Source organism: Lacerta agilis, chromosome 9 (assembly GCF_009819535.1).
Source record: "Lacerta agilis isolate rLacAgi1 chromosome 9, rLacAgi1.pri, whole genome shotgun sequence".
Classification (NCBI taxonomy): domain Eukaryota; kingdom Metazoa; phylum Chordata; class Lepidosauria; order Squamata; family Lacertidae; genus Lacerta; species Lacerta agilis.
Genome location: NC_046320.1, coordinates 34,201,516 through 34,345,694, shown reverse-complemented (window position 1 = coordinate 34,345,694; position 144,179 = coordinate 34,201,516). Strand labels below are relative to the sequence as shown.

Here is a 144,179-nt window from a genome sequence, read left to right as displayed (position 1 = left end):
CTACCCACCTGTAAAAGTTATTTTCAACACTCTTGGTATAGTAGGTATAAGCAAGTCAAAATCACATCCCATGATCCCAAGACACATTGTTCTTTCACTTCCAGGAATGAGATTTTTGCACTTTAAAGAGATTGACCATCAGTGTTTTCTCTTCTATCCTAAATATATTCGTCACAGCTCTATATAATGAGCTGTTTACAACAGATGGTTCAAAAACCTCTGAAGCAAATGTGATATTGAATGAGTTGTCATGAAAAGGTTCTGCATCTCTTTGTTGTTTCATCACAGTGTTTAACTCTTTCTGAACGCATCTCAAATCCAGAGGATTTTCTGTTAAGGCTGTTGGTGCTTAGAAAATCCATCTGGCAAAGGAATCTAGTTTGCTTTTAATATCTCCAAAACCCAGCATCTAAAATGTAAATGTTTGGAAGTTTCAGACTGCAGTACACACATATAAGCTCAGCTTTGCAATTGGTTATCATGTCCCCCCTTCTGTTTCCGTAAGCTGTTCCTCCACCCATTCAGTCATCCCCTTGCTTGGTGCTAGGTGGCACAGATAATCCTGGATATCAGTCAATGGGCATTGGGCTTTCTCTAGCTATCCCTAGATTGTGTGTTTGTTAAGTTCAATAACTTTTATTCTCATGTAACAGCATAATATAAAAATCTGAAAATAATTTTTAGGGAGACACATGGCAACCTGACATTTATGAGTCTATAACCAGAGGTAGAGCCTACCTTGAGACATTTCCTATTTCACTTTTCTTTGATAGCCAGTAGTCATTGCATTCAATTGCATTACACACTCAATCCAATCCCCAACACAATCAAGCAGAAGTATTTGGATGTGGGCCAGTTTAATACTGCTAAAGCCAATCGATCTGAATTAATTTAAAGCTAAGAGCTTCAGCTTAACTGGGTTGTGGATCAGCCAGTTGGCCTCTTAATTGCTCTTTTTCTTTCTTACCCAGAAAGTGTGGTAATGTTAATGTATATTAGAGTGATTCTTTACACAAAACATCTGTAATGTTTTCTAGAAATTATAAATGCTCTGGGATTGGGGATTCCAGCTGTTGCCTGACTGAAGGAATCCCCATGACATCAGCAGTCAGGAATTGGGTTTCATTTACCCCTTTTGCCATGGTAAAAAAAGAGAGAGAGAAAGTCAACATGTTCCAGATGGTCGTTCTGGGTATTAAAATGTGCCTGCTTTGTGATTGTGGTCTGGGACACAACCCCTGTCTTTATAGTGCTGAAATAATTGATTTCACCCTGCTTTCCAGAGAGGTAAAGTACCCAAGAAAGCAAAAAATCATCCATTACTATTCAGGGTGGGGACCCATCTAAATGACTTTATTGTTCTTCAGATTTCACTGTTTAATATTATGACATCATGTAGTTTCCTGAGATACCAAGATAGCTAGGACTAAAACCAGAATTCCCTATCTTTAAGCAATAATATGTTACAGTGTCAAGCTATGTGTGATAAGTGAAATCACAACAAACTTCTAATTACCATTGTTTTCAAAATCATTTTTATTTTTTTAAAGGAATAATGACCACCAAATGGCACAGTAAGACCCGTCAGTGGGTTAAGGGACCCTTGGGAGCATTGTTCAGGGCATTTAGTGGCTCCCACCATATTATGCCTGCAACTGGGAACTGTAGAAATGGGGCGGTGTTGTGTAAATAAAAGGCATGTGAAGTAGTTACAGCTTAATCCAGGAATGGAAAATACTCTCGCAAAAGGAAGGTAAGAGCAGAAGGGTTGTAACAGCTAACTAACAGCTGTCAGACCCTCGGGTGCTTTTCAGCCTTCAGCAGAGATCTCACTTCTTAAAGTTATGCCACTCCCAAATTCAAACTCCTTTCTTCCCTCCCTCTGGAACCAATGTGCATTTGGGAAAACATTTTTGCAGGTGAATTTACCAAGTCCAAATTTGCTTAGGAAAAGAAAAATATCAGGTAAGCTAAATTAATGGTTTGAAATGGTTTTCATCATTACACACTGTGTTGAAGTTAGCAATTGGGTGGGGGGGGCATACCACAGAATATTGAATGTGGCATGCAAATAACATGCCTGCCTCACGATTGTATCATGAAGACTGAAAGTTAAGGTTTCTTTTTAAGGTGTGCTTGAAATAGGAAAAAAAGTTTCCATTTTGGTACCAGCAAAAGGGTTCTGTCTGCTATGTGGACCCCAGGAAAGTGTTCTGCTTCTCTTGGGGTTCTGTCTGCCCATTGTGGCATTCTGTGAATTCCACTTCCATCCAGGGTTAACAAGCCTATCAAGTGTCATAGGCAGAAGTGTGGGTCCAACTCCAAAATATAGTCCTTTCTGTTCGTATTCAAATATCTGGGGAAATGTAAAGGAGTATTCAGTAGTAATGTACGGAAGTGAGAGCTGGACCATAAAGAAGGCTGATCGCCGAAGAATTGGTGCTTTTGAATTATGGTGCTGGAGGAGACTCTTGAGAGTCCCATGGACTGCAAGAAGATCAAACCTATCCATTCTTAAAGAAATCAGCCCTGAGTGCTCACTAGAAGGACAGATCCTGAAGTTGAGGCTCCAGTACTTTGGCCACCTCATGAGAAGAGAAGACTCCCTAGAAAAGACCCTGATGTTGGGAAAGATGGAGGGCACAAGGAGAAGGGGACAACAGAGGATGAGATGGTTGGACAGTGTTCTCGAAGCTACTAGCATGAGTTTGGCCAAACCGTGAGAGGCAGTGAAGGATAGGCGTGCCTGGCGTGCTCTTGTCCATGGGGTCACAAAGAGTCAGACACGACTGAACGACTGAACAACAACAAAGGAGTATTCTGAACAAGGGCCCTGATATGGGAGTGAACTTGATCCTGGAGTCTAATGACTTCACATTATTGGTGGCGAATGGTTTTTGCCCCTTCCCAGCAGTCTTGCCTATCATAGACTATGGACCTTATTCTTTGTGGGAGGACTGAAATTATTCATCAAATGGTAAAGCAGACCTTAGCACCTTTGCCAACACCAAAATAATCAAGGCAGGGTCAAGATTCAACCCCATAAACAGAACATTATTATGTAAAACTTAAATATCCTCTTCAGTCTTAAAGCAGGAAGCTATGTAAATATTTTGCTCTTAGCATATATGCAGGGATACAATCTGAATTAATGCAATTAATTTGCAGTGCAAGGTGTGAGCCTCGGTCTAAGTTTATTTGTAGAACAGAAGTCTGTACTGGTAGATGTAATGCCACGTTTGAGGAATAACTGTACAAATTGTCAATTGACAGGAGTTTAATAAATGCATTTGACTCAATCAGGCACACTATGTAGGGGGTGAGCCCAATATGCTCCTGCAATAGAAAACAGACTTCTGTGTGGCTGAAATGTAGCCTACTATACAACGATAAGAACCACTGACCTACTCATTTTTGTCTCTGCTACCCTTCCTCATCCACTAAGATTTTGTGCCTCTCTATCCCTCTGCAGCCTGTGGAAGATTGTCCATGAGAAAATGCAGTCCTTAGGATGAAAAACTCCATTGTCTTCTGGGTTCCATTGACAATGGAGAGCTGAAGAAGAGTCCTTATGTTACCAAAGACTCACTTTGATTCTCCTTAAGAGCAGTATCATTGCCTTTGGGATAACTTTTTTTAAAACAACAACAACAACAACAACAACAATGCAGCTCAAATCTACTTTGCCAATATCCTCATTTGACTCAAATGAGTCCTTGTAGTATTGAATATATTGAACACAATCCCACAGGAAAATCCATTTGGAGATTGTTGTCATCTAGGTAAGAGTGCCATAGGGGTAACATCTGTTTGCAATCATCTTCCCTGTGAATTAGGAACAGAATGTGCCAGCTGTTGGGGATCCAGCACAGCAACTAGCCTGGGGCACTACAGATCTCGATGGTGTGGTCCCTTCTCAGCACACCTGCAGCATGTAATAACGGCATCAAATATTATGCATGAAATATGGATTCCTTTGAAGTTGTGGTTAAAGCTCTTATCAGCTCCAGCGGAGCCAGGGTTTCACCCCAAGAGTGTTGTGGGAGTGTCAAGCTGAGTTTCAGGATACGCTGATATAATGAGCCTTTTGTTTACAAAGCATGGGGCGAGTTGCCCTGAGCTAGGAACCAGCTTGACAGAAGCTGTGAAATTGTCTACCCACATCAGAGGAAAGGAATTGGCATTAAGCAGGAAGTGCTGCAAGGCTCAAAGCATGGGCATGAAAAATTATACGGCAAACCAGAGATACACTGCCAACTGCATAAGCCCCTGGAAGAGCTCCCACAGAAACCTCCCTCAGGTTATCAGGAAGCCGAAAACCACAAAGCTCTCGGGAATCTAATCTGTCACCAGCCAGATTGCCAAACTGCTGATGCCCTGAAATTTATCTAGGTGAGCAACATTTCCATGGTACTGACTAACCATGAAGAGAAGAAGCAAAAGGAAAGAGGACACAACTGATGGCTGAGGGACGCAAAGGCAAATGTCTAAAAAAAATTGGACAAAACCCCATATTTTTTCTCCATCAAAGCCTTTCTGTGCACTTCTTAGGAGCTTGATATTTTAGTACCACAGTGTATCCATTGCATATGGCTGCTCTGGTACACTTTTCTGTGTTAGCTTGATCACCTAACTCTGAAGGTCAACACATCTCATAAAAGCCAGTGCCTGTTCTGCATTCAGATTAGCTCTTTCAGTAAATCACTGTGGTGGGCTAAAGGAGACTCGTTAAATAGTCCCCATCTTCAGCTCATGTGTCAAAGCTCTCCCTCAGCAATTGCCACATCGCCTCTAGCCCATCTAAATTCCTGATATCCATCACAATACAATAACCCTGCCTATTAAGTTCCAGAACATGAAGGGTACAGTATTTCTCCCCTCACTGGTCTAAAGTGCAGTGGCTTTCTTCTGAAAGGTTTTGTGATGTGGTTGCTGGCACAAAGTAGTTACTTAGAGGGGGGTTTGCTAGGAGCTTCAAGGCAGGGCTGGCTCCAGATGCATGGGTGCTCTTGGAAAAGTGATTTCTGGTGTGTGCTCCCTTGAACATTCCTGGGCATGCCCTGGCTTAGATAGTGCTGCCTGTAAACTGGCTTTTACCATTTCAATGCCACTAAATTAGGATGCCTCTAGGACCATAGACTTCAGCCCTTTCAGACCTAGGACCCACTGTTATCCAAACCTGCATTTGGGGGCCCATTTCTTTTTTACCATATGTTTGCATGGTGGAAATGATGCTGTTGCCACCCACCTTGGATCATGCCTTAACCCAGTAATGGCTCTCGAACAACCTGTTGAAGATTAGTGCTCCAGGCCATTGTGGGGGAAGTGACAGCCCCTGGACCCAGCCACCTTCAGCAGTCGGACTTGCCAGGACATTAAGGCCTCAACAGTTGCCTGGCAAGAAGTCTCTGTTTTAAACTTTGCAATAGCTATAAGCTCACTTGGTGGTCTTGGGCAAACCTCTTTCCTTTGGTGCCATTGATCTCTCCCCAATCTGCACAATGGAACAAAAGTTCTCGCCAACCTTACAGGAATTCTGGAAGCATTATTAGCAGCATGATCCTATGCATGCTTACTCAGAAGTCAGCCCCAATGAATTTAATGGCACTTTCTCTCAAGCAAATGTACATGAGACTGTACTTTGAAGCACTACAGAAATAGTAAATATTATCATTATTACTGGTAGCAGTTGAACCAGACTGACAAACGCCCTTCCCATAATCTTTTCCTCATGTTTTCCTGCTTTACAGTATAGTTTAATTTGCTTTCTTTAATTCCCAGATAGCAACCTCATGTGGCACCTAATTTAAAGATATCAAAAGGGATTTGCAATCTTAAACTATTAAAATGCTGCAACTGCATTAATTTTTGTTTAAACAATGGCTTTCCATAGATATTGCACATACTAGGGAAGATGTTTATTCAGCAAAAGCTATCTCTGCATTAACACAGGAACAAAACCATGGGCTGCTTATCCCCATAGAAATAAATCACACATTCTTTGCTTTAGAGGGGTTACTCCGTATTCATCTTTCAGATTTTGAGTCATTGGCACAGTTTTGTAAATAAAAGGAAAAGGTTGCTTCTGGTATTATGCAATCCAAAACTCTTTAACTCAGAAATATGACTTATGTGCCAAATACATTTTATTTTTTACTTCAGGTAGCTGCGTCTTATTAGAAAACATTTTCTTGCACACTGAGGTTTTTTTTTTTAAACAAAAACAAAAAACAATGTTACCAATATTTGATTGAAGGTAACTAGTTGGGCATCTAGAAGGCATGAAATCTAAAATCCATTCCAATACCCATTTCACACTGGTCTCAATGATATTCTCCTTCAAAAATAGTAAGGCAGGGATGAAGAAACCTGTGGCTGTCCAGACATTGTAAACCATTAATTCCCATCTTCCCTGATGACAGGCCATGCTGGATGGGACTGCAGCAGCTAAGGGCTATGGGTTCTCCGCCCCTGTTAACACATCTATAAGCAGATTCAGTCAGCTTCTTAACATGTAGCTGATGTATGGGCATTCTATTTACATCTTGGGACAGTAACTTGAAATATATTTAATCACTAGTCTGCATATTTTACCAGTTTTCAGCAATATAAGCAAAACTTATCCTTTGGACCTCAACAGAAAAGCATATACAGTTAGATAGGTAGCAGCTTGGTCTTCAGTTGTCAATCAAGAGGACTCAGGCCAGCCTGTGGCTTTTTATAGGGTCAGATATAAACCAATTGGCCTCTTGTGTCACCTGAGGGGGAGCAGTGATGCCTACATTTGCCTCACTCATCTTTCCACAACCTGGTAGCCTCCAGAAGTTGTTCATCTACAACTCCCATCATCCCTGACCATTATCCATGCTGGCTGGGACAAAATTTGTCCTTCCCCATCTAGCTGGCAGGAGCCAAATTTGACAGATGTATGGGGCAACCCAGCTGTCAATCACTTGATGTCACAATGATGTCAGGTAACCCTTTTTTGCTTGCATAGTTTGAAATCAAACTGAGTGGGGAAATGCACAACCCACAAGGCACCTTTAAAATCTTTCTCTAAGATATGACCATCCACTGGTGGCAAAGAGTTCTAAAAAAAACTAGCCATGAGATGATATTCAAACAAATACCCAGCATTTGTAGAGACAAAGTCAGAAAAGCTAAAGCACAGAATGAACTCAGGCTTGCTAGAGAGGTTAAAAGCAATAAAAAGGGCTTTTATGGGTATGTCTGTAGCAAAAGGAAGAACAAGGAAACAGTGGGGTCACTTAGAGGAGAAGATGGTGAAATGCGAACAGGGGACAGAGAAAGGGCAGAACTCCTCAATGCCTTCTTTGCCTCAGTCTTCTCCAAAAAAGAAAACAATGCCTGACCTGAAAAATATGGAGCAGATGATTCAGCAGGGAAAACACAGCACAGAATAAGTAAGGAGGTAGTACAAGAATACTTGGCTAGTTTAGATGTATTCAAGTCTCCAAGGCCAGATGAACTACATCCAAGAGTATTAAAAGAACCGGCAGAGGTGATTTCAGAACCACTGGTAGTAATCTTTGAGAATTCCTGGAGAACAGGCGAAGTCCCAGCAGACTGGAGGAAGGCAAATGTTGTCCCTGTTTTCAAAAAGGGGGAAAGAGAGGACCCAAACAATTACCGCCCAGTCAGCCTGACATCAATACCAGGAAAGATTGTAGAGCAGATCATTAAGCAAACGGTCTGTGAGCACCTAGAAAGGAACGCTGTGATCACTAAAAGTCAGCATGGGTTTCTGAAAAATAAGTCATGTCAGACCAATCTGATCTCATTTTTTGACAGAATTACAAGCCTGGTAGATGAAGGGAACGCTGTGGATGTAGCCTAACTTGATTTCAGCAACGCCTTTGACAAGGTGCCCCATGATATTCTTGTAAAGAAGCTGGTAAAATGTGGGCTAGACAATGCTACCATTCAGTGGATTTGTAAACGGTTGACTGACCGAACCCAAAGGATGCTCATTAATGGCTCCTCTTCATCCTGGAGAGAAGTAACTAGTGGGGTGCCATAGGGTTCTGTCTTGGGCCCAGTCTTATTCAACATCTTTATCAATGACCTGGATGATGGGCTTGAGGGCATCCTGATCAAGTTTGCAGATGATACCAAATTGGGAGGGGTGGCTAATACCCCAGAGGACAGGATCACACTTCAAAATGACCTTAACAGATTAGACAACCGGGCCAAGCAAACAAGATGAATTTTAACAAGGAGAAATGTAAAGTACTACATTTGGGCAAAAAAAAAAAAATGAAAGGCACAAATACAGGATGGGCGACACCTGGCTTGAAAGCACTACATGTGAAAAAGATCTAGGTGTCTTGGTAGACCATAAACTTGACATGAGTCAACAGTGTGATTCAGCAGCTAAAAAAGCCAATGCAATTCTGGGCTACAACAATAGTATAGCATCTAGATCAAGGGAAGTAATAGTACCACTGTATTCTGCTCTGGTCAGACCTCACCTGGAATACTGTGTCCAGTTCTGGGCACCACAGTTCAAGAAGGATACTGATGAGCTGGAATGTGTCCAGAGGAGGGCAACCAAAATGGTCAAAGGCCTGGAAACGATGCCTTATGAGGAATGGCTTAGGGAGCTGGGTATGTTTAGCCTGGAGAAGTGAAGGTTAAGGGGTGATATGATAGCCATGTTCAAATATATAAAAGGATGTCATATTGAGGAGGGTGAAAGGTTGTTTTCTGCTGCTCCAGAGAAGCGGACACGGGGCAATGGATTCAAACTGCAAAAAAGAAGATTCCACCTAAACATTAGGAAGAACTTCCTGACAGTAAGAGCTGTTCGACAGTGGAATTTGCTGCCAAGGAGTGTGGTGGAGTCTCCTTCTTTGGAGGTCTTTAAGCAGAGGCTTAACAGTCATCTGTCAGGAATGCTTTGATGGTGTTTCCTGCTTGGCAGGGGGTTGGACTGGATGGCCCTTGTGGTCTCTTCCAACTCTATGATTCTATGACCTGCAGTTCATAGTCAAAAATCCCAAAGGGCATGCAAATCTTACATAGCTCTTTAGAACCTAGCCACCTGGTGAATAAATTCAGATGCCACACTGTGCTATCATTTACATGAACCCGAGCATTGGATTTGTATAATCTCTTCACCATTCATCCTACAGTGTGCCCACAAGGAGGATCCTGACAGCATGCTTTAACACCAGCAATGCTGTAATGTTTTGTGCATAGATACTGGGGTGGTAAACTACGGTTTATTAACAAGCTAGGATCATAAACCATAGTTTAGACCAGTGTTTTTCAACCACTGTTCCGCAGCACACTAGTGTGCCGCGAGATGTTGCCTGGTGTGCCGTGGGAAAAATTAATTTATACATAGTCAATATAGGCACAGAGTTTATTTTTTTAACATTTTCTAATGGTGGTGTGCCTCGTGATTTTTTTCATGAAACAAGTGTGCCTTTGCCCAAAAAAGGTTGAAAAACACTGGTTTAGACTAACCAAAATATGTCATTTTCAGACCTAATGATATTACATGATTGTTTCTTTCATCCACAGCTAATTTTTTGGGAACATCCCAGAATGACAAAATATCTTGGGAATTCTGAGAAAACAAAATGGTGTCTCCTATAAGATGGCTGTTGAAATCCATAGCTATGAGAAAAGGCAAGCTCCCCCCTTCATTCATACTTTTATGCATGGCTTTTACCATAGTAAAATTGAACTTAATGGGACTCATGTAGTTCAATTTTCCATTTGTTATTACATTAATACCCTGAATAAAAAAAATTATGTGGGAATGGCAGTAAAGGCAATGAGTGACTTAATATGGAAGAAATTGAAATTTATCTCAAAAAACCGTGAGTTTTACATCTAGTTCTTTCTTTCTTTCGCAAACTGAGTGCTTGGAACCTTCACCACTATGGCTGGTGAGAGCAAAGGATATTGTCTGAACTCTTTGCAGCATCTTTCATTGATTGCTTGTTTGGAGAGCACAATGGATTCCACAGGAGAACTATTATCCGTACAGTGAAAGGCTGGCACCTCTGCTAGAATACGGAAGGAAAAATAATGCTGTGCATTGACCATTTTTATCTATGTAGGTAGCAACATACAACTCCAGGGAACCCCATTAAAATCTGCTGACATTATTTTGTTTGTGGGACTGCAGCCAAAGGAAAAATACAACAGGGTGAGAATATTTGAAAGCAAGAAAAGAAAGAACTATAAGAAACTGCAGACAGACAGCTGTGTTGTGGTCTCCAGCTGCCTGTTATTGGTCCTTTCCCAGAAACAAACACCTGGTGAGAACTGATAGAAAAATCAATCTACTGTAATATTATGTGTAGCTTAGTAGCAGGAAAACTGCAAGGTGTTTCAAATTGCTAAACCCCTCACAAAAACAGTTTTCCATTGGTGCTTACCTCCACCATATCACTTTCTATGGTCTCCAGATTTTCCTATGAAAGAAAGCCAAATGATTTTTCATTTCATTTATTAGCTGGAAAGAATCTGACAGAAAACGAAATACTGGCATAAAATAGATTTCCAGTCAGTTTTCTGGCTGCCTTCTATAAAAGTGGGAAGCAAAACCATATATGATCTATATGATATATACTGTATATTATAGATAGATAAATAACCTTATGCTACAAGCCTCAAATTGGTTGATCAGGTTTTGCATACTATATTGTTTCACCCCAATTAGCAACAAGGAAGGTTCATTTATCGCAGGTTTGTGAAACCATGGAAGACTCAGATTTTGTGATGTTGCCTTATCTCATGGTTGGCGGGGAGTGGTGGCTCACGAATACCCCTTCAAAGGGAAAGTCACAGCTTTCGGGGTCATATTTTATGCAACCCCAATGGGAACAGTGAGCACAGACTACTAATTTCTCCAGCAGAAACCTGAAGGAAATGAAGAAGAGCTGTTCAAGAACATGAAGAAGGAAACTGTCCCCAGATGGCAAGAGTTGATCGGTGCAATAATCAGAAGTAGGCTATGCTGGATTGAATTCAGTGGGCCCTATCCACAAGAAAGCAAGTCTAGGACTGCTGCCTAAATCTTCCTGGTTTCAATGGAGCCTGGGAAGTGTTCGGCCGCTGTGCTTCGGATTGTGCAAAGTCACCATACAGTCTTTTCAAATACCCACTCCAAGGTTGCTGCCAAACATTGTGCCATGTTCAGTCCAATTCACTAGTCAACCAAAAATATTTTAACCATGTGAACAGGGGCTTATATAACAAACAATGTTCAGGAGTTCAAAACCAAGTTAAGTGAATAATGTGCACAGGGAAAATGTCTATGTCTTAGTCACTAGTGGGGAATCTCAGTTCCAGGCATGGACTGTGACCATCCAGGGCTCTCTTTCTAGCTGTACCCCCAAGCCACACACCTCTCAAGCCCTGCTTTGAACACTGGGTGTTTTTGCCTGGCTGGAATATGTCCTTGAGCTTTGATAGTGCCTCTTGCTCCTCCATTGTGTTTATACCATGGGTAGACAAACTAAGGCCCGGGGGCCGAATCCAGCCCAATCGCCTTCTAAATCCAGCCCACGGAGAGTCCAGGAATCAGTGTGTTTTTACATGAGTAGAATGTGCCCTTTTTATTTAAAATGCATCTCTGGGTTATTTGTGGGGCCTGCCTGGTGTTTTTACATGCGTGGAATGTGTGCTTTTATTTAAAATTCATTACTGGATTATTTTGGGGGCATAGGAATTATGTCATCCCCCCCAAAAAAAAGTCCCCCACAAGGTCTGAGGGATGGTGGATGAGCCTCTTGCTGAAATAGTTTGCTGACCCCTGGTTTATGCACACTATCCTACTATGCACAGCTAACATTTGCATTCATTGGTGTGCTCACTTTAGCCTCTGGCCCTGCCTGCCATTGGGAAGTGGCTGCCCAGAAGGGAATGTGGTTCAGGCTGCAAATGGTTCTCCACCTGGTCTAAGCTTGATTACCTGTTAGTACTGAAGGCGATGTAAGGGACTGGTCCAAGTGCTTGCTTCTTTCTGCCACCTTAAAGGCAACCAGCACTGTAAGAGCGGGGACACCAAGCCTGCATTCTTGGATGCAGGATGCAGGGGCTTCCAAATGTAATATGGAAATATGCTTGAGGATGTGGTTTTACAGCACTGGGAGGATCAAGAGAAGGCAGCCAGCATTTTTCAACTTTCACCTATACAAGTCAGACTTCTCTGTTACTCTATTTCCATATCTGCGTGAGTCATTTTTAACCTCAAAAGCTGCTGTGAATTCATAAATAGGCCCAGGGAACGTTAGAGGCAGTCTATTACCAGTGTTTTATTCTTGTTATAGCAATGCAGAAATGGCAAATACTGTATATGGTTCTCTCTCTCTCTCTTCCATGTGAGGATCACAGTGTTCGCCTGTTTCTCTTTTGGCTCTCTCTGCTCTGTTGTGTCTTGATATCTGAGGCAAAGGCATAGTCTATATTTCCAATTACTTAGGGCTCGAAACAACTAGCCACTGTTTTGACTCATCAGGGCTGCAGCAAGACATTTTAAGTAGGCCTCAAAGCTGCTAAACATTTATGTGTGGTTTTCAAAGGAAATGGCCCAACAGCTGCATGGTGGATGATGTACACAGCAGAAACCCAAACCTCAGGAGTCTTTTAGGGGTGTGGCTGGTAAGACATCCAAGTGCAATTTTTACGCTTACAGATGAGAGACGCATAAAGCCAAAATCTTTATCTAGGCTTCTAAAGTATGGGTTGCGCAGATGAAAGGAGACACCACCTGCAACAACTGTTCCTGGTCCCAAAAGGGAATTGACCAGACAGAGCCACGTCCTGGCTCGTTTTTCTAAAGAGGGCAGAAGAGAATTTTCTCATGGGTTTGAATACAATTGCTTCAGCAGCAATCCCAGAAGGACAAACACTTTGGCTGTAGAGTAAGGAGCACGAGAATGAAAGGAGTGAAAGGGTTGGTTTGTACCGAAGCAGCAACAATGACCGACTGTTGTAAAATCATACCACATGACTTCCAAGCACCATTTTTATAAGCTGTATCAAAATCCAATTGTTTAAGCAAAACGACCTGTTGTGTAATCCATCCAGGTGCTAAAAGACTTACACGTGAGTTTGCTTAAAGCAATCTGTGTTATGCATTTTGAGGTGATGCAAACCCCATTCAGATATTCTCATCCACATATAGGACTAATAACAAACGGGCAAAGTGGGGTCATAGCTCCTGGTTCTGGCCCCGCACCTTTTGTGCCTCTCTGGGCCCACACCCAATGTCCATGAGTGGACAGTGGACATCTGAAGGGGGTGCCTACAAGAATTTATTTGAACTCGCACAGGTGCTTGCTTGGCATACAGGAAGCCTGGTTGTGAGCATGTGGAGCTGAATACAAGCTGTGCCCCTCTATGGACATTCTCAATTCAGGACATGGATACCAGGGGAGAAGCTTTCAGGGCCTGGAATAGCAGCTGTGGTGCCAGAAGGTCAGGTGAACCAATTTTAGCCCTCACACACCTGGTTGGATATCTCAAAGAGAAACAAGTGGGTAGGGGTTGACAAAGATGGTTTCTCTCAGTTTCTGATTTTTCCAGTCTTAAATTTGGTTCTGTACGTATGCAGTTTGTGACTTTTTTTGGGGGGGGAGGGGAATTTCCTCACGAAAATTCATCAGCATTCTAGCATAAATCTCTTCTAATATATGCATTTTATACACATTTTCCTAACAGACATCTTTTTGCCAAGCAATTTCACTAAACAGAATGCATTTTTGTATGCTTTTTCACTACTGTATGCCTTCAGACACACACTTTACCCTAGTATATGCATTTTTGTACATATTGCTTGGCTGAAGAATTGCATTTCCAAATTTGGAGAGGTGTAGATTTTGAAGAATAGTTTCATTTTGATCCTTGTATAGTTTCAGAAAGTGCAGATTTGGTAACTTCATCGTTAAATGCAAACTTTATTGAATTTCTCCCCTTGCCCTACATGCCCCTGAGGCATTTCCCATGTTCAGGTATATCCTTGAACATACATAGGATGGGGTGGGGGTGCACACACACAAGCCACCCCCCTCAACATCCCTGAGTGCACCAGCTGCTATTGGGATGTTTGTGAAATTAGCACAAAGGTCTGAAGGTGGTTTTTAAGTACGTTTGAGTAAGCATGGTGGGAAGAAATTCAGTTGAATGCACTTAAGAAGACAATCACCTCCCTCAGATTTCACAATGGGCAAGTGCATCTGGATGTTAACCAGAGGGTTGGTAGTTCGATCCCACCCAGGGATGAAGGTCGGCGGTTCAAATCCCCGCGACGGGATGAGCTCCCGTTGTTCAGTCCCAGCTCCTGACAACCTAGCAGTTCAAAAGCATGTCAAAGTACAAGTAGATAAATAGGTACCGCTCCTGCGGGAAGGTAAACTGTGTTTACGTGCGCTGCTCTGGTTTGCCAGAAGTGGCTTAGTCATGCTGGCCACATGACCTGGAAAAACTGTCTGTGAACAAACGTCGGCTCCCTTGGCCAGTAAAGCGAGATGACCGCCGCAACCCCAGAGTTGTTTGTGACTGGACTTAACTGTGAGGGGTCCTTTACCTTTAGCCAATGTACATGGGCATGTTGGAGGTGGAGTTTATGTTTGTTTCATTGCTCAAATACCTGACCACAGCCATTGCTTTAATTGGATCCTGATTAGGACGTCTTCCATAAACTCCTGATAACCAGAAGCTATTCACTCAGAGGAAACTGTTGCTACCATAGTCTTAGTTCCAGCTGGTTGTGAATGTTTGGGGAAGAGGAAGAGAGGGAACCTGCTGTTCTTCCCATTCTACACAAAACCACCAACAGCTTTCACTCATTCTAGAATTGCACATTCCCTGTACCCTGTTCCTTCGATGGAACTTGGGCTCATTTACGTAATTTGGAATCTTTAACGTTAACAAATTCAGTGTCATCCTAGGGCATTAGTGTTTGACATTTCTTAAATGGAGATGAAAAATATTTTAACTCTATGCCTTGGTTTCTGGTTTGCTGTAGTCATGCCTTTCTCTCGAATGACCATTTATTTTGGTTGGACTCGTTGCATGCCTTTGCATTTAAGCAGTCAAGGAATTCCAAACATTTATCATTCAGAGTGGTGCCTGGCTCTCATCTCAGTTGTGTGGCAGAGCTTTTACCCCTATGGTAACTAACTGGACGAGACTAGAATTGAGTTCAAATTTTAGCTCCTTAAGTGATTCTGAGAGTTGGATATTCCCCATTTAACCTCCATTGAGGAATAATTCTCACAGAGGCATCACTCATGCCTGGCACAACTCAACATAAATACCTCCCTTGTTTTCTGAGGGAGTTCCAGCTGAAAAAAAGCCCCAAATCTCCCCATGTCAACATCCTTACCACCCACCCAAGGAAGTCAGAGAGAAGACAGTCACGCAACAAGAAATCTTCAGGATTAAACTGCCTGAAATGTCATGAAATTTTGAATTTGCCACAGAGCCACCTGAGCTTTAGAAAATTCTTTCCAGTAGCACCTTAGAGACCAACTGAGTTTGTTCTTGGTATGAGCTTTCGTGTGCATGCACACTTCTTCAGATACGAAGAAGTGTGCATGCACACGAAAGCTCATACCAAGAACAAACTCAGTTGGTCTCTAAGGTGCTACTGGAAAGAATTTTCTATTTTGTTTCGACTATGGCAGACCAGCACGGCTACCCACCTGTAACTGAGCTTTAGAGTGAGAGGTGGGAACAGGAACAATAAAAGGATGTGTTTTCATCTAATCAAGTCAGTTGGGGCAGACTGGAAGTGCAACTCACACTCACTTGACCCCTTGGCCATAGGCCACCCCACTAGGTCTATCAGCCACCACTGCAAAAGATTGATGTCTCCGTGTAACAAATGTTTTGCAGAGGCATCAATCCCAGTTCAGATTTCAACTTGCCAAATGGCTTTCATCAAGCTACTCTCTTTCAGCTCTGTCCCCACCACCATCACAACTGACTTACCTTACAGAGTTGTTTTAAGGATTGCAGCTAGATAATGCATGTGCAGCCTTCTGAACACTTGGGAACACTAATGACTATAACACACTAGTGATAATACATGTAGAGCATGCTCTTACAATTAAGCATGGCTTGTTGGATACCAGTCACCAGTTTCCACCACTTTCCATCCATCCCTTTTGCAAATCAAAAGTGCAAGCCTAAAGGAAGACTTGAAGACTGTGTATAATTCACACATGCATTAACTGCAATCTAATATTGTGTGGAAAGGACCTGCACTATTCTACCAACATACCCACAAATGCTCAGCTCAAGGTTAATTGCAATTTCATAGTACAATGGATGGTGAATTAATCAGCAATCCTTCACTGGCGCCAGCCGAATTGTTCTAATCTGCATCAACCAAATCTGTTCTTAAAGATCTCATAGCTAATACTCTTTTTGTTTTAAAGCTTGGAGAATTTAAAACCTTCAAGTGGAAGACAACTTGGAACCGCTTCAAAAAGAGGGGGGGGAGGCGGGGGGGGAGAGAGAAGCAAATTACAAATAATGGCTAATTTTAATAGGCTGCATAAAGCATTTGATATCTCTGCCATCAAACACTAAAAACATTCATTTTATATGAAAGCACTCTGTGGGGGCGGTTACATCCCTGTAAAAGTGTGGATTCTGAATATCCATTTACTTGTAGTACACAGAAGGTGCAAAATGAAACTGCTGCTTATGTGAAGTGGCTAATTTGAAATCTAATCCAGCATTTCTTAAATGGTTTGATCTTGCGGCCCTTGCTTAGGAACACCTGCAGTTTATGTCATGCAACCCCCCACCCCCATTCAGAACAATCTGTAAAATTGTTATAGTGTAGTCCAGTACCATGTCACATTGTGGCAGTACCTTTGATCTCTGCCCTTGGGAAAGATTTCTTCATGTGGGCAGCAGCAGCAGCAGCAGCTGTAAATACAACAGTTAATACTATTGAGGTATTAAATTTCCCATCTATTTTGCAGGCTGAAGTCAGAAGGCTGAACTGCATTTCCCATACCGCTTGCTTTCAAGTTTCTGAAGTTTGAAGATAATCTAGTAAATGGATGGTTTTAAGATTTTTTTTTTTCTTTTCCCCCAATGGTGCTACAAAGCAGGGAAAGCCCTCCTGGTACTTTTTTTTTAGACCTAGGGAAATAAAGTCAGGCAATAAATCATTATCTTCCTATAGATTTTGACATTTTGATCCTTGTCTTGGTCGACTGAGAATTCACAGCTTTTCATCTTCAGCTTATCTGGAAGCAACCTGTGGTCTAAAGTTTTAAGACCAGTCAGTGTTCTGCGAGAGGCTTACCTAGTCTTATCCCTTCTGTCCAGGATGCTTTGGGCATACTTGTATACAAGAAACCAGAATGAAATACAGTAGTACGCTACATGGTTCTGAATTGGCTATTTCATTTTTAATAGCCCTTCCTCACCATATTGAATCTGCCCCATATTGGATCATTACTACCTACATGCTTCCCATTCTCATAGCACCCATCAGCAAGTGGTTTCATATTGAAAATACAGTCACTATGCTGCAATGTTTGTGCTGGCCTACTGGGGTCCCTGTTATGCAAGCACACAAAGGGTATTGCTCTAGGCTGACCTCTTTTGGGGGCCAATTAGGATCCTTGACTAAGAAAGCCTGCTACAAGTAGGTTGTTTGGAGGATTCCTGTGAGAGCTTCCTGCCCATTCAGTAAACCTGAAGGAAGGTGGGATCATGTGGGCTGGCCGTGTGTCTCTGCCTTTCCCCCTTGCTAATATGCCCACTGATTATTTCACCCATTCTGTATTTATTGTAAAGGGGATCCTGAAAACATACAACTGCTTTATGTAGGGTTTATCCGTGCCACCAGGACTCTGTTTCCAATTGTGTACATGAACCATATATACAAATGGGGACCATTTCACACCCAAGTTGTCTGTGCAAACTGGTGACACAGGTGGTGTAAAAATCAATGTAGGTGGGCATAGCCTTCAGGTGCCATTTTGCTTCTCCCTCACAGCTTTTACTTGTTCGCTGATCACATGGAGAGGGGCCTCCAATACAGATCTCTATAGTTAATATAACCAAGTAAAAATCAATTACATGGTATTAAAATGACTCCAGATGATGTTCAGAACTTTGTCCTTACGCTACTTTGCAAGACTTTACATTTCTTGGAGGGGTGTGTGTGTGTGTGGGAAACTCCTGGTACTAGAAATAAGATCTATTCCACGCCTGATCAATTTCAAGGGAGGAAAACCCTTCAGAAGCACTATCGATATATCATAAATAGAAGGTAGGATAGAGGTCACATCCACACGATACATTTGAAGCACTTAGACCACTTTAAGAATAATGGAATTGTAGAGTTGGAAGGGACCAGCAGTAACATGCATGCTACTCAATTGCATGTTAAGCATTTCATAGAGAGAGATTAGTACTCATGCTAAAAAAAAAAAAAAGCTTGCATTTCACAATAGAATTCATCACGTCACACACTGCTATAAACACATAGCGGTCAACTTTTCCCTTTTCTTGCAAGGAATCCTATTCGGAATAAGGGAATTTCCCTTTAAAAAAGGGAAAAGTTGACAGCTATGTAAACACACTTCTTCTGCACAGAGATCCGTCTGTTCAGAAAATAACCAGCAGATCTTAGCTGCCAGTTAGTTGCTTGAAACATGATGTAGGAAATGGTCATGTTAGAAGCAATTCTAGCACAGCAACACAATAAAGGAAGAAAAAGGAATACTGTTCTCTTTTGTTAGCAACAGAAAATAGTTTGGGTTTTGAATGATGTGCAACAATGGTGTGTTAATTATTATACGTGCCTGTATTGCTTCAGTAGATGCATAGTCAAAAGAAAAGAAAGTTTGACGACAGTGATATTTTTAGAATAGTTTGTGAGCAACTGCCAACTTCTGAGGCATTGTGGCCTCTAATAACCTGCCTGAATGAATACATGCATAGTTTTGAAGTCTAGACTTTGCATTTAAAAAAAAACAACCAGCAAATTTCAGGCACCCATTTATTATCAGCTTTCTAGTTATAGCTTTTTGTTCTACACGGGCATATTATATGGCATGGCTCCTTTGATATAAAACTGTTTGTTTACAAAGTGCTTCTGCCATCTTTGGCTAAGCAACAAAGAGTGCATTTCTGAGATGAAATCTGCCTTCATCATCTGAAACATGCCCCTTCAGTTCTTACTGACGCTTTCATCTAAGAACCTTTCTTTTTCCTTTTTTTCAATTCTGAAATAAATACGAGCTAATCAAAATTTGCATTACTACCCTGTTTTAACCCCTGAGCGTCTATGGAGTAGAATATTTGTGAGAGTCGTGCACATGCTTAATTGATCACCAAACTAAAAAAACAAAACAAAAAACACCCAGTTCTTGTAAAACTGGAGCTGAACCTAATATCTCATTTCTAAGACCCAGGTCAGCACCAGTGTTGGAAGTAATCCTCTCACTTACTCCTTCCATATGTTCTCAGGTTTCATCCATTACCAGAACAGTGTGGAAAATTAGGTGTCCCAGCTTTAAATTTTAAATTTTAATGGAGCATCACACTTTAATCAATTTGTTTTTTTATTGTTTTATTCTGTATGTTTAATGTTCATTTGGTTTTGGGAGCTACCAGGGAAGTCTAGTTGTGGGGCTGCTATATAAAGGCAGTTAAAAATAAATGAATTCTGTAGAAGAGATGCTCTTGTGCCATTGACATAATATAAGAACTGGTCCGCAGCCATAAACTATTCAGGAGAACCCTGGATATCATTGTAATTATGCAACTACTGTAGAGGTTTGAAATCAGGTTTGCTGTTTTCAGTGGCATGTCCTGTATCAATTGCCTTCCCCGCCCCTTATAATCTTGACATTGCGTAGTTGAATATTATCTACGGCCCGCATTGCCGTATTTCTTATTGCTCCACTTCTCCCTGTTTCCATCAGGATTTTATCTATCATAAAATATGGCAGGGTGCCACACTTCCAACATGTTTCCCATGAAACTGAGTTATTGGCCATTGATTTGTTTGGCAGGGATGAGTAAATTTCTTGTTCTGCTCATTCCTTGTTCCTAGGGATATGTATGTAGATTAGGCCCCCTAAAGACACAAACATACAAGCACAGCCACTCACAACTCTACTGACCCAGCAAAACCTACCTCACAGGAAGGAAAATGTACACAGCACTAAGCTCAAACCCTCCAAGTGTCCCTATTTTCTGGGGATGTCCCTGATTTAGAGAAGCCATCCTAGTTTCTGATTTGATTCTGGTATTTCCCACTTTTCCTTAGGATGCCCCTCTTTTCATTGGAGTAATGTTGGAGGGTATGGAGTTATCTGAGCCCTGAGCTGTTTGAAGGCAATCATGTATAGCCAGCATAGGCAAACTCCAGCCCTCCAGATGTTTTGGCCTACAACTCCCATCATTTCTAGCTAACAGGACCAGTGGTCAGGGATGATGGGAATTGTAGGCTGGAGTTTTCCTATGCCTGGTGTATAGGGAAGTTTTAAAAAAAAATGTTTATATATCTGCCCAGAGTGGCTGGGGCAACCCGGTAAGATGTGTGGGGTATAAATAGTAAAATTATCATTATGGAATGGGATGTCCCTATTTTCATTGGAGAAATGTTAGAGAGTATGTGGGCTCCTAGTTGGAAACATAAGAATCAAATATATGCAACACAGTACATAGTTAAAACAAATATTTCATTTCGACAAGAGGCAGTTATGGCCACAAACTTGGATTGGCTTTAAAAGAGGTTTAAACAAAAGAGGTTTAAACTTTTTATTAGAACTGCCTTCAAAACATTATATTGTCCCTCCAAAAACCCTAGCATACAGACGTTCAACTGAAAAACAGAACTGATTTTAATATTGTACTTTTATATTAGAGGGATGCGGGTGGTGCCATGGTCCAAATAACAGAGCCTAGGGCTTGCTAATCAGAAGGTCAGCGGTTCAAATCCCCATGACGGGGTGAGCTCCCGTTGTTTGGTCCCTGCTCCTGCCCACCACGTCAAAGTGCAAGTAGATAAATAGGTACTGCTCCGACAGGAAGGTAAATGGCGTTTCCGTGCACTGCTCTTGTTCACCAGAAGTGGCTTAGTCATGCTGGCCACATGACCCGGAAGCTGTATGCTGGCTACCTTGGTCAATAAAGCGAGATGAGCGCCACAACCCGAGTCGTCCGTGACTGGACCTAACGGTCAGGGGTACCTTTACCTTTTACTTTTATATTGTTGCAACCTACTCTGGGACCTTATGGTGTGGGTAAGACATTAAACAGCAAACAGGGGAATTCTACCCAAGGTGGATGCACCTTGGTGGACCCTGTGAAAAAAGAAAATGAATCCTAGATGCATGTAAAGTTGCAGAAAATTCCGGGGCACAACCTCCATTTGTGGCAAAAGCTGGAAAAAAATGCACTGAAGTGACCAGCAAGAACCAACATATACAAAACATTTCTAGGAAAGTCATTCAACCAGCAGTCTAACATTCCATGTAGCACATTTCTAGTAAGTAATACACAAGGAGAAGATGCAGGGGAAGATTTGTAATGCCAGTAGTTTCAGATTCTCTTTTGCTTATAGTGATTCAACAGTCTATAAAAAGTTTCTGTTCATTATACGATTCCAGTGTGTAATCCGACTTGCACACATTGAGTACATGACATTTATCCAATTCTGTTTCTTCAAATCATCATGATTGTGATCATCATCACATCTTCATGCTTTGTTGAAACACCACACAAAAAGAACCCTCTTATTGCTGATAGTACAATCATATCAAAAACTGCTGCTTTTTTGCCATTTTATCAAGGTAATTGCCCAATCCTAGAATGAAAATTTGAACCATGGAGAATTCCAAATGGATTGATTTTGCTTCAGAAATACAGTCATAGAATCAGAGATGGAAGGGTGCTCAAATACCATCTAGTCCTATTTTTAAAAAATCTGACTGCTATTATATTGCCAACAAGCAGCCATCCAGCATTTTTCTAAAAACCTGCGATGAAAGTGTATTTGCCACCTCTTGTTCCAAAGTTGAATAGCTATTAGGACAGTCTCCCTAAGGCTTAGTTGAAACCACCTCATAATCTGAACCCATGTGGTTCAGATCTTATTCTCTGAAACTACATGAAGTAAACCTAATCCTATATCTAATCCCTTCCATCACATATAGTGTTTAAAGATGGCTATTTGAATTAATTTAAGGTGGCTATTATTTTGTTCAAGAAGAACCCCACAAAACTCCTTCAACATTTCCTCCTATGACCTGGCTAGCAGACCCATTATCATTGCTGACACTACCCTCTGCCCATGTTGCAGTTAGTTCAGAACTGGGGGGAAATATTCCAGATCCCCTCCTCATCTGGGGGGAAATATTCCAGATGAGATTTGAAGAGGTAAATAAAGCCAGAATTTTATCAATCAATCAATCAATCAATCAATCAATCTTTATTTCAGTCAAAGGCCAGGCAGCAAAGTTAACAACAACATGTGCCATATCCACATGAAGAAGCAGATTCAAGTACAGTCGTACCTTAGTTTTCAAACAGCTTAGTTCTTGAATGTTTTGGCTCCCAAATGCTGCAAACCCGGAAGTGACTGTTCTGGTTTGCGAACTAGTTTTGGAAGCCAAACGTCCAACAGGGCTTCTGCGGCTTCCGATTGGCTGCAGGAGCTTCCTATAGCCAATCAGAAGCCATGCTTTGGTTTCCGAACATTTTGGACTTCTGGAATGGATTCCGCTAAGACTTCCAAGGTACGACTGTACTCTAAAATTTGGAGAGAAATGCAAACATGCTCTCCCTCTGCTTACGTAACTTAACACAGTATACACTGCTAGGGATAAGTGCAATTCTAAAAAAGTCCAAATATCTTTAGCATATATTTTAACACACATCGGCCTTTCAGAACTGTTTTTGAAGCATGAATGCTATTTGAATGGAATAAGGACCAAACACATTAGAAAAGATGGCTGGCCACAGCTGTTGACCATCCATCATGGCTTTACAGTAATTTCTTCCCCTCCCTTTTGTTTCACAAGCTATTCTACTTTTCACAATATATATTTTGTTATAAAGAGAAGCAACATAGGTGGGGTTTGACAGATCAAAGCCATGCCCAAACCTTGAGTTAATGCTTGTTGGATTTATGGATTTGCTTTGGTAATCTTTACTTTCTAGGCCAAAAAAGCGACCAGGTGTTGTAAGAACTATATCGTTTATAGCAATTAGATTACAGGTGGTTTTTCATTGTTCATTCTTCACTAATAATCACCACGAGATATAATACATTGAAAGACAGAATGACTTTCTTTGACTGTGATCTTAAGCACACGTACTTAAAAGTCAATTCCATGGAAACAAATGGGATTTACTGCCAATTAAGAATCAAGGTAACAGCTGTAATCTTCAAACCATTTACCCAAGGTAGCCCCATTAAATTAACCCAGAGTAAATGGTTTCAGGGCAACAACTCTGAGCAAGTCCCAAATTAATGGCCTCTTAGCTGAGATTACAGTCTTGGAAATATTTTTGAGACAACCATGTTACTCCTAGTGTTTTGTAACAAAATATAATATTACTTTAGTTCATGTTATATGTCAGATATAGCCATGTGAAAAGATAAAGGGACCCCTGACCATTAGGTCCAGTCATGTCCGACTCTGGGGTTGCGGCACTCATCTCACGTTACTGGCCTAGGGAGCTGGTGTACAGCTTCAGGGTCATGTGGCCAGCATGACTAAGCCGCTTCTGGTGAAGCGCACAGAAACGCCGTTTACCTTCCCTCTGGAGTGGTACCTATTTATCTACTTGCACTTTGACATGCTTTTGAACTGCTAGGTTGGCAGGAGCAGGGACTGAGCAACAGGAGCTCACCCCGTTGCGGGGATGCGAACCGCCGACCTTCTGATCAGCAAGCCCTAGGCTCTGTGGTTTAACCCACAGTGCCACCCACGTCATGTACTCTGGCTTAATTTAATGGGGCTATCTTGAAGTTTACAGCTGTTATCTTGCAGCATCCCTGTTTTTCCAGTATTCTTGTAGAGTATGCATATTGTTGTAGCTAATAATACAGCACACTCTACAACCTTCTCACACTTGTCACCACATTTGCAGGTGATGGACCTGAGGAGTCTATTTATATCTCTTCAGGGAATGGAACTGAAATTGCTTCAGGCACTATGAATGCTGTGGAGGCAGCAAAGCAAATCTTGGTGGCCCTCCAGATGTTGTTGAACTCCCATCATCCCCAATCATTGGCCATGCAGCCTGGGGCTGGTGGGAGTTGACAACTTCTAGTGTGTCACAGATTTCCCGTCCTGACAGCTGAAAGTTGCCCACCGTACCTTTTTCACACTGTGCACCTTTGCAGTGATCAACTTTCATCCTAACAGTATGCCCAAGCCTGGTGTTTCAGTGTCCTCCTTTCCCTCCAAGGTAAATTCCTCTCCTACATGATGCAAATTAACACCTTCATGGGATCTTTTCTAGCCTGGTTTGTATTAATCCTAGTCAGCTCTTCTGCCCTTCCAGCCTTCTCTTCCCCTGGTGTTCCATGCCTCCCTTCTCTCTCTGTTATTTTTATTTTTTATTAGGTTTCAGTTAAGGTGTTAAGGGAATGTACAGCCTCGTAGCCACCCCAAAGCCTCTACTTAGGAAAGTATTTTATGGCATAAGGCTCCAGTGGTGTGCAGCATTCCACAGGTTCCCGTGTTACTATCACAAACAACTAAGCCAATCTATCAGCATATTCCCTTGAAGAATCATTTCCCCCTCTTTTCTTTAGGAGAAGTAATATCTGCAGTTTGATTTTATCTTTTCCCACTCTGTTTTTGTCTCTCTAATTTCCTGAGTAAGGTAGCCATATGTGATGAAGGAGTGGGTGAAATGAGCTCCTGGGTTCCCTTAGTGTTCAAAGAATCAATTTAATAAGCGGCTTTCTAAATAGAAAATGCACCAAATATTAAACTGATAAAAAAACAGTTCAATTAAGAAAAGTGTTTCATGTTACAAGTTTACAAAATGCCCATGCAGCAGTAGCTACAATTACATGCAGAGCAACAATTGCAGACTTTGATCATTAAAGATCGGAGTCTTAGTTCCATGTACAGATACACCATAAACTACAAGCATGAATTTGTAAGCCCAAGTCCAGACTCGGAGAAGAAGAAAACCAGCGGGACCCAAAGCTCAAGAATTCTAACATACTGTAAAATATGAATGTAGACAAATAATATTCAACCAGAATGCTTGGCATGCTCATTTTAGGTTAAAAAGAAAATGCTCCCTAATTCTATTACAATGTCAACAGTAGTAATATTAAGAAAACAGAAAGGCTTTTTATTCCACACAACTCTGGCCTAGTTTATAGTGGGCGCTTTGGGACTGGACCCTTGACGTGAACTTTTACATCACTCCAAAAGTCAGGCAGCCCAAGCTAATCCATGTAGGCTTCAGTTAAGCTCTGTTACAAAACCGATATCCCAGAAAACTCATATGCTATCTTATCTCCAATGCTGATTAATATCTACATGAAGCCACTGGGAGCAGTCATTAAGAGTTTGGAGGCAAGCTGCCATCAGGATTCTGATGACACTCGGTTCTATTTCTCCATAACATCTGAATCAGGAGAGGCTGTGCAGTCCCTGGGCCATAGCTTGGATGCAGCAGTGAGATGGATGAGGAAAAACAAGCTGAGCTTGAATCCTGGAAAGACAGCGACGCTGTGGGTAATTCCCCTGTCCAAGAAATTGGTCAACTGCCTACCCTGAATGGGGCTGCACTCCCCCTAAGGGACAAGGTTTGCAGTGTGCTGGTGTTTCTGTATCTGGCTTTGACAATGGAGCCTTAGATAACCTCAGTGGCTAGACGTGCTTTTGACCAACAATTGGTTTGACAGGTATGGCAATTACTGAACCAGGAAAGCCTGGCTGCAGTAGTAAATGCATTGGTTTCCTCAAGACTGGATTAGTGCAATGTGCTCTATGTGGAGCTTCCTTTGCATTTGATCTGGAAGCTGCAGTTAGTACTGAAGGCTGCAGCATGATTGCTGACAGGATTGAGGCCTGTGCTCAAGAGATATGCACTGGCTGCCGATCTTCTACCATGCCAAGTTCAAGGCATTACTATTAATATATAAAGCCCTTAACAACGGGGCCAGTTTACCTACGAGATTGCCCACATATATGCCCACTTGATTGCTTTGATTGGCAAAGCGCATACAGGTGGCACAAAATACCTGTTCTGCATTTGTAAGAACTCAATCTTTTAGCATGGCAACACCTTCACTTTGGAACTCCCCAACTATTGAAATTATACAAACACCTTTGCTGCGCTCTTTGCAATGCAGGCATTTAGACATACCTATCCAGATGTCATTGGCTTGTTGTTTTTATTTTGGTTATATATATTGTGGTTTTTATGTTGATCTTACTTATCAAACCTTTATTAGGCATTTACATGTAAAATCGCGAGAGAAAGAACCACATACAGGAACTTTAAAATATATATACACAAAGAAACAACAATTAAACTCATAGGCTGATCGTATGTGTGTATTAGTAAAATCTAGAATTTCATCCTGTTAAAGTACTCCTTGAAGCACTGCTGCCAAAAACTCGGCTACCCCCGCAGTCACCCCTTGGTCAATGTCAGAGAGACAGAATCCAACACTTCCACCCTGCTGCGGTTTCAAACCGTCCAAAAGGGGGAACAACACGCGTTCACGCAGCGTACTGTGTAGTGGACAATAAAAGAGAATATGCTCTACAATGTCCGGGACATTCAGGGAACATCTGCAGTATCTCTTGTTTCTGGGAATATTCTGATATCTACCCCTGGCAAATGCTGAGGGAATGTTGATCTTTTCTGTGAACCACCTTGAGACTTCCGGGTATAGGGTGATATATAAATTCAATGATGATGATGATGTTTAAAAAAATAATGCAAAATTTTAATGTGCTTAGTCTATTGTTATTTTAACTTTTTCAATATCTCATTTTGGTTAATACTTCTTATTTCTAATTTGATTGCTGTATCGTTTTTGTAAAACGCTTGAGGATTTTTACGATCAAGTGATGTACTTCATGAAATAAATGAATACATTATTGATAAGTACTGTTTTTTAATGACACACTCAAGATACATTAAATCAATGGGATTGTGTCATTGATCTTCATGAAACATAGATTATGCTCATGACGAACTGAACTATCGTACTGTACATCAAATCATTCTTCCAGTGATCATTTCTGTGAGTAGCATGTTGATAATTACAAAAATTCAGCTAACTGATTAGCATTTCCCAAACCATCATAAGCTCCAACTCCTGACTTCTGGATGAAAACCAAAAGACTTAGTGTGCAATCCTTACCCTTTGAAGTAAATAATAAAAATCCAATTAACACTGTTTTGAATTGCACCCTATATTTCCTTTGTTTTCTGTGTTCTTATTTTCCATTTCGGAGCAGAATTGCATGGAATTCATTGGCAACAGTTCAAATACTATCTTTCCTTCTAGAAACCTGAGCCAGGTTGAAAAATAAAGGTGTGATTTCACAAAGGATTATTTTTCTAGGCACAGGTCTTTTACTATCATGTGGCTGCCCTGTAATCTCACATTCTTATCTTAAAGTTTTAACTCTAGAGTAATGATTAACAAAGCAGATACACACAACAGAAGGATATTGCAAGCAAAACTGAAGAAAAACCCTTCAGCAGCTATCAGATCACAAACATTACCAGGTAACTGAATACTCAAATTCTGTGTCCCCCCCCCCCGCTTAAGGAACAAAAAGAAAGAAAAAGAATTTCCAATACTAATTCATAACCTCTTTAAAGTTTATTTATTTCATGGCATAAAGCTGCAAATTCATTTTTGGCAACTAAATAATATTCAAGAGTGTGCAGATCATTTGCAACATTGTCGACCAATTCAAAAACTTGTTCTTACCTTTTAACTGTTATAAGAGCTTTCTCTTGCAATTCTGCATTCACTGGTTGTTAAGCTTATGTATTGCTAATGTAGATAATTTATTTACAGTTGAGCAATCCCCCCACCCCCAAATATTTCAAATAAAGCTAAGTACTATGATGCTAAATATGCTGTGGCATGAACTGACAGCACAACAGAGAGGAGGAAGAGGTTCCCGGTGAGGGGCGTAGCTAGGACTGGGAAACACCAGAGCAAGCAGAGGATGGCAAAGGAAGTACTCACAGGGTGATGGATGTTGGCGAGGGGATGGAGGTCAGTGCACAGGAACCAGAGAAGCAGGACCCATCAGCAGAACCAGTGGCGTCCCTGTCCCCACGGCGGGCTCTGAGGTGCAGGGAGCAGCGAGAGTCGCACTCTAGGAGGCTAAGGCAGGCAAAGGTCCAAAGCCCAGCTCTCTAGCTGGCCAGGTGGACCTCGCTAGCTCTAGGAGGACAGGTGTGATTCCTCAGCTGGAGGAGGCTTGGAACAGGTGTGGGTCACATATCTCATCAAGCCCAGATGCTGGAATCCCCAATGCAAACTACAAAAGGGAAGCAGAGCTGAGGTGCTGTGTTAATGCACCTTGGCTTTGATGCTCCTGGACCTCTAAGGGATTATGTTTGGCTCTGGACTGTATTTAGTCTGTTGAACTTCTGACTTGGCTACTTGGATTGACCCTGGACTGTGTTTCCTGACCTCTGGACTTTGCTTGTGTGGCTTGACCCCCAGACTTGGACTTTGGTCTTGACATATTGACTTGCTGCCAGGTAGGCCAGGGGCTTAGGACATGCTGCTTTACACTGTACTATGTTTTGCACACATGCTGATACTCGATCCTGAATATGTAATTGGCATGTTTTTTGAAATCTGCTTCCCAAAAAAGTGGAATAAGCAGCATTTAATTACTGGACTGCTTTAGGGAATATTTTGATACAGTTAAGTTTTACTGCCTTTCATAAACAACAGATACAGTGCAAGAATAATTGTTTCTTATTTTTGTAGATTTCTCAAACCATGGGAAAAGCTGTATGCTGTGGCCTTCATGATTATGGAAGGAAAGGGAGGGTACAAGTACAAGGACAATAAGAGATGAGACCTCAAAGATAAGCTGAAAATGTAGATGTTCTCCAGGGAAAAATGTTTAATCCATTCAAAGAATATAAAGCTGTCTTCTATGCTATCTTGGAGATCACATAAAAATCGCATTTTTAGAAGAAATAATCTCATTTTAGAACACCACTCTTCTTTTCACAATGACATTCCCAAAGAAGTCTATCAACTTTACTAAATAGATAGGGTGCTTGAATAAATTATTAATTACCAAACATGAAATTGTGATGATGCTGCAGAGATGTTTCACTGTATCGCAGACAGTAGAATTGGTACCTTTGCATGCATCACTTCTTAGCAGCGTTTAATACCTAAACATCATTTTGAAAAGAATTTTTAATAGTTAACTGCCATTCACATTTTAAAATATATATTGAAAACAAATGGGTACAAGTCTAGCTCCAGTGAAGTCAATAAAACTGAACTGCTCCCTTCATTTTAATGCCTTTAAGCAAGGTGTGGATTTCAGTTCTCTAATGATTGAATCCTATACAAGCCTACTCAGAAGTAAGACTCATTAAATTACATGGAATTTACCCTTAGATAAACATGTGCTCAGGATTTTAACCAAGTAATCATCAATATAAATATCACTGTAGCTTAATGTTCTGGGAATGAAAGCAGTAAACCTTCCTGAACACATTGGTACTTGCTTTCATGTAAACAAGCAATTGATTGTACTGTAATTGTGCCTTCATTTAATCTGTCTATGATGGTTTGCACAATCATATTTTGATAATTGGCATAGGTTTTGAAGATAGGAATGCTGAAAGACCACTGTGATGGCCATGCATTCATCTTGGTGCAGAAAACAGAGCAACAAAAATCTCCTACACATATTTCAAAACATTTCAGTATCATATATCTCCATATCAGCTGGATTGTTACTCATCAATTCTGGAAAATAAATGGGAATAGTTTCCCAAGATATTTTAAAGCTAAATCATATATATTACTTGCATATTGACACCGGGATGATTTAAATTATCAATCAATTCATCACAGGCCCCTGGAACAATGAAAGCACAACTCGTCAATCCTAAACAACACATCATTAATGGGAACAGCATCTGGACCACATCTTTCTTTTTTCTTTAAAATAACCCTCCAAACTCCACTGGCATTGCTAACATGTGCTCCAGATTTCTGATTTTGGGTGAATTCTACGTTTTGACAAAGGCACCTTATAACTGCATGGAGATATAAATATATTGAACCAAGAGCCCACTGTTGATCTGCATTCATGCTTTTTTTCTTTTGGACAAATGTTCAACCCTCCTAAAATAATGAGTACAGAATGAAAAAGAGTGAAAATACTGAGGTCTGCAGAACATATCAAGAAAAGAATGAGTACCAGATTCTAGCTAATTCTAATACAAAACATCACTCAGAGAGGAAGACTAGATTTGTGATTACCACAAGGACCAAATAACCTGCACTCCACACAGCTGGCAACTGAACACAGGAATTCTTTTCACTCCTTGGGTGAGAGAACTCTTCACTCCTTGGGCTGCATTTCAATATGGGCAACTTTCTTGGGGTAACAAGGCAGGAGTGTGGGTGAGTACTTTGTATAAGTATAGGGAATGGGTAAAATTTACTGCATGAACACCCTTTTATTCCATCAACTTTGGGGAAAACCTTTTTTTTTTTTTTAAGCTGAAGCCTATGGAGCAAAGGGCCAAAGTCCATGCATGTTCCCAAGCCAGATATATTTTGTCACCAGCAAAAAGGTGAGCAGGAAAGTAGAACTCATTACGCAACAATATCCTGCATGGAGACTGGTGGTTTTGTATGCACCCTAAAAAGTCAAACATTTAAGGGCCTGAAACTGTAAAATACTAAAGATTTCTACTTGATGTTTCGTCTTCTTGAAAAGTTATAATTTCACTGAGGCTAAAATTAAGATGCAACAATAAACTGTAAAAGCAGCAGCAGCAGCAACCTTCTGTATGTTTCCATTAAGGAATTTGTACCATTGGTAAATATCTAAATGAGTACATTGTACGTATAAGTGCAGGGAATGGGTGAAATTTGTTGTATAAAATCCTTTGCATTCAATCAACTTTGGAAACAACATTATTTTAAGCCGAAGGATCACCTAGCACATGGAGCAAAAGCAAATGTTTGTGCAATTATGAACATTCTAAGAATACCATGCTATGTCTTAATTTTATAATGCTAATCTGATAACCATTTATTAGCACAGCATTAGCCAATGTGATGCCCTCCATATGTTGTTGGACTACAACACCCATCAGACTGCTAGAGTGGCCAATGATCAGGAAAAATGGAGGGTAGCACACTGGGGCTGCCCCTGTATTGGGCCACAGTTCCATGAGAATTATACAATGCTGTTCTGTTCCTACAATGTTACCGGTACTCTGATATCCATTTTTATTCTTTAACAAGCATACGGAAGTTCAGAAGATTGGACTGTTAGATAATTATTAAATGCCATATAGGGATATAGGAAGTATTTCTTCTGTCTCCCAATGAGAACCATTACTTTGTAGAATCATTAAATACATAAAACAATAAACAGAAACACAGAACACAACACTGGACAATATTAAAGCATTTTAAAAGCAAAATATTTTACTGCTTTTTCCTAGTTGGGCAAAGGATGGGATAAATGTGCTGGTTTACATAAAGACTGTACATCAGCAAAACCACATTTTATCAAAACTGTACTTTACATCATTAAGATATTGGAAGCCCACTGCCCTTTACAAGGAAATAACTGGCATTCGTAACATAAAAAACCCTTACACCTGCAGCAATAAATATGTGCGACTTGTTCATGACCCCATTTTATTATGGATGCAAGAACACACTGAAATGTCAGCAGTGGTGGTGCTCTTGCCAAGATCTTTCACCTTCTAATTTAACAGTGAAGTGTTTACTAAGAAGTAAGTGAAGTCCCATTGAACTGGACATCACTCTGAATACATCTGTTTAGGGCCTCTCAGTTTTGGATTTATGACTGTTTTGAAGAAACCTACATCGTGATCCATCACTAGTACATGTAAAAAGGATATTTATGCATAAATTATTGCATCAGAACGTGGTTGGGAATGCGCATTCAAATGCACACAAATATCCAATACATTGAAAATAATGCAGTATGGACAGGGAACATCTGCCTTATGATGTTTATCAGAATTATGCCACTTCTCCCTGATGCAACATGTGGTATGTATGTATGTATGTGCAACCTTGTTTCTGTGCACATACCTCCTTATTTGGATTGAGGCACTAGGTTATGATGAAGAAAGTTTTAACAGCTATTATATTTACTCTTTTTATCCCAGCATTATGGAGCTAGTAACACACATCTGTAAATTCAGACTAACCTGTCTTATTTATCTTTTTACGTGCAAATGCACCTTTTAGCTCCTTGCTTTGCAGAAACAGAATTCTATCTTCCTTCCCCCTTTCTGTAACTCTGATTCCAAAGTCTTACAAAACGAAAAAGCAATTTATCTAGGTTGCAATAATAATAAAAAAGAATATTAAATACCTTTGGCAAAAAATAGATATATTTAACAAGATTAGAAAAGCAAATAGTTATGCTGTCAAAAAGAGTATAAAAATGTACACAATAAAAAAATATAAACAAACGCAATACTTGCAGGTCATAGTGAGAAGGATAAAGGCACTTCTTGGTTTCTGACCCTTTCCTCTTTTCTCACATATACTGACCATTCAAGTTTTCTAAACAACAGACACTTTACTGGAAGAAACCAAGAGAATGTGTCCAGTCATTTCGACTTGCATCAGTTAAAAATTGAGTTTAACTCAGAGTAAGACAGTCTGTAGGACAATTAACACTTTGATTTGAAATGTACAGGAGTTGCTTAGCCGAGTTAAGAGAGATTCCAGATGTTCTGAACTGTAAGCCAGAAGTAAGAGACTTGCGGAAGCAAGACCACCAGGAGAGTCCAGGCCTTGCCTAAGCACTGTCTTTCCCTATACTTCTAAAACTTAAACGTTTTAAATTCAATATGAGTAAGAGAGATGATATTATATCTATATATCTATATCTCTATATAGATATAAATATAGCTATAGACATAGGTATAGAATTGAGGTGGGAGAGAAATCCCTCATTGAAGCCTTCTGTTCATCCTTAGTAGTGGGCCTTCAAGTAACTGCTGTTACATTGCATACATCTCAGTTTGATTTCTTCTTTCTTTTTCTCCCCCAGAACTGTCAGTCCTGAACACTGAAGATTCTCAAAGCAGACAACTGAGATTACAGAAGGAGATTAATGCACAAGCCCCAGAAGAGAATCAGCCACTGAGTGAACGTGCTGTAAAAGAAGCACACCAAGTTCCTTTTATCCTTCTGTATTCCCTTTACATACACAGTCACACTCCTCATGATGGTCCAAAGGTACATCCGTCAAAGATTTATGCAATCCTTTCACGCCGCTTCTGGGCTTCAGCTGCAGGACCTGCAAAGGGAGGGTTCAATATAATCTTTTAAAAAGTCATAAAGTTCCTTCATTGTTAGATAGAATCTATTCCTTCCTAGTAAACTGGAAGCCATCAGTGCATAACAGACAAACTCATGCTGTAAATGTAACATGGTGTGTCACCTATGGGTGATACATAGGATGCTTCTAAAAGTGAGAATGTCTCTTGTTCACAGAAACGGGTCTGCTGAATGCCATCTTCATATGGAAACCACCTACAAGCTTAAGCTTAACCTGAAGTTAAGCATGATGCAACCATGACTGGACATCCACCAAGGCCCATGGCCCAGCAGGAGGTGTTAGGTGTTACCACTGCTGCTATTTGCTGCTGCCACATGTTTACACATCCAACCTCTGCACACCTAGAAGGAATGTGCAAATGTGCAGTGACAACAGCAAAGATGAACAGCAACAGTTGTCAGCACCACTTACCTTCTGGCTATCTCCCTAGCAAGCAAACAGCATCAAATGAGATGAGAAGTATGAAAGCCCACTAAAGTAGAAGGGTACATGTTGACAATATCTTGCCTAAAGGTCATGAAAAAATGGAGAGGACACCGGCTTAATACCACAGCTGTGTTGAGAGGTATTTTTCTTATAACCTCTCTGGAGAAGAGTTGTTTGTGGCTTGAAATCTCAGGTGCTGCAATGTAAACATTTGTCCTAATAAAAGTATTCTGCTAGAATATGTGTGTGAGAGAAATTTTAAACACTTTAAAATAAGAAATAACACTATACCTCATGGTATTTTTTGGTAACCTTGGTAGGGACACACTGGCACTCACTGCAAGCATGCTGACAGCAGCCACAGTTTCCACCGCAACGTTTAACCAGCAGACAAAGTGGCCAAAAGATGGTGTCTGTTCGCTTCAGCTCTTCCCGTAGTGACACTGAGAAGTTGCGTGGAGTACAGCTGTACATTCGTACCTCCTCCTTCAGAAGATTCAGATCTACAACTGAAGCATTTAAAAAGGGAAACATTTTTGTCACTTATTCATCAAGTTTCCACAATAAAAATACCTGCTGCAAGTGAAGAACATCAAGCTGTTTTTAGGAGACAACAACCTGTCCTCAATGCCGCCAAACCTTTCATTGAGCTACTGGACTAGTGCATTTCCATTGCATAGTTTATAAAGTCTAAATTCTGGTAACACAAATGTTCTTCTAAATTAAGCTATAATCCTGGTCTATAAAGTCACAATGCCTGTGGTCAGTATTGAGTATATGTTCACCTGCCTGAAGGCTGAGTAGTTAAGCCTTTTATTGGGATGAATGGAAACCTCCAAATTACTAAGGGACAACAGCAACTTTTAGAATTAGGAAACAACTTTGCTTCCATTTAAAAATGATTAGACACTCTGAGTGTTTCAATATTTTACTTGAATCATGCAGCTTTGAGGCCAGTGTTAGAAACTGAGATACAAAAGCTAGGAGCTAAATGGCACCTTCAACCTAGGTTATGGGCGCAACAACAGAATGTCTAGCCACATGTGTGTTTTATAACAAGAATACAAAGCTGAAAATGAATGAACTGCAGCTAAAGTATTATATTCATTTTCCCCATCTTTCCCCTGCCCAACCCCCTAATATTCTTAAGAGGGTCTCTTCTCCAGTCTTCAGAGAGTAGGTGGAAGTGGGGAGGCAGAAAAAGGTCCTCCTTTCCTTCCACTTTGCAGTTTTAATCTAGCAGAGAGTTGTCTGTCTGACTAATTATTCAGCATGACTTTGATTACGTCGCTAGTCATATTCTGAATGTTAAACTAAGCTTTTTGGCCAAGCATTTTATCGAAATTGTAATAACCTTAACAGAGTTTAAACCAATATACAGACTCTGCATTATACTATTTGTATTTGGAAAACCAGATGTCATCACCTTGTCAAAGCACATTATTATAATACAATATCCACCTTTCTATGGTACTACACTTTATGTGAATAGGTTACCAGCAGTTTCGCATTGTGATTGTATAATCAAGTCTTTGAAGTGAAAAAATTCCTGCATCCCTCTTTTTCTTTCCCATATCTGTCTTGCTCAAACTGTGCTTTAACACATTGTAGGGCATAAGGCTAGTTGAAAAAGTAAGTGTGTGTGTGTGTATTCCTTTACAATGTTTACTTAACCAAAAGAAAAGGTTATATGAATCTACTAAGTGAACTGAGCTACAAAACCTATTATAATTTGGAAATTTAAACACCCTTTGAACTGGCCTTCCATTCATTCATCAACTTTGACACAGTAGTCAAAAGAACGTTTCAGAAAAACCTCAGAAAGAACACAGGGTTGTTTGCAATGGCAAAGTAACTTCATGAATCAGAGCTATTACCTGAAAAACAAATCCAACCCAAACAGGGAAATGCTTAGACTGGGTGGCTTCAAATAAAAATGTTTGTCACTAACGCTAATTACTAAAAACAAATTTCTGCAAGTGGAATACATAAAAGCTTTGGCACACAGAAAAAGCTTTAGTAAGAATAAACTAGTAAGATTTGCAATAAGGTTTATTTTAATTTTTTAATACCCTTAAAATGGGAAAAAATAAAAAATGAAAATGAAAAGTTAATTGTAAGTAACAGTTGGTATCCACGAGAGAGCTTCTATATGATGGTGCTTTTGTTGCCATGCAGGATTCTGGGCTACTGCATATTGTATTTCATTACGAGTGTGGGAAGGAAACAGTTGCATGTTTGTTTGTATTAGAACTTTCTGATTATCCAGTTATTTTCCAATGAAGCCTGGGAATTTGCCTTTACAGGATTTTGCTTTCATTCCAAGGCAGAAAACTTCCTCCTTGCATAATGGGTCAAGGACTGCCTCCCTCATTAAACATGGTAGCTAAATGAAAAACAAGTTACTAATCTACTTCTAAAACTCATAGATCTTTAAGAGCTCCGCAACTCCCAGAATAATAGAATAATAGGAAAAATAAAAACGACTTAAGAATATTCTAGTCTTACCATGAAATATACCTCAAAGGGTGATATTCTCAATGGGCAGAGAAAAACTATAGAGTGGGAGAAATAATTCAAGGTACAGGAACCACCAAATCCAAAACCCTGTCAGGCTTCTGCTACCAGGGCAGAAGATGGGGAAGAGAAGGAAGCAGTTGTTCCTTTGCCTCATTTCCCTTGATGTTTTTTTTAAAGCTCCCCACTTGGAACACCTTCTTTTTGCCCCCTATGCTGTTGGGACATTGGCAGTGGAAAAGCAATAGTTGCAGAACCTCCTGGGGCAATTGGAGGAGGCTTCCAAAAGCAGGCACCCTGGGTTGTGCTCTTAGTGCAGCTTGACCATGGCATTCTTCCAGATATTAAGAGGTAACACCTGATCTGTGGCTGGGCACAGGACGTTCCACCTTGATAGGATTTAAAGGACGTAAAGAGTCTGAATCCATGGGCGTCTATCTTACAAGTTCTATGAAGTATTGCTGACTTTTGTATTAGACAAAGCATGCAATCTCTTAAAGAAAACCATCCCTCCTTTCCCTATCCTAATTTCATTCAAACTGAAAGAGAAAGGGGTTTTCTATTAAGGCTAGAATTAAGGTATTTTGATGTTAGTATTTGTGTGAATTTATATAACTAGGGAAACACAATGTTTTATGGAGCTGGTTATGGTTTCTTGCAGAAGCATCATAATGTAATCCATTGCTTGGATAATAGCAACCAGCAAAATCTCCAGCATTTGCAACAAAGATGGGTGCACACATCCAGTATTATAATTCATCCAGGTTTCTTTTCACTGCTGCCAACAATAAAAGGTAAAGGTAAAAGACATCTGACAGTTAAGTCCAGTCACAGATGACTCTGGGGTTGTGGCGTTCAACTCTCTTTACAGGGCGAGGGAGCTGGCGTTTGTCCACAGACAGTTTTTCCAGGTTGTAGCCAGCATAACAGCATAACTAAGCCACTACTGGCACAACGGAACACTGAAACCAGAGCAGCACATGGAAACACCGTTTACCTTCCTGCCTGAGTACCTATTTATCTACTTGCACTTTTTGGGCGTGCTTTTGAACTGCTAGGTTGGCAGGAGCTGGGACTGAGCAACGGGAGCTCACCCCATCACGGGGATTCGAACCGCCGACCTTCTGATCGGCAAGCCCAAGAGGCTCAACAGCACCCGCGTTTCATGCTGCCAACAATAGTTGCTATAAAATTATATACTATATCAAACAATAATGTTTAAAGCTGAAGTTGTATTTTCTACTAAATAATCAACATTTTCCCCTTTAGTGAGATTTTTCAAAAAGGCATCACATGGTATTAAAAATCAAACACTGCATTTCTGCAACAATTATGAACGTCAACAGCAAATACCATGTCATTTCAGTGGGACACATTTTCTGCCTTAGGCTGCTACATTACATACGTACTCTCATAATACAATCTGAGGGTGGTCCTTTTAAGATGGATATGACTCTACTCAAGATGTGTTTATTTAACAGCAATTTAGTGTCCAATTAAAACTCTTTTAAAAAGTTTTATTCTGATGGTGTTTTCATTGTTGGGGTTTGGGTGTTCACAGTTTTCCTGGAATTGGTTTTGTGTAGATGTCATCCAATGATGGGATTTTGATTTATCTAAGGTTTTAAAATACATATATTGGGGGGAAACTAGAAATATGAAAATGAATATTCTAATCCTAATAGATAAATAAATAAACAGAAAATGAATATTCTAATCTTAATAAATTCTATCACATGTCCACACATAGGATACTGTAGTTACATTTTACACGCTGCAAGCAAAAAAGGACAGAGGCAGACATCTATGCTGTGTTCTAAGGATCAGATCAAACAAATGAAATAGGTTCTTGAATGATTCTGCCGAGATCCAGTCTTAGCATATCCTTGCAATTATCAAAACCCTATATTTAACTCTGTCCAGTTGTCTTTGTCCATCAAGACGGAGGGCACAAGGAGAAGGGGACGACAGAGGATGGGATGGTTGGACAATGTTCTCGAAGCAACTAGCATGAGTTTGGCCAAACTGCGGGAGGCAGTGGAGGATAGGGGTGCCTGGTGTGCTCTGGTCCATGGGGTCACAAAGAGTTGGACATGACTGAATGACTGAACAACAACAAATATTTAACTCTATTCAAACAGTCATAGTTATGCTTGAATATCCTCCATGATCATGCATGAGAAGGGCAGGAATATTGTCTATTCCCTGTCATTAAATATCAAATGCATTTACTGTAAATACACTGTATAGCAGTTAGTGCCTAACAGCTTCATCAGATTTGGTCTGAAACTAAATTCAAAGGGAAGTGAAAGGAAACTCTTTTTCAGTACTGCAATCATGTAAGAAAACAGGTTCTAACTCGAAAATTCCACTCTACTGGTTAAACAATGTAATTGCCCACTATTGTTCTGGATAAGATAGAAGAGCTTGTTGTTATTCAGTCGTTCAGTCGTGTCCGACTCTTCGTGACCCCATGGACCAGAGCACGCCAGGCACGCCTATCTTTCACTGCCTCTCGCAGTTTGGCCAAACTCATGTTAGTAGCTTCGAGAACACTGTCCAACCATCTCATCCTCTGTCGTCCCCTTCTCCTTGTGCCCTCCATCTTTCCCAACATCAGGGTCTTTTCTAGGGAGTCTTCTCTTCTCATGAGGTGGCCAAAGTACTGGAGCCTCAACTTCAGGATCTGTCCTTCTAGTGAGCACTCAGGGCTGATTTCTTTGAGAATGGATAGGTTTGATCTTCTTGCAGTCCATGGGACCCTCAAGAGTCTCCTCCAGCACCATAATTCAAAAGCATCAATTCTTCGGCGATCAGCCTTCTTGATGGTCCAGCTCTCACTTCCGTACATTACTACTGGGAAAACCATAGCTTTAACTATACGGAACTTTGTCGGCAAGGTGATGTCTTTGCTTTTTAAGATGCTGTCTAGGTTTGTCATTGCTTTTCTCCCAAGAAGCAGACTAGATAGAAGAGCAGCACTGAACAAATCTGCCCTTGAGGTTTAATGCAGCTGTTATTTTACCTTTCTCCCTTTCTACCCCCAGAAAGGTTAATTGCTTCACTAGTCAACAGAGCTTTAATTGGCGTTTAGGAGCATAAGAGTTGCCTAGTTGGGTCACAGTTCAGGAGATTTAGTCCTTGCACAGCACAATCACAGTATATGTGGAAGTAAGTGCCACTGAATTCAAGGAAGCTTATGCCACAATGTGGGTACAGGATTGCAGTCTACTAGATCTCATCTACAAAATGGTTTTCAAAAAGCCATGCAAAGCAGTGACCATCACCTATTACAGATTACATAGGAAAGGGCGAGAATGTAAATACATTCGCTGACATTCTGAATGAGCCAGAACTATGTTCATTAAAGGACCGCTCCTTTTGTTTTCCAAAATACTCACTTTTTAATCTTATTTTCTACTTGCTACAGCAATCACACTAGAAGCTATGAGTGATCATCACAACTAGCCTCTGTTGTGCCTATACAAAACGTATTTTAGCTCGTCCACTGGTATTTGATATGAGGATAGCCCGGTTTCCCAATCACATTGAGCTGATTTGTTTAACCTCCACTCTAGTAAATGTTGGCGGATCAAGAATACTCAGTTAAAAGAGTAAAATAAGAAGAAATGTAGTTCCAGAAAGTCCACAAAGCAATTTTATACTTGCACCAGCTGCTGGGTAAGGACTGTGCAATTGTAAATCAATACAAATAAATAATACTTCATGCAAATTCCAATGAAAGATTAACATTATCATGCCAAAACAAAGCACAAGAGATAAATCCGCAGGTTACCTCTAGATTTTCTTCCATGAATGTATGCTTTTCCAAGGACTTGCCAGGTTGGTCTGTACAGGTCTTCCAAATCTAATTGCCATCTGTCTGGTTCAAGGTACTTGATAAGTTCCTCCACAGTACTAAATCCAGCAACAGCATTGTTTAGCAACTCTAATGGTAAAGCTGAAGGTGGTAATATTGTTGGGCTGGCAGATTCTGTCTGATGTTGTAAGGAGAAAAACAAGCATCTTAGGTGCATATAATGATAGTAGTTAATCTCTCTCTCTCTCTCTACACACACACACACACACACACACACACACACACACACCCCATGTTATCTGTTGAGACCAATACACATTTAATCTCTGGAAAAGCCTTCCTAGAGAAGTTTGCCTAGAACCAGATTTATGATCTTTTTTGCCCTCAGGTAAAGCCTTATAATTCACCAGCACCTTAAAAACTCCTGGGCTTTTCACTCTATGGCTTGTGTTTTGTTATATATCTGCCAGAAATAACATTTGTTTTTTTGTTGTTCTATATAGTATTTTGGTCTTTAAATTTCTACAAGGCAATCGGACAACATATGTTGGGGGGGGGGTTCATACAAACACTGTCAATAAATTAAATGCAAAGTCAAGTGAAAAACAGTGATAATCTAGGGCTAGTCTGATTATATCCATGTTTTCTCAGGCGTTTTACTGTTCTCAATGGGGCTTACTCCTAGATAAATGTGCATAAGATGGCAATTTATTTATTTTGCTTATTACACACAATTTCCTCTTATTTTCATCACAGAGTTCACTCTTACCAAAGCTGGGTTGTAAAACAAACAATTGTACAACTTTGGCAAATATACTCAATAGACTGACACAAAATGATAAATGGTATGTCAGTAAACAATTAGAGTTAATGGCGCTCTGAGGCTTTGAAGGAAAAACATAATTCCATTACATGCAATTAATCCCTGCAAAAATGCCAACACATACATTTCTCATGTATTTAGTATTAGTAAAAGCTGTTCTGATGAGTGAGCAGAATTGGTCTATATATTTTGTTGAGCAATTATATGAAAATACTAGCAGTAAAAGAGACAATATTCTCAGTAATAGAAACCTAGATTGCAATGTGCCAACAATTGAAAGCAACCATGGCTCATGGCTCCTACAGTTATGAATGATACGCATTCAAGCTTCCCCATTCCTGTTTGAAAAGGGCTGTTCAAAATCTCTTACTGCCAATAGAAGTAACCATCGGTACAGGCATGGTTCTGGATCACAAGAACTGCTACTTCTACCATTAGAGCCTGAAATTAATTTTTTCCTGGTCAATGGCAGCTTGATTTCTGTACTTCCAGCTCCAACTCAACCCCAACTAAAGGACAGTTCTCAATCCCTAGCTCCAGGTTGAAGAATAAACATGCCATGTCTGAATTCTGGTAGGATTCACCTTTACTGAACCTTGGAAAAAATCCAATGTTTCTGCTTTCAGGATTCTTAAATATAGAATATTGCTTTGTAAGGATTTTCAAATAACTCTGTGGAGATATTGATTATTTGTTTACACACAAACATGCATGCCTTATGTGGGCAGCCCTAACTTTCAATTATCCAGCCTTGCCCAGGAAGGAGACCGATTTCTTTGTTTAAGTTTCATTTTACAGTTTGGGAAATATCTGATCACAATTCTCAGTTATTGTCATCACTGAGAAGACAGTGGAAGAAGCTCACTGGATGAGTCAACTCAGTATGTTGTGGGCAAAAGAGGCAAAGCCTGTGATAGGAAAGGCTACAGGAGAGCAACTGAAAATAAAGCAGCAGTCAACAGGGCATCCTGATTTTGCCAGTTAGGGCAGGATGCAATAAAAGTATATGCCCAGAATGCTATTTACATTCATTTAAAACATCTTTAAATACTAGATAGTTCCAAATATTTTATCTCTGCCATAGTACTGTATGGGAATAGGAGAGCAAACTATAACTCAAGTATAAATACTTTAAGTCTGCCGCTGCCTTATAGTGAAGCCAAAAATGACAATTAGTATTGGATCAAGTGGAATTTCCTGTTCTGCTATTTATACGGCATTTTCCTGCACACATTTGAAGCTATCAAAATATAGTTGGCTTCAATGCAGAGAAAACTTTTTCGTGCAAGACCTTTGTGCTTTCATTGAGGGCAATAAAAACTGTGCTCTGAAAACCTAAACGGAGCAAAAATATTAAAATAAAGATTGTCTTGATTATTTGTACAGGAAAACCATTCAGAGCAAATAAAGATTCTGCCATTAGCAGCTTTTAATGAAACAGTCAAAGGACAAGGACATAATTCATTACTCCACTAATTCTGTAAATCATATTGAAGACACCACCACTATGCTGGAAGGCATTATTAGGACAAGGCAATTATGTATCTTGGAAACTTAGGTTTTGTTTTGTTTTTATTTAAAGAGAGATGCAAGGATGAGCCCCCCCATTGGGCAACAATATTCCTGTAGTGCAGGAGCCTGGGCTCAATGACCCTCAGAGTCCCATCCAACTCTACAATCCGATTCAATGACTAGTCTTGTAACATCTTACGAAACACTTCTCTGCATACTCAAGTAGCTGTCTAGCTGAACTTTCTGTATTGCCCAGGTTTTAACATCTAGTCCAGAAAATGGAGTTTTAGATCTCCCTGCGACTCATTTACAAGGCACTTTGAGGGTAAAGTTGCTTGCCTCCCTAACAATCTTGATGCCATATTTACATTCACTGCAGTCTCCAGTGAGGACTAGCACAGCATCACATTGGAATAGATCAATGTACTCCATTGTGGGGCTGCCCTCAAGGCTGGCATAGAAGCTGCAGCTAGTGCAAAATACAATTGCTTACTGGGACACGCTATTGCCCCTATGTTATGTCGCTGCTGAAAGAAGTGCATTGGCTGCCAACTAGCTGCTGAGTTAAGTTCAAGGTGTAGGTGCAAGCTTGGGGCTAGGATAGCTAAAAGATGGTCTCACCCCATATACACCCAACTGATCACTACACTCTTCAGGAGTCAGCCTTCTACAGATGACATCTCAACAGTAGGTCAGCTCCTTATGATATATGAACTGAGCCTTTATTGTGGCGGCCCCTGCTCTTTGGAACTCTTTCTTGTTATATATTAAACAGGAAATGTCTCTATTGCTTTTTGGTGCCTAATGAAGGAGCCCCCCCCCCCCCGTTCAACAAGTCTTAAGTGGAGACCTTTATCTCAGCCTGTATCTGTACTGGATTTCATTTCATTTATTTTTACATATGATTTTAAAAAAAGGTTTTATGGTTGATATTTTTACTGTGAAATCATGCCAATGTATTTTATCTGCAGCAAATAATAAACGAATGTAATATATTTATAATGGTAAAAATTGGCTTTTCAATCTGGAAAGAACCACTCAGTAGCATACCTGGATGTTGGCAAATGTAACATTCCCCAGGATGTTAAGTATTTCATAAAGTGTGTATGGAAAGAGTTTCTCAGCATATAATCCTGCAAGCTGAGAATTTGATCTATGTGATCACGGCTGCTATCCTCACCTGGAGGCAAGTCCCATTGAATTCAATGAAGCTCACTTCTCAATAGACATGTATTTAATTTCTCTGTAAGGTGGTAATATGCAGTTCTGAAACTGACACACAAACTGGTGTAAAAAAAGAGATAAAAATAGGAAGCAGTGCTGCCTAAGGTCAAATTTCAGTGACTTCATTGAAGAGAGATCGATGTGATCATGGCCGAAAATAGACTTGAAGAAATATGTCAGTGTTGCAGGACTGAATTAACAAAGAAGCTTCCTGCCATTTTTCATTTAAGGGTTTTATCACCAAGAAGTTCTTCAACAGTAAATTGCAAAAATTAATTACTTAATAAATATGTATTGATTCTTTAATGAAAGGGCCCAATTTTCTATTTGCAGCTAATAATATCTGAATTATTACTGCTTTCAAAACAGTTTTGCTTATCTCCTGGTAAGTACATGGCCATATATTAGCTATTTTCTTGCCAATATAAATTCAAATATTTCTCATTTACAGTGAGTCGTTCTTTCCTGCTCTCTTCTCTTCTCGGAGAATGTAAGTTTACCTTGTGTGTCCTAGCAACACATGCAAAATATTTTAGTCTCTGAACTTCAAAATAAAAATAAAAAAATGCCTCAGCTTTCCTAAGCCAAATATATACAGCAAGCTAAAAACTGATAAGATGCCTTTTCACCCAGCACATAACTCCGGCATGGTTAGTTAGGCATGTTTATTGCGCTTACTGTACTTTTATACTGTAAGAAATATTAATGCAGCATGGCAGAGTCTTCCAAGTGTCTTCCAAGTTCATCTTAATGAAAAAATGCATATCCCTATTTAGCTATGCCAAAGCTTTATGCATTAATCTATAGGTTAAATAATTTAAAAAGATGGAGAACTGGCATGCCTGGCAGGAACAACATAGCTGGTATACTAATGCCCTGGAATAATTTATTTAACATGGTTTTTTTATACTCACAACTCACGAAAACATTTCATTTAGAAAAGCTTACAATAAGGAGTTACTTTATGCTATTCCTTTTAAGTAAGAGTGATGGGAGGAGGGAGGGATATATGTTCTGCTTTTTTGTGTGTCAAGGTACCCAAGCCACCCCTCAAATAACACACACTTCACACAGGAATTTAAGTTTAAGGTTTTTGGCATAATTTTGGCCACAACCTTATTAAAATACAAAAATGTGAGTGGTTGCTTAGGCTGACATCCACCCGCCTTGCGTAAAGTCAGTAAAGGGAAAACACTTTGGGGAGAGAATGGGGGCCGGGGGATCACGCCCTCGCCTCTCCCCTAATGTTCCCAGGGGCTCTTGCGTGGCCCTAGCCCCTGACCAGGGGGTACGGACAAAAGCATGATGAGCCCCTGGATTCCTTTAACGGATTTCCCCAAGCAGCAGCAGCATTGGAGGGGCAGGCACAGCCAATCCTTACCCCTCCACCAACCAATTTTAACCAATGCCTAACCGCAACCTTACGAGTTGTGACTAATTGCTACGTAGTAGGTGAAAACCAAATGGCACCAGCCAATCAGCCAAATGGAAAAATTCCTACCAGACCCCTGCCCCAAAAGCAGACGACCCCATGACAGGCATAGCAAGGTCAACGCAAAAGCCTAAAATTGTAGGGAGGGAGGGCGGGTGATCTGATGCACGCAGCGAAGAGGGGCTCTCGCTGCGTGCCAGAAACATATGTAGCCTCTGGGTTGTCCATCAAAATTTGCAACATTCAATTTTCCACAACAACCCACAAAACCCAATCATAGTCCTTGGCCATCTAGATGATCGCACCCAGCAACAGAGAGGTGTCTTGCTGGCCCCCACCACAGCACGTGGTCTCCATGAAGGAGAACTCGCTATAATGGAATATGGAGGACCTTTGCAGAAAATGCACACTTATTCTAAGTAACAAAGTGAAAGGATAACCGAGAAATAAAATTTGTGACAAGGTGGAAATTGCAGGAATTCGATGCTCATAAAATGTATCCTAACAAACCTTGGCATTGTCAAGTACAGATCACTCAAAGTTCTAAAGAGGTTCCAGTAAATTGTGATCTCGTATCTTAAACCAAGCCAGATACCCTCTTTTTCATTAGAAATCATATATTTATGCACACAAGAATTAACATGCAATTTGAGCCCAAAATTCTTATTTCACTTGGGGAAGGGGTAAACAGGCTGTTACAGCCATGTAAATTACATCCCATTAAGATGGTGGCATCAGCCTCATAAATAGATTTTAAACAAATTCTGGATTGGTATCTAAGCAGAAAGCTCCAGCTGTCTATGCTCAGGCAATGAAACATATCTAGACAATCACCTCTTAATCCAAATCCATGCAGGAGAATTTTGTTACCAGTGTTGTTGGTAACAAGGCTAACAACCCAAGGAACTAAGGAATATTAAAATTAAGTACTTTACAGATACTTACAGTATCTGTAAAGCCATCAACATTTGCTCAAATAAGAATAATTATAAAGAAGCAAAGCATGGACAGAATAAAAAACAGGATCAATGCCAAATCATCGGGATAAAAATGTGCAGTAACTGCACTCAAGAAACAAGCCATTTATACACACACATCTCAGACCCAGCACGTATCTTTAGATACCAGCCCCATCTCTATTACTACAGTATTAACCTGAAAATAAAGAACACGTAAATTCTTTTCCCAACATAAACGAGTCATTCAGTGCTTCCCTTTCACTTTCCTAGCAGAAAACAACACTTTTTTCTTCTTTCACAGCTGCCCCTCCTCCTTGCTATAGCAAAAGTTCTCCATCCCAAACATTTTCTAGACTTAATTTATGCTAAGGCTCAATAAACCTCAGCTCAGAAATCTGTTTTCAACATCAGCGCCGAGTTCTGGAACAGGGGACAGTACTTATGAGCATGTGCAAAGTGATTTCCACTTTCCTCCAAATTACTATTGACCCACTTGGTATTTAATAGTCGGTTGTCATCAAGCTTGTGCGAAGCAGTGGTTTTCATGAAAAGGGGGTGAGGCCACAATAATTTTCCTCAATAATGTAGCACACATCCCAATTCATAAAATAAAGATGCATTTTCTCTCTTTTTAAACATATTTTATTAACACAGTGGAAGGAAGAACTTTTTTATTTTAAAATGTTCGAGTAGTAAATTAAGAAAGTTCAAGCAAGGACTTCCCTTTTAGCCCCTTCCGCCCTAGAAAGGAGGGGGGGGTTGCAGGCATCACGAGCCCTTCACGTGCACAGGGGATGGTTTCATCCCCTGACTCCATTGGCTGAGCCCTGGGTGTGGTGCCTGGCTGGCTGACCAACCGGTGCGGCTGACAGGCGTGGCTGGTTGCATTTAAACCAGCATGCGGCCAGGGCTCAGCCTCTTCTTCCTGCTCCCAGCTCTCCCATCGGTGGTTAACCCTTCCCAGACTGCCAGCACGACGTACTGGAGTCGCCTATAGTCGGTTAGTTCCAATGCCTAAGCCAATACCGCTCAACATCCGTAACCAATAAAGATGTGGCCTTTTCATGCCCATTAACCTTACTTGAAGAGTCCTGTGTCTTTATTTCACCACGGGAGGGGTCGGGATATTGACATGCAACTGTACTCCTCTTCCTTCTATGTACCAGCCCTACAAGTTTCTGCTGCAACTTCCTTCCTTTCCTTTAACCAATTAACAAATCAGTTATCTCTTATCACCTGTCTCTTCCTTGGGTCTTTTCCCCCCTTTTACAAACTTTGTAAATTTTGAAGAAATAAAGACAATTAGCCAATACTCAATGCATCTGTTTTGCATTAAGTGCTTTGGGAAGCTTTGGAATGAAAAGTTCAAAGAAGGATAAAATGACATTTGCTTTAAAAATAAAAACACATTTTATACCAGTCTCAGGGAAGTATATTAAGAATGCAGAGGTTTGTATAGAACTTTTGTAGGCAGTGTCTTCATGATGCCAATTCCTTGGCTCAGCTTTAGCTAACATAGGTATGTATAATGAGTGGGAGAGAGAGAGAGAGAGACCATACAGTTGAGGCAGAAAAATTTATAAAGATAAATCTTTATCTCTATTTCACAGAGAACATTAAAAAACTTACCAGAACAAACAATCCAAGATACCACTTTATTATCCTAGAAGGCTATAAATGAACTGTACCCAGTAGTAACAAAGTCTTTGCATACTTATTTGATGGGGATGTGGTCAGCCACAATTAAAGGATGCTTTCCTTTCAATATCTTTTTTTTTTTTAAACTACTCATATGAATCCAAACATGGGAAACTTTATCAAAGCTAAACCAAAAGTAAGTGGCAAACTGCAATGTGCTTGGAGCCTGAGAGCGTGTTTGTCTTTCTCAGATTTCACCTAGCAGCCTGCTTGTGAACTGATTACTTTGCAGTGCCACTGGGAGAGAGTGATCAATGTATCGTATACTACAGGAAGGATGCAGTCATCTCTGAACACTCTTCTCAAAACAAAATTGAAAATTAATTGCACTTGGCACATCCTTCTAAGAGAGCCACTATACGTCAAGTTAGGCATTAATCAGCTCTAACTGTAAATCGATTTGTGAAATCCACTTCACAGAGCTGTATCAGGGAGCAGGCGACAAACAGTTTATGAACTGTATGGGATCTTTGATGCACTTTCTAGAACTACTGAGATTCTTGAAATCACACTTTTATTTGTTTGTTTTTTAAAATAACGATTGGTTTTCAAGTATTGTGTGTTACTGTTGCTATGGAATGGAATATGTTTGTTGGAAACAACCCTGAGGTAACTGTGTATGATGAATGGTGGACTGTTATTTGATAAATAAATAAATAAATAAAAGTGTAGTGCAGCAGTGCAGGGGGGGGGGAAGCCCTGAAACATTAAAGAGAATCAGCTGATTTCATCCAAAGGCCCAGGGTAAAAGGTATGTATTTACTTGGTGGTAGAAGTTAGTCAAAGGGAATTCCATAGTCAGTGGAACTCTCTTCAAGACTTTCATTTCCAGGATAGATAACCATATATGCGCCTATTGGACATAACACATGAAAGGAAGAACAGCCTCTGTTTGTTTCAACATCTGCTACTGTGCACTGAAATTTCACCAAAATGGTTCATAGCCACTGGTAGGTCTATCTTCCACAAATCTGGTAGGTCTATCTTGCACACGAAAGCTCATACCAGGAACAAACTCAGTTGGTCTCTAAGGTGCTACTAGAAAGAATTTTCGATTTTGTTTCCACAAATCTGCTTGCTGTCCCCCCCCCCCAAAAAGCAATCTGAATTACAGTGAATTCCATGTATTATATTCTCCCACCTACCAACTCCACTGGCTGATCACAAGTTCCTAGAGTTACGTATGATTTAGGAACGTTTCTCTGTATCCACTCTTTCAATTATCCACTATTAATTTGTCTAATATTTTTCAGAGCCACATTTGGAACTGAAATCTGAGCACGCAGTGGAAATTAATTCTGTAAGTTAATTCTTCACTCAAGTCTCTCTTTTTGCCTCCCTTGAACCTACTACCAATGCATTACATGGATAACCTGGATTTCTAGTATCAAAAAAACATATATGTAAATCATATGTAATCAAAACATTTAGCTATCTCCTGTGCCAACTTGCTTCATTTCATACTTATTTTGAACTTCAGCTGCTGTTTTTGTTGGCCATATCCTTTTTGAGCTCAACAAAGTCTATCAGAATTTTACAGTCCTGAGTTATCTTGTCTTCTGTAAATGTCCTTTATATAGCAGCAATAAATATTAAAGCTTTATTCACAATTTTTTAAAATTGGCCATTTCTTCCTTTTCGCTAATCTAAACTAGCAAATCTTATACTAACAAAACTGAAAGACTAACTGGAGCACAATAAAAAAATCAGCTCAGAATTAATGTTCTGGATGATGTAACTGTTTCTGGACTTCTGTTTCAGTGTATCTGAAGAAGTGCGCATGCACACGAAAGCTCATACCAAGAACAAACTCAGTTGGTCTCTAAGGTGCTACTGGAAAGAATTTTCTATTTTGTTTCTGGATGATGTAACATAGTGCAGATTAACATTAATATTCAGGAACTCTTAGGCAAGGATAAGGGGCTTCAGATCATCCGCTGTGTAAAAGCAGGAGAGGAGGTGAAAAGGGGGGGGGGGGTGAGAGAAAATCCAAGTCTCCTACCCTTCTCCTACTATCTTTACAGCATGAAAGTACAAGAAGTTTAAAAGCATCTAGAGACTACTGAAAAGGTTTGAAAGGAAACACATGAAGGACTTTGTTTAAAAGATTAATTTGAATGTCATTGTGTTTGCCTTCCTAGGCGGGAAAAGAAAAACGATTTATGAAGTCTTCAGCAATAAGGGTCTGGGTCATGACATATTTTCATTGAGAAACTATTCTTGATCATCGTTCATAGAAGACTTTTTCTGTTTGCCCTCCCCCCCACCCCCGGGTTTGGCCGTAAAAGCCAAACATTTCTAGTGGTTTGGTACTTAATTCTAAGTATAGTAGTACACCTCTAGTGATTTACTACCATATGGCTTCCTATGGCCTACTTCCATGCAACCCAGTATGTGTCTTTGTCCTACACTGAGGCTGGTTAAAACACTGCTTCTAAAAACATACATGTGTTTTTTAAGATAGTTTAAAACAGTTTTGGATCCTCAGTAGACTAGATTTGTTAATTCACATTTTGGTGTGATTGTCCATTGGCCCTTCGCTGTCTGACACATCCCTGCTTACACATACACTATAATTATGGATATGCAGTACTCACACATCTTTCACATACCACAGTTGGCCAACACTGCAATACTGTTACCTACCGGTACTCCCTTCTCTACTGAATCACTCTCCATTGCACATGGTCACATTTGCTCCCTAGGCTTCTGTTCTCACAGTTGTTTTTTTGAGGTTCTGAGAAGCTCAAATGTTTGTTTTGCCCTACGTATTCAAATGTTTGTTTCGCCCTACATATTCTCAGACTGGTAGCTGTACTGCTACCCCTGGCAGGAAAAAGATGCTTCATCAAGGCCCAGTGAGTGCCTGCCACCACATACCCCTGCATTGTTCCAACAGAAATTTCAGTATTTGTTCTTGGGGCAAAGTAAGACAGTAGGAGAAGCTTTAGATTTTTGAAAGCACCTGTATCTAACCACTATTGGAACAGGCCTTGCATGAAATTTGAGCCAAAGTTTTCATGACCTAAGTGAGAATGAGACCCCTAAACCAACAAAGTGAGTTGGTTTTATAGACTATTTACTATATACTGCTCTGAGGTTTTAATGAACTATCCCCGTTGGTTCTTATTTTTGCGGATAAAGTTGAACAGTGATTGGCCTGGGATAGAAACAAATTATTACCACATATTTTCTGAACAAACTTAGCCTTATTATGACCAAAATGAGAAACAAATAACCTAGAATCATAGAATCATCGAGTTGGAAGAGACCACAAGGGCCATCCAGTCCAACCCCCTGCCAAGCAGGAAACACCATCAAAGCATTCCTGACAGATGGCTGTCAAGCCTCCGCTTAAAGACCTCCAAAGAAGGAGACTCTACCACACTCTTTGGCAGCAAATTCCACTGTCGAACAGCTCTTACTGTCAGGAAGGTCTTCCTAATGTTTAGGTGGAATCTTCTTTCTTGTAGTTTGAATCCATTGCCCCGTGTCCGCTTCTCTGGAGCAGCAGAAAACAACCTTTCTCCCTCCTCTATATGTTTTTTTTTTTTTATAAGATTTTTATTATTTTCCAATAAAACAAGAGAAAGACATAACATAACATAAACACCAACCTTAACACAATAAAAAACACATTACATAAACACAATCGACAAAGAGAACAATTAAAACAAAACCAAAACCAATACATACCTAAACTGGAACACCAATCTATCTCTTACTACTTAACAAAATCTAGTTTCTGATCTTCTAAAGGGACCTCCCCCGCTTTCCCTCCTCTGCCTTCAATACTAATATACTTTGGTAACATCCATTTTTAACATTACATTTCATTATCCAACCTTTTATACTATCATAAAAACTTAACATCTTATAGTATCATGAAATAATTCTTAAATCAATCTTATACTTCTTTTCACTTAAGCTGCTGCTATTAGTCAGTTACATATCTCTTCACTAATTCAAAATTCTCAAAATCGTAACATCAAAATCTTAAAACTTAACATCAAAATCCTAAAATCTTAACACACTATCTTCAGGGTACCATAAATCCATCCTAATTCAATTTTTATCATTTTCACCCTATTCCCCTTCTCACCATTTTTCTGCTCTCTCCCATGCCCCCCCACCATTCATCTTTACATTCCCCTCTGTTGTCCTTGTTCAGTATCATCTTATAGTTTATAAATCTCCTCCTTGGGCGCCTCAAGAGGCACCAGCTCTCCTCTCCCAGCAACTCCATTTCGCAATTTTGATTTCCTTCCACTTGTGTCTTCAAAAATCTTCTCACCTTCATCTCTGGACTCCCACTCCAGAGACTGAATCTTGTAGCTCCAGTCAAAACATCAGCCCTGTGTCTCTCACTACACCAGGGCCGTCCATTTACCTGGGGTTGCTGAATCAATTCGTCCCATTTCTCCAGCACCTCCCCCAGTTCCCTGGAGAAGTCTGCTTCCAAATTATCAAAATTCTCCCAGATCTGGCTGGTCTCTCCTGCTCCACAACAAATTTCTTTGAAATTACGCCCTAACAAGTCCATTTTCCGATTCACAAACTCCAATTGCAGAAGGATTGTTCTTTGTTCCTGGGTAATACCCGGATCTAGAATCAGTTTAAAAGCGAAAGCAAGCATGGTTGGAGAAGACAAAGGGTGTCAAATGTCAGTAATTTTCCATCTTGCGTATTAGTTTTCCAGCGCCATTTTCCCTGAGACAGGGTGCCAAAAATAATTCCAAAAGCCACAGAAGAGATATTTCCAAAATCTTCAATCCCTCAAGTTGGGATTTAATCCATCTTCTCTATCAAAGTGCTTCGTAGCAACATTGTATCTAGTGATGCAGCTGCAGCCGCTTGAAACTTAATTACCTCCTCTGCACAACAAAGGAGAGGGACGGGCTTCCTTTTAACATCCCTCCCGGTTGCCAATTATTCAAATGTAAATCCAATTAGTCCCGTACTTACAGCAGCCGGGGGTTCTTCTTTTTTCTTTGAAGTTAGCAGGAAAAGCTTGGTGCTCAGGTCTGGCAGAATCGCTGCTTTGATCTCCTGGGGGGGGTGCATCCGCCTCTCCAGTCCCGTGTCGGAGCTCCGCTCGCTTGATTTCCCCCCCTTACGAGGGTCAATCAAGAGCAGAGACGGCACGTCTGGGACCCACGAGGCCGCGGTCCACGGGACGCTCTTCCCGTGGCTTTAAGGGGCCCTTGGCGCAGACAAGGAGACCCCTAAAACCCCCCGGGGACTGGAGCTGATTCAGCTCCACTCCGCCATTATCCGGCACCAAACCGGAAGCCTTCCTCCCTCCTCTATATGACATCCTTTTATATATTTGAACATGGCTATCATATCACCCCTTAACCTTCTTTTCTCCAGGCTAAACATACCCAGCTCCCTAAACCGTTCCTCATAAGGCATCATTTCCAGACCTTTGACCTGGGTGAGGGCTTAAAAAAAACCTCAAAAACAAATGGCAACTGCTTTACAAAATTAACTGAGGTACTTCTGGATATCCTTCTGTCTCAACTTTCAAGTTAAAACATTATTTTTTTAACCACAAAAATATTTATACATTCAGTGTACCCACAGACTTACTCCTAATGACCTTTAAGACATATGCTCCAGGAGAGTTGCAAACTTTAATGCTAGTGCCATTTCCCCCCATTCAGGTCATAACATGTTCTGTAATGTGTAAAATTTTATAAAGCAATGAGTTGCCTAGTAAAACTTTCTCCTTCACTGAATACCTCAAGGCATACTCCTTCCTTCATCAGTCCCAATATCTGGTCTTGTTGTGTTTAGCTGAACCCATTTATTTATTTAAGGCATTTTTTTCTTTTAATTTTATGCAAACCACCTACTGAATTTTTTTTTATTAAAGGGGCTTATAAAAGTATTTTAAATAAATAGGTATTTCAACTTCAGAAGTGCATTAAAGACTTTAAAAAATAAGTGTATAATTAAATTATTCATAAAATGGATGGTCTAGCAGCATATGCAGAACTTGATCAAGGATAAAGAAGAATAAAAAGTACATGTAAATATTAAAGCAATAAAATTATAAAACTCACACAAAATACATCAAGGAACTGAGCAGCTTTAGGTGTAACACTAAAGATACAACAATACAGTTTACCTTGCAGACCCAGGCCAAGGGAAGAAATAAGAGACAGGACATAAGTATTGGATGAAATAGGTCCAGGGGCGTAGCAAGGGGGTCATAGGGGGTGGGCCGCCCCAAGTTCCATAATGGAGGGGGTGGCAAATTATCAAGGAACAATTACTGCCCTACTAGGGCGGTTCATAAAAAAAACTTTTTTAAAAAATGCCTGCTCCAAAGGTCTTATCTTTCTATACTAGGGATTATATAGCTATATATGAAATTTCATGCATATAGGTTAATATCTTGACCCTCCTCCACCAAAATAGCTGTTTACTTGGCTGTTTTCCTATGTTGTGAAGGCTGAAATTTCAGTTCAGTGGAGCACTTACTGTTCCCAACCCTAACCCTGTGGAAAGCCATCTAATTAGACTTTAATTTGATTTTGAGATGTATTTAGGAGGTAATTTAATTATTGTTTGATTTTATACCAATGTTATGTATCTGATGTTAGCTACCCTGAGCCCGACTTCGGCCAGGGAGGGCGGGATATAAATAAAAGTTTTTGTTATTATTATTACTTGTTATTATTCCTTTTTAAGAAAATATGAAATACAGTGGTACCTTGGGTTAAGTACTTAATTCGTTCCGGAGGTCCGTTCTTAACCTGAAGCACCACTTTAGCTAATAGGACCTCCTGCTGCCGCTGCGCCGCCAGAGCACAATTTCTGTTCTTAAGCGGAGTTCTTAACCTGAAGCATACTTAACCCGAGGTACCACTATAACGTAAAACCATTTTTGCAAGGGGAGGGGAATCATTGGGGGGGGGGGTGACAAGAAATTTTCCGCACCAGGTACCACCTGACCTTCCTATGCCTCGGGGGGGGGTGAATTATTTTTTTTGCCCCCGGGTACCAATTTACCTTGCTACACCCCTGAATACGTCACAACTATTATTGATTACAGATTTAAGTAGGCTTTGGCAAAGACACTAGGAATGTATCTGGCATCAATGCATGTGGCTGGTTGATTAAAAAAAAGCCTGGGTCATGGGTCAACCCTAGACTGACACTTGCTCAGTCTATTACACACATCAAATTGGGGCGATCCCATCAGGATCCCATTTTGAAGGTTACTATGTCAAATCAGTCCTTGTGGATTCCTAGTCCTTTCTGGACTCCTTTAGCGGGGTACCCAACAGGCTAAGGATCCAACTCAATGCCTTATCCCCCCCAAAGTTGTGAGAATTGCAATGAGGTAGGGTAAGACTGACTAATTTTGATCCTGTTGATCACGGCAGGTAGCACAAAAGCTCAGTAGATTTCATATTATCTAGAGAAGTAGTTACTAACCTGCAGCCTTCCAGGTATTGTTGGGCTCCAAATTCCATCAGCCCCAGCTACCATGGCCAATGGTATGGCATTATGGCAGATGTAACCCAGGAACGGCTGGTGGGGGCACAGGTTAGCCACCCCCTTTTTTCTAGGAAGAAAACAATTTTGTTACTACAACTTTTACAAACACCTCTCAATATATTGTAGTAACACAATTGTTTTCTTCCTAAAAAACAACGACAGATTTTCATGCCAACAAAGTACTACATTTCAAAAATGAATTGTGTAAATTAAGCAATTAAAATAATTTCTACTGATTCATATTTCATGTAGAATAATCAGGGAACTACTGAACCAAACTGAAGAGACATTCTTGGCTGAGATATCTCCTTGGAGTTTAAACACTTTTTTTGTTTTTTTGCTTTTTCAAAACACCCTAGTATTCCATAAGAAGAAATCTCTATAATGTGTTATAAAAACATGTTATGAAATAATAATCTATTTTCATATACAAGTCTGCTAGAGCTGCATAAAAAATATCTGTGTTCAAAGCCATTTTAACAAATATTTAACATGTTCCATTATGATTACATCCCTGCTCTCAGAGGACTGAACACATAAAAGTACATCAGGGATGCTTTTTAAAATTCCTAGTAGCCCACCCCCCAATTTTCATTGGGATTACAGTAGTGAGGGAAGGTTTAACGCTTTGCTTGTGAACCATAATCCCAACAAATTTATTCCTTCCTTGTTTATTATTAGTCATGGAAAGGGATGCTCCCTTTGGCACTAATTAGAGCTTCTGCCCTTGGGTAATAGCCGTGTGTGTGAATTGGACTAGAAACATTATATAATATCAGACTGATACATCTAATCAAGTTTTTTAAAAAAAACATGAGAAAATGCATATACCATGTCTGTGTTTATTGGACTTGGCAAATCACATGAATTCACAATGGCATATGGCATATAAAGGATGATGTGGATAAATCTCAAAACTGATAAAAATGCAAACAAAAGTTGTTTAATGAAGAAGTGTGTGTCTTTAAGGCAAATATTTTCTTTTTAAAAAGAAGACAGTTCCACTGCCTTAAGTTCTAGTAGTAAGGAGTGACTAATTAGTTTTATACTGAATATCTGCATTAAACTACAGCTCCAGTTGCCTCAGGCTGAGAAATGTTTCTTAAGCCAATAATAACAACCCAGCGCAAATTGCTATCTTCCTAAGTGAATGTCTGGTACATATACAAAGCTCAAAACATTTCAGAAAATACATTTCAAACTAGGGTGGTCATTCAGAAGCTTCTTGGATTTCCATCTTCCATCTCAGCTTCCATGCAAGAGGGGTAAAGTGAGTTTCTTGTAAAGAAAATTTGGCATGATCTTGAATGACAAATGACATACTACCAGGTGCCAAGATAGACGGGGGGGGGGATCTAGCCACCCCCCAACTTCAGCTTCAACTGGAGCTGCTTTGTTCTCAGTGCCCCGAATAATTAATAACTCCTTTGGCAATCAGTCATGCATTCCTTAATGGCACCTCAGGCATCAAGTGTCCCATTCACCCGCTCCCCCCCCCCAAGTAACAATAGACTTTACTACACTGGGTGTTCTATGCCAAGCTTGTAACTGACATAATTTAAACTAAACAAGTCGCTAGAAGGAATATTACCCAGACCCAAATTGGAATTTTTTATCACGTTTGTTTACATAGCATACTGTTGCTATGTAAATCATATCACTATCGAAGAGACTTGGGCTAGACTTTCTTAACATAATTTTTTGGCAAGTCACTTCCTTTCTTGCATACCGAGGGAACTTAAGTACACTAATGCTATTATGTACCCCAAGACTTAAAATGATTGCGTGGATCCAAAGATGGGTGATATGTCACTATATTTTTTGTCAATATATAAAATACTGTTTCCAAAGACCTTTATATTCGAAGCAATGTTTTCAGGAATGCATAACCAATGAAATGCTAGGATGAGCTTGTGGTAGAAAATAAAATGTTTCTATTTCTCATTTATTCATAATATTATTATTAATGTCAATGTTATTAGATCAGGTGGGTTTCTGTAGAAGTGTAAATGCTTAGAGGAGAAAGCCATGAAATATTGTTGCAAAATAATGACCAAAATTTAGTGACCTCTGCTCCGCTCATTTTCCTTTTGTCTGCATTAAGTTGGCTGATTTGCCAATTATCCTTCAGGTGCTTAATGGTCTTAGAAGTTGTTCTTCAAGAACAGTTTACTAAAATTAAAAATATTATACCAGTTATTTTTCTTTTAAAAAAACAACAACCACACATTCCAGTTCTGAAAGTAGTGGAAGATGTTCTTTTCACTGTGTGTGGTCTCCAATAACAAATAAAAATGCACACTGTTCAATTTCATTTTGTCTTTAGTCTATTTACTCTCAATCTATTATGTCTTTACATCTTCAAGAATTTAAGCAGGAAGTGATGTTTTACCAGTTAGGGATAATTCATTAAAATATGTTTCATTTGAAAATAAATAAATAAATTATTGACTTTTCAGTTTAACATTTCAAAATAAACATTTTACATAATACCATATAATCAATGACTTCCCTCATTCCCCTTCCATGGTTCATTTTGTTTGTCTATTACACCTGCATATTACACCTGCATATTTTAATATAACCATTTTAGTCAGTTCTCCAATCATACAACACTCAAATATTAATTAAACAGTAGGATTTATCTTAATGCTGCCAGCATTTTTAACTGTGTACAGTTTTCCCCCCCCCCATACTCAACAAAAGATTCCCACTCCTCTTTAAATACATGTTCTTCTTGCTCTCTTATTCTGTACGTTAGACCTGCTAGTTCCGTATATTCTATCATCTTAAGTGGCCAGTTCTCCTTACAAGGGACCTCCCTCACTTTCCATTTTTGGGCTAACAAAACTAGAACCACTATTGTTGCATACATAAATAAGTTTTTCTAACACCTGGGGACTTCTGCCTGAACTAATCCTAACAAGAATGCCTCTGGGCTTTTGGGGAAAGTTATTTTAAACATTTTTTTTCATCTCATCATAAATCATTTCCCAATACTTTTAACCTTTTTACGTGCCCACCACAAAATATGTTTCAAACACTTTATAATGAGCTGCAAAAAAATGTTGAAGATTCATTTTGTGAGAAAACCAGAAACTTTTCTTTTAGGTATAATGGGTGGGGATGTACCTACTGAATGGGGGGGGGGGTGTTTATGTATGCTACCACAGCTGCTTGAATGATTTGTGCCCAAAGATGGAAGGAAGAAACAGTTCCGAATAAGGAAGATTGGCAACTAAAATTAATGGAATATGCAGAAATGGCAAAACTCACCGGAAGAATAAGAAATCAAGAAGAGAGACTTTTCAAAAATAGAATGGGGAAAGTTTATTGATTATTTGAGGACATATTGTAAACAAATTAAAACATTAGCAGGATTGATATAAACAAACACAGTAAAGAATAATTAAAGGGAAGATAATGGAAAATTTATAAATATATTTGAATTGGATATGCAGTAATAAAAAGATGTGAAATAAATAAACAAATGCTGAAGGGAGGAGAGGAAAGTCAAATTAAATTTGAAATGATTTTGTTCTTTTTGTCTAAAATGTTTGTAAAAGTTGAAAATGAAAAAAAAATAATTCAAACACACTTCAGCTCTCTTTAATCATAATTCTGTGGTTCCTGTTCCATCAGATCCCCCTCTCAGAGAGAGAGGGGTCTGCCCTCTGAAACGGAGATCCAGTGTAAGATGATTGCTATGTGAAGCTATAGGAAGGTCTACCACCAGTTCCCCTCCACTGTTGGAGGTCTGACTTTGGACAGGGTGGAGAGGACAAAGAGCCATGCCTAGAGAAAGATTCATAGCTCTCCCATTCCCACAAGTCCCTGGAATGGAGAGCATAGTATGCCAGCCTGGAGCTAGTGTAGTTTATACCATTTCAGTATAAAATTAAAAACCTAGACTGCAGAGCATTACACACATAGAACCTAATCTTCCGTTCTGCCAACATGAGTCCAGCGGGGGACAGGAAAAGGTAGTTTGCCTGCCATTCGTTTTCCCTCTTGCTGCCATTTTTGATTGCTCTGCTCTTAACAATTTTATCTTTACAGCAGTTCTCAAATGTTGTTGTTTCTTCATTCAAGTCCCTCCTTGTAAAGTTACTCCTGCTTCTGCCCCATTCCTGAGGCAGAAGTACTTCTAAGCGGATTACAAGAAACGTTATACAGCATATAACGTTGTATTGTTACACTTATTATTATTTTTCTTTATCATAACATCTTGGAAGTCTAAGAGCTAGAAATACAAGAGGGGAAAAATACTTACTGGTACGAGGAGAGTATAATGGATACAGAATCCAGGTTCAGAAGGAAAATATTCATCAGAAACGAATCGTATTCTTATCTGGTTTCCTTTGGAAATCTGCTTTCCTGGAACAGTAGTGGAGCCACACCACCGTCCTAAAATAGTGCCATCGCTGGGCTCTTCAACTTCTACAAAATCATATCTACGATGAAAAAATAGACACTGTTCACTCAGTGATTTACTTTCTATAGAATCTTTATACAACAGAATTACATAAGAAGAAATACATAAGCTAACAATAAAACACACTACTCCCTTTTCCTGGGAAAGTTGGGTCTTATCTCACCAGTGTCATACAGGCTTTAATCACCTCCATGCTTTATTACTGTTTGGTCCTAGTGGGGTCCGAAGCTACTAACATGAGTTTGGCCAAACTGCGAGAGGCAGTGAAGGATAGGCATTCCTGGCATGCTCTGGTCCATGGGGTCACGAAGTCGGACACGACTGAACGACTGAACAACTGAACAACAACTGTGGGGTCCACTATTGAAAAGTGTCCATAAACCCGGAACTTGTACACATTGCTGCTGCCAAGTTGTTGGCTAGAGCTGCTTGGTTGGGTTAGAGCACATCAGCCCAATTTTTTTAAAAATATTTTTTATTTGTTCTACATTAGCTACCTGTTTGTTTCAGGGTCCCACTAAAAGGCCTTAGATGGCTTGGGACACCTCACTGTGTCACCTCATGCACTGCTTTCAACACTAGAAATCTTGCTACAGGTGCCTCCTCCAGATGTGCAATCCTGTCCACAGGATTTGTGCTCAACTACTACACAGTTTTAGTACCAGATGAAATGCTGACACTTTTGGATGACTTTGTTAAACTGAATTTGCTTCTGTCTTTAGCTTAGCCTTGTTTTTGTTATGGCTGGCATTATGGATATTTACCCTGTTATTCATTCTTGCTTTTGTTTGTTTGTTTGTTTGTTTGTTTGTTTTTTGCGTATGTTTGTAGTTGATATTTTCATCTGCTGATTGTAGCTTATATTCTTTTAATTGATTTGTCCTTGGTTGTTTTAATATTTGTATTTTGTAAACTGCCTTGAGTTATTTTTAAATACATAGTAAGAAAAGCTGTAATTTTGTTTTTAAACAACTCTGAATAAATAAAATGCAACTAAACTGAGGATTCCATTTTTGTCTTTTCTCTCTTCCAAAGAGAGGGGAAAGACTTGCAGAACAGTTCTCCTATCCATTTGGATGGGGCTGGGAATAATACTAGCTAAGACAAAGGAATTCTGCCGCAGCATGTGGGGATGGTCGAGTAGATGCTTTGCATACTCAAAGTCCTAGGCTCAATTTACACAATTCCACCTGGAAAAGGATCTCAGGTAGTGGGACTGGAAATACCTCCACCTGAATTAGAGTAGTTGACTACATAGACAATAGTCTGACTTGGTATAAAGCAGTTTCCTGTGTTCCTAGTTCCAATGCAATTAACGTGGAATGAAGAGCAATAGCAATCAGCAATTATTAGTTGTGCCTCACACCCTGCAATTTCAAGAGACTTGCCCTTCTCACCCTTTGCATTTTGCAAAGGATGCAATGTGGAGAAGGCACAAGAGCTACTTCCCAGAGTTCTAGGAAGAAGAAGTACTTAGTAAATCTTTTTAACTCCATTTTAAAAAAGTATTATTTTGGATTTAATAAACGACACCAGTGTTTTCAAAATAGTGGTAGTTCTGAGGGCTACAGAAGTTGGGGTACAATGACTTGAAAACACACCTTTGCACACAGTAGCTTTGGTCCTCACTTTTATTCCACAAATGGAATAGGGTTCCCATTCATGCCCTCCCTTTGTGCCTCCTACATACTCCAATAATCTACTCCTGAATATTGGAAGGTCCTTGGGAATCATTTTAGCTATGAAGAGGGGGTACAGTTGATGAAAATCACCCCTACCCTTTACATGAACAAATGAAAACTCTGAATCCTAGCAAGTTAATACAATATTTATTCAAAGATTAGAGATGTCTGGCAAAAGTTTTCTTTAGAAAATTGCAAGAAAATGAATGCATTGATTTGAAAATAGTGATTAACTAAAATATTGTAAATATAGATTAATGTTATGCCTGACAAATGTGCTTCTCATTATACTATTAACACTATTAATTCCAACAATACAGATTATAGGACATAAAACATGAATAACTCAAATAAGAAAAGACAGCAAAGTATATTGTCAAGCAAAATGAAAGTTGAGAACTGTAAATATGCAAAACTGGCTCATGAGCTAGTCTTTGCCTGACTTACAACACTACTGGCAAAAGTAGTTTTTGATTGTCCACGTAAATTATTGTTCTTTATTCATTGCAAATCTGCTTTTCAAAGTAGCATGTAGAGATCAAACACACATTGAATCAATAAAAGTCCAGGGAAATGGAAAAGTGATATGACAGAACACCTGACACACGAAGTGAAATGAACTATCACTGACAAGAGAACCCCACATGTCCCCAGGTGATCATTCAGAGACTTTGTAATCCCTGTAATATACCCACTGGTATTGCATTGCACAGTCCAAATCAGCATTTAAAGGATTTACTAAACCTGCTTTATTGGCTAATCAAATGTGAGTTTCTCACAGCAACATGATACAGTACATGTATAACTAAGTGGCTTATAATGACTACTTCTCAGACTTATTCTTGGGAACTTACAATGGATTTATTTTTCTTTCATATTTTACAAACAAGTCTATTTTTAAAAAATTATAAACACAGTGTCTTTTGTCATTAAGCACATTTATGCTTCTGGTTTTGCCTTAATAAAGCTCTTAAAAAGATACTGGGTCTACCCTGTCAAAAGTGCCTCCCAGGGTGTCCATCAGTTAAGAACAATGAAACAAAAGCAGGCTAAGCGGCTGCTTTTGAACTCTTGACAGTTTTTCATCCTGGGGGTACACTACCATGAATTGCAGAATTTTGCGGGGGAGGGATCGTGTTTTTAATGGCCTGGCAAATTTGTAAATTTTGGGTTCCTTCAGTTTTTCATTTTCCCAAACTTAAGTTCTCCTTACTTCATCGTGTGTGTGTGTGTGTGTGTGTGTGTCCTCATGAAAGCTCATCAGTATTTTAGTGCATCTCCCCCCTAATTTACACATTTTAATATTTTAAATGCAACTGTTTTCTAATAAGTGCATGCTATTTTTGCCAATTATATGCACTTTAATGCATACTTTACCCTAATATATACATTCTAGTACACGTTACTTGGCAGGAGAACTACACTGCAAAATTTGGAGAAGTGCAAAGTTTGAAGAATGGCTGTGTTTTGATTCTCACTGTTTTGGAAAGTGTGAATCAGGTAGATTCGTATTTAAATGCAAACCAAATCAGGTCTCTAACTCTTTCCTACAGGTGACCAAACCATACAGCTGAATATTTCTATTTTAAACTCTGTGGTACATAAATTAAAGTGACTGTTATGCTCTCTGTAACTAACAGTGAGAAAGAGAAATAAAATTAAAAGGAAAAAAGCTTTTACCTGTGGTAGCTGGCACGTCCAAAAATTGGGATACTACAAGTATCCATCACACCCTTCCATCAGCTCCACCCATTCAAGTCTGATTGGTCCTCAAGACTCAACTGGAGGAGCAGACAAGGAATAATTCCTAGAAAACCCACATTGCACAACCTTACTAAAACTCTGGTCCATATGTACGGTATGTCCTTAGTAACAACTGAAGGGCAAAAGTCTCACAGTACGGTTTTCAAGATTTTTGCCCTTCAATGTGGTTAGTGTGCTGCACACACTGAATGATATGATATAAGACATGAACTGTCTATTTCACAAGAAAATGCATTAACAGTATGAAGTGGCACTTTGCCCATTCACTAAATGTATTTTGACAGCCTGTCAACTGAATCAGATGTCCACCACAACTCTCCTTGTACTGCACATGCTGACTGAAATCTAAGCTGCTGTGAAAGATAATGAAGCAGGTGAAATTGCAAAGGTTCTCATGTGTTTACAGCAACCCTGTGATGCTAGTTAAAGCACAGCATGGAAGCTAGATATGACTGGTCCAAACAAGAGACATAGCCCCCCAAAAATACTGTAATCAAGAGACAGAGATTTGTCAATCAGCAGTAAGTGGAAAAATTTTTATTGCAATATCCTGTGCCTCATTTTATATAATGAAAATGTATAGTGAATGCAGGGTTGAGTGCATCAATCAATATATGTTACTGTCTAGTACATATTTTGGAAAGTTGTTTCTTTGTACGTTCACTATGCATTTAGACACAACATTGTAGCCAAATTTTGAATGAATTTTCCTGAGTTCAAAGAGCAGGTTTTGTCTATGTTTGGATTTAATTTGATGCCATTTTGAATCAAGATGGTGGACTGAACCTTTCAAAACTACACTGATTTTTTTGGTTTCTAAGAATTCCCAACCAATGCTAGATATGAGGTTGCTAATATGCTATAGAATAATTTCAAGATAACCACTTTGTTTCCCCTTCTGCTATGGGAGACAATATAAGGAGAGCTTCTTGTATTTGTTGCTGCTGCTGAGGAATAGGTTTGCTTGACTGATCACCTGAAGAAACTATTTCTCCATAGCATGGAAATTATCAAAAATGCCTCAGTGTCTCTCAAGACTCTTTCCCCATCTCATAAAAGATAAATCAAACCATTAAAAGTACTTTCCTAAGATACAAAATTTCCTCCAACCCTGAATTCTATTTATTTCATTTTTTAGAACATGGTTTTCATTTGTTAAACCTGTTGGGAGAGACTGCTTACCTTGGCTTGCAGTTCAATACTCATTGTGTAACATTAACCTTCTATGAACTTAAAAAGAAGCTAATGGATATAGAACACAGGAACTCACATATAATAGAATTGTTTACATCCAAAGCTATGTTCAGATAGAACAGAAACTATATTTAGGTTCATCCCAGTTTAATAATTTGAAAACTGCCTCAAAGTACTTTGGTGTAATAAAAGGCCATATAACTACTTCATCTAGGTTGCTGTTCCTGGCACACTTCACTAGGACTTCAGCATAGCTGTCAACTTTTCCCTTTTCTTGCAAGGAATCCTATTCAGAATAAGGGAATTTCCCATTAAAAAGGGGGAAAGTTGACAGCTATATACTTCAATGGGATTTACTTCTTAGTAGACATATTTAGCAGGGATAGCTAAAAAGACAATATGGTCCAACCTATACTTTGTGTAGGACTGTTCTATCAGAACTGCCTTGTATATAGTAATATAGAAAGGCAGCATACAAATTAAAAATGAAATGAAATGAAATACAGAGCCAATCATTTAACAGTTGTTGTTGGCATCTCTCTGTATCAGGAGATAATGGAGTGCACTTCTGGGGATGAAGTCAAACTGCTGCATTAGCAGCACCAAAGTAACCTCCCTGAAAGGCAAGACTGGGCAGAGTATATGGAGGTCCTGGGCTGCCCAGATGACAAGGCTTCGCTGATGTGGTCCAAAGCAGAGCAATACCTCTGGCACCAGCTTGGCTACATTAGTTGCCAAAAGGATGCACAGAAGGCACCACAGTTGCTTTGTTCCTCCCCAGTACTTTTAGTTGAGTGCTATGCAGCAACTAAACCAAGGTTTAGCTGAGCACATTGTTTGATCCAGGATTGCAGTTAAGCGCCCTCTTCCTTAACCATAAGCCATAACCAAGCACAAAACATTAGCTACAACTTGTGGTTAGTGAGGAACAAGTTTAACAAGCCCATCATCCTTGACTAAGCTAGTTACAGTTGAAGGGAGTTAAGTTCAACCATATCTGGAGGGCCACAGGTTCCCCACTATTAAATTAAATGACACATGTCAGGTGGCTCTTCTTGCTAGTGACATCAATTATGGCAGTTAGAATCAGTTGGTTTCCTGACTCTACTATACACCAGTGATGTTTTAAAGGTAAGATATCTCAATTTACTATTAAAAATCAAATATTCAGATCTTTTAAAAACACCCTGCTTCATTATCTACAATCTCCAAGGACTTCATATCAGATTCATACTAATAAAATTTACCTTAATTAAATTCACTTTCACATAGTTCAAGTCTGGGTAATTTGCCTTAATATCTAATTTACTCAGTTCACGTAATTTGTTTCCTCTGTCTTCGTATAAATGAAATTAAAATGAAACCCAAACTAATTTAGCAGAAACTATTATGTTAGTCATTCATGCAAATAATCTGCCCTTCAGAATGTGATTCATTATCAACCAATCATAAGTATGTAAATACATTATGTAACACCAAATATGAACTCAAAATTCCACTTCATTTTGTCATCTCAAATTGAAATGTTTCAGCGCATTCTCTATTCATATTAAAAGAGCTTGGTTTCCACCATTTCAGTCTGCTAACTTACTAGTGACTCCTACATGGTCCAACAACTGTTAAATTATTTCATTCCCCCTCTCCTCTGTATCCACATGTTTTCTCAGAATTAAGTCCTACTGATTTCAAAGCAATTTACTTCCCAGTAAATATACTTAAAATTGTAGCCTTAAGCAACTATTTGACAATTCAGCTTTTTAATAAATAAATAAATCCATGCAGTGTTAGTGTATTATTTGTTATTTCTGTCTAGTTGCCAAGTAGAGAATTGCCCTCAATACCAATGACACCATCATAATATTTCCCCCCTGTATTAAAGCAGCCTTCCAGTTAGCCAGTCACCTGAGGCAAATAATTCCTTTTGGATGAGCATCCTTGGCAGAACCAGCAATCAAAGTGCACTGCAATAAACAGGAACAGGGAAGTAGGCAGGTATAAGGTAAATGTGATTTAGGGTTTGGGAATCTTTTAGTTATGTCCTGCATTACTGCATTAAAAAGAAAGATTAAATCTTAACAAGCCATGAGACCAACACCAGTACAAACAAGGAATGAAAGTGGGAAACTGAATAGAAATGCTTGAGAGGATCAGGATTAAGTCAAATGAACAAACATAGATTAGTGGATGATTTATACCATGGGTTGGCAAACTAAGGCCCGCGGGCCGGATCAGGCCCAGTTGCCTTCTGGATCCAGCCCGCGGATGGTCCGGGAATCGCCGCATGGATCGCCAGTGCACACGTTCTTTCCCTCTCCTTCCCTCTCCCTCACACAGCAGCGGTGGCGCCTCTTCCCTCCCTCCTGCTGGCTTCTTCCCACCCTGCCTAGAGGAGGAAGGGGACTGGGCTTTATTGGTGCCAGCAGCAGCAGTGCTCGAGTGGTCACCATTTTAAGCAGCCCCTCTCCGGAGCCCTTTCGCGTGCCGCTCATCGTCTGTCTCCCCCCGCCGCCGCCAGCCCCTGCTGCTCGCAAGACACAGGTAAGCAGCCATCGGGGCTTGTGGTGCTCTTGCATCATTCCCCCCCCCCAAAAAAATAGTCCGGCCCCCCACAAGGTCTGAGGGACAGTGGGCCGGCCCCCTGCTGAAAACATTTGCTGACCCCCGATTTATACAAAGGAGAGGGGTAGGGAACCTGTGGCCCTCCTGGTGTTGGATTCAAACTCCCATCATCCTCAGTCAACACTGCCTGGCTAGGAATTATGAGAGCAGCAGTCCAACAGCCTATGGAGGGCCACAGTTTATCCATCCTCACCTATCTAAAGTTGAGGGATATTCATAAATATAATACCAGATAGCGAGGATGGAATCTACTCCAAATGACAAATTTCTTCATCCTATTTCACCAAAGGCAAAAAGGTACTATCCAAGAAAGCTTGGGGCAATAATGTCACCCTTATTCTGGGTTGCTAGTGTACAACACCTCTGTCTCTCATCTGGATTAAAGTTCAGCTTCTTTGCCCTCACCAGCTCCAAAACTGCCCAGACACCCACCCATTCAGGGAGCAGACATCTAAAGGTATCCTGCCTCTCTATGGCTGCCTTTAATGGAAAGGAACTGCCACCCAGAAACCACAAATTTTACTTCCTTCAAATCCCTCAATCCCAGAAAGACTTTTGAACAACCACATATACCCAACTCCGTTGTAACTAAGCCAAAGTCAGTTTAAAAAGTCACATATTTTTTCTTCTGTTTACTGTAGTTTCCTTGTACGTATACGCTTTTAGACTGTATTTCCCTTGGAGCAATAACATTGCACCATGTAAACCAACATGTACCTTGCAAAGCACCAGGTACATAAACAGCAACATCCAACCACCACCAGCGCCATCTTGCTTTTACAGATGCCGAGACAACCTGAAGGGCATGTTTTGAGTTTAGACATTCTAAATATTATTTTATTATGTACATAAATTCATACAGACTCCTCTGTGAAATAAAATAAAAACGGTTTGACAGCACCAAACCATTACTCCATATTGAACAGATTTTCTGTTTACACAATATTCTGCCCCATGGCACAGTGTAGCATAGCAGCCTTAGAAAATATTTTTAAAATCAAATAAATCTAGCTACTGTTATTTTCTTAATTACTTAACCTGAGTTTAAGAGGGGAAAATAACACAGAAATCTAATATGCCACTGTATCTTCTTAGCTCCCTATGGTGTACTCTTGCACCCACAAGTACCAAAAATGACCACAAAATAAGCTGGCCTAAACATTCCATATATTATTAAATCAATATTTAATTCATCGTGCAATGGGGGTTAAGAGCATAAAAGGGTTTTGCTGAATCACACTAACAGTCAAATCCATCATCTTTCCGGCAGAGGCCAAGAACTCTCATGTCCAAAGCGAGATTAGTGCCTAGTCTTCTTCAATCTCAGGCCTTCCAAATGTTTTGGATTATAATTTATCCCTAATGTTGGCCATGCTAATTGGGGCTGATGGGAGTTGGGCCCAAAACATCCAGAAAGCACCAGGTTGGGGGGGAAGGCTGTTATTGAAACCTGATGTTGAATATATTGTAATATTTGGTGCAAAATTTAACATTCCAGACTGGAACTTTTTTTATGACTAAACTAGTTCCTGGCTTTGTGCCATGCAGACACATATTAAATAAACCTTTAAAAGACATTCATATGGGGGAAATTTCCAATGCAAACAGGGGCCCTGAAAAGCAAACAACTCCATGTTAATTTTTTGTTAAGGATATCTCCATGTTTCATTATGAAAGATCATCATTACTAGCATCCAAATTATTTTAGTCCTGCCCCAGTATAGTCACTATATTAAGAAGACAGCAATGATAGTTCTATGCAACTAGATAAGCAGTGCTGAATATTGGGGGGGGGGGAGAGAAGTGTTTGTAAGAAATGAAAAGTAAGGGGGAACCTGGGAATGGGAGAGGAAACAACTGTCTCTAGGACAAGGTGCATGCTGTTTTTGCTAATTAAACAGCAGAATAAACTTGCTTCTACTTCTGCTCTTGGTAGAACATTTATACTAGAATGAAAATATAGTGCCCAATATGTGCATAAATTGTGTGTAGAGCCCATGCATAGTGTGCTTTTATTATGGCTCTTTCTATGAAACTGCTTGCTTTTAACTCGTCTTCACCATTTATGAATTCACACAGAAGGATCTGAATTCTTGGTTACAGCACCAAGCGTTCTGGTTTGCACTGTACAACTAAAATACATAATCCAGAATAGGGTGTGGGTTTTTGTCCCTTTGCTACACTCGTGCTACTTTTAGTAACCAAGAAGGAAAATGCTCTATCAACATTAATTTTCCCCAGAATCCTCTTGACAGAAACAAGATCTGAGAGTGCACCAGTCATTGCAAAGGGAAGATAACCCCATTAAAAACAAAGCCAGCAAAAGTAACATGAAACAATTTTAGAAGCAATACAGTTTGGATTAGGTTCATTTAGCAAAATATTTTGATATTTTGAAAACTAGTTTACTTCATTTGAATGGGCTGTTCAACAGAGAACACCCGAGTGATGTGTTTTAAGAAATATAAAACATTATCCAAACCAGATCTGCAGATACAGATCCTGCAGATACTATAAAAGAAATAAAACATGTCTACTCAGAAGTACACTGCTTCCAAACCTACATGGTGAAGAGCAGGATACAAATTTTAAAAATAAGATATAAAGGGGAGAAACCCAACTAAGTTCAGAGGGATTTGCTCTCAGGTAAATAAGTACAGAACTGCAGCCTATCATGGTATAACCCTTGCTGACCTAGATGCTAACCTTACATTGGCTGTGAGAACAGTTGTTCAAATAAATAAGGCACAGCTGTGAGCAGCAAGCTTTTCAATATTGACTGTGACGTAAGTGGGTCACTAAAATGTTTCTCTAAAATTAACCTTTCTGAAAATGTAAGTGATCTTTTCTTTAAGTTTCAATTCTGTTTATAGACATTTTTAATTTTGCTTGTTTGTTTATGGATTGGAAAGTTGATTACATTATGAAGACTGCATTACAAATGAGCACAAAATTGAGTGGGCTAAAAATGAACTAATGACAAAGGTAGGGGCCTGGATAATTAGGAAATATTTTCTGTCTCCTCCATAGAACCCCATTAGGGCTCACCATCAAGAATCCAAAGAATCCTAATCTCCAATCTATCAAGAAGTTCCGAACTCATGCCCACCTGAGAAGACCTGGAACTGAGTTCCAGTGAGTTCTGGATGAAAAAAGCTCTGCTCAGGGTTTCCAAACTTGGGTCTCCAGATGTTTTTGGACTACAACTCCTATCTTCCCTAGCTAGCAGAACCAATGGTCAGGGATGATGGGAAAACAGCTGGAGATCCAAGTTTGGGAAACCCTGCATGATCTTCCACTTTTTAGATATATGTTACCACTTCAAACCTGGTACACAGCTTGCAAAGTATGAAACCTCTGTGTACAACTTGATTCATAGGACCTACCAAATAAATCTAACCCCTAAACTAAACATCTTCATCCAGAAGATTCTAAAAACATCAAAGGGACTCTTTTGACATTTGAACAGTGATTAGGTAAAGGTAAAAGATAAAGGACCCCTGGACGGTTAAGTCCAGTCAAAGGTGACTATCGGGTGTGGCGTTCATGTCGCTTCAGGCTGAGGGAGCCGGCCTTTGCCCACAGACAGCTTTCTGGGTCATGTGGCCAGCATGACTAAACCGCTTCTGGCACAACGAAACACTGTGATGGAAGCCAGAGCACATGGAAACACCATTTACCTTCCCGCCGCAGTGGTACCTATTTATCTGTTTGCACTGGTATGTTTTCAAACTGCTAGGTTAGCAGAATACAGCGATTAAACACTAACAACATGGAGGGAGGCTGTCTGAAACTATATCTTTAAAAAAAAAAAACTTTAAAAAAGCAGTACAGTATATGGAAGTTGGTTATAAACCCCCTCATCTTTTCCTAGGTACTTCATTCATGACAATCCCAACATAAGATCCTCTGAAAATCATTTCTGTAGTAACCTCAAAGGCATATCTAAGACTCTTACTACACTTTGAGGCTTCATTACAATCAAGCAGTAGTTTATTGTTTAAAATATTCCCACACATTAAAATAGACATTCTATGAAGTGTTCATTAAATATAACAAAATATTAGATGAATTAACGCAATCTAAATATTGGACTGGCACTCACGTAATCCATTCTAATCAGGTATTATACATATGAAGCTACCCCAAAAAATTGTCCTTTGATTCTTGGGTCATGATTTCAAACTAACCCTTTGCTGCAGATACTATACATATCTAATCTTACTTTTATCTGCATATGACTAGGAGAATCATACAAGGGGGCAGGGGGGAAACCACCACTTTGAAGCAGACACCTGGTATTCTCCAAATCCCAGGATAGTTGGTCCCTAAATCTAATAAAATGTATTGGTAGCTGCTGGTATAAAACATCAATCAAGACAGCATATGCTGTAAGTGGCTAATAAAAGTTATGACCCTACATGGAGCACTGCCACATGAAAGCAGTTTTTGGCAGACTTCATATGGAGAATATAATACACAAAACAGCCCCTTTTCCATCTTAAAAATCCAGATAAAAATCAAAATTAAAGAATTAGAGCTGGATGGGTCTAGGAGACAATCAAACAGAGACCTATGACAGGATACATTGGGAAATACCTTCCTAACTTTTTGAGAATCTTCAAAGAAGTGAATTCCTTAATCTCATTGAGCATCTTATGCTATTACTAGACTACTATTGTAATCAGGACACATTCTTTAATCCGTAATATATGTCTACATCCTGCACTCTAAATATCTTTGCTTTATTTTCTTTTATCCATGGATAAAGGCACTCACTCTCTGGAATCCTTTTCAGTAACTGAAAGCTGGCAGTATGTTAACACTTAATCTTTTCTTCAGGCAAAGAATATTCACTTTCATCACTCTTGGCTATGAGCATCTCCTACCGGTATTATGACTTTTATACATTTTATCAGATGTGTAATTAGCTCTTCACCTACTCACCTGGGACATACAGCAATTGCCACAGATGAGATGTAGACAACGGAGCCCATAGTTGAAAAGGCTACCACAGCATATGGGGTTTGATAGTTTTACTGAGATTATTTATTCACAGCAATGGAGAGTTGTATGTCTGGTAGGGATGTACAATTTTGATCAAGAAACCTGAATTTCCCAATCCAGAGGATTGGCTTTAGAAAAATAGAAGCATTTGGGATTCAATTAAACAGTTGCACTAGCAGGAGCCAGCACAAGAAGTTCTGCTAGCTCAACTGGGCTTTCCCTTCTCCTCCTTCCCTATGCCCCACAAAATTAGTTCTGGCGTAGAGTCAGGAGAACCTTGAGAGGAACATGAGAGGAAAGGGGAAACTGTTCTGTTTTGCAAACAGAAATGCTTGCTTGGGCTGAGTGATATCTGGTTTTTAACATTATGATATATCACCAGCTAAACTCTGTGATATACCAATATATCACGATGTCTGAAATAAGGATGGAGTCATGGAAAGGCACTGGTTGGCTTCAGGTTTTTTCTTGCATCATGATTTTTGCATAACACACACATGAACATATGCACACATTATGATACGCCAGGGGGTCAGCAACCGTTTTCAGCTGTGGGCTGGTCCACCATCCGTCAGACCATGTGGTGGGCCAGACTATATTTTTTTTTGGGAGGGGGGAAAACGAACGAATTCCTATGCCCCACAAATAACCCAGAGGTGCATTTTAAATAAAAGCACACATTCTACGCATGTAAAAACACCAGGCAGGCCCCACAAATAACCCAGAGATGCATTTTAAATAAAAGGACACATTCTACTCATGTAAAAACATGCTGATTCCCGGACCGTCCACAGGCCAGATTTGGAAGGCGATTGGGCCTTAGGTTGCCTACCCCTGTGACACGCAATATATGGCCAGATCAAAAATTATGAAACCAATAATACGATATGGACTTCAAACCAGTTTTAGATGATATATCACCCAGAACTAGTGCTTGCACTGATGGAATGATTATAATAGTGTCGTGCTGAATATTCCTCCCTAGAAAAGCCAACCATGAACCTACTCCTTCAAAATACACGAAACAGGAAACCAAAAAGTGTGTTAAGGGAGAAATCAGAGATTGCAGAAGCCTAACTTAACTTTCTCAAGAAGGGATTTGAGGAACTGAGGCAAGATAGCACCCGAGAGTTGTTAAAGAGAGTTGTCAAATGTGAACTTTCTGTACTTCTAAGGGCTGCTCCACATGAACTGTTTATTCCACATTCACCCTGATTATCTTTCACAAAGCTAACATGGGGGTTCAACTAACTACAGTTTTTACTGAACATTTCTCCTGATTTATCTCCTGATTTATTTTTTTTACAGGGCAGTAGTATGACAATGAGAATTCATCCTGATTTGCAACAGGACACATGGGTGGCACAGACCCACTTAACAAGCCAAGGCCAGAGTTGAGAGTTGAGTTGTGTGAGCTAGAAGGTAGAAGCTGGCAGGCAGCGGGCTGTGCAGCTGGGAGACAGAACCATGCCTGATTCCCATTTGAATCCATGGCTATGGCTGTGGAAGAAGCAATAACCCCTTGGGGTGTTCATGCTGTGAATCCCTCCATTGTAGGCTCAGTTTGTAAATATGTGTAAATAAACTATATATCATAAAGATACCACAATCTCCACTGCATCTGACTCCAAATGAAACACATATCCTGGGTAAGCACCTGGAACCCCTGATGTCTCAGAGGCTGGGGTGTCTTATACTTAGCAAAACACCAAGTAGACTTCAGCTACCTCATTCTTCCTTATTCCTGCTTTTGGTGCAACAATAGCAGAGATAACTTAAGAGGGACTCCAGAAAGCTGTGTCTCACATGCATGTAAAAGATGCCACACCCTGGAAAATAGGTGGGAAATAATAGATAGGGGTTACTAACTTTGCTCAATCAACAAGAAGAGAGAACTCTGGCTTTCCAATTTAAGATCTTGTTAAGATTCTCAGATATACACTGATGTATTCAGCATGAAAGGCTTAGCTCATATGTTTTTTATAATCCTTTGCTACAGTGAGCCCTCAGATATCCCAATGTTTAGTCTATTTATTATGTTTATCATAACTCACAACTCCATAGTACTCATTCAATGAACTCCATAGCTAGGCAAATAACTTTCCACTGTGTAAGTACATACTTCAAAGGAAAGCAATGTAGTTGCTATTGTTTCTGTCTGAAATATTTGTATCACTATTCAAGGATGAGAAGCAGCTCCAGAAGCACTCTTGATCATTTTATAAACCAATTATTAAAATGAATTGGTAATGAGGTGATGTAATTTCTAAAATGACCATTTCATGACTGCCAGAAACAGGAATAAATGGCTCTCTCTTTCCCAACGACAGGTTATTCAGAATGCTCAATACAAATATTTTTTCCTGCAACTCTTTTGCATCATCTGAATTTTCTACATTAGTGCTTTCTAATTTCCTTTATGCTGAAATTTCTCCTTTTTTTAAGTCAAGACTTTCTACACATCTTAGACCCCATTACTATATAGCTATGGTAGCTGCAATGGCATCCTCTGCTGGGCAAACAGGCAAAACCATCAGACAACATGCACTGTTATTGCAATGGCCAATGCAGTGGTGCTGAATGCAACATTGCAACAGCAAAATAAGCATAAGGCACAGAGCATTTGAGCCACTGGTCTACTCCAATAGTACTCTTAGCTGCTAGCCATTCACTTGACCTCCTGCCATTGAACTTATTCCTTGTACTCAGTATTTTTTCAGTGGGTACTCAAGGGTATGCAGTACTGGGACTTCTTTTTTGTTGTTAAAAAGTGTGGCACTTACTGTAACAACTTCATGGTGAATACTGGCACCTATTTTCAGGGGGGAGCACTGCTTGTACTATTGTTAAATGTAGTAATCTGCAAACAAGCTAAACTCTTTTTTTAAAAAAAAAACTGGTAGTCCACCTGTATCATAATTTTCTACCAGCCATCTTCTCCTATATACTGATTCAGTTACCCAATGATCCTAACCTATTTCTTTCACTGAGGTTATCTTTTACAGGTATCACTTGTTTTCAGTTGAACACATAAATCAATAATCAATTCCAAAATATATCATGTTTTGCACTGTAATGGCGCTTTCAGCTAATGGGAATCAAAAAACCACTTGAAGGGAGGGAGGGAAGTCAAAGCTCAGCGGAGTGGTAGTATTATGTTTAATATTGTGAGAGGGATACTGCAATGTTTGTTTATTGGAAAATAATAAAAATCATTTAAAAAACCAAATATATATCATGTTTTTCTTAGTCAATTATTCAAACATCTTGTACTTTTAATTGAATTCAGTCTCATTTTCCTCACATGGAGAGTTACGGAAAAAGAAAACTGAAGACAATGAATACTGCAGTGAATGAGTTTCAGGAATGCTCCTGGAACAGAAAGTTTACTAGAAGGGGAAAAATTCAAGCCTACAGAAAGAATGTGATGATTACAATGACTACAGTATGACTGATTTTATATTTTGCTTCTAGAAAGTGACCAACATAATCTAGGGGAGAGGTTTATCAGCATTTTAAATTTTAAAAAGGGGAAAAAACTTAATAAAATTGAACCTTCCATACTGCACAGACATCAAAGATATTATTGTGGATATTGATGTCATTCACTGGACCAATCTTCCAACTTTGGTTTTATTACATGTCTTTACAAAAATTGGCTAAGGACCACAAAACACCCTTTGAAGTAGCATCAAAGAGGGGAATTTTCCTAGACTCAAAGTCTGAAATAATTTCCTTAACTCTCATGTGCTCTGTGTCTTACCGAATCTGGCTCAGTGGGAAGAAAGAAGTGCTGCGCACCTGCTTCAAGCCCATCTTGACTCATGGTGACAAGTGAGCAAGAATCTATATAATTGTTACATTAACCAGGAACTTTCACTCACAGTTGATAGGAATATATTTTCACTAAATTCCAAGAAGCATAAGGGAATGCTGCCTTGGGCAGCCAACGGGGACCCCCAGGTTGAAATGCCCTCTCAAACATGAGACTAACAGTGTGATCTTGGGCTCGTCAACAGCTCAGAGTCTAATAAGGATTGTTGTGAAGAGAAAGAGCTATGTATGCCACTATGAACTCATTAGAGTAAATGTGGACTTTAAATGTAAATAAAATAAATAAACCACTTCTGATCTATCAAGGGCATCTATATTTGTCCTTTTTTCAGTTTTTCCTTTCCTTTTCTGGCCTACCCAATCATGAGAACACACTTTTGCAATTTGATTGGGAAAGGAAGCATTAATGACCACTTTTTCCACCCTAGCTAACTAATGATGCGGAATTGAAGTGGAGCAAGAAGACCATTTTGCAGAATTTTCACTTGATATTCTGCACCATCTGTGTATGTGTGGCCACCGCACCATGTCCCATCAACTCACAAGCAATGCCCCCAGAACAAAATCTAGGTCTGCCGCATAGCAGTGAATGCAAAATGGCAGTTAGACTGCCAACCCAGTTGCTATTGCTGTCAATTGCAGCAGAAGCACAACAGAAAAAGAAAACACTTAAAGAAAAAAGAAAGAACGCTTCTAATGAAAAAAAAGAAAGAAAAACAGTGCTACTGCTGAGCCCCATCCACAAGAAACTGTTGAATTATACCCCTCTCCCCCAAAATTAAGTGAAATGGTACTCCCAATTTTTCTGAGCAGTGTTATGGTGGAGATTTTGTGCACAGCTGTTCTTTGAGATGAATTCATGATATGTACTATCAATGCCCCATGTTAAATGGATTTTGAATTATGCCAGATCTATATAAGTGCAGCCCATAACTCCAGCTGCAAACTGTCAAATTATTCATAAGGTGCTTACCCTATGAAACAGATGCCTTCTCTCACAAGGGGCCTCAGTACCCTCTGATTTTATACTTATGCACATTGTAAATATGAGCAGTGACTGACTTTTGGGGTGGAGAATTAAAGGTGTAATCAAATTATTATTTTTAAGCTCCCCCTCCCATTACATTAGGCATGCAGAGTCTTAGACTGCAGTGCATTTGTAGAGCATATTTCAGTCCTAACCATTGGTTTACTAATTCAAACCTAAGACTGTGTGTGTGTGTGAAAGAAAACATTAACCCATATTTATTTGCATCCTTTTTTCTGTTTAAATTATTCAGGTACAACATGCACAAATCCAGTAAAGGTGGTGCATGATTTAGTATCCTTGATATACATGGAATTGATATATATATATAATTCTTTTTGAATTGGACCCAGTTGCAAGTCTCTTTCATATATAAGCTGTGGATATTTCATCAAAGGACATTTAGCAATTTATAGATTTAACTATAAACAGGTGTGTAAACAATACAGGAGAACCCATTTTCTTGCATCAGGGATAATCCGAAAATATGGATGATGTGAATTCATTGTGTCTGTAGCACACAGTCATTCAAATTATATATTAGTCACTCTTCCGGTTATCTAAATTTTTAACTATTCAGAGGTTTTAGGTACATACTATGTAATGTGATGCACTACAGAACTTTTTAAAAGGTGTTAATCATTTCTTCAGCAGTAATTTAATTTTAATGGTACACAGTCATCTGATATAACACTGATGAGTAATCTCATTAAATCAGTAGGCCTGCTGAATAATCAGGCTATGCCCCAAAGTACTTAACAACAGTACTCTTTGACTTCACACATTCTGCCAGGAATATAAAGAAAGGATTATTGCATACGTAAGCAATTTTAACTCCATTGTGAAGGTTATATCAATGCTTTGTAGAATTGAAAGTTACCCACAAATACCAACAGATATTATTGTTTTTGGGTTTTTTGTAAAATAGCACTGGGTTTATATACATAAAGGTTTGTAGATGCTATGCAGGGTGCGGAGGTCTAATTAAATCTGAAATGACAGACCATTGTTGAGGGCAAAGTTTGTAGTACACTATCCATCACCACTTCTAATAGGCTTATATGAACTCAGCAATAGTAACTTACTTGCATATGTCATCTTCTGGGTCCTCAAGCCCAAACCTTTCATCAAAAGTGAGCTGTATCAACACATTCTCCTCAACTGCTACTAATCGCCACACCAGTACTGTGTTACGGGGATAAGTATATGGGAACTTTGGGCTGTGAATACTTCCATTAGCAGACACTGTAATAATCTTCTCATGTTGTGGTTCTTGTACTCCTATAACAAAAAGAAATACACAAAAAATAGAAGCATCAATAATTCGTACAATCAAGAATACACTGAACAAGATGATCCAGAAAACTACTTTAGATGCACTTAATAGGATTTTGAATTTTTCTTTTCACTTGTAGACACCAAACCATATCAATTTCCCACTTTCAAAATAGGTTTATGATGCTGCTTGAGAATTAAGTCCAAATTTCTCCTGGATGTTCAGAACAAGTCCCACTGTTTTTTTGAATTAAAGATGGCACTATCACTAATAGACAGAAATAGAAAACTTCTCCCTTTGTTTCTTAAGAGATGGGGATATATTACCGAAAGCATAAACGCAAATACAAATATTTACATGGTAAAGAAACTATAATATTCAGATAACAGTGCTGATCATCAAATAAATTATGTTTTCTGTCTCTATTCAGATAATTTAATTCTACAAAGAAATCCTAAACAATTTAGGTTATTTGAGAGAACATGTGTTTCCATGTCAACCTGCTGTTCAACTACATGGAGATGCCCACCACTACAGATGGGTGATGGCCAAAGCAGCAAGGAGGTCAACAGTCCTAAGGATCCAGGCAGTCAGGGTGGTGAGGCAAAGGAGGATCAGCACTTTGGAGAGAGACCAAGGTGAGGGTTTCAGGACCACGGTTAGTGATCTTGCATCTGAGATAGAACATGCAAGTTGTCTCAGTGATATTCTTTCTTATCACAGCTCCATATGATTAGGGAATGGATCCATCTGCAGCTGCCTTAATTGTTGGACTTTGCACCTGAGGATTCCTGGTCTGTGGCCATGATACTGCAGCTATTTTAATTTCCTATGTATGACCTACACAGCAAGACACAGTGATGTTAGGGTTCCTTAGGATATGAAATCAGGATCAGATTACATAGCTTCTTCCTGGCCAACAAGATAACAACAGTTACAAGTAGGTAGCCGTGTTGGTCTGCCATAGTCAAAACAAAATAAAAAATAATAAAATCCTTCCAGTAGCACCTTAGAGACCAACTAAGTTTGTTCTTTGTATGAGCTTTCGTGTGCATACACACTTCTTCAGATACACTGAAACAGAAGTCACCAGACCCTTATATATAGTGAGAGAGTGAGGAGGGGTATTACTTAGGAGGGTGGTGGGAATGGGTGATTGGATGATGGGTGTGGAAAACCTGTTGACGACTGTTAACGACTGCAATTAGTCTAAAAGGAAAAGGCAAGGGGTGAGATGGCTAAAGATAGCTTTGTCATATATAATAAGATAAGAATCCAATGTCTTTGTTCATACCAGGTCTCTCTATGATATATCAGAATGGGATTGTTACATCTGAGCTGATCCAGTGATACTTGGTGTCAGGAACAGTAATTATTTGTTTCAGTGATTATTGGTATTTAGTCAATTTAAGAATTCTTAACTCTGGCATTTAGTTATAACATTTTCAACCTCCAATCTCTAACCACAGCAGACTCTCAAAAAGGGTTATTGTACTCTCACTTGACAATATCAGAATGCAGTTTTACTTACCTTTCATTATTTTATTATTTACTTACCATGAAGCATAAAATTACAATGAGAGAAATAAAAAGCAACATCTCTACTACATCATATATCTGACTCAGCTGATATAACATGTCAGCATATTTATGTTACTTTGTTACAGATAATCTATAACAAAATGGCAGTTTTTCCTAGGTCAGAAATCCAAGGAGCTACTTTACCTCTTGGTCAGAAAAATGCAGCATCAAATTCATCTTTTGCCAGCTCAATGATTGAATAGTCTTACAATAGCTTTGATGGCATACTTATGGCTGTGAATTAGCCCAAGGCCACAACTTGATCCAGGATGATAGAATAATAGGTCAGGCTTGTCATCACAGGTAATAAACATCTGGGTTTTTTGAAACCATCGGGGGTTATCAGAAATAATTGTGAGGAGTGTAGCCTGACCATTAGAACTTGTATGGCATAGGAACACATTTACAGAGGATTATATGCAATTTAAGTATATTAGTAATGCTACATTAAAACCTTAAAGTGAAACTCAGGAAAACTAATAAAGCTAAACTTGTTTCTGTATTAAGTACTAATTTAATATTAAATTTTCCAGAAATGAAACATTAATTGAGAAAGGGTATATAGGATTTGTTGACTCCTGCACAAACAATCTGCAATGTTTCTTGGAACACATCATATGAAAATTGTCTGACGCAAACTAAGAATGCTGCTGAGTTTTGTAATTCCTTGGCTCAGAATACAAACTCGGTAGCTAATGCAATGAAAAGATGAGTATTAAGCCTCCAAGTGGTTCTCTAACTCAAATATTAACCCAATACAATAATTATTCTCCCCACCTTGTAGCTGCTTTGCAGCAACTCCTATGATAATGTGTGCAAGGAAAGAGGAAAGACTCCTCTGAGTACGTCGAGTACCCTGGAAAAGCTACATTTCCTAGACCTTCTGGTGCCAGGAATGTTTTCTTACCGGATTCTAGGTGCCAGGAAGAAGGAAAGATGGAGGCATACACACATGAACACCTCCGTCCTGTATGAACAACCATCACCAGTTAAAGATAATTTAGGGGCTCCTCAAATATACCGGTAAAACCAATTTACAAGTCTCAATGAAAATGAGAACTTCTTCCTAAGCATTCTCTGCTTTTAGTTGTAATTACTCGTGTCAATCTCAACTGATCCTGGGGCAGGTCACCTTTAGGAGCCTTTAGAAAGGAAGCTCAATGAGCAGCAATTCATTGTGTTGAGTAAGCCAACACAAGGTTACCCTTTAAGATACTCTGGTATATTACAACTAGGGCAAAATGTGGGGGCCACAGAGGTTATGGGAGTTACAGACAAAATACATACAAGTTCCATTTTAACAGAACTTCACTGGTTGACAGTTTTCTGTGCCCAATGAAGATCCTTACATCGATGCTTAGAGCTCTGGTACCAACCTGCCCTCATGCCTTAAGGTCTGTGGAGAAGCCCAACTAAGGGTCCTTGATTAGGATGAAAAGTATAGGTGCCCTTTTTAGTGGTGGTTCTAGTTCTATGGAATGTTCTCCCTACTGTGGTGTACCTAGCCACATCATTGTTGTTGTTTTTTAGGAAACAGGTGAAGATTCATGTCTTCCAGCAGGCGGCTGGAAGAAGGAAACTGTGACTGATTAATTTATGGATAGTTTGATGCTGCTGCTTTTATTATGAGCTGTACTAAAATGTTTTTGTTTTGTTTTTTAAGTTCTTGTGTTCTGCCCTTTGCTGTTTATTATGTTGTAATCCAACTTTGTGGTCTTTTGGTGAAGGGGGCATATAAGTTCTTAATAAATAAATAGAAATTAAATCAATAAATAAATAGCAGATCATATTTGCATGTGTGATCCAACCTCAATTTCACTGAAGTAGTGTGGATATATGAAAAAAGAAAATAAACCACTAAGGCCCCTGTGGAAATAAATTACTTCAGGATTGTAGCGCAAGGCTGGTATTAAGTGTGTTGTTCAGCATGTCATCATCAATTCCATTAGGAACAAGTCTGAGACACAGGTAAACACAAATCCATCAAGAGTTTTCCAGAATGCTCATATAATCTGTTATTCTATTGCAATTGGAGCCAGTATTTAATGTGGAAATATTAGCTTAAATATCTTCTGAAGAAATGTTTGACAAATTTGACAGGTACAAAGCAAATGAGGTACCTAAATTAAGAATCTCCTCCTTGTACTCTGTTTTTGCTTCATAGGCAATATTATTTTAGTTGTTTAGCTTAAGGCCATCTGTGTGCCAGCTGAGAAAACTGATTCTTTAGGTAGAAAACACTTCTCAACCTGAAAGCAGCAAAATAAAAAATAAAAAATTAGGGTTGCCATATGTCCTCTTTTTCCAGGGCATGTCCTATTTTTCATGGGTATGTAAAATGAGAGTCATCATAGCCATCCATATTTAAAAGTAGAAGTTGGCAAATGTGTCCTCTTTTTTGCTCTTCAAAATATGGCAACCCTGTAAAAATGATCCTCAAAGTTCTAGCAGAAATCTTGGTGACTTATTTTAACGTAATTAAGGTATCTGGTTTTGGAATTTCAACACTTGTCCTGTACGTGTATATACTGGTAAACAAGCACACAGACACAAATACAACACACCTGTGAGCACCAAGTATGCTTGGGGAAGGGCCTTAGAGGCACATCTGATCTGCATGCAGAAAGTCACAAGTCCAATCACCAGCAGCTCCAGGTAAGGAAACACCCTACGTCTGAAACCCTAGGGAGCCACTAGCAGTCAGAGTGGACAATACAGAGCTAGACAGACAAATAGTATTACTCAGTTTGAGATACACTGAAGATTAATGTTGCAATCTTATGCATACTTCTCTGACAATAAGCCCCACTGAAAACAGTGGGCCTTACTTTAAACGAGCATGCATAAAATTATACTGGTAAGAAAGGAATGAAATATTTGCAAACTGAAAGGCAGATATATTATGTCAATATAAATCCTGAGATGGAGGGGGGAAATGCAGTGGTGCCATTTCTACTGGTTAGTACACTGAAAGAAAACCTACTTTCCATTCAAATAGCAGCTTTCCTTTTCAGAACAAGTGACAAGGGAACTTTTGTAGGTACAGCATATATCACTGAAACCAGTTTGGAATTTCTTTAAAGCACTGTTACACATTGGCTCCATAACCAAGCAAATAAAACTGAAATCATGTCAGGTAACAGAATTAGATAAGCCTTGCTATCGTAAACAAAAGCTTAAAACCTTAACCGGGCAAGTATAGTCATGCTGATCTCAAAGTAGGTCTCTTTCCCCTTAGGCACCATTTATTTCAGAAAGAACAGGCCTCATATTTGGAAAGACAAACAGCCATTGTCATCCTATATAATCATTATAATCCTCATTATAATTCTATGAGGATTATGGTGACAACTCCTGAAAGTTTATCAACCTTGGTATGAAGCTAAGGTTGAATTTGTGAGAATAAAAGATGGAAAAGATACTTTACAGTATGAAAGTGGATATATTAATGAATATGCATTTTAAAGTATTTTAGAGCATTTCTGAACTGGAATTTTAAAAAAAAACTAAATGGCAAAACACAGGCTAATATTTATGTTTTGTGGTACAAAAGTGACGATTTGGATTTTTACACAGTACAATAACTCCTACAAGGCATGGTCAGGAATCACAAGAATGTTCCTTATCTTATCTTAATTCAAAGAGAAGTATTTGTGTACTGTTCCTAAGAAACAGTTCATGAGGATGCAGCAAACCATTTCTGTGTCATGGCCTGCAATTTTACCACACTGCACCGTTCTGTGTGTGCGTTGATAAACTGTGGCACAGTTAAAAATTCAATGACCACATGAGAGATCTTCACACATTACAATCAGTGTGCAATGCTGTACAATGAAACTTTATCTGATGTGTTGGGCTGCCAAGGCAAACATAAATACAACATATGTAGAATATTTATCCCCCATCCACCAGCAAAAAACATATTTTCTCCCTTATTTCCAAAATGGAAAGTTTTTGTATAATTTGTTGAGAAATCTATCCCTAGAAGAATTCTATATGGAACAATGGAGTCCATAATGAACAAGAATTTTAACATCCCCCTAGCCACAGATACAGACATGTTACGCCATATACCCGATCCAAATATGATGTGGACGTAATTTCAAATCTCAGAGCTATAAATGCTTTCCTCAATGCACCAACTTAATTCAAAAAAGTAATATGGAAGACCAGAATCAGATTTCACAGAATAATATAATGGTGAGTACTGCAAAGTTTGAAGGTGCTTTCAAAGTATAGTGCAAATGGTGCCATAGATATCTTCACTTAAGAGAGGCATGCAAGGAGAAGAGGAAACATTCAGGCAAAACAGCTTTCTGGCCTGATTAGTCAATGTTTATTAGACTAGAAAGGGGATGGTCCACAATTTAGTGGTAGAGAATCTGCTCTGCATGCAGAAGGTCCCAGGTGTAATTCCTGCCATTGGGCAGGTAAGGTTGGGAATGTATCCTACTTAAAACCCTGGAGAGCTACTGCTAATCAATGTAGACAATATTGAAATAGATGGAACAATGGTTTGACAGTATAAGGCATATTCCTATTTTTCTGTGGGATCTTAATGTCTAAACCAGGGGTCAGCAAACTTTTTTGGGAGGGGGCCGGTTCATCATCCCCCAGTCCTTTTGGCGGGCCTGACTGCACACACACAAGGAGGAAGGAGCTTCTCTCTCCCCCCTCTCCCCCAGCCCTCCCCCTCCCCTCCCCCTGCCTACCTTCTCCACCACTCTGCCTGTGGTTGGGAGCTGGCAGTAGCGCCGGCACCCCTCCTTTCCATCCCAGCTTTCCCCGGGCAGGCGGTGAGGCTTCCTATTAAAGCCCAGCCCCTTCCTCCACAGGGCAGGGAGAAGCCAGGAAGAGGGAGGGAGGAGGCACCACAGTGGTGTGTGTGAGGAAGGGGGGGGAACACGAAAAAATGGTGCCTGGAAAAAAGGGGGAAATTTGTGATTGTGCCGATCCAAGCAGCGACTCCAGAACCATCCGCAGGCTGGATCCAGAGGGCAATTGGGCCTGATCTGGCCCGCGGACCTTAGTTTGCTGACCCCTGGTCTAAACAATGCCTCCAGGAAGATAAAACCTATGCACATAACAGAGGAGGGGTTGTGTTGTTTCATTCTAAGTAGATATGCATGCACACATTGGCTGAGACTATAGAATGTCATTCCGTCCACTTTTAATGAAATAGTGGAAAGACGATCCTGGTTGCCCACTGTGTGGACAGGTCTTCTGCTGTGACTTCCCTTTCTCAAATGTGTGACTTCCTAAGCCAATGATAAGATTGTCTCCGTTTCCTATTCTGAATCTGAAGCAAACGCTGGACAATACATGGAAGGGAAATACTTTTTTAAAAAATATCCTAACTAAAAAGTGTGTTTTCACATGCTACAGAGGCTCACCTTTGACATCCCCTTGATTTAGATCATGCTTATTACTAGAAAAACAAACAACTTGCCTTTTGATTCCAGGTAGTAAAATTAACCAAAATGAGCTTAAAATGTGTAACTTTTTAATGTGTTGCCAACTTTCACCTTATTTTCTGGCTTACCCTCAAAGAAAAGGAGGGCAATCAAAACAGGATTTCATAACAGTCCTCCAAAAAAGTAACAGCTCAAGGTGATTCCAAACCAAATTCTTTTGAAAAACTATCTCAGTCCAAAGCTCCTCAACATTCTTTCCCCTTAAATAATACATAGTATTTGCTACATTTAGGCGTTTCGTGTGTGTCTGATGTGGCACATTATACACAACTAGAGCAACCATGGTTTGGCAATAAAAAAGCAAACATGAAAGCTATCAGAGGAAAACACAGCCACTTTGCTCTTCCACTGTTATTTTAGCACTGAGTTACGTCATGCTTTAGATTAACATGTCATCCAAATATGGACTTGCAGTTTAACTTTCTCAAGACAAACCATGAGCTGTAAATAAGGTTCATTCTATGGTATGGCTTAGTGTTATATGTGAACTCTGTCAACACAAGTGGGTTTTGAAAATGCAAATCTGCTCCACTTCCCAGTGGAGAGGAGTTGCGGTGGACCACGTGGCTACCCACTCCTCTCCGGGGGTGGGGGGTGAAGCCCTGCGTCTTCCGGAGGGCTGGACGTGCCTGGGCTAAGGCATTGGAACTGAACCAACTATATCTGACTCCTGCTCGCCATGCAGGTAGTCTCATAAGGGTCAACCACCAGTAGGAGGAGCCCTGTTGAGCTCCCCCAGGCTTCTGGATGGGATCGTGGCATGGCCCTAGCCCATACCCACCCTTTGGACAGCATCAACACCCCCGGATCCCTTTAACAGTATACCCTTAAAAAGGGTAGGGGCAGGTGAAGGCCACAACCTCCTCTCCCACCAACCAGGTTTACCAATGCCTAACTGCCAAACCTTACAAAGTTGTGACAATTGCTATGAAGCAGGCGAAAACCACATGGCTGGGGCCAATTTGCCAAGTGGGAAAATTCCTACCTTGCCCCCTCAACAGGCTACCAACCGTAGTCTATAGCAAGGGCAAGATGGTGAACACATGAAAATAGGGCAGGAGATCCAACACAGGAGGAAATAAGGAGAAAGAGCCCCCCAGCTGGTTTAAATTAGTTAACCAACCCCCACAGCCGGCTGGATTGGTTGGCCGTGGGGCGTGACGTGGCCGGAACTCCCAGTGATGTGGGCAGCATTCCCCTCCCCCGACATAGGGAGTGTACGTGGCCAGCCTGCAACCCCGCCCCCCTCGGAAGGGGAGTGGATTTATCAGACTGATTTTACCATAGTTTAATCACTTGACCACATCTGTAAAATGGGACCAATGTCTCCAGATTATACAAATGCAATATACTCCAAACATGTTTTGTTTGTATTTTAGCAAGTGAACAGAATACACACTGACTTCATCTGCTGTGTCCATCTTCATCTTTAATTTATTACATTTTGTTTTTAATGTTTTTGTGTTTTTGACCTACTGCAAACTATCCTGAGCATTGTAGACATTCAGACAGACATTTCCCTTGCACCTTTCATCATATTGAGTCATCTGCTTGCTGCCACTTTTATCAGTCACTTTCTGCTTGTTGGCTCCATTACTGTTTGCCAAGACAAATCGCTCACAAACAGGGCAGTCTCTCTCAATGTTCATTTGTGCAGTGTTAGAGAGAATGCTGCAATAAGCATGCCATAGAAACAAGACAATCCATACAATAATTCTAGATAGGTCTGCGTATGACTGGCATCATTTTAGTGTACTTAGTTCTCAATGCAACAGATGTTTATTAATGTTGCTTATTATTTAACAACTGTAATGCATTTTCTGCAAGGAGAACATTATTAGCATACAAGTTATAACAATGTTGTTTAACTGACTAGTAATTCATTTTATTGTATCAATGGAAGGAGGGAATCCACCATCTTTACTACATTACAGCTGACATCTCTTTATGCCAGCTGCTTTAATCTCAATTAGTTTTTAATGACAGATCTGTCAAACGGGATTACGGTAACAGGACACACACATTCTGAAATCAATGACTGCTTCATTGTTTCTCTCTAGAGACCTGTATAAATATAAAACAATTGCCTGAAATTTCAACAATGTGTGTTCCAAATCAGCTATGGGTTGTCACTTTAAATATGAATGTGGAAAAGCTGGAAAGGCCTCATTTGTCCATATTATAAGTGGCCATCTACATATATGTATAGCAACAGTGCAAGCTTCACAAGCTGCTTCTGCCATTTCCAGACACTGCTTGGTCACCAATTAGTTGATGCTGACATATTCTAGACTAGAGCAGTGTTTTTCAACCACTGTTCCGCGGCACACTAGTGTGCCGCGAGATGTTGCCTGGTGTGCCGTGGGAAAAATGGAAAAATTCAAGAGAATTACTTTATATATAGTCAATATAGGCACAGAGTTAAATTTTTTAACATTTTCTAATGGTGGTGTGCCTCGTGATTTTTTTCATGAAACAAGTGTGCCTTTGCCCAAAAAAGGTTGAAAAACACTGAACTAGAGCTGCGAATAAGTACTCAGAAAATACTAGCCCAGAGTTTTCCCTAGCCTGCTGGTACATTGTATAGAAGTGTTAGGTCATTTATAGTCCTCATGCAACAACTGCGGCTGCTGCTACTTTTGGAAAGGTTAACTTGTTTTCTGGAAGCAACTTATTATTACTGTCAGTGACCAAAGATGTGACTGTTTACAAGTTTACCTAGAATATAATGAACTGAACACAATTTAGCTCTACATTCAACCAGAAGGGATTATTTTGGTCATCTCTGTCATGTGTACTGGCTGTGTTGACATAACAATAAGTTAAGAGCACTGGTATAATAAATTGTGCAATAAACTTTGCCAGTGCATGAAGAAGAAGAAGAAGAGTTTGGATTTGATATCCCGCTTTTCACTACCCAAAGGAGTCTCAAAGCGGCTAACATTCTCCTTTCCCTTCCTCCCCCACAACAATCACTCTGTGAGGTGAGTGGGGCTGAGAGACTTCAGAGAAGTGTGACTAGCCCAAGGTCACCCAGCAGCTGCATGTGGAGGAGCGGAGACACGAACCCAGTTCACCAGATAACGAGTCTACCGCTCTTAACCACTACACCACACTGGCTCTTAACCACTACACCACACTGGCTCCACACTGAAACCCCATTGTTCCTCCTTTTGCATGAATTGCTAAACAAGCCAGAAAGTGGATTGCTTAAAATGATGTTTGCACCCAGGATCACAAAATTAAACACACACTTCCTCTTTATCCCGGCTTTTGACAGGTGAGATACCTATCTTTAGGATTCACCTGATTCCTGTGATTGTAAGTTGTATGACACTGTTTCCAACGTAAGAGTTTTAATAGTTGTAATCCATTCTGGAACAGTAAGATCAGGCTTCCTCAACCTCGGCCCTCCAGATGTTTTGAGACTACAGTTCCCAGCATCCCTGACCACTGGTCCTGCTAGCTAGGGATCATGGGAGTTGTAGGCCAAAAACATCTGGATGGCCGAGGTTGAGGAAGCCTGATTAAGATGAAGGGAGGCGAAAGAATAATGATGATGATGATACGTCTATCTTAAACTAAGAATCAGTTTTGTCTTATGAATCCTGCCTTGCTAGGGAGAAACATACCATAATCCCAAGTACTTGGCTTGTGTGACTGCAGCCACTGGGAACCGTAAAGCACAGAAAAACAAGTAGCATTTATAGAAAGAGAGCAAGCAAGGTACCGTACATCATTCTTGTTATTGATTACCAACCTTCTGCAGCAGAATGCAACCGTTTTATCATTGTGGGAGAGGATGTGGGTGAGGAAGGAGGGATTGAATCACCCCTAGAACACAAGCATCTAATAAACTTTTATACCTTACTTTTGTTTACACAATCCACCATGGCACTGCATGAAAGAATCCCGAGCATTTCAAAACATTTAAGAGCAGATCTGAAACAATTATAAGGTTGCATACATAACTGAACCAAACAATTTATTTCCAGAATACCACAGTCAGTTTTATTTTTAAAAAAATAAAATGAAAATCAGAGAGCAAAAAGCTATAACAGCTGTTTAAAGTAGGAGGCTTCAAGAAGGGATTGTAATATGCCACATTAAAGCAAGGTATTATCTATACATCAAAGCTTTGCTGTCAAGAAAGAAATATGAAGTGTTGGATGCCAAATCTACTCTGTCTGAATCATAAATTGGGGGGTAGGATCTAGGCTGCCCAAGGAAAAGGTTTGTTAATGGAAGGTTTTTTAAAAAAATAAAATAAAACAATGTACTTGCATTAAAACCAAATGAAAATACACATAACCTCCTGGGCTCTAATATAAGGAGAAAGCTCTAGTAAACATTGTTGTAAAGTCTATTTTTGCCCCCATTTGCTTTTACGCTCTTTCACAATCATTTCAGAGAAAGGTTTTTATTGTTGCTGTTTATTGCATTTCTTTTGTAAAATAGAAAACAGAAAATATAAATCATTGTAAACAAATAAGTACACTGTATATTTATAAGTATCCTAAGATATTTGAAAAATGAGATTTTATTGAAGCAACTATTTTAACCACAACGATCAATTGTAAACTTTCAAATCAGTACCCATATTTTTGTACTTGTCAATTCAGCCATGAGAGTCAAATCCCACATATTGCCTAGCCATTATCTTCCTGGTGATAATTTTGGTTGTCCCCATTCTTTTTGATAAAGTGTTGCTTTGTTTCACTTACATGAGATTTAGAAAGATTACATATTAGACATTTATATACACAAATCCATATTTTATAGCCATCTACCGAAATATGGAGATACACACATGGTATTCTGAGCCCTGTCTGATCTGATTTCCTTGCTACAGTTGAAGGGATAAACATGTGGATATTTTAATAATTATTAATCTTTTCCTACAAAAAGTATGGCTTGCTTATTTATTTATTTATTTATTTATTTATTTATTTCATCAACATCTCTGCTTATTCAGGCAGTTCACCCTTCTGTTTTTATTGAAATATATTGTTTTATTTTTCTCCAAAAAATTTCAAACTGTTTGGTTCATACAGCCAACTCCTGATCTGAATTGAAAACTTGCTGCATGACTTGCTGTTGTGTTCCCTGGTTGTCAATTTAGGATCTGTTTAGAGTATCTATGACTCTGAGAAGGGAACAGTACAACAGGCAGGTGAATAAAACACTCTTTGGTTTTAATATTACCACTACCCAAAAGCAGCTTTAAAAAAAAAAAAAAAGGTTTCCCCAAGCAGATTTTGCATTTGGTTTTGGGTTTTTTTAAGGGTTGTGTGTGTCTCTGGAACTTCAAAGTGTTTTTTTTTTTTTTTAGCAAACCCAACCCTTATCCCAAGTACCCATTGGGCCAACAGTTCTTAGGGCCTCTTGATGCATATATTAATGCTCAGACAGTCTCATAGGTTTGTAGGCTTATATATTAAAATACCGGTAAGTCGTAGCAGCAGGCTACCTTGCTCTCTACTCTGCCTGACTTGTGGGTGGCTACAGTAAGGCATTGATAATTTAATCAACATTTTCCCCTTCCAAAGTGGTCTTTCCTCTTGGCAAAGACAGATAATCCACCTATATTTGCACCTAGGCAAGTAAAGCAATGCATATTAGGAAACCAGGAACCAGCAAACTACCGGTAACACCCTTCCTGAGGCATGGATTAATCTCCACATTAATCTCCACCCCAATCCTGAAAGGAAATCTTAACTGAGGAAACCACCCAGTTCCTAATAGGAAACTGACTAGTATGGAATAAACCCCAGCCCGCTTTCTAGATGATTGGAGAAAGCCTTGTCCTACTGCACCATACTGTGACTTTGGCCAAACACACTTCTTCTCCACTGGACTTTTAATAAGCACCACAGGCCACCATCCTTGCAAGGAGACGGGACCAGGAAGTGCCAAGGTAAAAAACTCCATTGCCTAGCTATATTCCTAACTTGGAGTAACTGCATGGCACAGTTGAGGATCACACAAAAACCTTTAAAAGAAAATTCCTCGCCCAGACTGTCGGTTCTTCCCAACATGCATACAACACTGCTTCAAAAGCATCTCCAAACACAGGATAGGAAATGTTATATTCTATTCTGTCTCCTCCTAAACATCTTTTCAGGGTTTTAGCAGCTTAGCTCTACCTACCTTTTCTACTATCTAGAAAGCTGGTATCTAAGATGCCACCTGCATAGTGATCAGACCATACATTATTACATTTCTCTCTCTCTCTCCCTCTCTCTTACAGACCAAACACCCTTCCCTCCCTCTTTAGAACATCTACCCTCCCAGTCATTCATTTTCACAGACCGACACACATACCTTTCTCACACAGACCACACAAAGAGACCTCCCGCCCCCTCTGCCCAAGTGCATCTCTCTCCCCTGTCATATAAGCAAACACCTCCCTCCTCTCTCTCTAAGTACCCCATCCTTACATGGAAACCAGTTTGGTGTCATCACAAACAAAAAGCAGTAGATGCAAGCCGAAAGAAAGAAAGAAAGAAAGAAAGAAAGAAAGAAAGAAAGAAAGAAAGAAAGAAAGAAAGAAAGAAAGAAAGAAATCTAATGATGCATTGACCACTGCCAATATTCATACTGCAAATCCAGCCCTGACTGATTTCACTAGCCAGGAGAGACAAGCATCATTTTGTGCAACCTGAGGAGGCTGATAAGTATCTAGAACAGGCATAGACAACCTCGGCCTGCCAGATAGATAGATAAAACTTTATTCACATTAGCCAATGGCCATAGCAACAATAAAACATTGCTATGTATACAAAAAAGAGAATATGATATAAAAGCACATTTTAAAATCCTGAATCATCCATCAGTTAGTGGCCCTTATTCTAATTGCCCCTGCTATGAAGCTGGCAACCTTAGCCATTATCTGCTCCTTTTGGTCTGATAGAAGAAAGGACATTGGCCGTGGTTGGGCGCCCTGGAATGGTTAACAGGAGTGGGGTGATGAACTCATTCCTCAGATCTTTGTAGAGAGTGCAAGACAGGAAGACGTGTGCCGCTGTTTCTGTACTACCATCTCCACAGGGGCAAAGTCATTTCTCAGGTAAGATCTTTTGGAATCGACCCTCAAGAACAGCAGGTGGCAGAACATCCAGTCTTTCAAGTGTGAAAGCAAGTCTGTATTTTGGAATAATAAGTTTATGCAGATATGGAGCCAGAGAATCAAAATGTGAGAGTGGAAAATGAGCATACCAGGGACAGAATTTCTTTATAGTGGCCAGGTTATTCTGATGCTCTATGTCTTTTAAACGTTGTCCAATCAGACTATTTGCTTTGGTAGGGCCCATCGTGAGCAGGTGTTCTGGGGATAGGCCACAGGAGAGGAGTTTTTGATGAACGGTTTTAGTCTAGGTGCTTTTATGGGAGTCTTGAGTACTAGAGATAATAAACCGGGGGGTGGGGGGGTTGAATTTAGGCAGAGCCAGAAGTTAAAAGTTCTTTGCCAAATCCGTACTTCTACTGAAGGAAGACTTGCCTCCAGTTGCAATGATGCGTTTGGGACGCATGGCGGGACAGAAAAGATCTGCCTTAGAAACTTTGATTGAACAGCTTCCAAAGTGCTAAGGTGGTTACCAGTCCAAATATGGGCCCCATATAATAGCTGTGCTGGGGGTTTAGCTTGAAAAACTTCTAGGGCTGATGGTATATCATCCTGCCAGAGGTTTGGGACTACAATTCCCATCATCCCTGACCACTAGTCCTGTTAGCTAGGGATCATGGGAGTTGTAGTCCCAAAACATCTGGCGGGCCAAGGTTGCCTATGCCTGATCTAGAACAACAAGACCAGAAGGTGTCATGGCTACATTGATCTCTAGCTCTATTTTCAAGTGACAGCAGATATGAACAATTACAAAACACAATACAAATTTGTCAGAGCAGGTCTTTGGGGGTATGCCTCTTCCCACCCAAAAGCTCTTAATGACAAAGCATAAAATTGGTCTTTCATTCCTACAGAGGGTAGAAGAAGAGTTTGGATTTGATATCCCGCTTTTCACTACCCGAAGGAGTCTCAAAGCGGCTAACATTCTCCTTTCCCTTCCTCCCCCACAACAAACACTCTGTGAGGTGAGTGGGGCTGAGAGACTTCAGAGAAGTGTGACTAGCCCAAGGTCACCCAGCAGCTGCATGAGGAGGAGTGGAGACACGAACCCGGTTCCCCAGATAACGAGTCTACCGCTCTTAACCGCTACACCACACTGGCTCTCACTGGGTAGAGACAATATTTAATCCAAACTTGAGTACACAGTGATCTCTCCATGACAAGAGAGTCACGGCCGGCCCCAAATCGTGTTTCCCAGTTTTAGCACAGAAAACTTTTGCTAACAGGGAACTACTATATAATTAGTCCATCTGAGAATGATGGTTAAAGCGGGGGAAATTGTGTATGTATGCAGAAATGAAATATGTTTAATAAGATGTTCTCAGGATCTGGGAGAAAGGAACAAGATTGTGAACAAGTGTGTCAGCTGCTCCTGCCTGCCCTCAGCTTTTCTGGACGCAAGCAAACATGCACCACATCCTTTTGTTGATTGTGTGTGATGCCATTAGTATGTTTTAAATAACACATAATTGAAAGGGGGGATGAAGAGAAACATGAACAAGATCCTATTAGAGAATGCTGGCTGAAGTCTCTGAAACACATTACTCACTAACTGCTTATGATTATCATCCACATTTTGTACAAGAGGTCTAGATAGGGAAGGAATTATAATACTCCAAGATAACCATTGTACAGTTAAAACATTACCAATTAACAGTGGGAGCAGATGCAAACCTGAACTCTTTAGAGTGACATTTTCCCACCAGAAACTCCCATCACAACAAGAGGAAAACACCACTATAGCCTTCATAACACTACGTATTTATTTTGCTGTAGTTTAGTTGGCTTTGAAATTGTTCTGTGGGCTGCTATGGGAGCCTTTGGCAAGGAAGCATCTCAAAATAGTGTCAGGTAAACTGTTGTAGTCACAGATAAAGCAAGTGCCCACAGAGATTCCTTTCAACTCTGTGAGTTTAATGGTTATTTACCTCTGAACAAAGGAAAGCTTGAAAAATTAATTGAAGATTCAAACTATCACCTACTCTTCTGAAATTCCTATGTACACTGCCCATGCGTTCACAATCTGCGTGGGCTTGCAGATATTTATTAAAACAATAAATAATTAGCAAAATAATAGTCCCAGCCTACAGAGCTATTTCCCTATCAATACCTGAATGTTTAGGCTAGCCTCATAAGTTTGATGACACAACTTACTGGAATCCCTCTCATCTGCCATTGTTTTCTTTTATTCCATTTACACTACAGCTGGTACTGTGGATGCATTCCAGATGTCACATAAAACACAGCTGCAAAAACTGGCCTGTGTCTGTTCAAAGTCTCAAAGCATACTCCTCAGCAAAGGAGTGTATTAATTCTATATATGGTAAATTAAAAGAAAACTGATAACAAGGGTCAATTTTAAAAGGACACACAGGTTGTATGTAATGTGATATTAAGGCAGTAACCTAACTCAAGATTTACCGGTAATTTCAATTGCACACATTACATGCAAGGAGAAAAGTAAACAAAGGATCCAAACTTGTGTCCACAGTTTGCAAAATGCTGAAAAATACCCTTTAAGAGCTAATTACTTCTATAGCTCTGGCTCCAGTTAGTAAACCCAGCTGAATTAAATCCAAGTGTTCAAATTTTATGGAGAGGATAAAGTAGTCTGTAGGGATGCTGACAGTTAAGGAGTTCAGGTGGTTTCAGTGACAAGAAAGTGAATCCTACAAATAGGATGCCCAAGTTGGTGATAAGACCCTCAGTATTATCTTGGGCCAAAGGAATGTCAAAACACTTGGATGATCTTAAAGGTTTACATGAGGGCTGCACAGTTACCAGCATCAGGGATGCCTATGAACAATATCTACATAATGCACAACACAGAAAAGTGTAGGCCTATCTTTTCTTTTATTGGGGAAGGGGACAAAACAGCAATACATTCTTACATCCTATGAAATAAATGCTTATTACACGCATCCAACTTTAGGCTAGGAAAAATTAAGACTTTTTCATCAGACCTGCTCAACATCCACCATTCATCTTTACATGAATCAAATTTCAAATTTTGGACACTGCTGCATAACGTCATAGCTCTCCATACCACATATTGTCCTCCTTGCAGTATTTTACAAAATTCTAGCTGCTACAATCCCAGCAGTTAGCAAAAAGTTGACAGTGTAATTCAACACATATCTGATTTAATGGAACCTACTCCTAGGTAAGTATAGACTGCTGCCTAGCATAACATCCTGATCATCCTATAGAGATATAAATAAGTTATTAGTAGTATTAATGGCAGAACAAGCCTGTGATAATGGTGGGAGCAAAACCATAGTGGAGATACTACGACTTGCCAGCTCTTTGCAGCTGAATGTGTGACTGTTTTTTCCCCTCCTTCTCCATATTTTTCTTTTTAGATTCATCCCATTGACATGGCTGGGGGAAGTATACTAGTCCCAGGACTGGTGTAGTTAGTAGCCATTTTGAGGTGTGTGGAATCAAGACTGTCTCTGACATTACCTTTTCCCTCTCTTCTGGCTCTTGAAGGGTTTGTGATGGTGGTGGGGTGCTCCTCAGGGATGTATGTGAGCCTCAACAGCAAAGTCTTGTGTCTTCCAAGTTCTTTAACATCTTTATGAGGCCATTATGCAAGGCCATCAGGAGGCTTGGAGTAAGACATTGTCAATATGCTGATGACGTACAACTCTGTTTCTCTTTGCTATGTGAATCAGGCTGCTCAGGAGCTAGACTAATGCTTAAATCTGGTAATTCTCTAGATGAGAGACAATAAGCTGAAGTGAATCCTGTCAAGACAGAAGCATCAGTCCTCTAAAATTCCTTAGAAACAATCATACATGGAACGCTCTTGGGACTGTATCTTGGTTCCAAAATGCATAACTATTTTAACTATGTGGGTGTGCTTGTACATTAACTCCTTCTTCTCAACAAAATATTATTTTTTATCTTGAAAGAGATCAAAGAGAATAGAAAACGAAAGAACAGATGTGTAAACCCTGAATTATTTTTTCTGCATTCAATGTTTTTATAAGTGCTGTGCAGAAAAGGTCTACATTTTTTCACATTCACCATCAATAACTGAGAGAAGTTGTTGCATCTGAAAACATCACGGGTTTCTGAGGTTCTGCATCATGTCTGTGTGCAAAAACAGGTGTACAAATGGGTTTCCTCCTTGTATACCCCCTGCCGCCGCCGACAGTGACCAATAATGCAGACATGGTAAGGCTAAAGGAAGACTTTAAATTCCTGAATGAATTTAGGCTTCCGGCGGCTGACGCCATTATGGGTGGTCGTGGGTTGCTTCGGCTGCGAAGCACCCAGTTCATCCCGGGGGTCAGGAGCCCTGCAGCCGCATAGCGGGGCTCCGGTTGGGGTGCGGGAAGAGCGTCCCGTGCCCTGGGCTCCCCGGCTGTGCCCGTTGTGGCTCCGAACCCTTCCCCCGCGCCCCCTGTAAAGGGGGAGTGGGGGGTGAAGGGACTACGGAGCCGGGCTATAGGGGACATGCCCCAACCGGGATGGAAATGCGGCGGCAAAGCCTGTGATGAGCGTCTAAGTTCTACCTGTCATCAAGGAGCTGATAAGAACCCAGAGGCTGTGAGTAATTGATTGACTCTTTGTATTCCTGGAATGCTCTGGGGGAAAGGAGAAAGGCAGCCCGCCTCCCTCCCTTCGAGTGGTGAAAGAGATTAACCCTTTAAGTGACTGCTGCTACAACAATCATAGAAAGTACTTGGAATTTGAAAACTGAGTCTGTTGAGATCTCCCTTCGGGGGTTAATTGGGGAAAAAAATCTCCGTTTGAAGTTTTGGTCTTTATACTCCGGCTTCGGAGAAATGGCGGGTTTGTCGTGGGAAAAATTGAGACAAAGGAAGGAAGAGACAGGAACTGAAATCTGATACTCACCCTCTCTCTCAAAATGCTGGACTTTGCAATCGCACTGGCATCGAGCTCTGATTTAAGGGATGAGGAAAAGCTCACTATTTTGCAGATGGAATTGCTTAATCGGAAACTACAGGTCTTGAGTGGAATTATTCATAAAAAGGATGTACTTTCCACAGAGGAGGCTTTTCAAAAGTTCTACACAATGGAATCAAGCCTTGGCAAAGAGCTGGGAGGGGCGCTTGGAGGATGGTCGGAAATGGCTGGGCGAATGGAAAAGGACATGGAATTAAGATTTCTACAAGAAGAAGGAGCAAAAGAATCGCCCAGAATGGAGATGTGGAACGCCCTGAGGCTCGATGCTGGGTTTGATGTGGACGCTGCCTGGATCTGTGGACACTCAGAGGAAGACAATGAGGGACTTGGCTGTAGAGAAAGACAGAAAAGGACAATGGACAGAGGGGGAGTGGGTTGAAGCCTCAAATGTATAATCTGAATGGTCTGCCATGGTATCCGAAATCGGAGTGTGAAGTCTGTTAATTACAAGTTTATTTTAAATAAGTAAGGAGATATTGAATTTTAAGTCATAAGCAGCATGATAAAGGATAGAAGAAATAAGTTTAGCTATAAGAATACTTGGTTAAGATTTAGGTTATAATGCAAAGATTAAGACAATGGTGTTTTTTCTTTTTAAGTAAAGTTAAATTTTTTATAGAGAAAAGTTGTTAAGAAAATGGTATATTGATTTAAAATCGAAGGTGCATAGGCGGGGGAAGTCAAACGTCAAGATTCAGAACTAGAAATTTTTTTTTTGTAAAGTATATAGATAAGAAGAAGAATCCTGACATTATGTGTATATGTATTTGTTTTGGTATTTGTAGGTGTGGGGTTGGGTTTGTGTTATATTATGAAAATGTCAATAAATTCTGTTAAAAAAATAAAAATAAATTCCTGAATGAATTTAAATGCTGAATGAACAGCAGGCACAATTAATATATTTTAAATATTTCATCTTTCACCCTGTTGGGAAAAAGAGGGGCAATTTCCCCTCAAACCTCTGACTCAACCATTCTGTTGGTAAATATCAACAGAATTATTTATTCAAATCCAGAGAACAGACAAGAGATCTTGCCGGTATGATACTGTATCTTCCAACTGCCCAAGTGATTTTCCTGTTTGAGCTGGTAGAGATAAATTTGGATGTTATGTTACAGGGTGGCTAGGTTGATCATTCTGGATAAGTTCAATATTTATCTCCAGACACCTTGCATGGCACAGCTCAGAACTTCATAGGAGTCTCCCATCCAAGGTTGAATTGGGCTCTGTACGTGTTAAAAGGATATGCTCTGGTCTTGCATTTTTGTACAGGTTGGATTCTGGAATTCCAGTAATTTGTGAATATTGATACAGGTAAACCAATGTCATGGTTACATCATCCAAACTCCTTACAGCTTCTGAAAATGGTTTTCATGTCTCTGTTATCTCTCTCCCTATCCTTGAGTTTTTTTTAACTTTTTATGACGCTCTGCATTAAATGAAATTGTATTGTCTAGACCTTAAAAAATACCTCTTTGGGGTCATTTACTAGCTCCCTCTGAGCTTTGCCCAAAGATTAAACAAAGACAGTATTAAACTAAAAACACATTCTGCACATGTGCAGGATCTCATTTTTCATTCCAAGCTGTAGAAGAACTAAGGGCAATTATATGTTATTAATTATACATGCAGACATTACAAGCCAGACAGATATGTATTCCCAAAGCAGGCAATTGCCAGGTTTGACAAAATAATCTTCCTCTCTAAAAGCTAACAGTCCTCTGCTAAAATGCCATGGTTTGCCATGCTCTGAATTACACCTCTGTTGTGCCGTAACCTCCATCCAAATTACCCACATTTTCAGAGTTAAGTATAAATTCTGATGCAGACTATGATCTGGGGGACCAGGGTTCAAATCCCCACTCTGCCGGAAAGCTCACTGGCTGACCTTGAGCCAGTCACTACCACTCAGCCTAACCTACCTCACAGGGTTGTTGTGAGGATCAAATGAGGAGGAGGAGGAACCATGTATGCTGTCTTAAGCTCCTTGGAGGAAAAGCTGGATATGGGTCTTGACCAATCTATGCAATTAACTATTTTCGACATAAATCGATATATAGCAGGCATGTCCAACAGGTAGATCATGATCTACTGGTAGATCACTGGACATCTGTGGTAGATCACTGGCTCCCCCAAAGAAGCTCTTCAACTTTGGCTCCCCTTAAAAAAAAACACTACATCTTTGCTCTGAAGCCCCCAAAACAGGGCCTTCCTTCCTAAAAAAGCTCAACTTTGACTCGGACCCCCCAAAACATGGATGGCTATCCTTCCTTAAAAAAGCTCAAAAACCTTGACCTGAACCCCCCAAAAGGGGGTAGATCACTGCCAGTTTTTAACTCTGCGAGTAAATCGCAGTCTCTTGTAAGCTGGCCACCCCTGATATACAGAAGTTCCGATAGCATCCTTTTACTAGTTGATTAATAATCATTTCAAATTTCTTATCAGTTCCTAAAATGCTTTTTGTTTGATACCATTATTTCCATATGGGTGAAAATGATGTTTCATGTCGTTACATATTTCTGAGATCAGTACTTTTAAGCGGATGCAGAACAGTGTGTCACTTTTTTCCTACGTATCTAATCAAGACTTGCCTAATTTGAACTGACACCAACCTACTCTGAGCACTATTTGTAATTGTATAAAATTAATGGCTCCGTTAACCTATGCCTTTTTAGAGCCTAATACTATGCATGTCTAACTAGAAGGAAGTCCCATTGAGTTCAATAAGGGACTCCCATCTAAGTACATAAATGACTGAAAACTTTAAAAAGTGGCAGGTTGCAGTTTTTTTAATCTATTTGTTTTATGGGGGGTGAACTTTATCTTTAAACTTAAAAGCAAAGTAACACTTTCTACTAGCTCCACTATTCTACGCTGAGTTTATGAACACCTTTAAATAAGGTAAAAATGAAAGCTGAAAAGAAAACCTATTGCTATTTTCTAACACTCAATATTTATATCATTGGGAAGCTGTTAACTGCAATATAAGGTCCGCATGTTGGCCTGTGGCCTACAGCTGCCAGAGTGCAGACATTTTGATATCCATTTTGGGAGCTTAAACTCGGTTTGACTTTTCCCCTGTATAATGTAGTTCACAGAACAAGCAATTACTTTGAAGAGAGACCCAAATAAGCATCAGAAAAACGCACCTAACTGTGCTGATGAAATGGGGTTGGTAATAAAAGGCTTTGTTCTCCGAAGCAAAACTGTACTGTGAAACAAACACATGAACCAACTTGCTCATCAACAGACCTTTAAATTATATTGACATAAACAATGCAATTCATCACATAGAGCTTTGTATGAGGAACAGAAGAAAAATTCTCAAATAAAAAGTTGCTTAAATCTCTGTTTATTTTTTCTCTCTCACAGACACACCCCTCAAGAGTTTAAAACGTTCAAGTTCTTAATCTGTCCTCTTCTCTAAATATACAACCAAATAATGAGCTTAAGATCTAACACTATAGGGCAGTTAAGAGAATCACAAAGACATATAACTAATACTGTGCTAATAACTGCTTTCCTCTCTCTCGTAGTTAAAAAAAAAAAAATCTATAGTAGGAGCTGTGTTAGTTTTTTGCTGCAAAATCACAGCATCTTGTGGCATGTCTTAAAAGGTGTTTTTAAGGTGCCAGAGGAGTCTGTGTTGTGTTACTTCTTGTTCAGTGCTATGATGTAATAAGTCACCCAAGGCAAGGCAATTTGCTCCTGAATGGCAGACTATAACTTTAACACTTGGGAGTGCCACCTTCTTCTTTCCATTTCCTACACCATCCGATTCCCACCCCCAAAATATAACCAAAACACACTTCTGCCACCATCCATCATATTAAATCTACACTCACTCACAAATGGGGAAAACATATTTTGATGACAGAATTGTACCGTCTGAGAAAATGATAGACATGTTGCATATTGTCGGTCTCTGGTAAGAAAGGGTAGTTTGCAGCTGTTGTGATCAAAAAGCCATAGTCACTGAAACTACTGTAAACACATTCATCAGATGCTGACAGCTGGAATATGAGTTCCATGTTAAAATGTTCCATTCACTGCAAAGGCTGTGCAAATATTTCATTATAAGACCAAGTTACCATAAGTGCAACATTTATGTTGGAGAGTCAAATCACCCTTCTACGTGCGAATGTCCAAGCTCCTATTCAAGACAACATTATTATATCAACTGGTGCAGTATTTTTTTAAAAACACACACACACACACAAAACTGCTAGCATATTTGCAAAGCTAAGCAGGGTCTGAAATGCTTTGAAATTGAATGGGGGACCGCGTGTTGAGTTTTCTCCTGCATTGCAGGAGGTTGGACTAGATGACCCTTAGGGTGCCTTCCAATTCTGTCTTACTACCACTTCAGTTTGGCAAAAATTCCAGTAATGAAACTAAGTGCATTTATTTACATAAACTTTTAACTGCACATTTATAGCAGGTTTTTATAGTGAAAGCTAGCAAGACACTCTTTGTTAGGTTAGCTACCGCCATTGGTTTCAGTGTCACAATCACTGATGTGGATTAAAGTCAAACACTCCACTAATAAGCATCCATAATTACCCTGACTGTATGGATGAACAGGTAAGCAGAATGTGTTAGCATCTGCATGTCATTCTGAACATTCTCAACTACATTAAAAAATAAAACAGTGCTGACCCTTTAGTCACATCTTTTGTCACACTATGCTTGACTATCCTACAACAACAAAGTTGTTGAATATTAAAAAGTACACTATTTTCCCTATCTCTTATCCTGCTCAAATTCATATGCTAATACTTTGTAATGGAGCCAAACATACCGGTAAATTTGCTGCTACAAAGCTAAACAAAATGAACAACAGGAAATTACAAAGTCTGAGGTTACTTTATAATGAACCACTGACCACTCTGCAAAGTAGACAAAACAAAACTTCTTAGACCTGTAGTCGCTGTAACCATGCCCCATTAAACATGGGAGAACAGAAATGTTCTTCAATCGGCTTCACTTAGATTTTATTTCCCTGAAATCCAATTAGTGGTTAAATACACACACATTTTGAAGGTCAGTGTGTCAGAATGTATGCATAACAGCTATGGGTGTGAACTACAGTTCTACTTTGTGTTAGGAACTCTGTTATGCTGCTCAATTTGTATCATTTTATTAAAATTTGTCTTTTGTTTTTCTGTTTGTAATGTTCTATGATATTTGTAAACTACTTTGAGAGTTGCCAAAAATATAAAGTGGTATGTAAAATAAATAAATAAAATAGCAAAATTCAAAGAAGTGCGCCACCCCATTGATAGCTGCATTCTGAACATAAATTTAAGACTAGCATATAAGGTCAGTTGACTTTAAAATGTGGACTAAACAGATTTCTCCTATGTCCCTGTTTATAACTCTTCCTATTGAGATGCACAGGGAGACTAGCATAGACAGACCATTGGCAGAATATACCCTTACACAACTCTTCACACTCCTATCACTCTGAAAGCAATATATTTAGCTGAAATGAGCATGAAGGAAGAGTAGGTATGTTTAAATAGATTCGTCTTCTACTTAAATGAAGATAATGACGACAGCACATAAAAATATATATAAAGAGAATCATGTACATAATTTAACACTGATCAATATACACAAACTGCTTAATGTGCCTAGCATAAAATATTTGTAAACCACAATATTTGGAGATTTAAAAAATCATCAGCACAGCTTTGCTACCATACTACTTTCCCAAAGTTTCAGTGTATGAATATAGCCTCTCATTTTCCACTGTCAGCTTAGATTATGTAGCATGTCATTTTACACTTTCAGAAGATTAATTACATGACAGATGCTGGAATGGGACCTTTTCCTACATTAAACTAATTATGTATCTGATCTGTAAATGAAAGCATATTTTTCTCATAGATGTACTTCATTCTTTGTATGCCTGACTATTTCTTAATATTTTGCCATTCTTAGTACTTTCCCAACAAATCTATGAGATACTCATCATGCAACTCTGATTACTACAAGGTCATAATAAGCATGCATTAATCTGATTGATCTTTCCATAGAGCTTAGTCCTTATAATTAAATGTTTCTTCTCTCTTCTCCCTTCATACACTATGGAGCAACCCCAAAATGAGCAACTCAGGCAGAAAATGTTTCTGCTGCAATGCCAATATAACAAAACTACATGCTAACAAAGATGTTAGTTTTGACATATTGATATCCATGTTGAAAACTTTATGTGTTTGAAATTATACATTTTGATTCTTTTGTTTGGAGATAAAATACTTAAAAATATATCTGAACATCCCTTGTGGTCCAATCCTTTTGTCAATTATATCTGAATAAATCCCTGTCTCTTTCACTAAGTTACTCGGTATACTTTTCCACATAGGCCACAAGCCAGATAACTTCCTTTTTAGGTGTTGTACAAGACTTATGCTTTTGGCATTTCTTGGAAAATGTTCCAACCATATTAGTATTAATGACCAGCTTATGGAGCTGCTTAGTATGCTGCTTCCAGGGCCTGGCAGGTGCCACCTGCTAAACGCTGAGCAGTGATGGTAGATGCTCACATGCCTACAGCTTCTCTTCATAGGAAGATGGTTTTGCCTCTCTTCCCGACAACTTGGGTGAGGGAAATTAGGGGAGGTGGCCTAGAAGCAGGAAGGTGATTTTCTGCCTGCTAGCACAAGGTTACACCTGCCTGCATTTCCATTTGGTTTGGTTCAAGTCTTCCTTGTTATGTTTTAATATCTTTATCATTTGTATGTATCCCTGCCTCAATTCTTCTTTCTTGGTATGGGGCAAGAGACTGCCTGGAAAATGAAATAAACCAAAATAGTTCTTAAAAACCAGCATCTGCTATGGAAAGCAGGTTTAGCAAGGTCATATCCCGAGAGCTTATCTTGTTTATAGCAGGGGTGAGGAAACATACTGTGGCTCTAAAATTGAACCACAATTTCAGAGTGGTGCAAATTGTTTATAACAAGGGTGGGCAACCTTTTCAGGTTAAGTGCTATATTCAAGGCTGGCTAGCATTCCAAGGGCTGCAGTCCACACACATTCTACACACATACAAGAATGCTACATTCATCCCCTTCACAGTACTAGGCTGAGAGCCCAGTGCTACAACATAGAGGAAAATAGACACCTCTCAAGAGCAGAGGCCAGTATGTCACTGGGATGAAAAAGACTGTGGCTGGTGGGCTGCCCTGACCCAGCATTCATGGTTGGCCTGCTCCCAGGATGCTGGTATTAACAGCTTTCTTCAACAGTATGGTGTCAAGCTTAAAATGTTTCTCACATGTCCAAAAACATCCAACATGTGAATCAACCCCCATAATAATCCAGTATTGAAGCATAATCCTCAATCATAGGAAACATACTTTAGGAAGGACTTGGAAAGGAGTCAGAGAGCAAGTCATTTGGAACAGTCCCGGGTCATCACGGTGTGCTACTTTACTCCTTTCCTGAATGTTAAAACGATCAGTCCAAAAATATGCGAAATTGGTCAAGAGCTGACAACCACCAAGTAACACTAGTACTGGAAAAAACATGTCCAATTACACCAAGTTCAACTAGACATATGACAAAGTTTCTGTGAATATGGATGAGCATAGCCAATGTATAAAACAGGGAGTGGGTGTCTCCAGAGGTACGTGTGATTTAACACTTACCTCACTCAAACATGTCTGTAGCATAATTAAAACAACATTTTTAGAATCACAAAAATGTCTTCAAGCATAAAGAAAATAACTTCCAAATGCAATCTAAATTCAAAGCAGTCATCAGTCATATTAGCACATGAAAGTATACCTACAAACCCACATTGGAAGAAAATAATTTGGAATATGCGTTACGGAAACAAACTATGTTTGGTATACTTTTTATAAACATACTGCACCTACATTCTGCATTTTGCCCTTGATACTCAACATTTACAGAACAACATTTAGACAAACTAAAGTGATACATTTGTTGAAAATGGGAACAAAAAATTACTGTAGGATAAAGAAACAAATTGGATCTGTGAATACTAACATCCACAATTTCTCAGCATTTAGTTGAACATATTACTACTCAAGACATTCTGCTCTAAACTAGGTTGTAATTTCAGTTTCGGCCAATATGATTTATACCCAAGTCCAGCAGCTCTTGACCTGCACATTTCCCAGTTCTCTCTATAACCTGAAACTACATTTTAGAAAGAGATTTTGCTCAGTAATTTGAACTGCAGGACACATTTATATAAGTATACTGTTCATTAACATATGCCCCAGACCACAAAAAGGAGAGGAAAACCATCACTTTCTAATTAGATACCACATTTATATGCCATTTTGTGAACCATGCCATTAGCTTTGCCTGGTGCAGCTTATCCTTCTCATCAAGTCACACACATCAAGTGGAATCTTTTCATTTCCCTCTAGTGCATTTTATTGGGTACAGCTATAACACGGCTGGCCTGTTTGGATGGGAAAAGAAACCTAACATTTCAGTAACCCATTATAATACCAGAAGAGCTTTATGTTTGAGTAATTAATGCTTATAGACAAGTTATGCAACTGCATCTCACTCTCTCACACATCTTGCTGTGTGAAGACAAACACAAGCAGAGCAAACAGCAAAATAACAATAAAAATGCAGTGGATGTTACTAATTCCATTTCCAGCAAAGAGGTCAAGTACATGATTCTCACAACTATCATAGTTTATCATCACAACAATATGATGAGGCAGGTTAGGCTGAGAGAGTGGGTGGCCCAAGGTCATCCAGGGAGCCTCCTGATCCCAGATCGCACCAGCCTCAGTCTGTCACAACATCCTAACAGCCATATTGCCCTGCCTTTATTACTACCGTCACCCAGTAAGCTCAATGATTGAAGAGGAATTTAAACTAAGGTCTCCGCAGTCCTAGTCTGACACTCAAACCACTATACAACACTGGTTCTTGAAACTGCATCACCAGTAGCAGTTTATGTCCTTCTTTGCTACAGAAAGATGCTTCACTAAAGTGCCCAAATCAGGGAACAAGGATAGGGCCAGTCAGCGGAGGAACAAGCCAATTGGGCGCCTGGGGCGGCGCACATGCCCTATGCCCAGGGGCGGGGCGAGCCTGGAGCAGGATGTTCCGCAGGGCCTCCGAGGAGTCTGCCTGCCTCCTCCCACCCAGCTGCCCTACAGTTGAGGGGGAGGTGGCAGGCAGACTGTTTGGGGCAGCGGGAAGCCTGAGGGAGCCAAAGCCACCGCGTCACTCCCAGGAGAGAAGAGTGGCTCGGGCGCGCTGCAGGCCCCGTGGTGAGTGCTGCCCGCCATTTTGTCACCCCCCTCAGTGGTGACACCTGGGGTGGCTCACACCCACCACACACCCCTTCCTCCATCCTTGGGGCCAGTCCTGTCATTAGGCAGACTTAGCCAGTTTCCTTAGGCAACACACTGTGGAAACAGTGATAGCACCCTAAATAAAATGGGGGAGAGGTCTACAAGAATATCGTAGTGGCTTTTTTTCCATTACAAAAATGTTGACTGTGTATTTTTCACTAATCAAGTACTCACTGAAACACAGAAAATTAATTATTATTAGCATGCTGGTGGTTATTTGGATGTTTCCTTTGTTTAAAAGAAGTTTCAGAATCGGCCAGGTAACCCCCGGCATGGATACACAAATTGATTCATTTTATGTGCACCACTAGCTAAAAAAGAACTACAGAAGGAGGTCATAATACAAGAGCAAACTATTTGAATTGGTGGAGAGAGTGGAGATTTAGATGAGAATATAATCTAGTTTAAGATTTAGAACACCAACTGTGCTCAGCAGTAATGTTTATCCGGAGAATTTCTGATTTATTGCTGGGATTAAATAAGTCACTTAAGGAACTTTTAGTCACTGTTACTTCGGGGGAAGATCAGAAAGTGAACAGAATGTGGTGGGTCTCTGGTGGGGCAGGGAAGTGGGGGAGGAGAAAAAATATAGCTGATATGTTGCGGTCAGTGCAGATTAGTCAAGGAACAACCAGAATACCCTGCCATTCTTCACTACTCTATTCCTTTTTAAAAAGCTAACAAAAATTGAGCAAGGCTTTAAACCAAGATGAGCTGCGCAATTCTTACATATGTTTACTCAAGCGAGTCTCACTGTGCACGAGTTTCAATGAGGCTTAGTGTCAGACAAGTGTGCCCGTGATAGGAGGTTCAGCTGTGTTCCAGAAGAATTTAATTCAATATACTGTATATAGGTTTTCATCAGTTCAAATTATCTTGAAAATAAAAGGGAATAAGAGTAGGTTTCACACAGAAATAAGCTGGCAAAAGTCATGCAAAACAATGTGCAAGGGATATTATGAATGAGAACTTTTGAGTTTCACAAAGAACTCACTAAGTTATAGTACACAGAGTACAAAAATACAATATTAATATTGTATCATTGTAGCTTTAGAAGAAGTTTGGGTAGTTACCCAGGCCTTGACATGTTCAGGCTATAAAAGAGAGTAGCTTTGTTTCAGTCTTCAGGCGTGCCTTGTTCTATAATAAGAATGAATTAAGAATGAACAGTAAGACCAATACCAGCAGTTGGAATATCTAGGAGGCTGGGAAAGAGGACTTATTACTGCCCTCCCCAGCACTTCTTCTTTTTTTGTCCCTGTCCATCATGCTTTGGAGGTGAGATGAAGGAGCCAGTTGTGAACCATCTAACATGGCAATAAAACTCTTGAATTGTATTTATAGCACCTTGGAGTGCAGCAAGACTAAGAATTAGGAGTATATATTTGTTTTATTTAATTATTGACCAAATTTAGCTCTGGTATTTGTGTATATACATATATGTGGGTATGCATGTGTGTGTGTGTGTGTGTGTGTGTCATTGTAATACTGAACATGTCCTATGTTTATTGAATTGCTGATTTTGTCTTATTTGAGTTTATCGATATGTTTTGTTACAACTTTGTTTTCAGATGTTATGTATTTTGATGTTCCTTAGGGCCATCTCTGGCATAATGCATTGTAAGAAACTTTCCAAAAGAGAAAACCCGAATTAAGAAGAAGCGGTGTTGCAATAACCAATGGGGTGAATTACAACTGGCAAATGTTTGCTTTCACATTCAGCCTTGATTAGATAGCTTTGATCATATTCTCCATTTCAAAAAGCCATGCAGGTGTTAGAAAATCTATTGTGACGCACACTGTCATTATTCAACAAGAAGCTTTCTACCACTCCACACCAATGGCCAAGCTTTTCATAACTGATCAGATAGAGTTAAGCAATATTCAAAAACATTATCTTCAAAATATATAACAGCTGTCCTATGCAACTGAACTGATTTGTTTCATAGAATCTTAAAAATGTAAGGCATTAAAAGTCCATAGCCCAGTTTCTTCGTGGGAAACGGGTCATACAACCTCCTGCCACAATCAATCAATACAATCTAATATTACACTAACAACAGAAATACACCAACATCAGCAGATTGCCTAAATCATTCCAAAAAAAATTAGAGAACATACGTTTCATGCTGCTGCCAGTGCTTTCACTTAAATGGGAGGAGACACCCGATGATAATGCAAACCCTTTAACTTTGAAATCCAATCTTCTGACTTTTCCTTTGTCACTGTGGCCAGTTTTATTTTCACAGCTATTTCCCAAACAAGACCTAATCTGTCTGAATCAAAGCAAAAGCACTTCAACGACTAAGTTTGATCCTTTGCAATTTGATCTAGGCAAGCTTACCATCGTATTGAGCACAAACATTGGCGATCCTAATCACTTCCTGGTGAACCTCAGTCACACCCATTAAAAAGGGGATTCTAGAATTATTTAACAGACACCAGACTCTAAAGATTACATAAACAAAGAAGTTGTGGTTTGTTTGTTTTGTTTTGTTTTTAAATATAGGGTGGATGGGTGTTTCTGGGAGGGGGGTTGTGGGGAAGGATAAAAAAGTGTGAATTTTGGAAAACCAGGAATCTGCTTATCACATTTTGAAATGGATAGCATGCAGTTTAAAGGGAATGAGCAACTGCATAAGTTTCTTAATGTGTAACTAATGCACTGATTATTTAAATGGTACAAACTATATTATATTAGACAGTTCATGTTCTTGGACCCTTGTTCCAAACCATTAGCTTGAGGTGGGGCTGTTCCACCCAATGAAAAAGAAAGTCCTGTGCAGGGGGGGGGAGGGGGCATTTGGTTCCTGACCACATGGTAGGTTTTGGCTAATGGGCTTGGAGGAGGCTTGCCCCTCCTGAGTTTTCCTCCTGCTTCGCAGCAACATCTCTAGGAATGCTGTGTTATTGCTGAGTGCAACCATTGGAAAGCACGGCATCACATTTCGATGGCTTTGGCCTGTGCTTCCTCACTTTCCTTCACTGATGCTTTGTGTATTTAGAGAAGCCCAGCATTAAGGTGTACAGTAAGCAGCACATAGATGGCGCCGTCTATGTGCTGCTTACTGTATACCAGTCTACTACTGTACGAGTATTGGCAGCATAGGTTTATTTTTTCAGCATTAAGGTGTGGCAACACACTGGTTTCTGGCTTTTGTCCTCCCCGCATTGCTGATTCGTACACAGCACAGTGTTCTTGAGATCCTTATTTTGTGAACCAGTGGTTTGGCTTTTGCCTTCCCCATGTAGCTGCAGGTCTGCAGAGGCAGGTTGTGCCTGGAATCTTCTTGTTTTATGTTCTTCACATCAAGCTCATTGGGGAGGTAGGATACATAGTGTGGCCATTTTGAGGTCCTTAGTGGGCTCTGCACTGTGGACCTTGGTGCAACTGTTGGAAAGTGCAGGAACATAGTTGGAGCTTCATGGGCCTGCATCTTCCATGCTTCCCCTCCATTCTTCCCCTAGTCACTAGATTGCATTCAAGAGAATGAATTTATGATTATAAGTGGGGGGGAAATCACATTTCATTCCTTTTTGACTTGATCGCTTGAGTTGATCAGTGGGTATGCTAGGGAAATAAATGAATTTATATTTATAAATCAATCAATGCATATTTATAAATGAATAAATTTCTATTTAATATCTTTTGAATTAATTAATAGGATTGATCAATGGGTATATTGGGAAAATAAATAAATGATGCATTATTTATACATAGATTCATGTTTCACAGCTTTTGGAATAAATTACTTCAGTTGTTGATTAGTGGGGATACTTTGGGGAAATAATTAAATGAATTTTTTTGCTGCTTGATTTTAGCACATTTGTTCTGCTGTATGAGTCCTGCATTGCAGTAGCTTGCCTGAAGCAGATCACCGCCCCCCCCCCCAGTGCAGCATTCCTACAGCTGCAGCCTTAGTAGCACCAGTGACTTGCCAAATATCTCCAGCTTGGTAGAAGCAGCCTGGAGGTAGTGTAAAGATAGCTCAAGAGCTGCCCATCCCACTGACCACTTGGAGACAATCTGCTCCCTCCCAGTGACTAAGGATAAGAGCAAAGAATTTATTAATTTATTCTCCTTGTTGTTTCATGAACCTAAGGTGAAGCCGAAGGAGAAAGGGCAGGAAGACTCTTAGGGAAAGAACAATTTATGGTGTGTGTGGCCCAATTGGCTCAATGCTTATGCAATCAATATGGCAGTGATGGTGGAAATGTACCCTAGTACAGTGTTTTTCAAGCACTGTTCCGTGGCACACTAGTGTGCCGCGAGATGTTGCCTGGTGTGCCGTGGGGAAAATTGAAAAATTCAAGAGAATTACTTTATATATAGTCTATATAGGCACAGAGTTAATTTTTTTAACATTTTCTAATGGTGGTGTGCCTCGTGATTTTTTTCATGAAACAAGTGTGCCTTTGCCCAAAAAAGGTTGAAAAACACTGCCCTAGTAGGACTGCATCTATGACAAAGTTCCCTGTTCTCAGTCTTCGTTTCAGGGGTGGAAGAACAACTGTCCATGTTTCTTGCAGAAATTCTGGCTTTTTCAAGTTTATATATCAGCTACAACATATTAACATATCATAAATGGTTCTGAAAAGTCTCAGACTCTGAAGTATGTAAGCTGAGGATGCAGATCATCAAAATATTACTCAGCATTAAAATGTACAAAAAAATCTTTTCTTTTTCAAGTGCAAAGCACTGGGCAATCAAAACACTAAACAATCTAACATTCCAAATGTAGGAATGTGACCTAGCCACAGCAGTAATACCAAAAAAATACCTTTCAAGGCTCTTTGTTACACAATAGAGTACGATAATTGTTTGAAAGAAAATTTCCCTGTGCAGAGAGATCTAAATAATCATATGATGCTACCAAGGCTATTATACTCCACCAATGTCACATCCAAAAATTGACAGACTCAGAGTCTTCTTGACAACCCCAGAGACTTGGGGAGTTTCATGTCTGAAAAGAGCCATTTCTCCAGCTCTCTAAGTACACCAGAGTGATCAAAATAAGTTAGTACAGTAGTTGAAAGGGTAAGTTCTTAATTTGTTTTTAATTCCATTCTTAAGACAAAAACTTTCAGTTTTCAGAGGCCTTTCCTATTTCCAGCTGCAGAAGAAAAAAAAAACCTAATAGTTTCAAGGCCAAAAACTGATTTCTCTCTCTTTCTCTACCCAACATGCAAGTATTTTGCAGTCTTATCTGAAAAATCTGGGTGGCTTCTTTTACTCATTTTGTGAAATACTCAGAAGAAATACTGTTAGAGTAAATTGAACTAGTGAATGCTCTTAAGAACAAACCCACTTATGAAATAAAATACAGCTACAGATAACTTCATATTGTAATTTATGCTGTAAAGATTATGTACTATACGGCATTTCACACGTGTATTCTCATCCAAGCAACAACACTGTTAAAGGTAAAGGGACCCCTGACCATTAGGTCCAGTCGTGCCCGACTCTAGGCTTGCGGTGCTAATCTCGCGTTACTGGCTAAGGGAGCCGGCGTACAACTTCCGGGTCATGTGGCCACCATGACAAAGCCGCTTCTGGTGAACCAGAGCAGCGCACGGAAACGCAGTTTAGCTTCCCGCCGCAGCGGTACCTATTTATCTACTTGCACTTTGAAGTGCTTTCGAACTGCTAGGTGGGTAGGAGCTGGGACCGAGCAACGGGAGCTCACCCCATCGCAGGGATTCGAACTGCCGACCTTCTGATCAGCAAGCCCTAGGCTCTGTGGTTTAACCCACAGTGCCACCTAATAACACTGTTAGGATCATTAAAAAGACAGATAATGAAACTGAGCAATAAATAGGGAGAACTGAAGTCAATTAACAAATGAAAACATAATCACTATTACCTTAAATACACTATAATCACACCTCTGTTAAACAAGATACTTTATTCAAAAGCAAAACTACATACCTATTATTAATGAAGAATTACCACTGTCAATTCCTATCGTTTCATTACTATCAGAGAATTTATTTTGATTTAAAAAGTTACATACATTATCTACAAACTGAGAACTCAGTTCCTTCAGGGGTTGATATAAGCTTTATTTTTTATATATAAAAAATCAGTTTCATATTTGTTTTTGTGTAACATTTAACATACAAAATTCACCACACATGCCAACTATAAACAAAAAAGCAGAATTTATGTATCACAAGTTTTAAGACAGTGCTAAAATAATTTTATAAACCTACTGGCAATTGTTACAGACACAAACATAGCTGCTGTTCTTGCAATTGGGGTTCAATTGTAAAGTATCGTCTTTTCAACTATGACACTAATAGTATTTGAGCCTCCTGTAAGCTATTTGTGTGCATCTTTGAACATTAATAAAACGCAGAAAGAGAATGAATCATTTGTAAAACCAATATTGTCAATGTAGGTTCTATACTTGAATTACAGATGCACATCGTTTGCATTCAATGCTGCAGTTTCATTTGCACAACAGACTTGCAGACTCTTTTAGTACTTATTTACTTTCTGGGCCTGGCATTACCTACCACCCAAAATTCTGTGAAGGAGTCTGGACATCTTAAAATTTCTAGTTTATTTAATTCTATTACTTCTTTGACAACCAGAGCTACTCTCAACATGCAGCTCTCTGTCCTATCTTTAGGGACTGTACCCAGAATATCCAGATCTCCCATCTTAGCACAAAAGATTCCAAGCATTATCATTTGAACTAATAATCTCTTTCTCTCCAAATATCTTTTTATGACCACTTAACTTTCTATTCTAATTCATGCTAGTAATCTGGTGCATGGGGCAGTATTAAATAGTTGCTCCTACATAGAGGCAAGCAAGCTGGTCTCTACCCACACTGAGGGTGTTTCAGGATGGAGAGGGAAAAGCTGGGCAAGCTGCAGGCAGTGATCTGTCAAGTGATGGGCCAATGCTGGGGAGTGGGTCACCTTGAGGGGGAGTCATCACAGGGAATTGCTACTTCAGTGCCTCTCCTTCTGGGATGCCCATTAGGGGGGCTATAAGAAAGTGACAGATAGATGGTAGAGAGACATTGAGAGGTGGGGAAGGGGACATCTTTCAGGGTGTGGCTGGGAGAGTAAAGGAACCCTCCCAGGTGATAGATGGGAGGGTCTGTCATTTTCAGAGTGAGGGGTGTTAATAGCTAACTTTGTATAAAGGAAAGTACACTGTTTCTGTACTTTATATATCTCTAGCTGATTTTCCCTCCCTTATTTTTCAGGATGTTGCTGTAGTTAAATATGCATTATGTTTTAAACTTGCACCCAAGAAAAGTAGGTAATAAATTATGAGACTTTGTATTCTACAAGCATTGTAGCATTTATTACTGGGATGACATTGTGTACAATGTTGCTGTTGCTGTGTCATATGCATTCATTATGTTCATTATGTATTGCATATTATTTATTACTACATATTACTTATTATTATGAATTGTATTTATATAATTGTTTTGTTTGTACCATATGGATACTATGTTTTGAATTGACATCTATTGTTTATTATGCTCTGTGTTGTAAACAGCCCTGTGGTCTTTTGTTGAAGGGCTGCATAATCATTTTTTTAAACAAAAGTTAAGTAGAACTTAATGATAAGAAAACATCTAAGTGGTTTAAAATAAATGTTAGAATTATCAATAAAAACAGTTAAAACAATTGCAAGCATCTAAAATGTCATTAACAACAGCAGGAAATTAAAAAGGAATTAAAGCAGGTCAATGTCTATGGGTGTGGATAGGCTTGTCTAAACAAAAATGTTTTAGGCAGGTGCCAAAAAGAATACAGCAGAGGTATCCTGGCTGATAATATAAACTGGTTTTTGAAAGTGTAGGTGCTGCCGCACTGAAATAATGTTTTCTTACAAGTGTGGAAAGAGTTTGGTATTGCTCCTTTAACAGGCAATTTATCAGTTTCTCTGACATACATATAAACATTATAAATAAATCTTCATCCTTAGGGATGATTCATACCAAACTGGATGCTTCCCAGCTCCTTTTCTACAAAGGTCAAACTGCTCTACAACTCTTGCTAACATTAAGGAATCAACAGTCTAATTCCATTTCAGCTAATGTTGAGCCTACCCTTTTTATATAGGCTCAACTTATGCCGAAATATTCCATTTTACCCAGCAAATCTAAAACTATTCTCCCTGACACAAGTCTCACCACCTGCCTTGCTGATCCTGTACGTAGAAAAAGCTCGTGCTGCTGAGAATGCTTGTGTATCCTAGATTTTAACATCTAGCAACTCAATGTTTATTTGAGGACTTCACATTTGCATTTCTTGTTTTTGCTGCCCAAATGCATATGATCATCGTTTCCTACCTAACGCGACCTGCCTGTCTGCCCAAAGGATTTGCAGTGTCTGAAACCTTAATGGCAGGCAGGTACATCATCAACATGAGCACAGTCCCAGTAGCACTTGCCACCGACAAATTAGAAGTTATTTTTTATGGCACGAAGCATATGCTCTGTCACATTTTGGCATTTGGTGAATGAACTCTGAGCTTTGTACTCACTTCTCCCTCACCTCTTCCCTGGAAAAACCTTTGGTGTCCATGTTTATGTGGAGCAGCTCCACTGACAAAGTAGGACCTTCCTCTTCTCCCCCATCTAGCCACCTGTGTGCCCCCAACATTTGGTCTAGAGGGTTGGGGATGCTCCAAAACAGATTTGAGCTTTTTTCTTCCAAGCAAAGCACAAGGGGTGCAGATCGGAGGAGAGGAAGAGGAAGTCCCATTGAGAAATCAGAACGCTTATGCAACATTGGCTTCAATCCAATATGTTTCATAAAGAATCTTGCTCTAAGAGAAGTGGAAGTATTACCAAATTACTAAGGTATTTTCCATCAATAAGTGTCTGGTACCTGAATCAATCAGTCCTTCATACTGCAAAGCATTTTTTTAAGCTGCAGATATTCACACTATGTATATATTTAAAACATTCCAAATTCCACCCCTCCAGGGCCTTTGGGGCTTATGAAGGGTTCAAGACGTGCTCAAGTTACCTTCCATTGTATGTACATGCACACACCACCACCACCAGGCCAGCTTTACAAATTGTTACAGGGAGAATGCTGGCAAAGTACAGTGATAAAGCAGTTACAGGATACATCATGTTTCCTCCAGCTAATGCTGCATTTGTCTCTCTATTGCCATATTTTGTGAATATAACTGAACCACAGAAAATACTCAGAGTCACTTATTTGAACTTGTATAAACTAAGCATGGCTGTCTGTTTTATATCCTATTTTAATATCCCACATTGTTTTATTACTGTTGCAGAGGAAAAGCATCCATTAGTAAATTAAAGGATTATCATATGTTCTCTCTAACACTGCATATCTACACAGTCTTTCATTTTATGCAAATTGCAGCTAGCCACCCACTAATCCTTTATCTTTTTGAAGCCTTTAAGATCCCTGCTGCCTTCTCACCTAACTAGCTGCCTTTTCAAGCGGGCGATTAGTTATATAATTAGCTAGTTTTGCAATTGGCAGATACACAATATGCTATATTTTTACCTCACCCATTTCCCCTTCCATATAGGTCACCAAAGCACACATATATTAAAATGCTTCAAGAAATTTTTATCTTGGTATCATATCATATCTATAGATATCCTAACAGAAAAAAGAAAAGTCTTGATCTGAGAGCAAACTGTGCATCCACCAACTACAAAATTAATTTTAGAATTAAAAAAATATATTTTGGAGGACAGGCAAGAGCAGAATTCTGGATGGAGCAAGGCTACTGAACACTAATTGAATTGATTGGGAAATATCAGTTTATCCCTAGGTATATGCCCTGGAAACAGGTGTTTCACAACTTTAATCAAGTGCTCTCTTTATAATATTATTGCTCCTAGTTACTGCAAAAATACTGCTAGACTGTCAAATCTATGTAAACAAATGGGGGGGACATTTGTTTTATATCCTTTGATATAAAAGCAACTGAACTTATTCCTGCTACAACAGCAACTTAAGAATCCTGCTAGAAATGTAAGATTCAGCCAAACACATGTTTAGTTGGCTTGGCTTGCAATTAGCCTGGGTCACGTTGCCTGCTTCATGTGTTTAATACATACCTCACTTCTTGACCCAAACCCACAAAATTATATTCTTTGAAATATCTGCTGTGTTATTTTATTTTTTATCTATTCACAAATGCAAAGAGGCTGATCTAAATGCATGACAGACTCTACTTTTGAAAGTTGCCTAAAGCTGTAGAACAAATGTGTTGGCATGCCTTCCTCTTCCTCTGATACAATTAAGGAGAATTAAGGTTTTCCCAAAACATTCCTACTAGCCTAATTCATATACTGTACTGTATTTGACCATTTCAACTAATGACATACAGTCTACCTTTTATAATAACTTTATACAAAATAAAGGCCAATACAAGAAGAAAATAGATATAAATGGATTCATTGAGTCATTAAATTATCTACAGGTTATTTGCAATTTATCCACATTCAGCTTTATGCACTTGGCAAAAACATAAATAAATGAAAAGGGAGCAGGCATCTTGGGGGGGGGGGACTTTGGCTATCCCACCCACCCTTGGAACCAATGTGTGTTTGACTATACATGATTTTTGCATTAAGTGCTACCCCTGGAATGTATCTCCAGCATAAGAGGACAGTTGCATGTATATCCCATCTTCCCAATGAATGATTCTCAAGGAAGCTAAAACCACCTGCTGATTAACCAATTCTAATTAAACTATTCAAAATAATAATAATACAACCAACAGAAGATCAAAACAGCAATGATAAAAGAAAACACCTTCATTAAAAGCTGCATTGTTGTCACTCATTAAAACACAAGCAGCATAATGGAAAGAGAACTTTCCATGAAGAAATGTTGTGCAGCAATCAGAAAAAAATGCTGAAATTACAAAGTACCAGCATGGGTTTCTCAAGAACATGTCATGCCAGACCAACCTTATCTTTTTTTAACAGTTAGTAGCTGGGTAGAGCAGGGGAATGCTGCAGACGTAGTATATCTTGATTTCAGCTGAGATTTCATCCATGTTCTCTGCTGAACTTCAGCAGCAGTACTGCAGATTTTAAGATAATGGTACTGCAGCTACCAGCTCACTTAGAGTCAGCTGACACAAGATGCCAAAAGGATTCCAATGTGGTTTGTTAAAGCTGAAACTTTATGTACTGGTAGTTCAGCATGAGCAATTCAATACTATGGCAAAATTTCAGTCCTTGCATATAAGAACATATTAGCCACCCCCTGAGCTCAGAACGGGGATCATGCTGAGGGGACATTATGGTGTCAGTCTGTCCGTCATGGAGGTGATAGCTGGGTGTGTTGCTGCCTCTCCCTCATCAGTTGTGGGCTGCAGACAGTATGGGCTTCAGCTGTGTTGTTCCTTAGGAAGGCTAAAAAGGAATTGTCAATCTCCTGATTAGCTACCAGCTAATTTTCTGTCTCCTGCATTATATGGTGACATTTTTTTATTTGGTCTTTGGGATTGTAGGTAGCAGGACATGCAGTTAGGTGGTAAAAGGTTGATTGGAATGCCATGGCAGGCACCCAAGAAATAGGTAGCTGGTGAAGGACTGTCACCAACCTGTACCACTGCTAGCCAGCTTGAGGAAAGTGGGAGGGTACTAACCCTTGGGAACCACCTAATCCCCTTCATTAAACATCAGGCAGCACAAGCAGGATGGGGCAGCAGTGCCTCCCCAGATCACACTTGTGAAGAGGCAGTTCCCAATTTGGCTGGCTGAGCCAAGTGGGTTTCTTCAGAAATGTTGGTGGCTGAGGTAAGAGGCTAGTTATCAGCCTCCAGAGCTAACAGCCCACGTTTTTATGCATGAGTTGCAGTTATGGTGTTAATAAATCTTTGAGCTCTTCACTCAACTTAAGTGCCTCATGTTCTTATTCTGGGGCAGGATGGGAGACAAACTAGGTTCTTGAACAGGTAGGTAGCCGTGTTGGTCTGCCATAGTCAAAACAAAATAAAAAATTCCTTCCAGTAGCACCTTAGAGACCAACTAAGTTTGTTCTTGGTATGAGCTTTCTTGAACTTACTGTCTTGGCATACTGTTTGACACATTGCCAGCTTCCCATTTCACCACCAGGCTGCCAGTTCTTACATAGCCATATATAGAGGTCAGCACAGAGGACTGTTTTTAGCAGCCTTCATGTGTAGGCATTAGTGTGAAAATTAGCCCTAAAACCACTAGTTAGACCTAATTCTTATCTTTATCATAAGTTAGTAATGCTCCTAATACGGCTATTTTTTAAACATTGCTTTACAGATACACACAACATAATAAACCAAAAGTTGTACATGTGAAAAAGTATCCATGTAATTTGTAAAGGAGAAGAAATATAGCCAAGTTCTGTCTAGATACTATTTTTAGAAATAGAAACAATGATTCAACTCAAATAAGCAGCAACAAAGAACCAGAGCCTTATTTTTAGAATATGCTCGTTGTTAGAGCAAAGTCTATTCAAACAGGAAGGAAGATAACAGGAGAAATTTTAATACTGTTCCTAGTCTTTTTTACATTTTATGTTACATTCATGAAAAAATACCAATTAAATTAAATTAAACAGCATACTTGATCTGGTTTCATCAGTAACCACCACAAATATAAAGGGGAACACTCCAATACTGACCATAAAAGGTCAGTATGCATGTTTCACAAGTGGAGAGAAAGGAAGAATTTACAAATGTATAAATACATGCCATTCTTTTGTGCTCATATGCCCTCTTGAAAATGAGCCAGAAAAAGCAAGGGAAAGCAGACAAGGTCAAAAACCAATAATTTTATAACATATCCACACAGATTAGTATTTTATCAACTTGTGTTTTCATATCATGCCACTTTAACTCTAACAAAATGTAAGCAAACTGTTTAAAACATGTTGATCAGAAATTCTACTACTTGAGTTGCAGCAAATTGTTATGTGGGAGTACAGCTTTGCCCACAAGATATATATCTGACCTTCACTGGCCATGCTTGTATGCAATGATAAACCATGGTTTAATGGTACATGTATCAGCAGGAAGAAGCCTCTACGAGCCTCAGACTTCTTTGCTCTCTACCATGGTCTTCCCCTCCCACATACGCAATACAACTTCAGTGGAGTTTAGTTTCACTTTATATAAAAATTGGCTTGTTATTATGCACAATCCAGAGGCCATGATTTAAAATAAACGGATTGGTTAAACAAGACAGCTTCATAGTCCAAACAGAAAAGGGAGAAGCATGTGACTGACAGTGGCTCTACCCTGTTTATGCCCATAGCGCTAAACAATGGTTTAGCATGGATGTACTAAGTAAACCACTGTACATTACAAGAGAATGATACAAGCCATAATCTAGATGTGCAGATCTATTTTTGTAATGAATTCCTTATGTTTCCGTGGAACCATTTTTTTTTTGTTAAAGTCTTGTGTTCAAAAAGCAATTTAAGAAATTTGTGTGAGAGCTTTTAAAAAGGAAAAGTGAAACTGATAAAGATATTATGTCCCCACAATTACGAGGGACGAAGAATGGAAATGAACTATTCTGGTTTGGTATTCCTTGAATTATTAGGAGCCAAGTCAAGACCAATAAAATATTTTGCCACAGTTTAGAATGGCTCAGTATCAAACTTCTCATATACAAGTTGCCCTGCCCTGCTGCTACCATCTTTCCCACTTTCAGACACGTACCAAGTTGGAGTGGGGGTGAGCAGGGAGAGAGAAAACAGCAGCTTAGGCTAAAGCTGGGGGATGACATCAACTCTGGTAAATGTTGAAAGACCAAAAAAATAACCCCAACCTCTGGTAAATGTCGGGTTTTTTCCCTCCTGACTCAGTGGCTAGGAGACATCAGCGTGTGCCACAGTTAAGCAGAGCACTGTTTTCTAAGCAGTTTCTCACTCTGCAATTAAGTTTTTTGAGCATGCTCAAAGCCTGCATTGCAAACTCTGGGAAACGCAGTTTCTATTCTTCCTGACTCATTTACTAATAAAAACTACAATTTCTAGAATTCCTGTTGACATTCAACCACTCTAAAAAAAAAGTCCTCACTGTAAACTTTAAGACACAGCCCTTGGCTTCTGCAGTTCCCCTTGCTACTCCTTCTCCAGCTGCGAGTTTGAAAAGTATGGGAAAGTAGAGGGAGGGAGGGAGGGAAAAGAAGGAAGGAAGATGGCAGACAAGAAGGTGAGCAATGGAAAAAAGAGCTACCTAGGCTAAATCCAAGTTTGGAATATGTTAATTCAAGCCAGCACATTTTCCAAAAATGCTCAGAGAAAACTACCAAACTTCTTCAACCATTCCTAATAAGGCTTGGTTTCCAGACTGTTCATAATCTCCATTGCACATGTTCCAGCTTGTCAATATCATTCTTTAAATTGTGGTGCCTTGAACTGGACACTGTGGGACTGATCAAAGCAGAATAGAGTGATACTATGACACTTGCTGATGCAACCTAGAACTGCATTAGCTTCTCTCTCTCTTTTTTTAACAACTGCAAGTGTGAAGGAGTCAGTGGGCTTTCAAGCCCTGAAGAAGTAGGGTCCAGGCCATTAGGAAGGCAAAAGTTGACCGCAAGGCTTATGAAAGTTGGTTAGAAGCTGCCATTCCTCTGCTTATCTTGAAGTAATAAGGGGAACTGCATCAAGGTCATAAGGCTGCTCCCTCTTGTCTGTTGATAATGCCTCCTAAGGAACATAAATCTGCCCCATTAGCATCCTGTCTGATTCCACTGAACCCTTGAAAACATATTGGAAAAACTTTGAAGCCAGCTTCTTTCATAGCAAACTAGAATCAACAAAATTGCCTATCCCTATTGGAGACACAGCAGGAGGACTAAAAATCACATTTCATCTCCTAATGGGCTGGCTATGATATCATCAATTAAGTGAGGTTTTTAAGATAGACAGGAAAAAGGGTTTTGCAATGGAGGAATAAAAAATAGACAAAATAGACAAAGAATTAATACAAAATAAGAAAAGAGTAATATCCAGAATGTACAGGCTTCTTTTTAGAGTGGGAGGTGAAAGATGAAGAGGTGAAAGAAGTAATGATTAAGTGGGCGAAAGATTTTGGTAAAAATATCCAATTATCAGCATGGGAAAGGTTATGGAATAAAGAATGGAAATTTAAAGCCTGTTATACACTAAAGGAAAATTTAGTGAAGATAGTTCTATAGGTGGTATATAACTCCCAGCAAACTGGCCAATATATAAAAAACAAGATCTAACCGGTAACATTTGCTGGAGGTGTAAACAGGCAGAAGGGACACTGTTTCATATGCGGTGGGGCTACAAAAAAAATTAAGATTTTCTGGGATATTGTTTATGAGGAATTGAAAAAAATGTTCAAGCAAACCTTCATGAAGAAACCAGAAGCCTTCCTCTTGGGCATCTTAGACTCAGATATCCCAAATGAAAAAGGGAGAATATTCTTATATGCCTCAAATGCAGCAAGAATATTAATTGCTAGAAAATGGAAAGGAGAATTAGTACCAACAAAAGAGGAATGGCAAGATAAATTATTTGAATGTCTTGAACTAGCAAAAATGACAGAGAGAATTAGGAGACAGCCAAACTAAAAATTCAAAAAAGAGTGGGAAACCTATAAAGATTATCTAAAAAAAAAACAACCGGTGTCCTCAAGTCAAAATCTGGACATGCTTCAATTAAGTTTTCACAAATTACAAGAAAGATTGTAAGTCTAGCATTCAGAAAATAAAAGAAATGGGAAAATAGTCAAAGAAGCAGTATAACAAAAAGATAAGACAGACCCGCTTTGAGGAAGATGGAAGTCTATTGAGAAAGATAAGGAAATGGGAATTAAGAATATGGTGGTGTAAGTTTTCTTGTAAGAACTTACGGATTTATGGAATTAGGTATGTTTTTCTTTATGCTATCACTTTAATATTTTTGTTAATTTTGTGTGTGTTTGTTAAGTAAGAAAACTAATTAAAAGCATACTAAAAATCACGTTCCACCAATAAAGCTAATGTGTTGGTTTTTTTAAATCCATCCTTCCACACCATTTGCAAATAGCCCAATTCACTGCATCCTGGAACCAGATGGCCTGAGCATACCTGAGCATGGGCCAAAGGAACATGATAAAAAGTCTATGTACCAGAAATGAGATTTCTCATTTAATTGTTGGTTACTACTGTCCTAGAGACTAAATGTTCGATTCCTCCTCCCCCGCTTCCTGATAATTACTCTCTAGATGTGGTTGGGTGTTACAAGACAAAACTTTTTTAAAAAAAACCATATTGCATAACATTCTTTCCGAGCATTTGAGATTTTGCTTCGCTTTCTCAGAAAGTGTAACTCTGTATGTCAGCTTTCTGATATTACTAAGCCATCAGTCATAAATGACTTATTTTCCAACTTAGTGCAGGCACAATAAATTCCTCACTTTGCTTGTTGTCAAGGCCTTGTTTTCCCCTCTTGACTAACTTACACTGTTACAACATAGCAACCTAGAAACTAAACACTGAATTCAAATACATTTCTCATTATACTCTCCTTATCCTTGAATAACTTTAATGCATGTTGTGGCCAGATAAAGTAGGAGACCTAGGATGCTACAAATGACAATGGTCTTTCAGTCATTTTCAGCCACAATTCTGCTTTACAGAACTCTCCACTCCCCACCAAACTTGCTCTTTAAGGCTTCCCAGGAAGGCCTTTGCACTATTTTCAGTTTACTTTTCCATCAACTAACATCCTTATTTACCCCTGATGATGTCAAGGGGATATGTTTTCAGACACTTTTAATGACTCGTTGAGGTAGTGTCCATTAAGCAAACAAATTGCTTCAGTTTAACTAGTTCACCAGTTTAGCAAATACCATATATACTTGAGTATAAGCCTAGTTTTTCAGCACATTTTTTGTGCTGAAAAAGCTGCCCTCGGCTTATACTCGAGTGAGGCGGGTGGTGGGGGTGGCGAGAAAGAAGCCCTTTCTCTCCACTCGTGCTGCCACCCGCTCTCCCCAGTCAACCATTCCTTAAGAAGTGTACAAGAACACCGGTTCTTTACTCTCCCCAGGCAGCTTGTTCCATTCCTGAACTGCTCGCATAAATGCAAACTTGGCAAAGGAAGAAGAGGAAGGAGCAGCCCAAAGGGTTGCTTTCGGACTGCTCGTTCCTCCCCCTCCTCCACAGCAGCAAAGGTGAACCGGCTTATACTCGAGTCAATAAGCTTTCCCAAGTTTTTATAGGAAAATTAGGTGCCTCGGTTTATATTCGGGTCGGCTTATACTCGGGTATATACGGTACTTATGCATCCTACTTTTTCGGGTCAATAATTTCAGGAGAATAAAGTTCCCACAGAAGGAGAATCATTCTGGTACAAAGTCAAGGAAGGGTATTAAAATAGTCTTTATGACAGTGGTGGCAAACGTGTGGAAGACTGCAGCTGGAACTGGAGCCCAGAACATCTGGAGAGCTCCAGGTATACCTTCCCTGCTTTATAATCTGGCACATGAATAGATAGTGATGCAGCCAAATTGCCACAGTATTAATAGAAGACTGTTCACAAATGACAACAGAATTAAAGTAAAAAAACAAAAAAAAACAAGGGAAGAACACTGAGAGAAAGCATTTAACTCTAGGTCAATCAGCTGCTATTATCAAATATTCAATAGCTTATTGGCACAATTTTTCTACTAACCATTGCAAGTCTGAGTGCTTGAATGCCAGGGCCTGTGACCCACAGTCCCCTAGTCGATAATAAACACATGGACATGGGTATTAGGTTTATGGGTTCAAATAGGCCATAAATTTATTGGTTACAGATGTGAGTGGTTTGGTTTAGGCCAGGCATAGGCAACCTTCGGCTCTCCAGATGTTTCGGACTACAATTCCCATCATCCCTGACCACTGGTCCTGTTAGCTAGGGATCATGGGAGTTGTAGGCCAAAACATCTGAAGAGCCGAAGGTTGCCTATGCCTGGTTTAGGCAATGGGTGAAGCCAGGCTATATCTCGACTCCCGTCTGTCTGCAGGGAGTCCAACTAAGGGTAAACCACCAATGAGGGAGCCCTATGACTTACATCAAATAGGGGCACTGTGAGGGGTCCCCGTTGAGGTTGTGGCATGGGCCTAGCCCATGTTCAGGCATCAGACAGAATCCACACCCCCGGTGTGGAGGAGAGGAGGGGGGACCAGCCATGCCGTGGTTTAAATTCCCCATGGCCAGGCCCCTACTGTCACTGATTAGTCAGCATGGTCACCCCTGGCCATGGTCCTGCCCAGGGCTGCTGACATAGCCAGGATGGCACGAGGGGGTCATCAATCTCCCCCTCCCCCCGATCATTGAGATGCCGCTCACTGGAAATGTTGAACAGACTTCTAGAACATCACTGTGTATGTGCTATATTTGGTCTTCCAGTTCTAAGAAATGTCTTCTAATCAAAGGTGATTCTCATTCCAAATAGAATCCCATGAACTGAATGGCTACTGTCTACTGAATCATAATCAACATCTCAAAACCAAGGCTTCAGTTTAGGTTCCCCCTCCCCTTTCTTCCTGGAATTCATAATCCTTCTGTAACCCATCTCTTTAGAACTGTTAAAGAAAACCTCAAGAAAATGACTAATATGTTTGCCACAATAGTTAAGTTTTTAGCACAATGGGAAATGAAATATTACCACAATGTCATAATAATGTAGTTTGTCACTCTTCATCTAAATAAAATGACTAAAAGAAAATTATTTCATGCCTCATTTTACAGGTGAAATATAATCAAGATAGCTGTAAAATAACCCAGACTCTTGAGTTTGGATTTCATATCCATCACTTAAACGTCTAGTAAATGACCCAATTTGTTTACACAACCCTGCAACTTTTTATAGTTTTTCCATAAAGAAGTTATTGCATCCATTCCTTTTATTTTGCTTTAGAGTGTTTGAATGAGGTCCATAACCACAAGCTAGTTGAACAAGCTCTTTTCTGATGGAAGTGGCCTCATATAATAAATTCACCACCACTGGTGAAATGTTTGGAACAATGCTTGCACATGGTTTTTGGTATTTTGTAGATGAAAACACCATCTAGAAACACACACAAAACATTTCCTGTGCTTTATCATTCAGAGAACTCATCATATCTACTGAGGGCTACTTTCTGTTGAAATCCTATGTCTGGAATTCAAATGCCCCTGTTAGGTGGGGAGGGGGATCCAGCTCTCCATTTAATGGCAGTCCCTGTTAAAGCCACCCAAAGGTCAGAGAACCCTCCAGAGCAGCATTTCATTAGACTTGTTAGGCTGCCAGGAAGGGAAAATCAGTACACTCCTTCCCGGCTCATAGCCCAGACTTCACTGGATTGAAGCCATTGAGAATGCAATCCATACTAATTTAGGAAACAATACACTCACATTATAAACTTCTCTCTTTTGACTTCAATGAAATTACATCAGTGTATCAGATCACCCAAGAGCTGTCTCCTTAGGTGTGCCAAGAAACTGGTAGAACGCATTGTTTCTTAGGAGAGAGTTAAGAAAAGCAATTTCTATGAATGATTTGATTCTAAACATGATCTTACTGAATATGGTTGTAGCAAAACTATTTTAGTACATCTGAATAATTGTATCTAACCTAAACTATTGATGACCAAGAAACAAAAGATGCATTTCAAATGTGGTAGCACCATCCCTTCTTGCATTTGCCACACTTTAATCCCAAGAAACTATGTGGCCTCCATGTCCTCTGTCCATAAACAGCTGAGATTTAACAACAAAGGATCATTTGGGGAAGTGTTGTACAAATATATCCAGAGACTACACATTGCACATTCATGAACATGCTTTCCAATAAGAGGGATTATTGGGCTAATGTTAAATATGGCTGTAGTGCAACATATAGTCTGGCTCTTCATTGTCCACAAACGATGATATTGAAAGCATTTGCAATGATGAAAGATAAGCATTTTTATTGCCCTTGTTTATTAATGGTGTCTCAATGTGATATGATCAGTCTTCAACAAAACTTCTCCTAGAATAATCATGACAATGGTTTTACCTGTTCTGGGAAGTAAACACAATGGAAAATTTGCTGGTAAATGCTTTGTCAGGTAGAGGGCGGTATATAAATTCAATAAATAATAATAATAATAATAATAATAATAATAATAATATCTACACTTAGTATCTGGAGCCAGCAAAAAATCCCAATTAAAAGCAAAGATGGAGGAATGAAAGATGGAGCCTGATGCCCTGCAACCATTATGATATAATCAGATTATAAGACTAGGATTCACTCTACCCTTTCCCAGAGTTCCTCTCTCCACTCTAAAAATGCCACCCTATTCCTCTCTAGAAAATGGAGTAAACGACAACTCCAAGGTATCAATTTACTTCCTCCTTGTGAGAAATGTATCTTGTAGTGTGGCCACAAAGGCAGGTTATTCCTGAATAATATAATACCCTTCAGTAACTGTACACCAGCACCAGAAATATGTCAGGGATATGAGAGTGCCACACTAGTTACTGGTCCTAGAAGCTCCCCGCCCCTTTTCTTGTAAGACCAGTGACTCACTATAGTAATAATACTGACCGGACTTCCAAATTAATAAAGAATTTAACATTTGCCTTGTATAACAATATACTGCATCGCTAAGCATTTTCTGTAGATTTAGCCAAGTAAAAACTCACCCTCCTGTAAAATATTGTATAGATGGTGCAACAAAATGTATCGAGCTGGTCAGAAAAGCAAGAATGAAGAGAACTATAGGGCTGCATACAAACTGTACCTCTGAAGCACATTCAAAGCAGGTTTCCCTTCCTGAGTACTGTGGTTTGTTAGGGGTTGCGCTCTAAAAGTGTGGTGTGTATGCAGCCTACGTTTTGTACTATTTATTCTTCTTTTGACACGGCATATTCCAATCTCTTTATGAACACAGAATGAAGAGCATGCCACCCACTATGAATCACTGACGTTGTTGGCAAGATGTGGATTTACAGTGCTTACAGTGCTCTTAGTTAGCATTCAACTTTCAACAACTACATTCCTTACATTTTTATTCCATTACGTTTCTTTGAAGGGATATGATAAACAAAGAATGCATTGCTCTTTTCCTGCTTTGAAGTTTTTGATGATATACTAGAGTCAGTGACCATTCACCAACTAACCTCAGTGTAGGTATAAAAGTCATCATTAAACAGAGAGATACACTTTCATTCTTACTCTCCAGGTTCACTCGCTCTTTTAAACAACATTTCTACTCTATCCAGAAGGAACAGCTAGCTCGACATTGCTGATATACATACTTTAATGTATTAATTAGGGATCAGCTGAAATGGCATCCACTCTCAATTTTATCAACCAACTTGTGAGTTACAAAAAAAGTAATATGCTTTTTGAACTTCTTTTTTTTTGTAAGGAGAAAGCACTGAAAACAGAGCTAAAGTGTTTGCTATACTTTGGCTGTTTATACACCATACATTAAAAACAAATTGAAAGCACGTTTCCCCACTACCCAAGAATCTGGGGAACTGTAGCTTAAAGGTGCTGGAAACTGTAGTTCTCGGAGAGGTAAAATACGATTTCAGGAGTTTTTGGGGTGGGGGATGTTTTCCAAGTGCTATATATGTATGTTGTGTGGCCTTGTTGTCATGCCAATAGTTCTCCCTGCTGCTGGTTGACACCATTTTCTCTTGATGAGTCAAGAAGATGCAACAGAACAAAGTAACGACTTTGGGCTACAAATGAAGGTGTTTGCAGTCATTATCAGTGTGGCAACTATGTTTCCTGCTTTCACTGGCATTTGAGAAAAAATGCAGGGGGGAAAAACAGCATACCACACAATGTTAGAATCATGCCAGGATCACAAACAGACAACAAAAGGCAGTGAAAATGTGAGTAATGAGGATTTTCATGAACCCCTCCCCTTCGCAAAAAATAAAAACTTTTGCCCGAGAACTTTTGTTTCTAGGAAACAAAGTGTTCCACTGAACACTTTCCATGTAAGGGTTATTAATAATTGTTAATTTCTTCTAGGAAAAAAAGGAATGCATAAAAGCTTGACTGGAAGATACAAAATACCTGTGTCCTTTCCTACTGGGCAGAAATTGTTAGGTATTTTTTCATAACTCAGTGAAAGGAAAACGGCTACGTTCACCCATTCCCACCACCTTGGGTCTGGTGACTTCTGTTTCAGTGTATCTGAAGAAGTGTGCATGCACATGAAAGCTCACACCAAGAACAAACTTAGTTGGTCTCTAAGGTGCTACTGGAAGGAATTTTTGTTTTGTTTTGTTTTGTTTTGACTATGGCAGACCAACACGGCTACCTACCTGTAACATAATGTTGAATCATGGTTTAGCATTACATGAGCAAGCAAGAATGAACCCAAGCAAAGAGAGACCTAGAGAGAGTCCCTTAGTGACCAAGGACATGTTCCATTCCAAGGTAGCCACTTGTAAGCCTTATTGGGAAATAGTTGGACGTGTTAATATTCTGTTTAGCGATCTTCTATTGGAATCAATGGAACTTACAACTGCTCAATTTAGTTTGAATTATAGCCTCACACTTGAATCTCTCATGATGGATATGATTTAAACAGTGCAGCAAAAACAGCACAATGGTTATAAACCCAATGACCTGCTCAGGCAGACTACTCTTTTAAGATATTTATGGAATAAATTACTTCAGATATTTTAAATTTGTATTTCAAAATCATGAAGTCCCCTATCAATATTGTGATATTTTAAGCAGAAACTGAATGATCAAAATGTTTGAGCTGAAAGCAAAAAAAGTTCTGACATGTAAAATTTCACATAAACGTTTTCTTCTTGTTTGTGGCTCCCAATCTGTTGCAAAAGATAAAGTTCCCACAATAAAGCTATACTGTATTTCTTTTACAGTGGAACCTCAGGTTACGGTGGGGATCCGTTCCAGAGGCCCCACCACAATCTGAAAATGACGCAAATTGAAGCGCCATGGCTGCACATGCGCAAAACGCAATTTAGCGCTTCTGTGCATGTGCGAGCGGCGAACCTGGAAGTAACCTGTTCCGGGTTTGCCGTGGACGTTTGCCAAAGCGGACGCAAGCGGAGACAGAAGCAGAACAAGGTTTGACTGAGGAAACCCAGCTTTACTGACCTCAAAACACCTATCAGTTTGAATTCCTGGGAGGCAATGGAAAATGCATGCTTCTCATTAACACAGCTAATTATATGGGGGGGGGGGGAGAAGGAGAAGAACACCAGACTTGGAAGTTGCTATGAAAAGTATTTTTCTTTTATGTGTAATGCAAGGCTTTGATAGTAATATTACAGTAATGATTTAGATACTTGAAGCAAGGACCTTATAACTCAAAGGCACTCAAGTGTCCTTATTTAATATAGAGGTAGAAAGTTTAGAACAAAAAAAAAAATGCAAATCCAGAGCAACGTTTACTGCAGCCATTTCACTGGTTAAAAGTCAGAGGGACTTGTAGCAGTTGACATGATGTAATGGCTAGTCTAAAGAACCATATAAAATATTGTGATGTAATAGACAGTGGCCACAATTTAGGAGGCAGGACCACACCTCAGTGGTAGAGCATATGCATTGCATTCAGAAGCCCCCAAGGTCAATTTCTGGCATCTCCAGTTAAAAGAATCTGATAGCAGGTGATGTGGAAGACTTCTGCATGAAACCATAGAGATTCAACGCCAGGCCACATACTAGGCTGGATAGGCAAATATCTGACCAGATACAATGCAACATCCTATGTTCCCTTAGAGAACAAATGTATAGAATTAGGATCAGACTGTGACACTGCAATCCTATGTGAACTTCCTTGGAAATGAATCCCATTGAACTCAGCTTTGAAATAAAATATGCTATAAAGTTAGGAGACCCCCCCCCAAAAAAAAAACCCACCCTTGATAGTACGGTTATTATGTAATATACATAATATTATGTATATATTATGTATATGTATATATAATAATGCCATGAGAATAGCTACATTACAATGGCAACTTCAAGTAGTTTTACTTGCTCCAGGTAGCTTAATCTAACAGGTACAAAGCGTTTTAAGTCACAGGAGGGTGCAAAAATCACTCTAATTATGGTAAGTTAAAATAGTCCAACCAGAATTAATGGGACCCCCTAATAAATAATGTGATAAGACTGTTAAGCGGAGGTTTAGGCAAATTTTTACATTAGAATCCATGCTGCACTATCGAATTAGAGACTATAAATCAAAGTAGCCTGCAGTTCAGATATATAAACAGACTTAAGACAGTATAATTACAAAAAGGGTGTTTTGTGGTTCATTTATTTACTTAAGGTTCACTTAAGACCCAGTTATGCCACTAGTATACCTCATTCCATGCCAAGTGGAACTTGAGTACTGAAGTAAAAAAAAAAAAAAATACAACTATCAAAACTCTATGAAGTGTACTATAGAAAGTGCTACTATTCTAGTAATTTCTCAACTCCATTATTTTGCTTACAAATTTACATATGAACCAACCCAGACCCTTCAATCATCATCTGATTCCTTTCCTCATTTGCCTCGTCCGCGAGAGCAGCAACATGAGATTGGGCCTTTTCTGTGGTGGCTCCATGCTTGTGGAATGCTCTCCCCAGAGAGGCTCGCCTGACACCTTTGTTACATATCTTTATGTAGGTGCCAGGCAAAAACAGTCCTCTTCTTCTAGGCCTTTGGTTAATTAAACAATACCCCTCTTTTAAAGGGGGGTATTGTTTTTGTTTGTTACTATGTTATGCATTTTTGTGTTTTAATATTGTAAACCACCCTGTGATCCTCAGATGAATGTCCTGTGTGAGTTTCTGGAGGTGGTTGGAGGATGGATGGTGGCTAATGGATTGAGGTTGAATCCTGACAAGACAGAAATACTGTTTTCTGGGGGTGGGGTGGGGATAGGGGGCAGATGGGTGTCGGGGACTCCCTGGTCCTGAATGGGGAAACTGTGCTCCTGAAGGACCAGGTGTGCAGCCTGGGAGTCATTTTGTACTCACAGCTGTCCATAGAGGCACAGGTCAGTTCTGTGTCCAGGGCACCTGTCTACCAGCTCCAACTGATATGCTGGCTGAGACCCTACCTGCCTGCAGACTGTCTCACCAGAGTGGTGCATGTTCTGGTTATCTCCTGCTTGGACTCCTGCAATGCACTCTACATGGGGCTACCTTTGAAGTTGATTTGGAAACTACAACTAATCCAGTATGCGGCAGCTAGACTAGTGACTGGGAGCAGCCACTGGGATCATATAACACTGGTCCTAAAGGATCTCCACTGGCTCCCAGTATGTTTCCAAGCGCAATTCAAAGTGTTGGCTAGTTGGGCTGGGGGGACTCCTGAGATGGCAAATACCAAGATCATATAACACTGGTCCTGAAAGACCTACATTGGCTCCCAGTACGCTTCCGAGCACAATTCAAAGTGTTGGTGCTGACCTTTAAAGCACTAAACGGTCTCGAACCTGTATATCTGAAGGAGCATTTCCATACCCATCACTCAGCCCAGACTCTGAGGTCCTGCTCCAAGGGTCTTCTGGCAGTTTCATCACTGCGTGAAGTGAAGTTACAGGGCACCAGGCAGAGGGTCTTCTCGGTAGTGGCACCCTCCCTGTGGAATGCCCTCCTATCAGATGTCAAGGTGATAAAGAACTACACAACTTTTGGAAGCCATATGAAGACAGCCCTGGAATGGGAAGTTTTTAGTGTTTGACATTTTACTGTGTTTTTATATGTGCTGTAAGCAGCCCAGAGTGGCTGGGGAAACCCAGCTAGATGGATGGGGTATAAATTATAAAAGTATATAATTGTGTTGTTGTTGTTGTTGTTGTTAGACTCAGGCATATTGTCATACAAATATATCTTTAAGGGACCTTACTGAAATTGCCTCCTTCAGCAGAAAAGACAAGATGTGGAGGGGAAATACAGTTTACACATTTAACCAATAAATAGGGGGCCCTGTTTTGTCTCAACTAAGGATGACAGGGCAATTTTAATCTCTTCAGCCCACATCCCATGTGATTACAAACACAGTGCAATCCACAAGCAACATCAGCCACCATGTTCATTCTCCCACAAAGCTAAACCTGTTCAAGAGGAAATGTTTCCACTGGAATGGTTAGTAGAATCGCAGTATAAAACAGTACAGGTTTTCTGTTCATTGGTTATCACAGAATCCTGTGAAACCCTGAAACCTCCATCCCACAGAGGAACTGGAGGGCAATGAAGGTGAAGAAATCTCTACTGTCATGAAAGGTAGATGCTTTCCTTAGCTTCAAATACAAAGGTTGGTGTGATCAGTTTCCTGTGGGTGTAGATTTGGGCTTCTGACTCTTTTGATCATATTCCCATAGCCCTCTGCAGTCACTCTGATCCCCGGGCTGTTCTTTGATCAGTAGCTCTAGCACTATGCAGGTGCCATATGTCATCACAATAGAAACCAACAGCAATACGAATCCCTCTTGCTGAATTTAATAGCACAAGGCACATTCTACAAATTCATATAACAGTGGGGGACTATTTGGTTCTCTGTTAACTTTGTAACAAAAAATCCCTGACACAATATATATGGAGGAAGACCAATTTTCAAGGAACACAAGGGATTTTCACTGGTCTGCACTGACATCTTCAAAGCTGATATGTTATTCAATGCTACATTCACTTTTTCCTACTCCCCCCCCCCCCCTCTTACTGATGCCTGTTTGGCTAGTTTGCATCCTGATGAAATCACATCTTTCTAAACTGCTAAAACATTTTCCCCTTACATTAGCACACACCACTGGAAAACAGGGTGTTTAATAGCCTAAATTTAGGCAGCCTACATTCGTGGTGTGGTTTCATATGGCATATAACATTTCTGTTCGCAAAGTATTCCTTTAAATGGCTTTGTAATAGAAGATCAAGGGGGAAAGGCCTTCAAAAATCTGAATAATGTAAATCATATGGAGTTCGGAGGCTAAGCAAATTACACACACTGAAGCTGCCCTCTCTATGAAAGGAGCCTTTCTCCAGGTCTGCTCAACCCCAGCCCAAAGGAACTTGCATCTGAGAGTTTTCTAAACATTTCAGGTACACTTGAAAGCTTAAGAAAGTTACTCTCATTTCCTATGCAGCAGATTAGCTTGTTTCCAGCACGTGCAAAGTAAGAGGTCGTTCTCCAGGAACCCACACTATACAGAGGCATATTGGGGGTGGGTGAGTGCAAGAAAAGGTAATTAGAACAGGCACACCAACCAATTCACAGAGAGCACTTTCAAGGAGGGAGGGAGGGAGGGAGGGAGAAAGAGTTAATAAGTTCGCTATCTTCTTGAGCGCTTAATTGGTGCCCTTTTTACCTATCCTGCTCTAGTTAACGAGGTTGACAAGTTTCCTGGAGTGACAAACACGCCGTGAAGTCAGACCTGCCAAGTCTCATTCATTTTGGCTTCAGTCTTTCCAGGCTCACTCTGGCATGGGGCGATGTTTTCCCTCCCAGTGTGCGAGTTTCAAAGGAGATCTTTACAGCCTCGCTGGAAACAGTAGGGAGGGCTTCTTGTTTCCAGCGTGAAAACACAGGCGCCCTTTAAAAAGTTGTCACCCAGCCGCTCGACGGACAGCCCAGCCCCTGAGGCTTTTTTTTTTTTTTTGCAGAAGCAGCAAGAAGGGAATGCAAAAAAAACACAAAAACCTCCCTGCCCCGGCGACTCCTCCTTCTCCCCCAGCGTGTGTTGCTCGCTGCAACTACGAACACTTGTATTATGCCTTCTCCCTAGACACAACAAAAACACGCACGCAAAAGAGAGAGAGAGATATATCGGGGGTCGCCTTACCGTTTTGCTCCTTGGCGCTGGAGAACTGGAACTTGCTGCTGAGGTTCGACTCGCCTTGGGCTCCCTGTCTTGGGCTGACCAGGGCAGATGTCAGCAAGAAGAACCCGAAGAGGAGCATTTGGCAGGCTGGGGGGGTTGAAGCTCTTCGCAGGCACACAACGCAAGCCAGGCACTTGCCGAGAGATCAAGTCCTCCCCGAGGCGTCCTTTTCACCACCTCCACCAGCCCGCGAAGCCTGCAGCGCTGGCGAGAAAGCAGCAGCAGCAGCAGCAGCACTGATCCTGCTCGAGCAGCCGAGAAGAGCGGGGTAGTTTCCACATAATCCCATCCAAAACTTTTCTCTCCCTCGGCAGCCTTTCACCCCCAGCGTCTCCAGGGTTCAACCCCCACCCCTCTTCTTCTTTTTCTTCTTCTTCTAAGGTTCACAAATCAGCTTCCCAAGGAAGATGCAACAATCCTGGAAAAGAGTTGTTGGGGGAAGAAGAAGAAAAGGGGGCGCCAGAAGGCACTGCTGGATCGGAGGAGCACCTGTCAGCTTCGGGAAAGAAGAAACTACCCAACAAACCGAGGGAAAGGGGTGGGGAAAAAGAGCTCCCTTTGGGAGGAAAGGAAGCGGGGAGGGGGACACCACACACACACACACACCACCTTCTCGGCTTCTCTTTCTCTCTCCCTACGACTAAGCAGCCACGACGCTGCCAGGCGAGCCAGCTTCTTTCACCCCCTGGCTGGGAGTCCCGGGTTTTTCTCTCTCCTCGCCTTCACGTGTTTCTGCCATTCCCCCTCATCGCTCCTGAGGAGAAGGAGGGAGGGGGCGGAGGCTCGGAATGGGTGGGAAAGGAAAATAAAAGTGAGCAGCAAGCCGCGACCCAGGCAGGCTGGGAAGGGGGGAGGGAGGAAGGAGAGAAGGAGGAGAAGCAAGGAAGCTAAGCGAGCGAGAAAACTCACTCCAAGCTCCCGCTCGCCTTTCCAAAGGAGCAGCACCTGGTTTCAGTTTTGCGCCCCAGAAGTTTTGCTTGGAAGGAGATGAAAAACACCAACGTAACGCAAGAGTCCCCTGAAATGCAACCTTTTCCTTTCTTTCTTTTTTTTAACCTCAGAGCTACTTTTTGTCACACGCACACGCTCACAGGAGCGCGCGCGCGCGCGGCGTCTTCGTCTGCTCCACCCCGAATTCTTGCGCGCCCTCCCTTCTCGCGCCAACTCTCCTCCTCACAGAGCCTTCTATGGTCTTATCACAGGCCAGTTCTGGAGTCTCCTTCGAACTACCCAAAGATCCTCCTTTCCTCCCCTCCGCTCGGAGTCGGCGGCCCCAACCTGCCCCGCTGTCGCCTCCGCCTCCTCCTTCTCCAGGTCTGGCGGGAAAAGGTGGTTGTGGTAAGAAGGAATCCTCCCCCCGCCCCCCGCTCCCGCCGCCACTGCAGGAAGGGCTGCAGCCGCCGCAACAGCAGCAGGAGGAGCGCGCAGGAAGCCCAGGCAGGAGCGGCCAGTCAGTCAGGCGTGCCCGGCTGCGGCGCAGGGTGACGTTCGCTCTTGTTCAGCCGGCGGCACCAGCAACCGAAAAGTCGTGCAAAGTTCAAGCGAGCTACTGGACTCCCGTGCGCGCTCCCTCTTTCTCGACGGCTGCCAACTGGCCGCGTAAGAACAGGTGCTGTAAAAGAGGAAAGAGCAGCGGATGATAAGGCTCTTCCAGCGCGTTCTTGGGCCAAGGGTTCCACCGTTGACTGCACAGGAGCGCTGTGTCTCTGTGCGTATGCAGAGTGCATTTTCTCCCGCCGCGATCCCACCCTCCCCACATCGGAGGTTAGGAGCTTCCATGTGCCTTCGCATCTTCCTTTTTAGAAATCAACTATTAGAATGGCCACTCCGTTTAGCTTCCTTATCCAAACAGGGGGAATGTTTCGAAGCAAAGGAAAAAGGAGGGGGCATGGTAGAAGCCCCCCCCCCCCCGCTGCCAAGTTCAGATCAGTGGGCAGTCTTGCACTCAACAAAGCTGACTTGGTAAACTATGGTTTGGTGTGAGCTTCTCACCAACAGACACTGTTCTCACCCCTCTTTGCTCCTCCCCAGCTCTTTTCACATACTGTACTAGAATTGGTGTGTGCGCGCGCGTGTGTGTGTGTGAACGAACCCTGCTCTCCTTTGGGCCCTGAAGTTCCCTGGGTGACCTTGGGCCAGTTATTATCTGTCAGACTAATCTACCTCACAGGGTTGTTGTGAGGTTAAAGTGGTGAAGGGGGAAACCTTAACCTCCTTGGTGAAAAGGTAGGATGTAAAACAAGTAAATAATTAAGCTTTGGCAATTCTAGGGCTGGTTTGTTCAATCCAGAGTTCCCTGTTAATGTCTGAAGTGAGAAACTCTTGGTTTGCTATGGATTTGCTAAAAAGTATTTAAGCCAGTGCTATTTTTCTAGAAAAAGAGATAACGGAATTGACCATGAACACCTCCCTCGTTCAGTGGTGCTCACCTGAGAGGTCTCATAACCCACTTGAGAGGAGCTGGAACTGAGCTCCTTTGAGTCCCCTTTGGGGGGAAGCCCTGATTGAAGCCAAGATCAAATCTCAGACTATGTAGTACACTTTAGTTTAGCCCTTTGTATGAAGTCTCGCCCCACTGCTCTGTTGGCCATCATTGCCCCTTAGGATTGCCATACCACATTTGCTGAGGTGACAATAGAAGCACAGATTGTGGAATTGCTCTTTTCAGAGACACTGGCAAGTGCAGTTCTTGGATTGGCCAGCAAGACCAGTGAAAAAATGTAGACTAGTAAGGCTAGTTAGAATCATAGAATCATAGAGTTGGAAGAGACCACAAGGGCCATCCAGTCCAACCCCCTGCCAAGCAGGAAACACCATCAAAGCATTCCTGACAGATGGCTGTCAAGCCTCCGCTTAAAGACCTCCAAAGAAGGAGACTCCACCACACTCCTTGGCAGCAAATTCCACTGTTGAACAGCTCTTACTGTCAGGAAGTTCTTCCTAATGTTTAGGTGGTATCTTCTTTCTGATAGAAAACTTCCAGAGGCCTGCTATGCTTGGCCCATCTCTGTTCTAATGGAGCCCCTACCTGCCACCAGGTAGCTTTGGGTGAGAAAGGAGAAGTAAAGGATTGAGTGCCGGGCGGGTACATTTGAGTTCCCTCTGAATCAAGTGTCTGAAGCTCCACTGGTATGTGTCCAGTCCTATTAATTACTCTACCAAGATGGCGGCGCAAGCACTTGCAGCGGCTCGGCACTCCGAAGACTGGTATTCAGTGATTAGTGTTTTATGTGTATGGTAAATCCGGTCTTTGGGTGTTTGATTTTCGTTGTTGTGTATACTGTGTATATACGGACAATGACAATAAATAAATCTAATCTAATCTAATCTGTAAACCAGCCTCTACCAACCTGGTGCCCTCCAGATGTTTTGGACTGGAACTGTTGTCATTCCAAAACATCTAGATGACACCAGGTTGGTGAGGTCTGCTTTAAACAAAACCTTGAAGCACAAAAATAAGGAACCCACTGTATAGGAACATACACAAATAGCGGGGGGGGGGGTTCAAGCCAGCATACAAATACACAATATATGGCAAGCAGAGTGCAACAAATGTGTTTGTCACAATATACCTGCTATTACAAGGCATACAGTACATGCAAGCAGTACTCCAGAACCATCGAAATAAATACAATATTGCAATGAATGACATATTTTCATTATCTCAGACGCAAGGAAATTATTGGGAGCAGCGGAGCAGCTGTAGCAAACAGGACAGGAGCCCGGGGATCCCAGTTACAAAGAGAAACTCCTTCAGCCTTTGAAGTTAACAAGGTCCCACATTGGGTACAAGTAGAGGCAACTGCTGTGTGCTGGCAGAACACAATGCTAAAACCAAAACTGCAACATTTTGATACTTGTAATCCAGTAGCCACCCTCTCTGCTTCTGTTATACCAATGGGCATTGCATTAATATGTTATTACAGTTTTATTATTTGATATACAGTTGTGAAAAAATCACAGTTAAAAACTAATGAAAACAAACATATGTTCATACATGTGGGCCATTAGGAATATATCCTACACAGAGTTTAAATATGCAACCTATAATAAATAAACCAACATTAACTGTGATCTAAAGAGTTTGTAAATCAGGTATAGATGCTTTTTAGCAAAGGCAATAACATTTAATTATACATTCCTGCCAAGTATGTTCCAACAGCAATTCGTTTCAGTCTAATGCTAGTGTATAATTTATATAGTAGACGAGCCCAGGTCCTAGGTATTATATAGGATACTAGCTGTCACTCCCAGAGTCAGAAATAAAAAAGGAATGTGCTGTTCCTAAGTAAAAAATGTATATGATCATAAATTATTAGTAAATGTAAGCTGCCAGACTATTTTAGGACAGTATGGTTTCAATAAGTTTATCTTCATTTTTAAAAATAATAATAATCCTACAATAGAAAGCTCGTTCTATTTTAGAATGTGCATTTTCAGTAGAACAATCCCACTAAGGATTATACCAATTTACATCATTTGATAATTTGAACCATCTGGAATAGGTTCTATAAAGTATGTGTAGATTTGAAAGCCTGCTGGTTTTGTCTGCTTTCTCCATTCTTAATATATAAAGTTTTAAATATGATCAGTTTCAGTTTGTGGTGCTGGAAGGTAAAGTCACTCTGCTATGGCTTTGAAAGAAACAAGCCACAAAGAAACTGTAGGCGACTTCTGGAGAAGAAGCAATGTCTCAACATCATCTTTAGCACGGAGGGAAGTTCTAAAATTAAGCTGTATTACCTAAGGTTGTTTATTTAATATGTACTTCACATTAAATCCTTATGTAGTCATGTCCTGCAGATTAAAGAAACTAACTTAGCTTTAACTCTTTCTTCTACAATATTGCATCAAGAGAGGCTGTTTCTAATATGTATTTGGAGGGCCTGTCATGTAGAGTTAGGAATATATTAAGTTGTCAGAGTTACATAAAATCCTCTATAAATTTGTGCCTTTCAGTGGCCAAAGTTGCTTCGGTTTCTAATAGGTCAAGATGCATGTGACTAACTACTGCTTACTTCTGGTTTATGTTTCTCATAACCCCAGACAGTATCAGTGCCTCCAGATGTTTATTGGCAACTCTATTCAGTGAATGTGTATTACTACAGTACTAGGACAAGTCTGAACTTGCCTGGTCTATTAATCTATCAGGGAAGGATCATGTAGTTCCCTGAGCCTGTTAATAGCCCAATCTTCTTATAAAGATCTGTTGTTGTTCAGTCGTTCAGTCGTGTCCGACTCTTCATGACCCCATGGACCAGAGCACGCCAGGCACGCCTATCCTTCACTGCCTCTCGCAGTTTGGCCAAACTCATGTTAGTAGCTTCGAGAACACTGTCCAACCATCTCATCCTCTGTCTTATAAAGATAGCACCAGATTAATTGTTAAAGGTTTGGAAATGGGTTTTGGGCCAGGAGAGGGAGAAGTTGGATTCCATGAAGTGGCCCCTTTCAGGACATTTTTTTTTTAACATGCAAAGGATGCGAGAGATTCTCCTCAACTTCTCATGAATTCTTCCCTCCCTTATACCCTTTTAATTTTGCTTGACCCAATTTTCATTGCTTCCCGCTAGACACTGTGATTTAGGATTTGCCATCCTTTCTGAAGCAAAACCAGTACCTATGCAACCCACATGGCTTCATTAGGTCTGTTACCCCTACCTCAATTTGACTCCCATCTCCAAGGCCTCTGCTAGCTGCTTTCCCCTCCCCAAGAGGAAGAAATCTCCTTCGCAAAGGTAACAGTGGTACTAGTTGGCATGAGGCTAAAAAGAGGAGAGAGGCCTAATTGGTCTCCATTACACCTGCTTTCCTGCTGGCAGAGGTGGATTTAGGGGAGCACGACTGGTTCGGTTGCACTGGGTGCGGAGCCACGAGGATGCCACAACAATGATTTACAATGGAGCACGAGAGGCAGAGGGGGAGCCAAATTTTGGTGTTGCACAGGACACTGCTGAAATTTGAGACCCCAAGATGCACCACTGCTGCTGGAAATTGCTGAGTTTTTAGTTCAGCCCCATGATTCTTGGGTATAAAAAAGACTAGCAATATTAGTTACCTAAAGAGTGAGAGGCTCTCTCATCCTTTTTTAAAAATACAGTGGTACCTCTGGTTAAGTACTTAATTCATTCCAGAGGTCCTTCTTAACCTGAAACTATTTTTAACCTGAAGCACCACTTTAGCTAATGGGATCTCCCACTGCCGCTGCACTGCCAGAGCATGATTTCTGTTCTTATCCTGAAGCATTATTTCTGGGTTAGTGGAGTTCTTAACCCGAAGTGTATGTAACCTGAAGCATATGTAACCTGAGGTACCACTGTACAAATTTCAATTAGCTGGTACCAGATTTGCTCTAACCACAGGAACACACACACACACACACACACACACAGAGAGAGAGAGAGACTGATAGACAGACAGACAGACAGACAGACGTGCAAAAGGTAGTATGCAGCTGAGAGCTTGAACGTTCAAAGGGCTCCATTGATTTTGGAGGGGAGGGAAAGTTACAGACTGCTTGCCCATTCCTAATGGTTTCAGTTGTGACTCTTATCCCACATTTCTCCCATGGGACTCAAACACATCTGCATAGGTTTCCTCAGGCAATATCCCAATCAGGTGCAGACCTGTTTAGCTTCAGCAAGCTTACATTGTGATGAGCCTTCAGGCTAGGATACCATACTGTAGTTGTGCCACCTTTTAAAATTTTTCAGTTCTTCCTGTTAGCTATTCTGTTACCTTTATGCAAAAGAATGCTGCCGGTGTGGAGTGGTATAAACAAAATGCTGGCAGGATTTATATCCATGTCTTATTTGCCAGTCAGACTTGGAATATCAACAAGCCAGAAAGAATGTCTGACTTGCAAATAGACATTTTTTTCATCAAAGAAATTATTTATGGTGCCTTTACATGGGTCAAATGAGTAATGTTTCAAGCAGCCTCGACTCTTAAGACTGCCCAAGATTTGTTACATTTGCAGAAGGTAGCACAGTATAAGAAAAGAGTTAATTCCATATACATGGGAGCCCACATTCCTTGGTAAGCTTAGAGGGTCCCCAATTATAAATGAGGGAAATGAAGTTTAAGACTGAAAATATGTCATTGTGGTCAGCTGCGGAACTGAAATGTGATTTCCCCCCTAAATAGTGTTGGAGCAACACCTTTTAGAGTGCTCCAGAACAGAGTTTCGAGTACTGGGTAACTTGCGTGTCGAGCAGAGCCGTCTCATCCATAGAGGCCGGTGGCGCGGCGCGCCAGGGCGCAGGGCACCCCAGGGGCGCCCCCGTGAGCCCGCCGGCATACCGGGCTCCCCCTCCCCAACCAGCCCCCGCCCCCATGGGCAGGCGGGCACTCGCGCGCCGGCGGGCGGGCGGGCTGTAAGCCGCCCGCCCTCACCTCCCGGAGCCCCAGCTGGAGCGCTGAAGCGGCGCGGGGCTTTGCGCGAACTTCCAGCACTCCAGCTGGGGCTCTGGGAAGCGAGGGCGGCCGGCTTGCAGCCCGCCCGCCCGCCGGCTTGTAGCCCGCCCTCCCGCCGGTGCGCGAGCGCCCGCCCGCCCCCCTCATCCTCCGCCCGCCCACACCCCCTCCCGAGGGGCGGCCAGCGCGGGAGGGAGGTGGGCGGAGAGGCGGCAGGCTGGGGGCGCCGAGGGATCGTTGCGCCAGGGCGGCCGATCCCTCTAAGACGGGCCTGGTGTCAAGGTCCCCAATCCACCCCCAAGTAAAACACACTTCACACCAGATATAAGTTTAAGGTTTTTGGCATTAATTTGGCCACAACTTTATTGAATACAAAATAAGTGAGTGGTTGCTTAGGCATTGGTTAAGACTACCTGTCCCGCTGGGGACAGAACTGACATCCACCTGCCTGTGGAGTCAGTATAGGGGAAAACGCTTTGGGGAGAGAATGTGTGCCCGTTCTCCCCAAATGCTCCCAGGGGCTCTTGCGTGGGCCCTGTCCCCCGATCGGGGGGAAACGGACAAGCATGGTGAGCCCCTGGATTCCTTTAATGGAATTTCCCTCGCCACTGCAGCCTTGAAGGGGCAACCACAGCCAACCTGCCCCTTCGCAGCATAGGAGGGGCAACCACAGCCAACTCTGCCCCTCCTAAACCAATTTATAACCAATGCCTAACCGCCAACCTTACAAGTTGTGACTAATTGCTACGCAGTAGGCAAAAACCAAATGGCACCAGCCAATCAGCCAAATGGAAAAAATTCCTACCAGGCCCCTGCTACAACGCAGACGACCCCATGACAGGCATAGCAAGGTCAACGCAGAGGCCTAATAACAGGGCAGGAGGGTGGGCGATCCGATGCACGAAGCCAGGAGGGCTCCGACGCTGAGTGCAGGGTCATTTATAGGCTCTGGACTGTCCATCAACAAGTTGCAACATAGAAATCTCCCCAACGACAGCCAGAGCCCAATCGCAGTAGTGGCCATCCATACAAACCCGCCCAGCAGCAGAGGGGTGACTTGCTAGCCCCAACCGCAACACGTGCTCTCCATGAAGGAGAACACGCTTTGTCAGCTTAACTTAGGCCAGTGCAAGTTCTGCCAGCTTCCTATCGTTGGGATTGCTTTGTTAGTATATGTACCTTAGATTGCAATCCAGTATACACATTTACTTATAGTATGTACCATTGAAGTCAGTTGGACTTACTTCTGTTTGAGATGGCATGCATAGGATTGCAGTATTAATAAGCAAATGGAAAAAGCCCCATTTGAACCAGGGCTTCCTAGTTTGTAGCTCATCACAATATTACACTGCTCTCTGGTGTACACGAGCTGAATAAAAAACCTATGACAAATTAGTTGAATAATTAATAACGTAAATAAAAAAATAGTTGAGTAAAAAGTAAAACTGCGTAACGATATTCACATCACCACTTCCAGTTTGGCTGAGATGTATTCAAAATCAGGACATTTAAGTCTGTCTAACATATCTTTGGCTGCCCAAACCATCTCCCCTGGTGCATGTACCAACTCTTCCCTAAGACCCTTTTTTTGCTGGCTGTCCAATATCCAGTAACACACTGTGCTATCTATTTCTTCCTCCTTCTCGTTTTCCCCAATTGCATTTGAAAAAGGAATGAGGAGACCCATCCAGGCATGCACTATAAAACCTTTGTAGTAAAATATTTCTAACTTTCTGCAGAAAGCTGGGTGGGAGTTCTGTTGCCACTGGAACTGCTAGAGCTTTCTTTTTAATATCAGCGATAACTATAATTCTTCAGTTTTAATGACAGAATGGAGCAGCATTTTTCCATATATACCCCAGAGGTGCCCCACATTTATGTCCTGGGTTTTGTAGTTATCCTGTCTCATTTGATGCAGTATATCTGGAAAATATATATTGTTTCACTAGCAGCTTTGATATTTCAAGACCTCTTTCCCATGCTATTAACAAAAGTGGGTTGTTGTTGTTTTTCCATCCAGTCATTTGGAAGCTTTATGGAAAAAGAATTTATAAAAGCACAATAAGACAATATCTGATATTTTCAATTGCCAAGAACTGCTTGCTTGAATACCATATTTGCCTGTGA

General features: G+C 40.2%; 1 protein-coding gene across 1 annotated transcript; it reads right to left on the bottom strand.

Moving 5' to 3' along the window:
- Positions 1-31,667: 31,667 nt before the first annotated feature.
- PDGFC (platelet derived growth factor C) lies at positions 31,668-135,005 on the bottom strand. Its single transcript, XM_033159766.1, has 6 exons — positions 134,598-135,005; positions 78,164-78,359; positions 59,790-59,970; positions 40,333-40,534; positions 34,311-34,528; positions 31,668-33,551 (listed from the first exon to the last, which is right to left on the bottom strand). The coding sequence occupies exons 1-6, from the start codon at positions 134,713-134,715 to the stop codon at positions 33,435-33,437; spliced, it is 1,032 nt and encodes a 343-aa protein (XP_033015657.1). The 5' UTR covers positions 134,716-135,005; the 3' UTR covers positions 31,668-33,434.
- Between the last annotated feature and the right edge of the window lie 9,174 nt (positions 135,006-144,179).

Coding starts and splice junctions, on each gene's coding strand:
- PDGFC (XM_033159766.1), bottom strand. CDS start 134,715: ATGCTCCTCTTCGGGTTCTTCTTGCTGACATCTGCCCTGGTCAGCCCA. Junction 59,971..78,163: donor CCAGAAGATGACATATGCAA/GTAAGTTACTAT, acceptor TTTTCATCGTAG/ATATGATTTTGTAGAAGTTG. Junction 40,535..59,789: donor ATTATACTCTCCTCGTACCA/GTAAGTATTTTT, acceptor TTACAACATCAG/ACAGAATCTGCCAGCCCAAC.